This window comes from Apium graveolens, chromosome 11 (genome assembly GCF_009905375.1).
Source record: "Apium graveolens cultivar Ventura chromosome 11, ASM990537v1, whole genome shotgun sequence".
NCBI lineage: Eukaryota > Viridiplantae > Streptophyta > Magnoliopsida > Apiales > Apiaceae > Apium > Apium graveolens.
In genome coordinates, this window is record NC_133657.1 from 178,869,803 (window position 1) to 179,013,981 (window position 144,179).

Genomic DNA, 144,179 nt, shown 5'->3' on the forward strand with positions numbered 1-144,179 from the left:
CACTCTTCTTCAGCCTCTTCTACTATCTTCTCCTTCTTTTGTTCAACCTCTTCATTGAAGCATAGCAATATAGCTTGATAGTCCTGGTTCCCCATGTCTGAAGTGAGTAATTGTTGAGAAAGATTGGCCAAGCCTGAGATTTGATCTACCAACATATCATCAACTATAGAAGGCTGAGCTTCCATATCTTGTAGCCATTGAGCCATGACATGTGGTTGGCTGGATTGAGATGTGGATGGCTGCTGAGAAATATCCAAAGAACCACCTGTGACTGAAGTCATAGTTTGACTCACAGATAAATCTGTGGTTTTGACAGTTTGTTGTTCACCACATGTAGTGGGAACCTCCATTGGAATTGGAGAGGATTTGATTGGAATACTATCATGTACACCAGCCTCAAACCTTTGTGCACCTTGCAGGGCACTGTCACATAAATGTGATGAACTTGCCTCTCCCATAACAGGGTCATTGGCAATTGTACTCCTAGCTTCAACTGTCAAGGCAATTTCAGCTAGGGTTTTGAGGGGAGTTGTTCCTTCTAGAGGAACCTCCAATTGAATTGGAGAGGATTTAGATAGCTCTCCCTCAAGTGTACTACCCTCAAACCTATTCATCTGTGAAGATGATTGTGCACATGAAGGTGCAAGAGTGACCATGGGGTCTTCAGTAAAAACTGACGAAACCCCCATGTTTGTAATGATGTCATCAAGGTCTACCCCAGCTAGTAGCCTCTCACCATCTAGATGTTGGTTCTGGGTGGTGAGCACAGTTTCATGAACCATGTCACTTGAGTGTTGGTGCACTTGAGAATCAGATTCAAGTGCTCTATATGATGAAGAAATTTGAGAGATTAGAGAAGTTTGCTCAGTTGTGAGTGTTGACAGCTCCCCTTGAATGGATGAGGGAGCTTCAAGTGATGTTCCCTCACTGTGTGTGCCATCCTTATTTCTTCTACCATACACTCTATGTGTAGATTGTGCTGAGTCAGTACATGATGTATTGGGGTGAATGCTCTTTTCAATAGATACACTTGGTTGAGAGGATGCATCTAGTGACTGTTTACTCCCCATTTGTTCAACTGTGCCCTTTTGGGAGGACACAGAGGTGTTTTGAGTGGTCAACTCAGGTAACTTACTCTTCTTTGGTTTCTTGACCAAGGGTGACTCTGGTTCAGTTTGAATTATTTCACTCTCATTTACAACAGTAAGGGTTGATTCCTTTCTCTTCTTTTTACTCACTTCAGTCTTTTGAGAAACTAAAGTGGTTGGTTTGCTAACATCTAGTGATTTAGAAGAGGAAGCTACAGCTTTGGAAGGTCCCTGTGGGTGTGTCTGTGTTTGTGCTTCCACATGCTCAGGAACCATAGCTGAACTAGCAAAATTAGGAGTCCTCATGTCTGGTAAGGATAAGTCCTGAATCTTTCCAACATAAATGGAGTGATTCTAAGACTTACACTCACCTTATTCTTTGAAGTAAGTGAGCCAAATATTATTTTGGACACTTGCTTACAATTGCCAATTCTACTACTATCAATACCAGCTAACAAATGTATGTCATTTACCTTATGAGCTAAAGTAGACAAAATAAACCTTGGCAAAAAGATTTCTTTACCTCTATTCTTCAAAGGCATAGTAAGTCTGGTAGCCAGCTCCTCCATAATTAGAGCCCCAACATTCAGATGCCTGTTGTGAGCTATTGAGAACACCAGCTTCTGCACCACACTTGAGATGTTGTCAAAGCCAGTTTTTCTGCAAGTGAAAGCCCTCACTACAGAATCAAACACAAAGGACCATTCCTTCCTAAGGTTTGTCCTGTTCAGGCTTGCCAAGTTGATTGAGCCACTGTAGTTGATGAAGTCCATGAATTCACTCAGCTCATCTGCAGTTGGCATCTCTCCATAATTCTCAGTTGGCAATCCCATGGCTGTATTCACATCAACAGCTGAAAACTCAATTTCCTGGCCTCCAATTGTGCATGTGACCACCATAGAAGTGACATTCTCTAGAACAACTGTCCTAGTTATAGCTGATGTCCAAAATTCATGAAGAACGTCCAAATACAGCACAGGACTTGCAGTTAAAGCACCTGCAATATAGGATTCAGAAAGAAACTTCAAAAACCCCTTAAAACTATCAGGGGCTTGGTTAACATCAAGAAAAGAAATAAAGTTTGTTCCCTTCTCTGGAATGATAGCTCTAACAGTGTTTTGTGCCATTTTAGTGTTTAGAAGTAGTGGGTAAGAAAAAGTTTTGAGAAAGGAGCAAAAACCAGGGAGAAATCGCCTTTTGTCTGAAAGCTAGGTCACTTGAGATCTCGAGAAAGTGTAAGTACAGTGTATGTATCGAGAAGTCTGGGTATTTATAGAAAAAGTAAAATACTTATCGAGAAGTCAAATAAACGTTTGATATTAAACTTATCGAGAAGTAATTTTGAATATAAAAAAGGTACATTCGAGAAGTCAAATGACTTATCGAGAACTCTGATAAATGCCCAGTTTGTCCAAAAAGGACTGAAATAATTCTAATTTATTTGAATTGAATCAAATTAAAATCAAAATAAGTTTTCCAAAAGCATTTGACTAAAATAATTCATTGAATTAAATTATTTTAGTGCTGAGTTATTGATAAGTCTCAAAATATCCTTGTCGAGAACTCTGTGAATTAACACTATTAGAGAACTCTACATGATATTATCGATAAGTCATAATAGAGCTTATCGAGAAGTCATTCGATAAAGTCTGTAAATAGACTTGTCGAGGACTCACTCGAGAACTCTAAAATGACTTATCGATAAGTCATTTTGACTTATCGAGAACTCAGTTCTCTATACCTTTGAGTGCTGTAATTCTGCCTTGTGTTAATTTTACACATTTAAGATGTGAATTAACAACTGAGCAGTTTACTTAGAATTTTAAAATATTTTAAGTTAATTTTTGAATTTTAAGAAAAATAAATATACAGAGATTCTGAAATATTTATAATTCATATTTCAGTTAATTTCCAATTAAATCAAACTAGGTTGAAGAATCTGCTGCAACACATTAGCTGAGTTCTTTGCCTTAGGATGAAGAATTGAGCATTCCAATTTCACTCACAAGTCTAGTGAAGGTTGCTTCATCCAAAGGTTTAGTAAAAATGTTAGCTAATTGTTTTTTCTGTTGGAACAAAAATGAGCTCAATGGTACCATTTGTAGCATGTTCCCTGATAAAATGTACCTAACATCAATATGCTTTGTTCTAGAATGATTAACTGGATTAGCTACTATAGATATGGTACTAGTATTGTCACACATAATGGGAATTTTGTGTAACACTAGACCATAGTCCATTAGCTGATTTCTAATCCAAAGCACCTGAGCACAACAACTTCCAGCAGCTATATATTCAGCTTCAGCTGTGGAAGTTGACACAGATTGTTGTTTCTTACTATACCAGGATACAAGTCTTTGACCAATAAATTGACAGCTTCCACTAGTACTTTTCCTATCAACCCTGCATCCAGCAAAGTCTGCATCTGTGTATCCAACAGCTTCAAAACCAGTTCCCTTAGGATACCATAATCCCAAGTTTGAAGTTCCCTTTAAGTATCTGAAAATCCTTTTTACAACCATCAAATGTGATTCCTTTGGATTGGCTTGAAATCTGGCACATAGACAAGTAGCAAATATGATGTATGGTCTACTAGCAGTCAAATAAAGCAATGATCCAATCATCCCTCTGTAGCTTGAAATATCCACACTCTTGCCTTTCTTGTCTTCATCGAACTTGGTTACAGTAGACATAGGTGTAGATGCAGGTGAGCTATCCACCATACCATTTTTTTTAATAAGTCATTCACATATTTGGTTTGGCTGATGAAAATACCATCACTTCTTTGACTAACTTGAAGGCCAAGGAAGTAACTCAATTCTCCCATCATACTCATTTCATACTCACTCTACATTAGCCTAGAGAATCTTTGACACAGCTTTTCATTTGTAGATCTAAAGATGATATCATCCACATAGATTTGAACTAGGATCATATCTTCACCATGCTTCTTGTAGAAGAGAGTCTTATCAATAGTACTTTTGGTAAAACCATGTTTGAGTAGAAATTCTGACAGTGTGTCATACCAGGCTCTAGGTGCCTGTTTCAATCTATGTAGAGCCTTGAGTAATTTGTAAACAAAGTTAGGGAATTCTGGATCTTCAAAGTCAGGTGGCTGTTGCACATTAACTTCTTCTTCAAGTTCACCATTAAGAAAAGCACTCTTGACATCCATTTGATACACCTTGAAATTTGAGTGTGCAGCAAATGCCAGAAAAATTCTTATTGCTTCTAGTCTTATAATAGGAGCAAAAGTCTCATCATAGTCAATTCCCTCTTCTTGTGAGTAGCCTTTAGTAACCAGCCTTGCTTTGTTTCTAGTAACAATTCCATTTTTATCCATTTTGTTCCTGTACACCCACTTAGTTCCAATTATGCTTCTATTCTTTGGTGCAGGAACTAATTTCCAGACTTTATTTTTCTCGAACTGATTCAGCTCCTCCTGCATAGCACATATCCAATCAGGATCCAATAGGGCTTCTTCAGTTTTCTTGGGCTCTACTTGAGATAGAAAACATGCATGTAGGCATTCATTAGCAGTTGCACTCCTAGTTCTCACACCAGCTGAGGGATCAGCAATAATAGCTTCTACTGTATGACTCTTATCCCACTTTCTAGTATGTGTCTGTTGACTAGTGCCTTCATCATTTTCTTCAGTATTACCATGACTGTCATTTCCATTCTCTTCTTCTCCCCTTGAGTTTGTGCCATCAAATTCAGGTGTCTGAAGAGAGCTTTCATTCCCATGATTTTGTTCAGAGGTCTCTTCATTTGTCACTTGTTGTGCCACAACTTGATCTTCCTCATCAGAATCACTATCAATGGTTAGATTTTCAAATGCAAGGGTTTCAGCATCATTTACATCATGGCATTCCAAGCCTGGACACTTGTCATCATCAAAAGTCACATCTGTGCTTTCCATAATTTTCTTTTGATCAATCACATAAACTTTTTAGGCTGTTCTTTCCAATGAATATCCCAGAAAAATTGCTTCAAAAACTTTAGAGTCAAATTTTCTTACATATTCAGAGTTATCTTTTAGAATATAACACTTGCTTCCAAACATATGTAGATGCTTCACTGTAGGCTTCCTGTTAGACATGATTGAGTAGGGTGATTTTCCATGAGCTTTGTTGATGAGATATCTGTTTTGAGTGTAGCATGCAGTATTAACAGCCTCTTCCCAAAAACTAGTTGGCAATTGAGCATCTTGTAGCAAAGTTCTAGCAGCTTCAACCAATGTTCTATTTTTCCTCTCAACTACTCCATTTTGTTGAGGTGTTCTAGCTGCTAAAAATTCTTGAACAATGCCTTTGCTTTTGCAGAATTCACTTAATGTTGAGATCTGAATTATGTTCCATTATCACTTCTCAATATTTTCACACTAACTTTTCCTTCAGCTTGCTTCTCAATTTTCTTGATGTGCTCAATTATAATGTTTGGAGTTTCATCTTTAGAGTACATAAACTCAACCCAAGTGTATCTTGAAAAATCATCAACCATGACAAGGGCATATTTGTTCCTTGAAATGGACAAGACATTTACTGGCCCAAACAAGTCCATGTGAATAAGTTGCAGAGGTGCACTTATGGAATTTACAATTTTTGACTTGTGACTAGATCTTTTCATCTTTCCTTTCTGACAAGCTTCACAAACTTCCAGTTGAGCAAATTCCAGACTAGGCATGTCTCTCACAAGCTCCTTCTTGACTAAGGTGTTGATTGCTTTGAAATTCAAGTGAGATAGCTTCTTATGCCATAATTTGCTTTGCTCTTCTGATGCCTTGGTGTAGAAACAACACACTTCATCCTTATTTGTTGAGTCTAAGTCTGCAACAAACAAGCTTCCCTTTCTTACTCCTTTAAGAGCAATTTCACCAGTCTTTTTGCTAATAAAAGCACAATCTTCTTTGTTAAAAACAACTTCAAAACCTCTGTCTGCAAATTGACTAACACTTAGGAGATTTACTTCTAATCCATCAACTAGTGCTACATCTTCAATGACAACATTTTCAGAAATAATCTTGCCATATCCCATTGTGAATCCTTTGCTGTTGTCTCCAAAGGTCACCAAAAGGCCAGCCATCTCCTCAAATTGTGATAGCAGGGCCTTATCACCTGTCATATGCCCGGAACATCCACTATCAATGATCCCCATGACCTTCTTTCCTTTTCCCTGCACACAATGAGGATTAATTGTGTTTAGTTACCCAAGCTGTGTTGGGCACTTTCTTCTTGTTAACTGATTTTACAGAGGTAGAATGAGAATTTTCAGATAAAATGGAATTCATAGACTGTTGAGCATTTTCCCTTTTAGATATAGAACCAACTTTTGATTCTATGACATCAATTCTCAATTTGTGGCAACTCTTCATCACTTTCATGTTGCAGGGAATGCAATCAAACTTGTCACAGAATGAATAGGGATCATTAGCCTTAGCTTCATTGTACTTACAGACTCCTTCAGGTGGATTGCTAACAATCTTTTTACAAAGATGAGTTAGGTGATTCATTGATTCACAATTCTCACACCTCTTTCTAGGAGCATTTGCAACATAAGCAAAATTATTGCTTTTGTTTATCCCAATCTTTCCATTTATATTCTTCTTTTTCTTTTTGACCTGTTCAACTTTAATCTCCTTCACAGACTCCTTAGTTTCTTGATTGGCTTTTGGTGTTTCAACAGAGATGGAAGACTGAGTTGTCTCATCATTTTTCTTTTCCTTGTCCTCATTAGCTATCTCCTGTTTGATGATCAACTCTTCTTCACTGAAGTTCACTTCACATGCCTTGAACAAAGGTGATTCAACTTTCTTCAGAATAATTGGAACATCCTCAGTTTCAGTTGATTTTCCTTTGTCACTGATAGACTTCTTTTTATTGTTCAAACCCTCATAATCAAGACCAATGGCGATATTTGCACATGGCTTGTTCTTTTCATGATATTGGCCAATCAAATCAGAGGAAGTTTTGAAGGATTTTAGCTTTACTTCATTCTTTTCCAGCTTTTCTCTCAATACTGCTTCAATTTCACTTGCACACTTTAATTTGTTCTTTAAGTATGAATTTTCTTGCTTAGCAGTATCAAGCTCAACCAGCAACAATTCAGTCTCTTATTTTTCACTCTTAAGTTTTTCATAAATCTTTTTCAATCTTCTAACTTCCTCATTTACAGCAACCATGCTTGTTTGAATGTGGAACATTTTTGTGCTCATCTTTTCAACAGTTTCCTTATATTGACTCACATTTAAGTCAATTGTGGTAAGAGTTGGTACCTGTGATTTAGATGATAAAGAGTCTCCTTGCTCCAAGGCCATGAGTGCATAGTTTCCAACTTCTTCATCTTCATCATTATCTGAATCATCCCAGCTTTTACCCTCAGTAATATAAGCTTTCCCTTGTTGCTTCTTTAGAAGAGCATCATACTTTGCTTCCAATTCAAGATAGGCTTTGTCTTTCTTTGTCTTCTTGGGTTTCCTACATTCTGTAGCAAAATGGCCCAGCTCATCACAATTAAAGCACCTTATGTTTGATCTATCAACAGATCCAGTTCTGTAGCCATTTTTGCTATCAGGAGTGTACTTCCCTTTTCCTTTCCAGCTGCTGTCTTTGTTAAAGGACTGTCCTTTGCTCTTGAAAAATCTTGGTTTCTTCACTCTAATGTTAGAGAATTTTCTAGCCAAGTAAGCCATTGATTTATCTAGCTCATCAAGCTCATCAAGAGTGTAGAACTCATCTTCTTCATCCAATTCCAGTATGACTTGCTCTTTAGTGTCATTGGCTCTTTTCTCACTTGTAGAAACTTCTGGAGTTTGAGATCTTTGCTCATCATTGGAGGTCTGGCCATCATTCACAATTAGTGCACTTGAGCCGTCCAGTACATATCCTTGACCATCCCTTAATGATTTCTTTTGAATCATTTCAAGTTCATAAGTTTTCAGAACCCCATAAAGCACTTCCAGTGTGATTCTACTCAAATCCCTTCCTTCTCTGATTGCAGAGATCTTTTGTTCCAAATGGTCAGGGAGAGTAAGCAAGAACTTCAAATTCACTTCTTCAACATCATAAAATTTATCATGAAGCTGCAAGTCATTTATCAGCTTATTAAACCTTTCAAACACATCAGTAATACCCTCCTTTGGTTTAGCCATAAAACCCTCATACTGAGAAATCAATATCCTTCTTTAATTTGACCTAACCTCCTCAGTTCCTTCACAAAGTATTTCAATCTTTTCCCAGATCTGTTTAGCAGTGTCACAGTTGACAATGTTATTATACATTACATTGTCAAGTGACTCAATTAGTATCAGTTGCAAAGCACTGTCTAGGGAAACTTTCTCTCATTCAGGTTCAGTATACTCAGAGGGATCCTTGGGAGCATAATGAGCTGGAATAACCATATCTCCATCTGTGGTTTCCTCAACTCTAACCACAGGAATGAAGGGCCCATTCTTGAGGACACCAATGTAAAGGTGATTGGCCATTCTTATAAACAGCAAAATTTTCTTTTTCCATAAAGTATAGTTGGCCTTATCAAAGGGAGGAATCTTGATACTGCTGATTTTCTGTGTATTCATTTTTCCAAGATCTAATCTGTTTACTTTCAGATTTTGCTCTAATACCACTTGTTAGGTATGAATACAACACAGAGGGGGGTGAATGTGTTTTGACTTAAATGTTTGATTTCGATCGACTTTGGCTTTAGCAATTGGTTGTTAACAATGATTTAGTAGAGTAGATGTTAAACATAAATAACTGTGCAAATATGTAAAACAAAGATCTTCAAAACTCACTTAATTTTATATTAAAAATCAAGCAGTGTTTTGCTATAAAATCTATAAGTTCTTGTTTTGGAACTTAGCTTCTTTCTTGAGAGAGAACTTTCAATTTTCTATCTTGATTGTTTGTTCTATTCTTAACTAGAGGACCAGTGTTAACTTTATAACTCAGTTAACTTCTGGGTTACACAGTGGATAATAAACATGCTATTAGCTTTTCTAAACTGTCACTTGTCATTTCTATTTATAGAAAATCAAATCTTCCATTTCTGGCTTAGCATATCTTTAGCATCCCGTGATTACTTTAATCTCCTCTGTCAGTTAATCTTTGCCATTGATCTTGCACATCTCTCAAGCTGCTTTTTGTAGACTTGTCAATCCAGCTATGTGAATTGTTTGTTGATTTGCAACCTTGGATATTGAACTGTTCTGCAATTCTGTACTTAGAGAAATTTCTTCACTTCGAGATCTCCAATTAAGCTGTAGAGAACTCGACATCTCGATAGGCATATTGGCTTGTCGATATCTCTGAAACATCATTGTTGACTTGACTTATCGACAACTCTGAGTTCTCTAGTGAATTTTGGTTTATCGATAACTCAGAGTTCTCTAATGGACTTTGGTTTATCGATAACTCAGAGATCTCTAATGAATGTACACTTGTCGATATCTCTGAGTTCTCGAATGGGTATCTGACTTATCAATATCTCCAATAGCATTTCCTGAGTTCTCGATAGACAATTCATGAGTTCTCGATAGGTCTTTCTGAGTTCTCGAATGACTTCTCTATAACACTAATTCTGTGACTTGTAGAGATCTTGACTTAGAATGTTTTACACCAAACAGATTTATTCAACTCCAAGCTTCTTCATAATTCTTCTGAGGCATGATCTTCTTGATCTTCTTCCAGATAGAATTCTTAGGCTTGACACTGTTTAGAGAAAAATGCTCCAGTCTGCTCCATTTACATTTTACAGACATTAAGTGTTACAAGTATGAATTACAGATTAAGGTTACAATACAACTAATCTTAGGGTTGTCAGTATGACTTAGTCTTGTTATGATACAGGCATGTATTGCACAACAATCTCCCCCAATTTGTGAGAAGATTTCTTATCATAAATTTATGCCTGTTAACAAGACTAACCCCAAGTTAAAGAATGAAAATAAAATGATACAAAAGTTGAAACAACACTTGTGCATTGAACATTTGACAGCTTACAATGATTAAGTAAAGACTGAGCTTTTTGATTCTTTCTCAAATATGTTCTTAATCTGCACAAGTATTTCTAATTCTTCTAGGATGGGGGTGTCAGTTAGAGCCTCTATTAGTTTCAGCAAATCTGGCTTAGGATAACTAGCTAACATCCATATCCTGTATCTTTACAAAGAGCCAACTTTTATATTCAGAAATCTTCCATCCTTTGAGATTCTGCTCTTGCCTGCTGCCTTCAACTCTTCTGATCTTTTGATATACTCATCAATATCATGCTCATACTTTCTCCTCCTTTCAGCTAGCAACTCTTTATGCTTATCTCTCATCTCCTCTCTGTTAACCACAAACACTGCCAATAATGTTCTCCATGCCTTAGTGGTTGAATCTTTACCATTCATCAAACTTATCACCCTTTTCAGTTCAACAATTGAGAGATAATCCTTTAGTCTATCTCCAAGCTTTTCAAAGGACCCATCACTGTAGTAGATTCTGACTTCTCTAATGTTAACAACCCAAATTCTGACAATTCTTTCAGCTAGCTGTTGGAAGCAGTCTTCATATGAATCCACAACATTTAGAGGTTGGAAATCATCTTGATCATATCTGTTCCAGATGGACTTTTCACCAAATCCATGATCATTGAGAAATTCAGCTGTCAGTTGTCTTCTTCTTTGTCTTCTTTGTCTTCTTTGTCTTCTGAGTCTTTTCTTGACCTTGGCTTCCTTTGGACCAACTCCATCTGTTTTGAAGTGTGTTTTATGGGGTGGCTTGAATGAAGGTATAGTTTTGAGTCTTTTCAGAGAAGTATGGCTGTGAGTGATTTGAGTTTTGAGGAGAGAGTTTACTGTGAGCTTGTAGAAATATTTAGGCTTAGAGGTTTGAGGTTGAGCAGTTTTTGATGAGATTGAATGTGAAGGTTTAGCAATTGGTATTTAGATATTTAGGGTTTGAAGAGGTTGTGAGGTATCATTATTTTGTCTTTGTCTCCTTCCACCCCTCCTTTGAGTCTCAGATCCACTTTTCTTCTCCTTCTCTTTCTCACAATCACCTTTTCCACCAATTGCCTTGCTAGATTGACTTGAGTTTGAGCCAGAAGGATTTTGACCATCTTTCTTCTGCTCATCATCACCCAAGTCATCTATGTTGATTTGAGTTTTAGGAAAATTGGCTTCAGGGTTATCAATGTATCTCCTCAGAATCTTGATCATAGCTTCATCTTCACCAGTCTTCAATTTCTTACTTTTTAGCTCAGACTCAAGCACCATTATCAGTCTTCTGTTGGCGATGACATAGTTTTTAGGTACTTGGAAATATTTCAGTTGCTTGGTTATAGAGCAAATATAGTGTGTTGGATTTTAATCACAGCGGAGGCATGGTAAAACACTTTTACAAACATAAAATCCAAATAAAAGCATATAAATCGTGGTAAAAAACGTAGGGATCGATTACTAACCTTTAATATGCGATCCAAAAGCAACGATCGGAGATCCTTAGCAGCTGCTCCTCAAACGTGAAGCACTCCACCGGTATCCACCAAGAAAACGACGTTAAGGAGGAGGAGGAGGTGGAGAGAATTTGTTTTTCTAAAACTTTTGGATTTTTGGGTTCGAATGAAAATAGGGTCTATAATAGTATATTTATAGGCAAAATTTTCAGCTGAAATTTTCCCATAAATAATATTATTATTATTATCTCAATTATTATTTTCATTAATAATTAAAACACATTTTAATTATTAATCCTTTTTCAAAACACTTTAGAAATAATTCTCTCTCTTGATTTAATTTCCAAAAATTAAATCCTTTAATTAATAATATTAAGAACTTTTCTTAATTAATTTATAATCAATTAAATCTCATTTAATCAATTATTAAATTTGCCAATTAATTATTTATTTCATAAATAAATAATTATCAGCCATTATTAATTAATTCCTCCACCATTAAATCATTCTCCTTTTATGGTGTGACCCTGTAGGTTCAATATTAAGCCGGTAGTAGAAATAAATAATAATAAAACTATTTTATCATTATTTATATAAATTCTCTAATTTATTAAATATGATTAATTAATTAATCATATTTATTCTACATCGTGAGGGATACTTCTCAGCATATCGCGACTATCCGGATAATATGAATTCACTGCTTAGAATACCAAGAACCTATTCAGTGAATAGTTACTGTACAATAAACTCCTTCTACCCTACAATGTCCCGATTAAATACAAGGCATGGATCTCGTGTCAAGCCTATCTAATTCAATCACTTGCTTACCATTTACTATGCTTAGTTCTATGCAAATTAGAAACTCCTTTCTAATTTCATTCACTCTGGCCAGAGATTCCTGAACTAGCATAAGTGGATCAGCCTTGAACATTCGCTTCCTTCACTGGAAGGGGTAGATCCTTTATTGATCATACACTATCTTCGTGTACAAATTCATATACCCAGTAGAGCCCTAATAATTGTCCCTGGAGACTAAGAACTAAACCAAAGCATAGTTCAGTGTACACAAGATGACTATGATGACCTCAAGTCTAAGGATACTTGTACAACTATCACTATGTGAACAACTGCTGACACGTGAGTGAACTCCATCAGTTGTTCAGCTGTGCGAGTCATGTTCAGTGAACTTATTCTATAATAAGCACCTACATACTAGCTATAGTGTCACCACACAAATGTCTATGAGAACAGACATCCTTCATAATGAAGCAAGCATAGTATGTATCGATCTTTGCGGATTATTAATTACCAGTTAGTAATCCTACGACCAGGAACTATTTAAGTTTATAGTTATCATCTTTTAGGTCTCACTATTATGATCTCATCATAATCCATAAAAAGCTTTACTCTAAACTATGGTATATCTTATTTAAACACTTAAATAGATAAAGCCTGTAATAAAAAGAAAACAAGTCTTTTATTAATATCAATGGAATCAAAACAGATTACATAAAAGGTTATTCCTAAATCCTAATACCTGATTGGACTTAGGACATATTCCTTTCAATCTCCCACTTGTACTAAAGCCAATCACTCTGGTATCTAATACCCATCTTGTCTTTATGACGATCAAAGTGACTTTCATAAAGTAGCTTTGTGAGTGGGTCTGCTATGTTGTTATGTGTATCAACTCTAATTCAACTGTCAAGGCAATTTCGGCTAGGGTTTTGAGGGGAGTTGTTCCTTCTAGAGGAACCTCCAATTGAATTGGAGAGGATTTAGATAGCTCTCCCTCAAGAGTACTACCCTCAAACCTATTCATCTGTGAAGATGATTATGCACATGAAGGTGCAAGAGTAACCATGGGGTCTTCAGTAAAAACTGATGAAACTTCCATGTTTGTGATGGTGTCATCAAGTTCTACCCCAGCTAGTAGCCTCTCACCATCTAGATGTTGGTTCTGGGTGGTGAGCACAGTTTCATGAACCATGTCACTTGAGTGTTGGTGCACTTGAGAATCAGATTCAAGTGCTCTATATGATGAAGAAATTTGAGAGATTAGAGAAGTTTGCTTAGTTGTGAGTGTTGGCAGCTCCCCCTGAATGGATGAGGGAGCTTCAAGTGATGTTCCCTCAGTGTGTGTGCCATCCTTATTTCTTCTACCATACACTCTATGTGCAGGTTGTGCTGACTCAATACAGGATGCATTGGGGTGAATGCTCTTTTCAATAGATACACCCTGTTGAGAGGATGCATCTAGTGACTGTTTACTCCCCATTTGTTCAACTGTGCCCTTTTGGGAGGACACAGAGGTGTTTTGAGTGGTCAACTCAGGTAACTTACTCTTCTTTGGTTTCTTGACCAAGGGTGACTCTGGTTCAGTTTGAATTATTTCACTCTCATTTACAACAGCAAGGGTTGATTCCCTTCTCTTCTTTTTACTCACTTCAGTCTTTTGAGAAACTAAAGTGGTTGGTTTGCTAACATCTAGTGATTTAGAAGAGGAAGCTACAGCTTTGGAAGGTCCTTGTGGGTGTGTCTGTGTTTGTGCTTCCACAGGATCAGGAACCATAGCTGAACTAGCAAAATTAGGAGTCCTCATGTCTGGCATAGGGTAAGGATAAGTCCTGAATTTTTTCAACATAAATGGAGTGATTCTAAGACTTACACTCACCTTATTCTTTGAAGTAAGTGAGCCAAATATTATTTTGGATGCTTGCTTATAATTGCCAATTCTACTACTATCAATACCAACTAACAAATGTATGTCATTTACCTTATGAGCTAAAGTAGACATAATAAACCTTGGAAAAAAGATTTATTTACCTCTATTCTTCAAAGGCATAGTAAGTTTGGTAGCCAGCTCCTCCATAATTAGAGCCCCAACATTCAGATGCCTGTTATGAGCTATTGAGAACACCAGCTTCTGCACCACACTTGAGATGTTGTCAAATCCAGTTTTTCTGCAAGTGAAAGCCCTCACTACAGAATCAAACACAAAGGACCATTCCTTCCTAAGGTTTGTCCTGTTCAGGCTTTCCAAGTTGATTGAGCCACTGTAGTTGATGAAGTCCATGAATTCACTCAGCTCATCTGCAGTTGGCATCTCTCCATAATTCTCAGTTGGCAATCCCAGGGCTGTATTTACATCAGCAGCTGAAAACTCAATTTCCTGGCCTCCAATTGTGCATGTGACCACCATAGAAGTGACATTCTCTAGAACAACTGTCCTAGTTATAGCTGATGTCCAATATTCATGAAGAACATCCAAATACAGCACATGACTTGCAGTTAAAGCACCTGCAATATAGGATTCATAAAGAAATTTCACAAACCCCTTGAAACTATCAGGGGCTTGGTTAGTATCAAGAAAAGCAATAAAGTTTGTTCCCTTCTCTGGAATGATAGCTCTAACAGTGTTTTGTGCCATTTTAGTGTTTAGAAGTAGTGGGTAAGAAAAAGTTTTGAGAAAGGAGCAAAAACCAGAGAGAAATCACCTTTTGTCTGAAAGCTAGGTCACTTGAGATCTCGAGAAAGTGAAAGTACAGTGTATGTATCGAGAAGTTTGGGTATTTATAGAAAAAGTAAAATACTTATCGAGAAGTCAAATAAACGTTTGATATTAAACTTATCGAGAAGTAATTTTGAATATAAAAAAGGTACATTCGAGAAGTCAAATGACTTATCGAGAACTCTGATAAATGCCCATTTTGTCCAAAAAGGACTGAAATAATTCTAATTTATTTGAATTGAATCAAATTAAAATCAGAATAAATTTTCCAAAAGCATTTGACTAAAATAATTCATTGAATTAAATAATTTTAGTTCTGAGTTATTGATAAGTCTCAAAATATCCTTGTCGAGAACTCTGTGAATTAACACTATTAGAGAACTCTACATGGTCTTATCGATAAGTCATAATAGAGCTTATCGAGAAGTCATTCGAGGAGTCTGTAAATAGACTTGTCGAGGACTCACTCGAGAACTCTAAAATGACTTGTCGATAAGTCATTTTGACTTATCGAGAATTCAGTTCTCTATACCTTTGAGTGCTGTAATTCTGCCTTGTGTTAATTTTACACATTTAAGATGTAAATTAACAACTGAGCAGTTTACTTAGAATTTTAAAATATTCTAAGTTAATTTTTGAATTTTTAAGAAAAATAAATATACAGAGATTCTGAAATATTTATAATTCATATTTCAGTTAATTTCCAATTAAATCAAACTAGGTTGATTTATTAGAAATTAATCTGCTGCAACACATTAGCTGAGTTCTTTGCCTTAGGATGAAGAATTGAGCATTCCAATTTCACTCACAAGTCTAGTGAAGGTTGCTTCATCCAAAGGTTTAGTAAAAATGTCAGCTAATTGTTTTTCTGTTGGAACAAAAATGAGCTCAATGGTACCATTTGTAGCATGTTCCCTGATAAAATGGTACCTAACATCAATGTGCTTTGTTCTAGAATGATTAACTGGATTAGCTACTATAGATATGGCACTAGTATTGTCACACATAATGGGAATTTTGTGTAACACTAGACCATAGTCCATTAGCTTATTTCTAATCCAAAGCACCTGAGCACAACAACTTCCAGCAGCTATATATTCAGCTTCAGCTGTGAAAGTTGACACATATTGTTGTTTCTTACTATACCAGGATACAAGTCTTTGACCAAGAAATTGACAGCTTCCACTAGTACTTTTCCTATCAACCCTGCATCCAGCAAAGTCTGCATCTGTGTATCCAACAGCTTCAAAACAAGTTCCCTTAGGATACCATAATCCCAAGTTTGGAGTTCCCTTTAAGTATCTGAAAATCCTTTTTACAGCCATCAAATGTGATTCCTTTTTGGCTTGAAATCTGGCACATAGATAAGTAGCAAACATGATGTCTGGTCTACTAGCAGTCAAATAAAGCAATGATCCAATCATCCCTCTGTAGCTTGAAATATCCACACTCTTGCCTTTCTTGTCTTCATCCAACTTACATAGGTGTAGATGCAGGTGAGCTATCCACCATACCAAATTTTTTTAATAAGTCATTCACATATTTGGTTTGGCTGATGAAAATACCATCACTTCTTTGACTAACTTGAAGGCCAAGGAAGTAACTCAATTCTCCCATCATGCTCATTTCATACTCACTCTGCATTAGCCTAGAGAATCTTTGACACAGCTTTTCATTTGTAGATCCAAAGATGATATCATCCACATAGATTTGAACTAGGATCATATCTTCACCATGCTTCTTGTAGAAGAGAGTCTTATCAATAGTACCTCTGGTAAAACCATGTTTGAGTAGAAATTCTGACAGTGTGTCATACCAGGCTCTAGGTGCCTATTTCAATCCATATAGAGCCTTGTGTAATTTGTAAACAAAGTTAGGGAATTCTGGATCTTCAAAGCCAGGTGGCTGTGGCACATAAACTTCTTCTTTTAGTTCACCATTAAGAAAAGCACTCTTGACATCCATTTGATACACCTTGAAATTTGAGTGTGCAGTAAATGCCAAAAAAATTCTTATTGCTTCTAGTCTTGCAACAGGAGCAAAAGTCTCATCATAGTCAATTCCCTCTTCTTGTGAGTAGCCTTTAGCAACCAGCCTTGCTTTGTTTCTAGTAACAATTCAATTTTCATCCATTTTGTTCCTGTACACCCACTTAGTTCCAATTATGCTTCTATTCTTTGGTGCAGGAACTAATTTCCAGACTTTGTTTTTCTCAAACTGATTCAGCTCCTCCTGCATAGCACATATCCAATCAGGATCCAATAGGGCTTCTTCAATTTTCTTGGGCTCTACTTGAGATAGAAAACATGCATGTAGGCATTCATTAGCAGTTGCACTCCTAGTTCTCACACCAGCTGAGGGATCACCAATAATAGCTTCTACTGTAAGACTCCTATCCCACTTTCTAGTGTGTGTCTGTTGACTAGTGCCTTCATCATTTTCTTCAGTATTACCATAACAATTACATCATTTTCAATGTTATTTCTCATTACGTCAACTTCAGGCATCTCAGTTTTGCTTGAGTATTCATATCCTGATTAACATGAGGATATTAGAATTATATTAATTTTGACATGGATCACAAATAAGTTCTAAACTTGACTAATGTTCACACCTGATGCAGCAAGGAAATTTTCAGCTTTTGTAGATTCAATTGTTAGAAAATCTGATACCCAATCTTCTAATGTCCTATATAATTTTGTTTTGAATAAAAATCTTATAATCAGAAGTACTATCAATCTATATATATTTATAATGTATGATTCTAGCTACATATATTAAATGTGTAATCATATTGTTGCTAAATTACCTCCATCAGCAAAATTCCCAGCAAAAAATTCATCGTTTTCTTTAAGCATTCCTTCAGATTCATTATCATTATCAACCTCTTCTTCTGTGAATAGAACAGAAAAAATAGTGATGTTAACAAATTAAATAGCTTATAATATAACTTAACTTCCTTATATTGCAATTCAAACTATATAGATTATATCAGATTATAATACCACATTGTTTTCAATTCAGACTCTAGACCCAATTATTGCATCTTTCGGCAACACCACCACTAAAATAACGATGCACATAATCAGCCTCTTTTCCATCTTCCTGAAAAATTCTTGCATAAATGGTATTACTATCATTAAGGGTAAAAATTATTGTTTCATTATATATCACTTTGTAAGCTTCAACATTTCATCGATATTGCTAATATAACCACCAGTAACATTATAAGAAACAACCCAGCGTCTTTTTATAACTTCTATTTTATGCACAAGATTTAGCTTTCCACCAGTAACATTATAAGAAACAGGCCATCGTCTTCCTATAACTTCTATTGTATGCACAAGATTTAGCTTTCCACCATAAACATCATTGATCATTTTAGGAACAATCTGTTCTCACCAAAAGAAATACTATTATTTTATACATTTAAATCATAAATGGTTAAGAATAAAACAACACTTAGTAGGCATACTTATCATTAAATAAAAACATGTACCATCATTTTCTGATCCAGTAAAGATTCAGACACAATTTTGTAGAAAGATCTTTCAAACTCACCATTATCTACGGAAAGATAATGTAGAATTAATATATTTAAACAAATTAAGTATTATTATGGCAATAATTAAAACTTTCTTATGATAGTTATTAACCTGGACGTGAATCACTTATGTAATTATTGGCCTTAAAAATGCATATATTTACATAGTTAGGGCCATGTACACCAGCTGGGAACATTACAAGTGTATCCCAGACTACAAGCTCTGTTTTTCTGTAAAATTATACCATCTATTACCAAACATATATCCTTCCCCTTCCCATTTGATATCAATCTTCCAGTTTTTTGAAGGAAACATCAGAATAACACATGTTCAATCAACCCATTTTCTGTATAGACCTTCCAAATCTCTACTCAATCACTGTATTAGAAACATACATGTCAATTTTACAATCTACCAGTTTTTTTGAAGACAACTAAAAAGTATATACCAATTTCTACATAGAACTAAAAACCAGTACATACCAGTTTTTATAGAGAAGAATCTATAAAAGACAACTAAAAAATACATACCAATTTTTTAATTTCAGGATTGACGTCAAAACTTGACAGTTTAATAGAGTAATTCTCACGGATGTTCCTAAATGCGTTAAATCCCCATAATCCAATAGTTTTCTCAAACTCTAATGATGATCCATTAATCAAATATAGATCTGTTTTCCATTTTTATTATCTTCCTTGATGATAATATCTTTTAGATCGGAGTTTGGAATTCATCATATAACTTAAGAATTTGCTATTTGTCATCTATAATTTCAATGTACTTATCAAATAAGTTGTTTATATTGATCTAATAAACTAAAAGAATACTGATATTGTGAAAAAATTGAAGTCATGTAAACAACTCATAAATTAATCAATCGGAATTACCTCCATGAACTTGCTTCGTTGCCGTACTGAGTTGTAGATTGATCCGGTATGAAAGTTCTTTAAAAGTACCAAATTAAGGAAGCCGACGGTTAGGTTTTTAAGCTCGTATGGTATATTTTTATATGAGCTTAAATAATATAATAAAGATTTATTATGATTCACTTATATAACATTATATAAATATAATAGTTTATTTAAATCACGTTTTTAATAATTTAGAATAAAATGCATATTTTTATTTTTCAAATACTTTTATATAATAGAGATTGAGTCTTTTCACTATATATAAAGTACTAACCGACTAAAATACATAATTTTAATTTTCAAAGACTTATATATAATTGAGACTGAGTCTTTTTACTATATATTTAAAATGTTAAATTTCATTTTTTTCATCAAAAGGTAAACACTATTTTTTATCCTCGTCGAAATTTATTAACTATACAAGTTCAATTAACCATATTAGTCATCAGTTTTGAAATACAGATAAATGTATGTTGAACGACCCGACTCTGTTCATTACTTAACTGTAACTGTTTACCTTTATAACATAATTACAACTACGTTACGATTCGTGAAAATTATATAATATAAGTGCAAGGACACGACTCATGTTTTGAACCCGTAAGATGATTATATGTGAAAGCGATCTGACAAAAAAATACAAAATGATACGAAATTATGTTCTATATTTAAATAATTTATTCCGTGTGCGAAGCACGAGCAATATTTCTAGTGATTCAAAAATATTTAATTGTACTTTTTTTACACTTTAAATGAAATATCATAAATTATTGTTGTGTTAAAAAGTTCACTTACGATATTAAATTTATTGTTTTGTTATAACTTATGTACTATCGTCAATTTTTTTTGACCTTATTAGTATATAATTTAAGTTTTAGAGGCTGTATAAAATTACTTTACCCATCGGGCGACTAGGATTTGAAGCTCGACCTCCCATCTTTTTCTTTGTTTTTTTTTCAAATTAGACGTAAGGCTTTTATCCGATTTTCAGCGGAGTGAAGCTCAAATTCCTTTATTTTCTTTCATTTTTTTGTAATTTTCTTTAAATAATTTTTTTTTAAGTATTTGTCTCACTCTCTCTTTTTAAATTGTTTGTTTTGTCTCTCCTTTCGGGTGTTTTTTTATATTTTTGTGAAATTATATTTGTGTTTATTTGGTGTTACATCTGTTTAAAATGGTTTTATTTATATTTTTGGGAATCTGCAAAACCCGCATCAAATCTGGGATGGTGATGATTATTGTAAGAACTCGCCTTTTATAATCAAAAATTGTTCATTCTTTGTGAATTATCCTTTTGGCATGTATATAACTGGTATTCGACATATAAATAGCTAGGTTGCAGCTCCTCTAATGTTAGTTTATGCGATTGAGGTTTCTGAACACTAGGCCCATGATGATTGTTATGTGATAAGGTTGACTGTGATGTTGATGCTTTCTGGGATCTTGGTGCTGTTTGGATCGTTTGGGATGTATTTGATTTCCTTTTTCGTTTTAATTTTTTTAAAAATTATGTGTGTTAAATGATCAGAAAATAAATCAACTAATTATTTTAGTATGTTATTTATTTTCCATTCTGATTGTATCGACAATTGGGAGTTTGTCCCGACTATATTATGTTCTGTTTAGTGAAAACTATTTTTTGTTTGTAAAAAAGGTTTTGGAGACTAAGTCTTTCGTGTCCACTTTTTTTACTAATTAATTACACGTACAAATACCATACGTCGAACTCTTAAACTCTCATAAGAGGGATAAAAATTCAACTAGTACACCCACCCTTTTTCAGCAAGTCAGGTTATATAACAAAAAACAAATGAGACTTGGTTGGATGAAATTACACTCCCGAAGTTAAAAAAAATGATGACAGAGCACAAATTATGACATAAAAAATAAATTTAATATCGTAACTCGTAAGTGTATATTTTTAACAACATATTTCAAGTGACATATCTTATAAAATGTAGGTGCATAAAATTCACTTTACTCATGCGATTGTAATCTGACGGAATCTAATAGTGTAATGAAAATTTAAAATAAAACATATATTTATGGTCATGTGCTCGATTTTGAATTATATTATTGCAAGTTGTATTCATAATTAGGGTAAGTATATACAATTACTTTAATTTATTTTTTAAATCACTTTAATACATGCTTTTAATCTGGCATGGTTAGCCGAACAAGGCTGGAGACTTATTATTAACTAGCTTTATAGCCCGTGCGAGGCATGGACATTTTCTAAACTCACATGTTAATTAACAATGTACATATTATATAAATGAAATATACATTATGTTGTAAGATGCATTTTTTTTCTATTTTATGTCGGAAAATTAATATATAATATTCGTAAAAGTTGTACTTGTTTTATATTTTTAACACTATTGCTGACTTGTCGTCATTGAGTACTTGAAAAAATCAAGTTGACCGATTGCTTTATAACTCGTGTAATGCACGGGCATGCTCTCGATTGCGCGTTTTTAATTGTAGTTGTTAACAGTGTATTCGTGTTGTTTTCAGGTGAATTGATGAAATTAACCTATTTATATGAGTAGTTTTTGACTTTCTGGGGTGTGTTTATATCGATGCAAAATAAGTTTTTCGACATTTAATATTAAGGTAAAACAATAGAGAAATGTAGTGGTGTTCTATGCCCGAAATATGAATAAATAATTTTTTAAATACCTAATCTATTTGAATACTAAAAGTGCGATAAATGAGGTCCGTGATTGTGGATCTTGACTGAAAGTATGTGTTATTAGACTAATGATCCCATCCACTCGAAGTATATGTAATATTAATGATCCTCGAGTTTTTTCAACCATTTTTTTATATGCATGAAAGTTCAATATTTGTTATATATTAATACAGTTAAAAAAATTATGCATTATATCGTCTATACCTTTAAAATTTCAATATAATCATTGTTTATGTATAGTTTTAGCTATTTTATGAAAATTATGCTTTTTTATAATAGTTCCCACATTGTTAGAATAAAAAATAATTTTTACTATTTGTGCTTCGATCTTCGTACACTAATATTATTTTTCTCCTTAATAATGTATTTAATTTATTCATATGGTTATAAATTGTTATTATTAAATAATCAAGTAGTAATAAATATACGTAATAATGAGACATAATACTTAATACATACATATTAAGTTAGAGGTAATTAATGCATGCATATTAAATTAAAATAATTATTAACATACAATTATGAGGGGCAATTCAGTAATTTTAATATGATTAAATTGTCTCATACAACCCCCTATTTGCTCTATTATTTATATAATAGATAATAGATTCATCATAAGACTTCTTATTATTAATTCATCATTTTTTGGGTGGGTGTTTTAAAGAGTATTTAACTTCTAGTTGGGAGTTCTCTAATCGCTGATAAAGTGGCATAAGCATTATGACTTTAGAGCGCTTTGTTGAAAGGAATATGTGTATTACTTAAATGTATTCGCTGACAATTGGGAGCATAAATTTTTGAGGGGAATCATTGAATTTTGAGTTCTTCAAAAAAAATCATGGAGCAAGATGTTCGTTTGTTATATCTTTTTCAATTTCTGATTTTATTTCTACAGAAAAGAAAACATTTAAATGCTTCGAGACTTGTTGTACCGGAGGTTGTGGCTCAATATTTGACATCCTGCTTAATCGTATATATGAATGACAGATTGGTTAGGCATTATACTTCAAATGGATCTTATATAGTTAAATATGGCTATCGTGTTGCTCTGAATTTGGACCAACCTTTTGATTTTAAAAAATCTTCATCTTTTTCGAAGCCTACTAAATCATTTTGAAATCTTATATAGTCTCTAAGAGCGCAGTTTAGAATAAAAGATTTTATGTGGAGGTTTTGTGCCTTTGTACAAAGAAAAATTTATGCGAAAAGAACTGCTATGCGTCATCTAATTATTTAATTTGTCATTATGACTTTGAATATTTAAAATACATGCTTTTTGAGTGTGACTGGACGAGAGTAGTATGAATTTTTACTCTTACCTTTATTCTTCTTCTGCTTAATACGCCCACTATATTATAATGTGTAAACTCTCTTATTGTTGTTATTACCTCTAAACAAGATAATTTGTATTTTTTATCCGGATCTTCCTTATTCGCCTGGTCAATTTGGATAGTAAGAAACAAATTTATTTTTTAACAGAATTTAATTTGCCTACTTTCAGTTATTAGATTAGTCTCTGAAACTCAATCTGAATATTATCATTGTTGAATTTCTCTTGTTGGGAGTCTCCAAGCCCTGTCATCACTTCTCCATTGCAGTGCCCCCCCCCCCCTCGCGCGCATTATCGGCGTGGCTCCGCAACTATTAGTGTTGTGGGAAGAAATTCTGATGAAGGTGATAGGCCTTAAATCAACTGTAGAGAGGGCTGAATATAGTTAAACAATCAAATCGAAATAAAGAACTCAACGGATAAGAACAGTTTTTATATTACTGAATAAAAACTAATTACAATACTCTCTCAAAGGATGAACATATATCCTTGAGAGCTGCTAGGTTATGTGTATGATATATCAATATATGATACATATATGTTAACATAACATGTGCTTATATACTGTATAGTTACACAATCAATCTATGATATGTCACAAGTGAATAAAGAATTTTAATATATATCCAACTATTGATTGCTACAATAATTAAAGTAATATACCGACATATCTCTGCAAATTTATCTTCCTGTGATATCTCCTGATTTTCAGCTTGACAAATACTGATATGAACAAATGCTGATGACAAGTACTGATTAGCAGATACTTATGACAAATGCTGATGACGTCATCTTTGTTAAACTCTGATATCAAGTACTAATGGCAAATTGTGATAGTTATATACTGATATCATCAATTTCATCTAAAAATCTCCCCCAACTTGTGCATTAAGTAATTTATGTACAAGTTCTTAATTGATGATGTCAAAAATATCTAAATGTAGAAAAAAACATATGTACAATCATATTATCAGTGTATCATACTTTATCTTCAATCTTCAACTTTGGCAAAACCATTAGCATCATCAAAAAATTTCTTGAGTAGATTTTCTTCAAAAACATTTAAATACATTTTCATTATATGTTTGATATCCTTCAACTCTTCAGTAGATTCAGCATTTTGATAGATAGCTCCTCCGAGGTCATGAATGTTGGATCTGCCTAAAGCGAAGTCATCTAGCTTCGGAAAACCCAACTTTCTTACCATTTGGATTAAAAGTAAGAACTTTTATCCCAATAGATGTAATTAATCTAGCTCCTCCTATAGGCATATCAACAGTGTGACCATTTTCGTCAAGGTATTTTTGGAATATATTTTAGTTTGATGAGCATTCCTTTCTGCTTCCTGGATACCAAGTCTTTCAAATAAGCAGACCACCTAGCAGTTGTAGAGTTGATTACCTTAAGTAAAGTTGAGATATATTCCAACTCATGCCGTGGTTTGTCTTTCAACTATTCCTGTAAAATCTTCAACCTTTTACCTGACCCAAGAAAATACAACATCTTTTTACTTGGCTTATTTGTGTCATACAAATCAAGCACAATTTGAACTGATATAATCTTTTGTAGATCTTCAAGCTTCACATTTTCGCCTATTTCTGTCAGATTCCCTTGCTCCCTTAGAATTAAAGCATTTCCTTTGTAATTATCAGCATTTGGAAGACCCAAACCACCTCTTCTGCCAGCCATTCTAGATTGTGAATTACCACCGTAGATTTTGTTAATGATCTCAGAAGAATCTCTCTTTGGTGCTGATGTCTTACTTCCCCACAATAGCTTTTTCTTCTCTTCAAAAGTAAGTTCTGTCTTATCAGCTTTTGAGCCTTCTGAATCAGAGTTTGAGTCTCCTTCAAGAATGGTGTGATCAACTTTTAGCCTTTCGTGGTGAGTTCTAATATAAATTATATTAGTTTTCAATGTATATATCAATATACATAAACAATTAATATTAATAAAATTTCAGAATACTTCAACAAATGAAAACTAAATAAATTAATAAACTCTATACTATACTGTAATAATCGGAATGAGTTATAATTTGTTTCAACGGTTATCCCCTAATGTTAGTTATTAAAAAATATATAAATAGTATTATATATCCGCTAAACTAATAAATTGTTAAACTACTAGACATTGTTTACTTATCCTACTAAATTACGACACAGCTTATTCGATTATTTTTATTATAAATCTTTATAATTACTATATATTTATATAAATAGATAAAAATTATAATATGATGGGTTAAATAAATTTTTAAATATTAACGGGAACCCGTGAATCTATACTATACTATAATAACTGGAATTGAGTATAATTGTTTTGGTTGGTTTGATTATCCTCATTTATGATTGTCGAATCTTTTTAATCAAGTTATCAAAACCGTTAGATCTAAATACTAAAATAATATATACTACTCAAGTTTTTAGGTTCGAATCTCGTCAATAACAAATAATTATATTATTATTTTACATTACTCAAACTCCGAGGTTCGAACCCCGCCAACATCAAATATTTTTATTATTATTTATATATTATTCAAGTTCAGATTCGAATCAACAACAAATATTAATGTTATTATTTATGAATATACTAACGAGGTTAATCGTCCGAATCTCATCAATTATATATACTATTTGATATTAACTAGTAACTACAAGAAATTTATTATAATTTTAATAATATAAAACTTTTAATGCATTATAAATAAATTGCCCAATTGGGGGTAGTCACAAGAGTAGATAAAATACATACAGTACATACATAAACCGAGCCCTAGGGTTGCTTGAACATTTAACATTCCACCTGGGGTAAGTCTAAATGGAAACGTAACGCTCCCCTGATATCATCCATCATCGAAATCAAATTCATCATCTTAATTTTAAAATAATTTTACAAAATCTAACATCGAATATAATCGAGATGGATGAGAGCGATGATTTAACGTTCCGTGTTAATTTCGGCGGCGATGGAGTCGCCAAGTTACGAGATCGAGTCAAGGATAAACTCAAGGAGTTCATGGGCGATTACACTGACGATACTCTCGTTGTATGTCGATTTTTCAATTACTGCCTTTTTTAATCACTCTTTTTGTATATAATCAGTTATATATTCATCGCAATTGAAATACGTTGTTTTAATTTATGTGTTTTTGTTTGTAGTGGTTAAGTGCATTGTTCCCGGTGTTATATAGATTCTGTTGATACTTATTGATATATTTATTAGAAACCGGAATAGGCTTGGTTCGGTTCGATAGTTTGAGCTCGATTCTGCTTGATCGCTCGAGTTTTTTGGTTGGAATGGACTTATAATTTATACTAGTTTGTTTCCAGTGTTTGTGGTGAATACATTACTTGAGATATTTATTTGAAATTAGGGCTGTTTAAGGAATGGAATAGACTCGGATTGATAATTTGAGCTCGGATTGATAATTTGAGCTCGGATTGACTGGATTTTGCTTGGACGCTCGGATAAAAAGTTGAGTTGAGCTTTTTAGTTGGAATAGACTTCAAGTTTATACTAATTTTGTTGTGAGTTTGTGTATGGATGCCTGGGAGATATCTATGAACAATGAACAGAATTAGTTGGATAGTTCTATTTGAACTTTACGTTACATTCAATTAATCTCGGTTTTTGTGACTAAAAGTTTTAGTGGAATACGTTTATAGTGCAATTTATATTTTTCTATTTGGTGAATGGAAATACATAGAGCTCTGGGGTTGGGGGAGGTGAGAATTGAACTCTGGACCTCAACTCACACTTGGAGCAATGGAGCACCGTTTATAGTGGTGTAATCAAACAGTGCCGAAGTTTTGTTGCCTATAGGGGTGTAATCAAGCCGAGCTAAAGGCCTATTAACATCTTAGCCTATTGTATTGGTGGTCCCTGACAACTTCTTTAGATGCTTTGATAAGATGCAGGATATAGTAGAGAATTTTTCTAGAACTTGTGATTTGCATGTACATTCTATGTTGTTGTACGGTTTTGTAAATATCACCTGACAACACCTTCCATTTATGTCTCAATACTTTAGAGTAAAGTTTACTACTCGCCTGGGATGTTCGAAGAGTTTGCGTTTTTAGATTGCTTATAATCGTGTGCAGTTAGAGTAATGAGGAAGTAGTTGGGCATTTATTACCAATTTTGTTATGTTGGCTAGAAATATTCTGCTATATTGCTTTTATTAATTGTGGGTTTTTGTTTTGCAGGAATATGTTATTGTGTTGCTTAAAAATGGTAGGCGCAAAGTAGAAGCAAAGAATGAGTTGAATGTATTTTTGGGTGATGATAGTGACTCTTTTGTTTCCTGGTAATCAAACTATTCCTTAATGTGATAATGTAGTTACAAAACTAATAATCATATAATTTAAAAAATAAATAAATTACCATATGTTCACCACTCATGATGCAGGTTGTGGGATCATTTAGAAAAACATATAGATCTTTATGTGCAACCCAAAGAAGCTTTGCTGAATGAGGTTGTTAAAACAAAATCCACAATTAAAGAGCAGGCTCAAAATCTCGACAGTCACCAGATGGTCACTGAACCTGAAACAAGAAACCCAAATGAATTATCAAGAAATAGACATGGCAAGGGGTGGAAAAGCTTGGTAAAGGATGCAGTCGAGACCCCTCCACTTCGTAGTGTGGTTACTGCAAATATTCACGTCGATGAAGATGCTCACATGGAAAATAATCATCTTAAACGATCATCCCCTCCAAGGCCAATAGTACAAAGGAAAAGGCGACACCCTGATGAAATGCTCCATGTAAAGGTTTATTTTAACTTCTTATGTTTTTTTGGCCTTATACAGTTCTATTTTTTTTATTGCTTTGCTTATATGGTTTGTACTTCTGCTTCTTGAAGTCAATTTTTTTTTGTTTAGGAGATGATAAATGAAGAAACTGTTTTACGCAGTAATATTACATATGTAGCCTAATCTAAAAGGTTTTGGATCCATATATTAGAGAACTAGAATGTGGGTTGTCGATGTGAAGTTCTGGTTTATTATTTTTTTAATTAAGGGATCTGGGTTAATGATATCCAGTATAGTTATTTTGCTTGTAACACTAAATGATTGTTTCTTTTAATTGGTTTAAAGGCTTTGCGGACTTTCTTACAGGCTACAAATGTCCGTGAAACCACAAATCATGCAAATATAACGTAAACATCTGAAATTTTTAGGACTTCAATTACAAAATGCTTAGTGCCTTAAGGAAAAAATGATCGATTGATTGCTATCTTTGGAAAAGCCTACAGAAGTGAAATTGCAAACTTGTGAATATATATGTCATTGCTCCATGAAGAACCCTATTATATAAAGAACAATAAAGCTTAACGTAAAATCTTAAATAGAATTGCATTTAGATTTTAAATTTCACAGCAAAAAGTTTTTTTTTTAAATAGAATATATCAAATATTTGGATATTAAATAAAATGATTACATATAATTTTATTGTTAAAAAAATATGTACAGGATTCTCTACTTGATTCTATGTTATATTTAATTTTTAAGATGAGATTATGTTAGATTCGATATGTTAAGCTTAATTGTTGTTAAATTTTGTGATTTTAATTTTAACAGATCAATTTTTATGAAAAATATAGTATTATGATGGTGCTCTTCCATGTCCATGTAAAGGGGTTCTTTATGGAGGTGACACCCTATATATATATACAGTTATACACACACAGACACATAGTTATATACTTAAATACTCGTATACTAGTAAGTGAGATGCTGACTCCTAAAGTTATGGCTCAAGTATGTCATATGATAATCATTGTAACTTTCTGAATTCATGTATCTCATGTGCTTGACATTGGGCTCTGGCACAATGAACCTATGTTTCTGATAGGCAAGTGCATCACTTAATAGCTTTTGAATTTCTCTTGAGAGAACTCATAGTTGATTAGATAATTTTAGATTATTTCTCTTGTATTATTTTAATGGTTTCATAATATCTGAAGCTTTTTAAATCAGAATGCACCTGTGTTCTACTACAATTATAGCAAGGGCTAGGGAAAGTGCCAAGCATATCAAATGACACAGTTAGCATTTGAATCCTCTTAGCAAGGAAGCATGACAGAAAACATTGTAATGTTCATATGCGATTTATTTGCTTGTCATTCTTGTTGGTGGCATTAATTTAATTGATGCGATTTGGGTGGCAATTTTTTCCTGTTTTTTTGCCCGCTCCCAAATTCTTGAACCAAGACACTGGCTCACATTTGATATTTAATTGCATGTCTGGAATATATAACAGTTGCAAAAGACAATTACAAGTTATTCATTGTTACCGTGAACATGATTACATGCAATTATGAACTTGACATCAGGAAACTTTCTCACACAAAAGTTATTATTAAAAAAAATAACATGAAGTCAGCGATTGTTTGTGTTCTACCATGTGGTTGATTCCATGTTACAACATAGTACTGAGGTATACAACAGTCAACTTCTGAATAGAATATGGTATATGAATTTATGATTGTGACCTGTGAGCATAGGTAATTCTTAATGCAGACAAAAGTAATGACTTAAATGGGATGACAGAATTTTCTTAGTGTGTTTTCAGTGCGGTTGATGGATGTAGACATGATTAGATGCACTTATTGATTAGATGCACTGATTGACCTTTGAATTATGGTGGTACATCTATCATAGTAAAACTTCATAAATCGCTGAGAATCATTTCTAGTTGAGTATTAGTATGGAATCTATAATAGTGTCTTTGTATCTCTTTTATGTAAGGAATCTGCTAAACTTACACATTTACTTGGCACAGAAAGATGATGTCTCTAAAACATTGATCAATGCCCCTCGGAGGCTGTTGCAATCTGCAGTGAGAGATGCTCTTGGCTCCCCCAGGTCAGCTAGATTGAGTAAAGAACCCTCATTTAAGCGTCTTCGATCTGTTGTTTCTACTTCTGTTGAGGATTCATCACTTGAAGATCATACTCATAGCATCCAGTCTGTTGCAAGAGTGCCTGATGCCACCATGGCAGTTGCTATCAAAGCTGTAGCTGAAGCTGCTAAAGATGTAGTCAAAGTCAGGTCCTCGGGAAATGTATTTGATCGTCTAGGTCGTGCTATAGATGTTTTAGACACCAGTTCCCATATGACAGAGTCCAGAGAAGTTCTTGTTGAAGCTGTTGAAGAATATGGAGGTTATGACCATTTTTCGGAGGAAAAACATTCAACTCATCTTCCACGCAGCGACTTTGATGAACGTTATTCGAAGAAGAGGGCAGTGTTGGAAAGTTACCCCCGAAATGCTTCTGGTTTTGTGTCTGATGATGAACTATATGAGGGTGGCCGACTTATTAACCACAATGGTACAGATATTTCTCACTCTGGCACATCTTTTGGGTACAAGGATGATGATTCATTGATGGTTCAGTATAGTGTAGCTAGTAAGGCTGATCAAAGCACCTTTAATTTACGGAAGGATCAGTATCAGTCTATTGCTGATAATAATTCTACAGTAAATATATCTGTGAACGTAAATACCTGGAAACCACCTCAGTATAAGGGGACATCATCTGTAAGTAGCAGAAAAATTGTTCAAAGGAGTGATGCAAGAGCAGAAAAATTAAATTCTCAGCCGATAAAGGAGAACAAAAATCCTATTGCAGCCGGAAATGGAAATGTAAGGACTTTTCTATTAATGCTTCTAATTGCTCTGTTTCTAGTTGCTCACTGCAGCTCCTAGCTTTCCCGAAGTTATTTGTCTAGTGTTTAGCTTTAAGGTTGAGACTTGAGAAGCTGAAACTAAGCTCTTAAGGGAGTATTTGTTTCATGGTTAATGAGCCTGTTTAATGGGAATCGGGAACCTTAAACTCGTGCGATAGTGTTTGGATTAACAATTTAGTTGTTAGGTGGGTAAATTAAACCCATCGTACCTCTTTTGATTCCACTTCATTCCTATCGACTTGCATTCCCGTTCCTCATTCCCATTCCATTCCCGTCACGCATCCCAACGCCCCTAACTATGGCAGTGTGTGAAAATAATATTTGTTTGATGCAGATACTGGGACAGATGTAGTCGAGATACTTCATTAATTTTTATTCAAAAAGAGGAAGGTGTGTGCATGACTGAATGCTGTCTTCCATTCTAAGATGGATATTAGTTTTAATCTATGTGCTTTCCTATAAGATAGAAAAGCATGTTTTCCAAGAAGTCCTAGTTTTAGTTGCTTAATGGCATCATTTTTTTCATAACTTTATCAGGCTCCTCATACTTCAATCCTGTTAATTCGAACAAATATAACACTGAGTTTTATGAAAAAGTATAGTTCTGAATGTATTGTCGCGAATAGTTTAAATATAATAGTTTGAATATATATATATATATATATATATAGTTACCATTGCGATTTTGCCCTTAATCCATTAACCCTACTTTATGTACAACGTACACTTGAGCTGGCAGAAACTGTAGCAATTTTAACTAGTAGGGCAATTTTAACTACCACTATTATACTAGTTTTGAAAGAGCACAATCAGAATCAGATGCTAAGAAGCTCAAGTCGAAAACTTTAGTAGCTGTGACAAGTAGGGCTTATCTGTGTCTGTGTACCAAGTTTGCATCCGCACACATTAATTTCACTTTACTCTTTTTGATTGTTCTCTGCAGAAAATACTTACTGCTGATGGTCAGAGGGAATCTCAAAAGGAACTTTCAGCCACTACTGGTGAGTAATCCACTTTTGGATTAGGGCTTCAAGATTCATTGTTTTATCTTATTATATATAACTGCAACAAAAGGAACATTTCAGTTTTGTATATGGAAGTGATTTTAAAAATAAAATATATATTTTTAATGGGCGGGCGCCGGGCACAAATTACAGATTTTGGCAGTCATCTTGCGCTTCATGTACAGAGATGGTATGATATAAAAGTTGGTCTATTAACAGTCAAAGTTTTCTGTGGTTTTTACCCGTTTTTCAAGTTCTAATAAAGTTATAGAGACACCGATAGTCTCAAATTGTAGAGCTTGTGGGTTAGTAGACTGTGTAAAAATTCAATATTGGCTGTATAAGCGAGTGAATGGTCTTTACGATGGCGGTGTTTAAGTTTTTGTTATTATCCTCTTATAATAGGCAGAAAGTAGGTGCATTTGTCTCTTATATGAGGATTATAATGAAACTGAAACACCCCCAGTATTTGCACTAAAAGCTGCCTATTAGGTTAAATATCTAGCATCTAGAACTAGCAGTGCTCAACTAAGATTAGAGAAAGATGGATCAAAATAGTCCCATTAGGTGTGTTGGGGTCCTGTCTAGAAGAGTGATTCTGCAGCAAGTAAAAGGAACACCAGGTTTGCAACAAGTCATTAAGCACATTTGTCATATAATGAATCGATTCAGAGAAAATTAATGAACAGTGATAAATAAATATGGCCTAGAGATTAATTAGTAATTTGTATAAAGGTAAGTTGCCTCTTTAGATATTTGGTGTAATAATAAAGAAATTATTAGGGACATCTAATTCTTCTATATATTCATGGGCTTAAAACAGAATTTTGGCATTAGTAACTACTGATAGCATGTAAGCTTGATTTCAGAATTAGTAAATTCTTTTGACATGCATAAACATGCAAGCTCTGATCCTGTTAAGGTTTCCTTGGTATGAATATGGTTCTAATATATAGCTTCTTGACAGTTTGATCATCTCTATTGTTCCCCTTCTGGTTCAGTTTGTTAGTTGACACATTTAATAATTTCTAAACATTTCATTTTATCTTAAGATTATTCGAATGGTTTTGTGCAGGTTCATATGCTGCTGGTCTTCCCACTGAAGATGCAGATTTACGGACGATATTCATTAGCAATGTAGTGACTTCTTTTTGCGATCTTTAATTGTGCTTTAATATATAATTCACCATTTATTCTGACTCAGTTGCCTATTTATTTAGGTTCATTTTGCTGCTACCAAGGATAGTCTTTCTCGACACTGCAACAAGTTTGGGGATGTTATAAAAGTAATTATTGTAACAGATGCAGCGACCGGCCAACCAAAAGGGTGAGTTTTTATTTCCATTGAATAACTGTGTATTTTTACAAGTTTCTTGCATTCTGGAGTTTGGATGCATATAGAAGTTCATACTAAATTGTTTTGCTCGACCAGGTCAGCTTATGTAGAATTTGCAAGTAGAGAAGCGGCAGAACATGCATTGTCACTTAGTGGCACCTCCTTCATGTCACGTATTGTCAAGGTACGTAAAAATGATGTTTGTATTGCAATTATAAGAGCCAAGCTATCGTTTATAATCATATGATAGAGCTTTCAAGTAAATTATACGGTGGCGATGCATAATGGTTAATGACATTATAAACAGATGGGTAGGCCTCTTTTGGTTCAGCAATGATTTACCAAGAAAAATTGGATAGTTTAGGAACCTAGTGCACATTTGTATATCCTGGGGTTATAACCATAATTGTGTTTGAGTAATCATTGGCTTTAATAAAAGTTTTAAGATAGAAAATCTATATGATATATTCTTGTTTGATCTTTCAAAATCAAATGCAAGTTTATAAGGTTTTGTTAAAATATCTTATAAATATTGGGCAGTCTTTTAAATTTTGAAAGAGTTACTGATACTACTGTACAACTGTGTTATTTGGGGGCAGAATTGAATCGTGAATTCTAGTAAGCTAATGAGAATCTATTTTTTATCTGAGCCGACTGATTTCTATATGGTAACAGTGGTGATTAGTACTCATAGAATCACTCGCAGTACTAGATTGGCATTTATAATTTTCTGTCTGGATTACCAAGTGGGTTTGTCATTTCCAGGTTGTAATGAAAAGCGCTGCTCCACCAGAACCTGCACCTGTTATAACATGGCCTCGAATTTCTCGAGGTTCCATGTTCGCTGCATCAAGGTTTGGTAGAGTTCCCTTTCCAAGAGGAATCCCTAGTTCGTTCCGGCCCCGTCTCCCAATAAAAGCTGGTGCACGGAGTTTCCAATGGAAGCGGGGTGACCAAATGGCATCTGATGCACCCAGTGTTTCTGACATCAGTGTTCCATCATTCAATGCCCCGAGAAGTTTAACTTATATCCGAACAGAAGCCAAGGCAAATGCAAACTCGAGCACTGTCTAAATCATCGCATATTCTCATTGACAGTATGTGGGAAAAGAAATGCCAACTTTCAACCTATGTAGAGATCATTGGGTAACTCGTAAAGGACCTCCTTCATTGGTTAGGACCTCTACTTTAAGAAGATGGGTAATGTGGATGTAGGAATTTTATAGCATTTGCTGCTCTGTCTTCCATTTCCTCCAATGGGTTGAAGCATATAAAGAGAGGCAAGGTGGGTAGTCTAGATGACTTCTTATGTGCTAAATGGAGAACTCAAGGTTAATGACCTAAATATTTTGAGCGGAGCTTGCTTTCACGATTATATTAATTCAATTATGTTTACCTTGGTTTTAAGATGGACAATCTTAGCTGGCTTATGGATTTTATTATATGACGTTGATAAGTTCTTTTTGGATTCTTATGGAGATTTTTATCCTCTACTAAAATAATACACGGCTGCTATTTATTCTGTATATGCGGAGCTCTTTTTGTGTGAAATAGACTACTAGACTAGTTATGGCATGTAGGTTTTTTTTTTCCTTTGAAGCTTCAATAGGAATGTATATGTAGAAGGCGTGTGACACAATTTGGTTATGGACACGGATTTGAGGCTATAAAGTTTATTTTTTTGGCACAACTGTTTAAACTCTTCCAAAAATGGCATATAACGCCATTACTTTTGGGATTCTGCCCAAGACACCCATAAGAAGTGGCGTTCCGGGGCATTTTCCTTTTTTATATTATTTTTTTTCTTTCCTCCCCGTGCCTTTGTCTATTGTTTTCCAAGGTTTCTCTGGAGCTCATGTTTTGAGCTATAGTATTATACTTTAAAAAATTATTTTGGTTTAATTTTTTTTTAGTTACTGATGTAAACCTATTTTTAGTGTATATTTTTTATTTTAATCAAAAAATTATAAATATATGACTTTTGTAATTTTAAAAAGGGTGTCATGCGAGTCGAGTGTGTATTTGTTACGTGAGGGCATGTTTTGGAACATACATATTTAATTCTCAAAATATTATTTTGGTTTAATTCTTTTTTTGTTGAATATTGATGTAAACCTATTTGTAGTATGTATTATTATTTTAATTTTAATTTTTTTTGTATGGTTTTAGTTCCTTGGAAAAAGGTATTATGGGAAATATATTTTTTCTTGACGAGACCTTATAATCATGAATTTTAGCATTGTAGTTCAACATAATATATAAAAATGTTACTTGTTTGATGTAGAGGTACATTTTGTGTGCATTGAGCATTTAAAACAAAATTAGTTTCAAAAACTGCCAATTTATAAAAGGGTGGCCACTGCTAGCAGAATGCAACAAAATAAATGAGTTGTTCAGGTGGAAGGACACATGAAAAATAGTAATGACTAATCAAATCATATAAATGACATACAACGAAAAAGATAAGTCTTTCATAAAAGTTTTTACTGTTTTCAAATAAAATGAAATAAAGTCATTGCAGACAATGAAGATTGCCGCCTTCTTCTTTCTTCTCCCTCTTCTTTCTCTCTTTCTTCCTTATCTGCACTTTCTTTATTTCTTATTTCTTTCCTTCTCTTTTCTTCCTTACATTGGTTTTTATTATCTTAGTTTTTATTATTCATATATAATATTACTTTAAACTAATATTATATATTTCATAAAACTTTAAAATCCCATAAATAAAACTAATTATTTCATAAATTTAATTCATAAATTTGTATTTATATTATTACTATTTTCCTTAGTACTAATATATTATATTACCAAAATAATATATTTTTATTTTAATTTATCAGAACTTAAAATAAATTCCATAAATTCATAAATTTTATAATATATTATATAATTTTACAAATTTAATTCATAAATTGCTTTTGTATTTCATTAAACTTTAAATTCCATAAATTGAAATAATTATTTTTGTAATTTTTATGGATTGGATTTTAATAATGCTGCATTTTTGGTTGAAAATTTCGAGAACCTTATCTTCTGACGAAAAAGTAGATTTCTTTTTGAAGGTAATCTTATCTGAAATCTTAACTAGATAGTATCAGATTTCTCTTTGCAGGAATTATTGACACAATCAGTAATTCACAATAATACCCGTCTTCTATTTATACATGTCCTCATGCACTGCATATGTTCAACACATACTTATGTCCAAATTTTCTAAAAGTTTAGCGAATACTTGTTGAGACCTCCTAGATATATAAGTGTATGTCGTCCTTACAATTATGTGTGTGTTTAAAGGCACACACACATACACACACACACATTCTTCACTTCTGTTGCTTAATTATTAATATTTTATGTAAAGCATATAAATGGAAGGGCACGTGAATGCCTAATGTTTTTGCGGTGGAGTGGTTATTTGAGAAGGTAGTAATATCAACTACTCTATAGATCCAAAAAAAATGATGTTTATTAGGTTGGGTACCACTTTTGATGAGCTTAAACGTCTTGTGTACAATTTAATAAATATTAGTTCGTATCAATGGAATTTGAAATTGAGTTTGAAATATCCTTACCATGGTCAATACGACCTAGTTGAAGGTTTTTATCAAATGGATATATTATGTGATGATGATGTTACACGCATGTTAAATGTCCCTGCCATGTTACTGAACGTTCAAGGAGATGTTTCTTTGTTCATCAAAACAGAGGAAATTGCTGTTGATGACCCATACTCATTCGAACTTAATTCAGGGTCACAACCGACACAAATAACATACGGCAGTAATTCCAACCCAAGGTGGTCAGATCTAGTTTTTCAAGGTGGAAGATATGGAGGGGCAATATTCAACATGATGGAGAGTATGGTGGGGGGACTAGTCAATATGGTTGAGGGTATGGAGGGGGACTAGTCAATATGGTGGAGGGTATGGTGGGGGGACTAGTCAATATGTGGAGGGTATGGTGGGGGGATTAGTCAATATGGTGGAAGGTATGGTGGGGAGACTAGTCAATATGGTGGAGGGTATGAAAGGGGGACTAGTCAATATGGTGGAGGGTATGGAAGGGGGAGTAGTCATTGTGGTGTGGGGTATGAAAGGGGGACTAGTCAACATGTTGGAGGGTATAGAGGGGGGACTAGTCAGCATGGTGGAGGGTTTGGAGGGGAGAGTACTCAATATGGTGGAGGGTATGAAGTGGGAGTAGTTATGAAATTGATGAAGGTAATGGTGGAGGTAATGTAGATATGCCATTTTCATAACCAAAGAATATGGTGGGAAGAGGTTCAGGTAAGTGGTTAGCACTCGTGGCAGATGAAGCTTTATCCAATTTATCTAGTGAGGAGAATTTTCACCTTCATGATGATGATGAAGAAGAATCTTTAGGCAGCGATAGAAGTGAATGGTATTTAGAGAGCAACGAAGAAATTTCCAGCATATTTCCAGTAGTTGGGGAAGAGCATCATGTTCCAAGGGTTCTATGGTTTCGCATAGAGAAATATATTCCCCAAATAATGGATAACCCTAATGATCTGTTTGTTGATGAATACCTCGATCAGGGGGAACTGAGTGAAGAAATGTGATATCGTGACAAACCCACCCTCATGTTGGCAGTGAAGCGTGCTCATATTTTCACTGATCGTACATATAAAACGACAAAGAGTAAAAAAGAACAACTCATTGTACAGTGCCAGACGGAGGGCTGTAACTGGAGGATGAGAGCTGCTTTCATGCATGATTGTGGGTACTGGAGGATAAATGTGAATAGAGAGGAACACAAATGCATGGTTGATCAGCCGTTGCAAGATCACAAGAAGTTATCTGCAAGGATAATTTCGCGGATTGTGAAACCACTTGTAAGCAATTTCACATACATAGCTATTCAACTTCCCTACATATTTGGTGCAGAAATATTTTGACATTTACTGTGATATATGAAACATGTAATAGATACACCAGAAATCCCCATTAAAACCATTATCCCGCTTATCCACAACGAGCACAACCATATAGTGGGGTACAAGAAAGCGTGGAGAGGCAAGCAAATAGCCATTGAGAAAGTCTATGACAATAGGGCCACAACATACCAAGCTCTGCCAATATTTTTTGTAGACATCATGAAGCCAAATCCTGGAACCATTGCTGAGATCGATATCGTGCCTCATGCTGAGGAACGGGGCACGTCCGTATGCAAGCGAATCTTTTGGTGTTTGAAGGCAATGATGGACGGGTGGCAACATGCACGTCTGGTGATTTCAATAGATGGAACTTTCTTGAAGGAAAGATATAGGGGAAGCTTCTTATTACAATGGGTGTAGATTCGAACAACCACCCTTTTCCTCTTTGCTATGGCTTGGTTGATGAGGAGACGTACGAGAACTGGTCTTGGTTTTTATAACGTATTCGGAGACATGTTTATCACCAAAAGGCCGGCGTGTGCATTATCTCCGATCGTGCAACCAGTATTATCTCTACAATACGAGACCCTCAAAATGGATTTGCTGAGCCATTAGGAATCCATAGGTTCTGTCTACTCCATGTCAGAATAACTTTTGTTATCATCACCCTGTAGTGAACTAAAGAAATTGACGTGGAAAGATGGAACAACCATGCAAGTCTCGAAATATGACGCATACATGGCAAGGATTGGTGAAATCTCCCCCCCGCGCCCTGGACTATCTTGCCATAAAACCCGTGACGAGGTGGGCACTTTCCTACGACACTGGTGTTCGCTATGGTCAAACATCCACAAACATGCTTGAGAGTTTCAACGGTAACATAAGAAGGGCTCGTTTCCTTCTGGTTACAGCAATGATGGAGTACCTCTTCTACAAGACGGTCATAATTATTGACATACATCAAAATATAGTGGATGATGGTATGCAACAGGGTCAATAGTTATGTGCGCGTTCAGCCGCCATGTTAGCAAAAATTCAAAAAAAGGCAACAGGACATACAGTTATTACTTTTCACCGTGTACGTGGGATACTGAAAATACTTATACATCAGTACACAAATGCTAAGGGAAGGGTAAAGGGAGGTAAAACCCAGATCGTCAACCTCAATGACCATAAGTGCACGTGTGGAAAATGGGCGACCCATCATATGATGTGCTCTCACGCAATGGCTGGTTGTATAAGACATGGATTGAGTTGAGATCATTTCATTAAAAATTTTCATAAGAACTAGACAATGGAGAACTTGTATCAGCCAATGATTTATCCGTCGCAACCAACTGAATACTGGAACTACGAATTACCCCTACCTTGGCAGGTCTATGGAAAGTTAGTGGCAGATGAGTCATTGAAAAAACATAAGAAAAAATGTGGAGATAAGGGCCAATCGGTGTGGATCCGAACGAAGATTGATGGTCCGAGGTCAGGAAAGAAATGTAGTGTATGCAACCAAGAAGGTCACACCAAGCGTAGCAAGAAATGACCAGGGAGCCCACACTTAACAACATGAACTTTTAGTTGCTCATTTCTTGTCTTACTTTTCACCAATTATCTTTCACTTTACATGTTGTAGTACAATTGTCATTTGTATTATCTAAGTATTCTATCATGCTATTTCGAACATTACATGCAAAATTTTTTTTATTGTGTTGTACATTCGAGCTTACAAATATAGAACTACTATCAATTGTATCTCATTCTAATCAAACATTTCAATTAGGCCTTCACATTCTTACTAAAATTATACAACAAACATCACAAGATTACTTAAAAATCTGCAAGGTTAACAACATATTGATCCTCATCACTTCCTGCACTCTTCACAACTTCACCCTCTTTTTCATTCTCATCTTCTCCAACTTCACGTCAGGCCTCATGATCTTCAACATACCATGAATTTTCACTATTTTCTCTTTCAGTCAGTTTGATTTCCATTTTGTCTTTTTTTTATACACTTCATCGATCTGATGGATGCGTTCATCCTCCGTGCGAGACCGATCATCATAAGCCTTTAGAATATTTTCTTTATCAGCTTTTATCACGCCAAAAATATTTTGATTCACCTTCTTCTTCATCTTTCTGGCGCTCTCAGCTTCTTTCATTTCCTTTCCGCGACCGATACATTCTGCGATGCCGAGCTGACGCCAAATGGACTCAGATGTGCTAGAAGATGCCCTTTTTTACCCTTATCTATTTTATGATTTTCAATTGCAAGTAAGGAGACATTTATAGGGCATGCTAACAATTATGTGATAATAGATTCGTATACTACTTCATAATAAATTTATCTGAGTAGTCAAATCATTCTGAACTTTATTATAATAATTTCAAAATCTCAAAATAATAGAGTACGATATCAAAATATAATATATATTGTATAAAAAACGATAAACGCATTGCATTATTTATCATATTCTGAACCTCACTTCATTATCTATCATATTCTGAACCTCACTTCATATGTTTATTACTCATCATCGGAAAAGTAGCAATTAGAAACATAGTCGGGACTCGTAGCGAAATGATGATACATTCTTGCGCTGTGATGGTCGCCATCTTCAGCAAACTCCCTATATTTTGCTTGTAGATCCATCCAGTTTAAACGTATTCTCATTCGATTCTCTTCCTCTCTTGCACGGAATAAAGCTAGTTCCAGTTGTTGAGGGGTGTCTCGCTGCATGTGTATGTCGCGTTGTTTAGTTATTCACACTCCATGCTCTTGACATTGGGCTACACATCTTTGCAAACACCTTACACGCCATTCCCACTCCCTATGCATCGTGATTACTGAACCTCTTGAGTAACGTAAATTCGGATCCATTGAATACCTAAAATCGTCATCACAAAATCATTTCCGACCAGTAGCTCGAATAATATCACCAGGAGTGTAACTCATTTCTCTTCAATTAATATACAACATCAACTTCCAAATAACATTCTATTTTGGTTAATAAACAAAGATGAAAGACCACTTTTATCTTATCTATTTTTAGTATAAAGTAATTATTGCATTGTCAAATTAAAAACTATTGTACCTCATAAATGAAGTACACATGCCTGTAATATTCACGTGCTACTTAATTTTCATACTGCTTTGAAACACATATAATTGATTTGTCAAATTATACAGTTTATACAACTTTTACTGCATTTGACAAGACTACTCATTTACTTTGTTGCATTCTGCATGTGGCTACCTAGCAGTGGCATGCCCTTAAAAATTTGCATTTGTAAAGTGACATTTATACATGTAACTTTATTTAATTTTTTCTGTAAAAAGTGAAAACTTTTATCAAAGAGTTATCTGCATTTGCAAAGTGACATGTATACATGTCATTATTATTTTTCGTGTCTCCTTCCACTTGAACCTTTTTAGTGTTTCACTAGTCATTTTCGTGTCTCAAAATTATTGAAAATGTTTGCATGTGCCTTATACAGTGTATTCACGAGATACCTTACTCATTTAATGATAAGAGTCTATAAATTAAAACCTACACGACCATAAGTCATATTGCATTTTTTTGCAATTGCATAAGTTACAAACCATTTATACTATATTTCAATGGATTCAGTACATTACATATCACTAAGAAACCTTCGGCCTGTAAGTCAAATTCAGCGGAGAATCAAAGTTCAAGTATCACGAAATGATGACTATAATAATAACAACATAGCGTATCGAGGTTTGCAGATGATACTTGTTGATGAATATGTAAGATGCTTTAACAACTTAATCTTGTCAATCACCAAATTCATTTATATGGTTCTCATAAATCTATTTATGGGTCCGTACAACGCAACTGTATGCATGTATGGATACCGTTTGGGGAGGTAGGTCGTTTTCATGGTCGAATTGTCGAATGTCAAACTTATGATATTTCAAATTTTCTTGTGACACCCTACGAGGGCAATTATAAATGTGTTGAAGGGGACATGCACAATCTCATTTGTTATTTAACTCAAATTACTGAAGTTCCCGATACTTATGAAGATGTATTTGACTTTGTTGATCTTTCAACAATTGATGAGGTTTACTTACAAAATGATCACTGTGTTGGTAATCATTATACTCCATTTTCATTGAACCTTTTCGTATTACATTTCGTTATATATTAACATTTTCCTCTTTTCTGGGTTGTAGATGTGGTTGGATTAATTATTGACCGAGGAAATGTACAACAAGTTACAAATGCAAGAAATGTACATCAAAGGTCTTTAAAAATGGTTATTGGTGATGAAATGTAAGAAAAACAAGTTAAATCCATCTTGGTGCAAAGATTTTTCAAAATATGTATTCCGTTTCCTCAAAATTGCTACTATATTGAAATAACAAAGTTAAAGTTGTCTTTTCGGAAGCAAATGCTTTACCAGTTAATAGGAAGTTGAACTTCGCTGCTCTGCAACGTCTACACCCATATACCATTACCATTTCTAGATGCAAAATAAACCTTAATACTGATACAGGCGGGACCTGGATGACCGATGCACCTTCAACCAGGTTTTACGTTAATCGTTAGAGTGCGGAAGACAGTGAGTTACACTGCAAATTTAGGGTTAAAAATACACCTCTTGTGTGGACACGAAGTATTGGTGACCCATGATCATGGTGATGTTGAACCTCGATCGCAACATGTTGACGAGAATCATTATATTCTGATTTGACGGCATGCAAATTTAAATTTCGTACTCTATATCGGGATTATATTTCCATTTCATTTTTTTTGTATATATGCATTCTACATCTATATTAGTTGTATATTTCTTTATCGTAATGTTATTATCATTAATAGTTGCGTGCTAATTTCAATTTTGTGTCAAATTACTGTTTTGTATTAGTTCTTTCCTAGTTTATCATGAATTTATCCTACCATTTTTGGGTAGTCAAAACTCATAAATTTTTAAATTTATTTATTTTTAAAAATATAAAGTAATCAAAGTACTACTACACGAAAAGAAGTTTTTACAAAATAAAAATAAAAATTGTAACTACATTTGAAAAACCCGTGAAATTGTGTCTTCGTTAGTAAAAATCCGCACTCGACTCGCAAGACACCATTTTTGAAGTTACGAAAGTCATATATATACAATGTTTTGATTAAAATAAAAAATACATACAAAAAATAGCTTTATATCACTATCCAACAAAAAAAAATTAGACCAAAATAGTTTTTCTTTAATTCAATATAATAGTTTAAAATATGCACTTCACCATAATTTTTTACCTCGTAAAAACTGCACATGGCACAAACGGAGGGGGAGGAAAGAAAAATAAGGAAAATGCCCCAAAACGCCACTTCTTGTGGGTATCTGTGGCAGAACCCAAAAAATAGTGGCCTTTCTGTGCCATTTTTGGAAGAGTTTGCACTGCTGTACCAAAAAAATAAACTTTATATTCAAACGTGCCAAAAATGTCTGGGAGCCCGAATTTCAACTTTTCAGTTCTATTTGTGAGACATTCCGAAAGACTGCCTTCTAATATTCGCATAATTATGATGTGCTGGCCCTTCTATGTGTTTTAGGCTTTTGATTGGATTAGCACCTTTTTATAAGTATGAACCACTTCGATTGTCTGGGTTCTAATACACCGTAATAATGCTGCAAGATCCAATTGATAAAAGGGTGTTGAATAATACAGATGTGTTATAAACCTTTGTTATAAACCTTGACTGCAAATATGAGTTATGTTTAATGTAGAGGAAGTATAGGAGAATAGAAGATGGAGAGAAAGTTGTGTTTTATTTCATTAGCTAAATGAGCTATTTATAGTAGTTGGTTTACAAGACTTACTAAGTAAGCTATTCAAATCTTCTTTATTAAGTATTACAAAACTTCCTCAATAAGATTTACAAGTCTTCTTCGATAAGCTTTACAAGTCTTCCTCGATAAGCTTTACAAGTCTTCCTCAGTAAGATTTGAGAGACTTCCTCGATACGCTTTGACAATCACTTTATTTTTATTCAAATATTTTAACACTCCCCCTTAATTGTCAAATGCGAGTTATTACAAAGATTGACTGCCTCGTTAAAACCTTGCAAGGAAAAACCCAGTGGGATAAAAACCTTGACGAAGGAAAAAGAGTACAGCCTCCTCCTGAATAAAATGTCTCACATTTTGATGTAGCAAACTTTTTAACCTCCGCATACCCATATTATTTCTCAGCTTCTCAAATATTGATGTAGGTAGTGAATTTGTAAGTATATCCGCCAGATTATCGCATGAGCGAACTTGTTGAACATCAATATCACCATTTTCTTGAAGTTCATAAGTATAGAAGAATTTTGGCAATATGTGTTTTGTTCGATCCCCTTTAATATATCCTTCCTCAAGTAGTTTAATGCAGGCCGAGTTATCCTCGAATAAAACTGTAGGACTGTCTGAAATATTTGATAATCCACATAATTCTCGAATATGTTGAATGACCGACCTTAGCCAAATACATTCTTTGCTTGCTTCATGAATTGCTAGTAACTCTGCGTGGTTTGATGAAGTTGCAGCCATAGTCTGTTTTGTAGACTTCCAAGAGATAGCAGTATCACAATATGTAAATAGGTAACTTGTTTGTGATCGCCCAAAATGAGGATCTGACATGTATCCAGCATCTGCATATCCAACTAGCCGTGATCTTGAATTGTTTGGGAAGAATAGTCCAAGATCGATTGTCCCTCGAAGATATTTGAATATATGTTTTATTCCATCCCAATGCCTTTTAGTAGGTTCAGAACTAAATCTTGCCAACAGGTTCACTGCAAATGCAATTTCAGGCCGTGTGTTGTTTGCAAGATACATGAGAGTGCCAATTGCACTGAGATATGGAACTTCAGGTCCAAGAGTCTCTTCATCTTGTTTTCTAGGACGGAAAGGATCCTTTTCAACCTCAAGTGATCGAAAAACCATTTATGTGGTTAGTGGATGAGCTTTGTCCATGTAGAACCGATCAATAATTTTTTCAGTGTAGTTTGATTGATGAACAAATATTTCTGAAGATAAGTGCTCCACCTGTATACCTAAACAAAATCTTGTCCTTCCAAGATCTTTCATTTCAAACTCATTTTTCAAATAGTTAGCAACATTAGTAATATCTTCAGTAGTACCGATAATATTCAAATCATCCACATATACAGCAATAATAACAAAACCAATTGATGATCGTTTAATAAAAATGCAAGGACACACTTGATTATTAACATATCCATCATTCAATAAGTATTCACTAAGCCTGTTGTACCACATACGACCAGATTGTTTCAAACCATACAATGATCGTTGTAATTTAACGGAATATAAATGTTGAGGCTTAGTGTCCTCAATATTTAACCCTTCAGGAATTTTCATATAAATATCACTATCAAGTGATCCATATAGGTATGCTGTCACAACGTCCATCAAACGTGTTTCCATTTTTTCCATACAAGCCATACCCATTAGAAAATGAAAAGTAACTCTATCCATCACAGGAGAGTATGTTTCCTGGCAATCAAAACCAGGTCTTTGAGAGAATCTCTGGGCTACTAGCCGGGCCTTATATCTCACAATTTCATTTCTATCATTTCGTTTTCGTACAAACACCCATATATTCCCGACAGGGACTACACCAACTGGTGTTCGGAATGCAGGTCCAGATACATTTCTCTTGCGCAAGGATTACAATTCTTCTTGAATCGCAATTTTCCATTTTGGCCAATCATCTCGGTGTCGACACTCTTCCACACTTTGTGGTTCAGGATCGGAGTTCATAATAATATCAGATGCCACAGAAAAAGCATATACATCATCAACCTCAATACTCCCACGATACAGTAATTTCGCGTTATGGACATAATTCATTGAGATCTCATAATTTTCAGGTACATTTGCTTCTGTGGAAGCATTTGCCACTTCTGGGGCAACATTCTCTTCTGGAGGCAATCCCACGTCTGAGAGTTTTGTTACAGCCACTTCAGGGGCTTGAACCTCTTCAGAAGGAAATACCACTTCTGGGGTATTTTCTGAAAATTTTGCCACTTTTGGGGCAATTCCAATCAATTTCCGTTTTCGTGGTACAATATCTTTTGCACCAATAGGTCTACCATGCTTCTGGCGTGGCTTTGAATCACCAATCAATTCTTCAGGAATTGATTTCTTAGTAGGAATTTCAACTCGTGCCGGAGCATTAACAACAGGTATATGTGACCTTATAATATGTCTAGAGTCACTAAAGGCATCCGACATTTGATTAACAATATTTTGCATATGAATAATTCTTTGAACTTCAGATTTACATTGATTAGTACGTGAATTAATAGAATTTAATCCTGATGCATTCCATGATATTTCGGAATTTAATTTATGCAAATCATTATCTCCACCTAATTTAGGGAACATGGATTCATCAAAATGACAATCAGCATAGCGAGCAGTAAAAACATCACCAGTTAATGGTTCCAGATATCTTATAATAGATGGGGAATCAAAACCAACATACATTCCAATTCTTCTTTGAGGTCCCATTTTATTTCTTTGTGGTGGTGATATAGGAACATACACAGCACAACCAAATACTTTTAAATAGGATATATTAGGTACTTGACCAAGAACTAATTCTTAAGGGGATTGTTTGTGGTAAGCAGAAGGCCTTATTCTAATTTTGCAGCATGAAGTATTGCATGACCCCAAACAGATATAGGTAACTTTGCCCTTAGGAGTAAGGGACGGGCAATAAGTTGAAGTCTTTTAATTAAGAATTCTGCTAGACCATTTTATGTATGTACGTGAGCCGCCGGGTGTTCGAATGAGATTCCTACTGACATGCAATATTCATTAAAAGTTGCAGATGTAAATTCAGCAGCATTATCTAGTCGGATTAATTTAATGGGATGGTCAGGAAATTGAGCTCGGAGTTTAATTATTTGGGCAAGTAATTTGGCAAAGGCTGTATTTCGGGTTGTAAGTAGATATACATGAGACCATCGAGTTGACGCATCAATTAAAACCATAAAGTACCTAAATGGGCCAGAAGATGGATGAATAGGACCACAAATGTCACCTTGAATTCTTTCTAAGAATTTCGAGGACTCGGTTTGAAGCTTAACTGGGGATGGTCGGACAATCAGTTTTCCTAAGGAACATGCTAAACAATGAAGTTCATCTTGGGATATTTTCTTTTGAGTTTTAAGAGGATGTCCCACATAATTTTCAATGATACGACGCATCATAGATACTCCTGGATGACCGAGTCTTTCGTGCCAAAAGGAAAGTAGTTTTGGGTCTATGACTTTGGGGATGTTGACACTATGAGATTCAAGAACTCGTATACTCGTAACATATAATCCTGAAGAAACCGAGTGGAATTTTTCTAGGACCCTTTTATTGTCAACGGTGTTTGAGGTGATGAGAAGGAATTCTTTTTCATTCTCATTAGTAGTTTCAACGTGAAACCCGTTAAGACGGATATCTTTAAAACTCAGTAGGTTTCTAGTTGACTTGCTAGAGTATAGAGCCTCTTGTATGTGTATGTGTGTCTTATTTGGTAGAAGAAAGCTAGCTTTTCCAAAACCTTCTATTATATTTGATGTACCCGATACCGTCCAGACATATGAGTTGGTTTTAGTCAATTGTGAGAAGTATTTCTGACTCTGTTAAATAGTGTGTGTGGTTGCGCAGTCAACAATGCATATATCTTCCATCTCTATACATATATAAATGAAAAATATCTTTATTAAATACACATCGAGTACATAGAACAACAACATGAAATAAGTACATAAAATGAGTACATAAGTAAAACATAAAGAAAATAAGTAAAGCAGGACAATATATATGAAGTCTAGTCGCTTAAACCATAATAAAGATTAGCACCAGTGTCTATTTCATTTGAGGCCTTATTGACTGGTTCATTAACTAGATTATAATTAGCGAAGTTGGTTTCTACTCTCTTTCCATTATTCCTTTTGGATGACTCGTAGAGATCAACAAGATGTTTGGGTGTGCGACAAGTACGTTTCCAGTGCCCCTCAGATCCGCACCTATGACAGATGCCTCGGTTCTCTCCTTCTTGGGGTGCCTTTCTTTTATTTGGCACTTCACGTTGCCATTTCTGGTGGCCAGAGTTGTAACCATCACGTTGCCACTTCAGGTGGCCAGAATGATACTGATTGTGAAACTGACCATGAAAATTTCCACGTCCACGGTTTCGTCCATAACCCCGTCCTCCTCCATGCCCTTACCCACGTTCATTCTTCAAAAATGACGTGTTATGTACTTCAGGTAACTGGGCAGAGCCTGTGTGACGTATCTGATGATTTTTCAGTAGCAACTCATTATTCTTTTCAGCCACAAGAAGGAGAGATATCAGCTCGCCATATTTCTGAAAATTACGCTCCCTATATTGTTGAGCCAGGATCATAGTGTTGGGGTGAAAGGTTGAGAGGGTCTTTTCAATCATTTCTGCATCAATAATATTTTCACCACATAAAATTAATTTTGAGCTTATCTTGAAAAGAGCATAATTATATTCAGCTACATATTTGAAATCTTGTAATCTCAAATTAATCCAGTCATATCGGGCAGATGGCAATTGAACAAGTTTCTGGTGATCAAATCTATCTTTGAGATTATTCCAAAGGGTGAGTGGATTTTTGATAGTGAGGTATTCAGATTTTAGATCTTCGTGGATGTGATGCCTAAGAAAGATAATCGCTTTTGCATTTTGTTCAACAGTAGGGATTTTTTCCGGGTCAATAGTATCTTTTAGGCCATTAGCACTAAGGTGTAATTCCGCATCAAGGACCTATGCCAAATAATTATTCCCCGAAACATCCAAGGCAACAAACTCTAATTTTGCAAGATTCGTCATTCTAAATAGATTTTAAATAAGATATAATATGTCACATAATATTTGAACAAGCAAGTTGAAATAATAACTTTATACAAAAGTTACGACGGCATAGCCGGCCATAAAACTTTTGATTATTACTTGACGGCAGCGCCATCTTTATAGTAGTATTACTTGACGGCAGAGCCATTATTATATTAGGGTTAAATATCAAAGTGGTCATTCAACTGAATACCATATATCAGTTTTATCATTAAACTTAACGGGGTATCATTTGAATCACTAAAATTATAATAAATATCAAATGAATACCTCAAAATAGGTGCTTGGGAATTAAAAATTATTTTATGGAATTTTATACATGTTTCTTGAATCCTATTACAATCAAATGAAAAGTTATGAATTCATATTATTTTAGATGATTTAGTGAGATTTTTAAAAATTTATCTACTAATTATTTTTATTTAAATCAAAAAATATAACTATAAAATTAAAAATAAATAGTAGATCAATTTTTAAAAATCTCACTATATTATCAAAAATACTAGAATTCATATATTTTCATTTGGTTATAATAGAATTCAAGAAAAATGTATAGAACTCTATAAAAATAATTTTTAATTCTCGAGCACCTATATTGAGGTATCCGTTCGATATTTATTATGACTTTAGTGATTCAAATGATACCCCGATAAATTTGATGATCAAACTGATATATGACCTTCAGTTGAGTGACCAATTTGATATTTAACCCTATTATATTATTATTTGACGGCATAACCATCTTTATAAATTTCAATCAGTAACATAAATATGTAATAATATTTAGAAGAAAATGAGGAAAAGAAAATGTACCTCTTTTATGAAATAGTTTTAGTTGATAGGGACTCGTGGGTCAGAATAAGTCGTAGCTCTTTCGAGAATAAAGCTTCAGTTGGCAGAGACTCGTGCTGATAACGTGTTATAAACCTTTGTTATAAACCTTGACTGAAAATATGAATTATGTTTAATGTAGAGGAAGTATATGGGAATAGAAGATGGAGAGAAAGTTGTGTTTTATTTCATTAGCTAAATGAACTATTTATAGTAGTTGGTTTACAAGGCTTACTAAGTAAGCTATTCAAATCTTCTTCATTAAGTATTACAAGTCTTCTTCGATAAGTTTTACAAGTCTTCCTCGATAAACTTTACAAGTCTTCCTCGGTAAGATTTAAGAGACTTTGACAATCACTTTATTTTTATTCAAATATTTTAACAAGATAGAAAATAAAACGAGATCAAACGAGGTTTTTAAAATGTCATATGAAGTCTAATGGAAACCCCATTATAAAAAAGTGGAAAAGAGTTATTAGATAAACTTAGAATCAGTTGGAATCACGAAACACCACCACCTGAACTTAAACCCCAATTACTGTAACTGCAGTTGTTTATGCGCTTGAATAAAAAGAAACAGTTGGTAGCTTATCATATATACGAGGTCATATTTGTGTAACATTTAAAAAATTGTTACTACCAAACCCCAACTAAAAGCAGGCAGGGGGGGGGGGGGATGGAGGGTTGGATGCCGCTGTTTGAGATATTGATGAATTCGGCGTACCCAGAAGCCCAAGCATCTGTATGGCTTAAACAACATTCTTACAACCCACCCTCTTCTTCTTCTTCTTCTTCTTCTTCTTCTTCTGCTTATTCTTCTTCTATCACCACAACCACAACTTCCTTTCTTTCACTCCTTACCAAACCCACTTACACCACCCTTCTCCATTCGGATGGTTCATCTCAGTCTCCTCACACTACAAGGTAATTCAACGAGGTCTCGCGTCGCAGCTTCTTGCCCGTTCGCCTCGAATGTTTTGATATTTATATATATATATATAACCCAGCTGCTTTTTCTATTTTAATTACCTCTTAACTTGTTGTTTAATAATGAATAGGACGAGGAGGAGGTTTATGTGGATTCAGACTTTGCCAAATCTGCTTCAGGCTCGTCTTCTGTCTTTTCTTGCTTTTGATTACACGACCTTTTCTGCACCGGAATTGTATAAACTTGCTAACAATTTGTTAACCTCTGATGATGATCACCAACTTCATTTTTGGGTCAAAACTGCTGCACGCCAACTGCTCGACCTTGTGTCGGGCTCAAATTATGATTGGGTTTCTGGTTTTAGTTTAGATTCTGAGCCCCACAACGTTCCCGAGGACTTCCAGCTTTTGCCTGATTGGCTTAAGCAGCCTGTTGTTGACGGTGATTCGCGTCTCGTTTTGCCCTGGCTTCCTCTCTTATCTCATGAATTTAATACAGGAATGCCAGTTGACGCATTTGGGATTTTATATGATGATGATTCCTTGAACAAAGTTCAACAGATTGAAGATGAGGAGGATTTTGATACAGTTGATTTTCTTCGTATGAATAATGATCGTGTAAATCCCGATATTGAAAAGATGGCAGCTATATTGAAGTCCAAGGTATTAAATTCTGAATGTACATCACAAGTTGTCGAATTGGCTGATGAAATTCAAAATCTTTGTGATGGACGGGATGTCAATTCTTTGGCTGTTTTAAGTTTAGTGGAGCCTTGGCAAGCAGATGCTGAAACAGCTTCGCTTCTACTTTCCCATTTTTTAAATCAAAGTAGCAAAAACCTTAGTTGGCCAAGCCTTGTTCTATGCTCCATAGTTCTTCCCAAGCTGTTAGTACTCGAGGAACCAGCTTCACGTATGCTACTTACTTCAACAATAGAATATTGCAAGATGCATCAGAGATCATCTGTATATGCACTTTTGTATCCGTTGATTCTACGGAAGAATGGTATAAACAACCCCATTAGTGACGTGGTTGCAAGAGTGGTAAAGGAATGCTTGCACCCAGCTCATGTTTCATCCTTCTGTCAGAAGTTGCTTTGTGGAGAAGACAATGCTAGGAAATTCGTCTGCCTTCCTTGCCATCAATATCTTATATCTGATGAACTGGTATGGAATGAACCATTGTTTAGCCTCTTTCAAATTATCTTGAATCGTAATGTTCTCTTAACTGAAGATGTAGTTGCTCGACTAGTTTATCATATCGGCGAATTGGCTATTAGGTTTAGAAATTCATTGATATTCGGGAATTTTTTGTTATGTTTAGTCAATAGATGTAGCCGCCCATTATTAAGGTCTCATAAGCTTTCGTTGATTAGAGCAGTTGAACAAACTAATACAATTGTATCGAAATCGTTAATGTCAAAGTTGAGTATCTTGTGACTATATATGCACCTTTGCAACTTTTGTAATGTTGACATTCTTTCTCTTGAGAACAATGATTTTATTAATTTGTTCCTTAGAAGCCTATATTATTTGACGTAAGCTGGGATTTGCATTCTTCAAATTATATCAGTCACTACTTGAACAAGATTCCCGTAAAGAAAATTGATTTACCTCGCAAGTTCCAATTTTAGATGTTATAATTTTTCTTGTTGGAGCCCATATTAGTGTTTATTTTTTTTAGGATTACATTTTTGTCGAGTGATCATTTGGTTGAGAGTTTAAATTAGTTCCAAAATTAGTATGTTATTTTACTTCATAGTACTCATTAGTGATAGAAATCAGCAGTTTCCGATATGTCAATGTTTAGCAGGCCTAAAATAACGTATCAAAAGAGGACGCACATGTAAATAGAAAACAATTGAACTTGTAGTTGTATGTTATACCAGAGCCCAGAGGGTATTGTGGTAGTTGTTGAAAATGCCATTTTCATTTGCAAATACAGCGAAGGTGTGACTGCCTTGATCTTGTGGTTGTTGGTGAAAATGCCATATCTTTTTGCAAATATAGTGAAGGTGTGACTGCTCTGACCTTTGTTTAGTAAATATCCGTGGTCAAGGATTGTGCTTAGAGCCATAAACGAACCAAGCTGTTCACGAACAAGTTCATACTGTTGCATATGATTATTTTCCTCGATTCCTTCCAGCCCATCTGTTTGCATATTCATGGCCAAAAATTATTTGTTTTGATGTTAGATAGGTTCATGTTGCCCGGAAGATGTCATAAGAACACGTGAGTGCTGCTGCTGCCTACCGAAAATTCTGATGCGCGGCCACAGACGCAAACACACAAAAAGCGCAGATTAAATATGTGGAAAATTATAATATGAGTGTGCATATATAATTGGGGGTTACGAGTTTACCAGGGAGAAGCTGCTGCTCGATTAGGCATGGAGAAGCTGCTGCTCGATCAGGCATCTTAAGAGTTTTAAGATGTTTTAAAACTATTTACTTGGCAAGAAAAATGACATGCTACAAATTAGTTACGTGTGTAACTCAAAAGCTTGAGCTGCAATCAAAACAATTTTTTTCTTTTCAAATTCGAATTGGTCATTTCTTATTGTTTTTACCAAAAAATGCGAGGTTAAATGTTAAGGTTATGATTGCGGATATGAACGTAAACAAGAACAAAATAAATATGTTTGGCACGAGAGATTGGTGACGCGGAAAACCCCAAGAATGGGAAAAAATCGCGGGTGTGATTGTGTACCCAACCTAAAACGTAATTCACTAAATGTATGATAGGAACTATAAGAGTTTCATCTAACAAGAGTGAACAAATACAAGTATCATCACTAGTATTTTTACATCTGGTTGTATGTCTTGGTTTTTCGGGTATATTGTTTATGTTTTATGGTTTTCATCCTTGACGAACTCGAGCTGCGTTTTATGGTTTTCATCCTTGACGAACTCGAGCTGTTATAGGACTTTGAATCTAGTTGCTGTGTTTGTGTGTTGTTCGAGTTGCATTTCTCCTTCCTCCACATTAGCTTTTTCTTTTAGGTTGTTCCTCTTTTTTCTCCTACTCTCCACTTATCTCTCTATTTTGAATTGTGAGTGAAGATCGTGTTGCTTGTTCAACAATAATCCCTAAAAATCCAGTGTTTAACAGAACAAGTCATACTCTTATTAGTTGATCTTCATGTCGACTTCCTGCAAGACGTCGGCTCATCCTTCCTGTCCCGACTTGCTTGCAGTGTTGTCCGCTCCTTGATCATGTCTTGACATCAACGAAAATGTAGGCTTAACAATAGCCCCAGATTTTGTTAATTAAATAAATTAATTAACAAAATCTACAACTAAATCTTTTAATGTGTATTTGTGCTATGCAGTGTATATAGCGTGTGATAATGATGTTAGGTCACACAACACTGTAGAAGGGGGTTGAATACAGTGTTTACACAATCCAATTGATTTAACACAAGTATGTAACAAAAATCAAGTATATTGAATAAACTCTATTACAATAAGAACTGTTGTTCTCTCTCAGTGATGAACAAATATCACTAAGAGCTGCTAGTTTACAATGTATAATCTTCGCGATAATGATAACACATATAGTGTAAACCCTAAGTCTGTGTTTATATAATACACAGTTACAAGATAAATTCTAATTGATATGGAATACAATTCTATCTCCTAAAATATATCAATCAGATATCTTATACAAGTCTTCCAGTCTTCTAACTCTTTCCATGCATATCTTTATTTGTTTTAGTTTCGATCTTCTTTCCTGTAAATCAGTTTCCTTCCTTAACTGTAAGTCTTCCTGCACTCAAGTTTTAATATGACCTTAGGTCCTGACTTCCAGTAAGTCCTGATTTTAGTAAGTCCTGATATGTCCTGTTTGTTAAGATCTGAAAATTAAACATGAATCATACTAGACATGACATCTCAAATATATCTAACAATCTCCCCCAACTTGTAAATTAAGCAAAATATACAAGTTAATAGATTTGATGATGTCAAAAACATTTAAGTATAAATGCAAATAAGAGTTTAACTAGATAACTAACTACAACTTACAGTCCTTGTAGCTTTTACCAATCTCACTGAGTCAATCCGAATCCATAATGATTCTTGACAAAGCTTGATATCAGCTTTTCTTCTTTAATCCTCAGGATTTGAGAGAGTGTAGTCTTGACTTGCTTCATCTCTTCATTCTGACTTCCAATCTGGTAGATTGCAGTCCTTAAAGCAGTAATATGGTTTCTTTCTAAACCATCATTCAGTCTTATTACTCTAGGATGAGAAGAATCTTCATTGTAGCACAAATATTTCTCATTCAGTAACACTTCAAGCTTAGCAGAATCCTTCTTCATTGGAATTTCACTTCCATCATCTTCAACAATATTAGGAATGAATTCTGTAACCCTTGAACCAGAAATTCTTACTTTATCTCTGATGGTCTTCAATATGAAATTTGACCATCTCCTGGTTGTTGGATTTTAATCACAGCGGAAGCATGGTAAAACACTTTTACACATATAAAATCCATATAAAAGCATATAAATCGTGATTAAAACATATGAATCGATTACTAACCTTTAATAGCGATCCAAAAGCAACGATCGGAGATCCTTAGCAGCTGCTCCTCAAATGTGAAGCACTCCACCGGTATCCACCAAGAAAACGATGCTAAGGAGGAGGAGGAGGTGGAGAGAATTAGGTTTTTCTAAAAATTTTGGGTTAGAATAAAAATAGGGTTTATAATATTATATTTATAGGCAAAATTTTCAGCTGAAATTTTCCCATAAAATATTATTATTAACCCATTATTATTCACATTAATAATTAAAACATCTTTTAATTATTAATCCTTTTTCTAAACACTTTAGAAATAATTCTCTCTCTTGATTTAATTTCCAAAAATTAAATTCTTAATTAATAATATTAAGAACTTTTCTTAATTAATTTATAATCAATTAAATCTCATTTAATCAATTATTAAATTTGCCAATTAATTATTTATTTCATAAATAAATAATTATTAGCCATTATTAATTAATTCCTCCACCATTAAATCATTCTCTTTTATGGCGTGACCCTGTAGATTCAATATTAAGCCGGTAGTAGAAATAAATAATAATAAAACTATTTTATCATTATTTATATAAATTCTCTAATTTATTAAATATGATTAATTAATTAATCATATTTATTCTACATCATGAGGGATACTTCTCAGCATATCGCGACTATCCGGATAATACGAATTCACTGCTTAGAATACCAAGAACCTATTCAGTGAATATTTACCGTACAATTAACTCTTTCTACCCTACAATGTCCCGATTAAATACAAGGCATGGAACTTGTGTCAAGCCTATCTAATTTAATCATTTGCTTTCCCATTTACTATGCTCAGTTCTATGTAAATTAGAAACTCCTTTCTAATTTCATTCACCCTGGCCAGAGATTCCTGAACTAGCATAAGTAAATCAGCCTTGAACATTCTCTTCCTTCACTAGAAGGGGTAGATCCTTTATTGATCATTCACTATCTTCGTGTACAAATTCCTATACCCAGTAGAGCCCTAATAATTGTCCCTGGAGACTAAGAACTAAACCAAAACATAGTTCAGTGTACACAAGATGACTATGATGACCTCAAGTCTAAGGATACTTGTACAACTATCACTATGTGAACAACTGCTGACACGTGAGTGAACTCCATCAGTTGTTCAGCTGTGCGAGTCATGTTCAGTGAACTTATTCTATAATAAGCACCTACATACTAGCTATAGTGTCACCACACAAATATCTATGAGAACAGTCATCCTTCATAATCAAGCAAGCATAGTATGTACCGATCTTTGCGGATTATTAATTACCAGTTAGTAATCCTATGACCAGGAACTATTTAAGTTTAGAGTTATCATCTTTTAGGTCTCACTATTATGATCTCATCATAATCCATAAAAAGCTTTACTCTAAACTATGGTATATCTTATTTAAACACTTAAATAGATAGAGCCCGTAATAAAAAACAAAACAAGTCTTTTATTAATATCAATGAAATCAAAACAAATTACATAAAAAGTTATACCTAAATCCTTATACATGATTGGACTTAGGACATATCTCTTTCAATCTCCCACTTATACTAAAGCCAATCACTCTGGTATCTAATACCCATCCTGTCTTTATGACGATCAAAGTGACTGTGAGAAAGTGGCTTTGTGAGTGGGTCTGCTACGTTGTTATGTGTGTCAACTCTCTCGACGTTGACATCTGCTCTTTCAACAACCTCCCTAATCAGATAAAAGCGCCGCAGGACATGTTTGGAATTTTTATGAGACCTAGGTTCCTTGGCTTGTGCTATTGCTGCGTTGTTATCACAATACAACACAATAGGCTCTTCAACGCTAGGAACAACTCCCAACTCAGAAACAAATTTCCTCATCCAAACAACTTCTTTTGCAGCCTCACTTGCAGCTATATATTCTGCTTCCGCTGTGGAGTCAGCCGTTGTCGACTGTTTGGAACTCTTCCAACTTATCGCACCACCATTTAGAGTAAACACGTACCCTGACATGGATTTGCTATCACTCTCTGATTGAAAACTAGAGTCAGTATAACCCTCTATTTTCAACTCAGATTCACCACCAAAAACAAGAAAAATGTCCTGAGTCCTTCGCAAGTACTTAAGGATGTTTTTCACTGCTTTTCAGTGGTCTTCACCTGGATTGGACTGATATCTGCTCGTCACACTAATTGAATAAGCAACATCAGGCCTTGTACACAACATCGCGTACATGATAGATCCTATTGCTGAAGCATAAGGAATCTTACTCATACGCTCTCTTTCCTCAGGTGTCTTAGGAGACATTTTTTCGGAAAGGGACCTCCATGACTCATCGGTATGAGACCTCTTTTGGAGTTTTTCATGCTAAACCTTTTAAGCACTTTCTGGATGTATGTACCCTGGGTAAGACCTATCATTCTTCTAGATCTATCTCTATAGATCTTCATACCGAGAATGTAGGATGCTTCTCCCAAGTCCTTCATGGTGAAGTTCTTTGATAGCCATACTTTGACTGATTGCAGTATCGGTATATCATTTCCTATAAGAAGTATGTCATCCACATACAATACAACAAATGTTACCGCGCTCCCACTAACCTTCTTGTAGACACATGGTTCATCTATGTTTTTGATAAAATCAAACTCTTTGATTGTCTCATCAAAACAGGTGTTCCATCTACGAGAAGCTTGCCTTAAACCATATATGGTTCGCAGCAGCTTACACACTAGGTGTTCATTTCCCTTGGAAAGAAAACCTTCTGGCTGTGTCATATACACTTCCTCCTCAAGTTCCCCATTGAGGAAGGCCGTTTTCACGTCCATTTGCCAGATCTCATAGTCGTAGTAAGCAGCAATCACAAGCAAAATCCGAATTGATTTTAACAGGGCTACAGGCGAATAGGTTTCATCAAAGTCAATCCCTTGTCTTTGATTAAATCCTTTTGCCACTAGCCTAGCCTTATAGGTCTCCACCTGGCCATCTGCTCCAATATTTCTCTTATATACCCACCTGCACCCAATAGGCTTAACACCTTCAGGCGCTTCAATCAGAGTCCATACTTGGTTGGTATACATAGATTCCATTTCGGATTTCATGGCACTTTGCCATTTCTCTGAGTCAACACTACTCATAGCCTCATTATAGGTCTTAGGGTCGTCTTCATCAATGATTGACAACTCATTGTCATTCTCAATGACAAGGCCATAATACTTCTCAGGTTGGCGAGACACTCTCTCTGACTTGCGAACGGGCTGTTCCACAGAAGGTTGTTTAGTCTGAACAGGTGTTTCCACTTGATCCGTAGTAGTTTGTGCTTCTTGAACTTCATCAAGTTCAATTTTGCTCCCACTGTTTCCTTCAAGGATAAACTCCTTTTCCAAGAAGGTAGCATGTCTGGAGATAAACACCCGATGATCGGTGTAAAAGTAATACCCTAAAGTCTCTTTAGGATATCCCACAAAACTACATTTTACGGATCGAGATTCCAGCTTATCTGGGTCAACTTTCTTGACATAAGCTGGACATCCCCAAATCTTAACATGTTTAAGACTCGGTTTCCTTTCTTTCCATATCTCATATGGAGTTTGAGGAACAGATTTGGAAGGCACCTTATTCAGTAAATATGCTGAGGTTTCGAATGCGTAACCCCATAGGAATACTGGAAGATTCGCATAGCTCATCATGGACCGAACCATGTCTAACAAAGTTTGATTTCTCCTTTCAGATACCCCATTCAACTGTGGAGTATATGGAGGAGTCCACTGGGAGACTATACCATTTTCTTTGAGATAATCTAGAAATTCTCCATTCAAGTATTCACCACCTCGATCTGATCGAAGAGTTATAATACTATTTTTGGTTTGTTTCTCCACTTCATGTTTATATTCCTTGAACTTTTCAAAGGCTTCAGACTTGTGTTTCATCAAATACACATATCCGAATCTAGATCTATCATCTATGAAAGTAATGAAGTACGAAAATCCACCCATGGCTTGCGTAGACATTGGTCCACATACATCTGTGTGTACCAATCCTAGTAAATCTGCAGCGCTCTCTCCATGTCCACTAAATGGAGATTTGGTCATTTTACCCAATAGACAAGACTCGCATGTAGGATATGATTCAAAATCAAAAGGGTCTAGTAACCCTTCCTTATGCAATGTCCGCAGTCTATTTTCACTAATATGACCTAGCCTACAGTGCCATAAATAGGTCAGATTTTCATCATCTCGTTTTCTTTTATTAGTTTGTTCAATCTGAAGTAAATCATGCTCTACGTCACATACATACAGACCATTATTTAAAATTCCACGTCCATAAAGAACATTATCTCTAAGGATAGAACATTCATTATTCTTAATAATAAATGAAAAACCATCCAAATCCAACATAGGGATAGAAACAATATTCCTCATAATAGAGGGAACGTAATAACAATTATTCAAAATAATAGTCTTGCCCGTAGGCATATGTAAACTAAATGATCCTACAGATATGGCCGCAACCCTTGCTCCATTGCCCATACGTAGAATCACCTCATCTTTTTCAAGATTCCTACTTCCCTTTAGTCCTCGCAACGAATTGCAAATATGAGAACCACAGGCGGTATCTAATACCCAAGTAGAAATTTGACCTAGTGACATATTAACTTCGATCATGAACATGCCTGAATCAGAAGCGGTAGTCTTACTACCCTTCCTCTTCTTCAATTCTGCAAGGTAAACCTTGCAGTTTCTCTTCCAGTGCCCTAACTTGTTACAGTGAAAGCATATAGCTAAATTAGGATCAGTCAACTTGTGAGCATCTAGTATGCTCCTGAGTGATAGTGCAGAAGACATAATATAGTAAATCTGTAAATGATAAACACATAACAACACTTAGCAAATATTCAATTTCATTTCAAAACACTATATAAATCGGGTCTTTATTCATAAGTGGCTCCCACTAGTTTATCTAATTTATTCAACCCCCTACGTGAAAAATTAAGCATTCATAATGCTAGTGGGAATATGGACCCTACATTCCATTACACAACCCCGGCTGTATCACGAACCGCCATGTAATGTTCAATATGAAGACAACTCTTGTCAATTACATCTTATGTTATTCCCTAATCAAAATTTAGCCTCTTGAATAATTGAGTCACGGCTGTGGCACGACAAACTCAATATTCTAAGTCAAGTCTAACCCAACATTTCGTACAATTGAATGAGTCTCCAATGGCCCACGGCTGTGGCACATACCGACCTTTAGATTCTAATTCAATGTACACATCTCTATGTAATAGACAAGTATTTCTTATTTCGAAATCAAAGCCCTCGGCTATAGCACGAACCGACAATGATTCAAAAATAAGAACTACTTTCTATCATGTTGGAAGGCTATGATCGACACAAGCCCGTTATGTCATTGGCCAATTACTACTTGATATTATTTAATTTTAGAGGGATTATATTACGTTACAATCATAATCATATTATAAAGAGATTCTTCCTTTTAAATTAAATATTTCAAATCAATAATCAATAATCAAATGATTCCCAGATCGGGTGGAGCATTGTCAAGAGGCGTCACTTAATAACCCTTTCTTACAGATAGAAATCTGTTGTTGACAGAATCATCCTTTCTCTCATATTGAAAATTCATATTCAATTAGGTGTTTCATAAATACAAGAATCTCATGATTGTATTCATAATATTATTATTAAGGTTATGAAATAATTTCACTATACTAGATTGTCTAACAAACGCCTTATATTCATTTAAGTTCACCTAAATCTATCATCGCATGATAAACTAAGCATATATCACATATATAAACATGAATAAACGTCAAGGTAGGCATGTTACATCATCTAGCATATTGGTCTAAGCATTATAAATCTCTATGTATCACATGAAGCATTTAAAAGCTATTAAAACAGTCAAAAATAGCTTTAAAACACTTCTGTTAGCTATAAATAGTTCGAAACAATTTCATAAAATATCATATAATATACCATTAGAAGTGTCTCAAAAAGACGAATCCAACGGCACCAAAAACGCCTAATTCTGAGTTCCCACGCGCCCTCACGCGCCCCGGGAAGGTAACCCATGCGCCGTTACGCGCCCAAAACCCTACACTGACGTCAGCATGACGTCATCTGATGACGTCAGCATGACATCAGCACTGCTTGACCTGCGCGTGTCTGACACGCGCCGCGCGTGGCCCACCAGCGCGTGAGCCCCACGCGCGCTTGGCAGACGCGCGGTCCTCCCCTCTTCTGTGAGTCGCCGCCGCCTTTACATGCACGGAAAACCGTGCTGCTGTCTCTGTCTTTGTCTTCTTTTCGTGCCATCAGCATAAACATTCAACAGATGTATATATATACATACTAACAATTTATATATATATATATGATTATTTAATTACGAATTTAATTACAACAACTTCAAAAATTCATAATAAATAATCTATACATCATAAAATTATAAGAAAAATACCCAGACGATCTACAACACTTGTAGAACCCAGATCAACATTCAAAATTATTATGAGAAACGATTTTTCATCAGTCATAATTAATCCATAATATAACTTGTAAAAATCATAATTAATTCATACAAGCACATAAAATTCTGAAATTTTTACCACAGATCTATATGCATACAACCTATGCTCTGATACCATTGTTGGATTTTAATTACAGTGGAAGCATGGTAAAACACTTTTACACATATAAAATCCATATAAAAGCATATAAATCGTGATTAAAACATATGAATCGATTACTAACCTTTAATAGCGATCCAAAAGCAACGATCGGAGATCCTTAGCAGCTGCTTCTCAAATGTGAAGCACTCCACCGGTATCCACCAAGAAAACGATGCTAAGGAGGAGGAGGAGGTGGAGAGAATTAGGTTTTTCTAAAAATTTTGGGTTAGAATAAAAATAGGGTTTATAATAGTATATTTATAGGCAAAATTTTCAGCTGAAATTTTCCCATAAAATATTATTATTAACCCTTTATTATTCATATTAATAATTAAAACATCTTTTAATTATTAATCCTTTTTCTAAACACTTTAGAAATAATTCTCTCTCTTGATTTAATTTTTAAAAATTAAATTCTTAATTTATAATATTAAGAACTTTTCTTAATTAATTTATAATCAATTAAATCTCATTTAATCAATTATTAAATTTGCCAATTAATTATTTATTTCATAAATAAATAATTATTAGCCATTATTAATTAATTCCTCCACCATTAAATCATTCTCTTTTATGGTGTGACCCTGTAGGTTCAATATTAAGCCGGTAGTAGAAATAAATAATAATAAAACTATTTTATCATTATTTATATAAATTCTCTAATTTATTAAATATGATTAATTAATTAATCATATTTATTCTACATCGTGAGGGATACTTCTCAGCATATCGCGACTATCCGGATAATACGAATTCACTGCTTAGAATACCAAGAACCTATTCAGTGAATAGTTACCGTACAATTAACTCCTTCTACCCTGCAATATCCCGATTAAATACAAGACATGGAACTTGTGTCAAGCCTATCTAATTTAATCATTTGCTTTCCCATTTACTATGCTCAGTTCTATGTAAATTAGAAACTCCTTTCTAATTTCATTCACTCTGGCCAGAGATTCCTGCTGACACGTGAGTGAACTCCATCAGTTGTTCAGCTGTGCGAGTCATGTTCAGTGAACTTATTCTATAATAAGCACCTACATACTAGCTATAGTGTCACCACACAAATATCTATGAGAACAGACATCCTTCATAATGAAGCAAGCATAGTATGTACCGATCTTTGCGGATTATTAATTACCAGTTAGTAATCCTATGACCAGGAACTATTTAAGTTTAGAGTTATCATCTTTTAGGTCTCACTATTATGATCTCATCATAATCCATAAAAAGCTTTACTCTAAACTATGGTATATCTTATTTAAACACTTAAATAGATAGAGCCCGTAATAAAAAACAAAACAAGTCTTTTATTAATATCAATGAAATCAAAACAGATTACATAAAAAGTTATTCCTAAATCCTCATACATGATTGGACTTAGGACATATCTCTTTCACTGATAATATTAGACTTTACCTTTAAAAGGTAATGAAAGAATTGAAGTTCTTTTAGTGATTTGTTTAGCACATCTGATTCTGACATCTGATATGTCCTTCCATCTTAAGAAATAGAATCAGATTTTCCTTGACATTGTGCTTGTCATGAGCATCCAGTACCACTTGAACAGAGATAACCTTATCAAGGTGTTTCTATGTAACATCTTCAAGAGGTCTGTCAGTCAATAGAATGGATCTCTAGTAGCAACTTCAACTCCTGTTTTGATCTTAGCTTCATCAGAACCTAGCCCAGCCCTGTCTCTTGGTTCTCTAGCATTTAACCCAATAGTCATGAAAGTAGACAGTAATTGGCTTTTATTTGGATATAATGGTTTGACATTTTTCCGCAGAAGTTTCTTTTTATCAGCTACTTCTATCTTGTCTAAATCAACTTGAGCACTGTCAGAGGTTGATATCTTGATAATTTTATCAGAACTTACTGAATCTGTTGTAGCTTGCAGTTCTTCACTCTGAACAACTTGAGCCTTGTCAGAGGTTGTTTTGGATTCTTCAGTAATCTTCCTTCTTTTCAGAGTTTGAACATCTTTATCTTCAGCAAGAGTATCATCAGTAACTTGAACCATTTTGCACACTGGTTTCATCAGAATTTGAGGAATTTTCATCTCCAGTGGCTTGATTGGTTCATCAACTTTTCTCTTCCCTTTGTCTTTGGGATGAATCTCAATCTGTGATCTAGTCTTGGGCTTTGATGCCTCAGTATTTGGCTTCTCCTTGATCACAATGCCTTTTTCCTTAGGCCTTGGAGGTTTCTTTGCAACAGAAACTTTTGGCTTTAAATTTTTCTTTTCAGCTTTAAATCTAGCTTCCTCCTCCTTGATATTTTCTAATTCCATTCCTGGATTATGCTTCAGAAACAATCTTCTAGCAATTTCCTCATCAAGTGTCTGAATCTTGGGATCCCTGTAGTAGACAGTAGTCTGCTTTCCCTTGAGCTTCAGAGTTTGCATGAACTTTTGAGAATCTTGACTTCCACCTTGTATCAGAACATCAGGCTTTGTCATCAGACTTTACTCATCAGAACTTGATATCAGATTTTGATTATCAGCATTTGCTATCAGATTTTGAGTTTGAGCAGCTTCAGAACTTGTCTTCTTTTGAATAGAAGATCTTCTTGCATCAGTAGTTAGTTTCCTAGAAGAAACCTTGATATTTTGCTCTTTACCTTGAACTTGACCTCCACCCTTGTTAGGATTTCCATGGTCATCAGCTTCATCATCTTTCTTTTTCAGTACTTGATCATTAGAGCATTTGGACTTAACTATCTTCTCCCCCTTTTTGGCATCATCTGATAGTAGGAGTGAGAGAAGAAGTTCCATTGAAGATTGAATATCATTCAATTGAGCCTGTTGAGAAGCTTGATTAGCCAGGACCTCAGAGATTTGGTCCTGTTGCTTCTCTTGAGCTTTCTCAATTGCTTCTAATTTCTCAAGTATAGGTTTGATAATCCTTGTCTTGTCAAGCTTAATCTGCATATCTAGATTATTAGCTGATTCTTGTAGTTTATCAACCTTTTCTTGAGTTTCAGATTGTAGACCTTGAAGGCTTTTGGTAGTTAGAGCTGTGATTTTAAGTTGAGTCTTAAAATCAGAACTAGTCATCAGCTCATCAACCTTAACAATGTGCTCTGTCAGAACTTTAGAGCTTGGAATGAAATCAAAATCATTCCACTTCTTGGTCCACTCTACTCCTCTATGAGTTTCATCCTAAGGTACAGGAGCATCCCGTTCAACAAATTTCTTGACCAATGCTTCCTTTCCAAGTACAGGACCTAAAGTATGTACTAAAACACTGTCTCCAGAGCTTGAAGAAGACTCATTATCCTCTGATAACACAACAGTGTGTGAGGCTATTGGAGTTTCTGATTCAACTTCATCTAAATTCTGATCTTCAGGTTCTTGATCCATAATTGATGTAGATGGTATCTCAACATTAGCATTTAAGATTGGAGAATTATCAGTAGATGGCTGAGCTGCTGTTGGAGCTTCCAAATAAAGAATAGTAGGAATGTGTAGCCTATTGATGTTAATTTCAGGACTTAAGCCTGAATCTTCAACTGTTGTTTCTCTGACTGGAGAGACAGTAAGAGTGACCACTGTATCATTAGCAGTGTCTTTGGCTTTAACTGGAGGTGGCAGAGATTCAATCACAATTGGATTTGAGATCAGAGAATCCTGATCCCCTTCCTCAGCTTCTTCAATAGTATCTTCTGATGGAGGCTTAGCCATGTGCCTTTTAGCTCTCATTTTCTTTAATCTCCTTGCTAGTGAAGGAGTTGCTTTATCATCAGTACTTACTGTTCTTTTCTTCTTCAAAGTATCAGAACTTTGAGCTTCATCATTTACCTGATGGTTTGACCCTTCAGCTTCTATATCTTTCAAAACCTCAGTTTCAGCTTCAATTGTCACAGGTTCTGATGCATGAACCTATGCTTCCTCCTCATTATCAGTTTCATCCCTGAGAATCATCTTCCTTCTCTTTTGTGGAGGTTGAGTGATAGGGATAAATAAATCCTGATTGTATAATTAAATTACATTAATTGTACAAGGTATGGGCTGCTAGGCCCAATAATAAGATGTATGACATTCAGACCAGAAAGGTTAACATATCGATCAGCGATCAGGCCTGATGGACCAGATCAGGCCTGATGAAACAAAGAAGGCCCAAAAACCCTGATTATTTATTAAATTCATAATTAATAAATAAGGGAGAAAAATAGTTATTAAGATAAGTCCTAGTGAGGATATAAATCCTTGTAGATTGGCCTCCAAGGAACCTCATGGGATAAGGAATCAGCTTCCTACTCCCTAGGACTCCTAAGTCTATCCTAATTCAGAGACTTGACCACCAAGTCTCCTATACCAAGTCCAATTCAAGGACTCCCAACATCTATATAAGGGGTCTCACCCCACAGATCAGAACTACATTTTTTGACTTGATCCTTGGCAATCAGCAAGGTACGTAGGCATCTTGTTTAGGCAGATTGAGTCACGAAACACAAGAGCAGTCAAATCGAGCCTCGAAGCTCACGTTCCTTATTATTAGATACAGAAATTATATATATTAGTTTTAATCCATAACATTGAGGAACAGATTTTGCCCTTTTTGGCCTGGAGGATGAAGGTCTGATGGTATGTGCTGATGGTTGTTGTTGTTGTTGTTGGGATTGAGCTGATGGTTGGAAGTAAGTTCTGATGGTAGGTTGAGTTGATTGAGGTTGAGAGGTGGTTGGTTGTGTCGTTGTTGTAGGTGCTGATGGAGGTTGAGTTGGTTGGACATCATGAAATTTAGTAGTGTATGTGGCTGGGTCAGAGTTTACCAGAAATTGTTTGACAGATGTAGGAATTTGGAGGGGTCTCAAAATAGCTTTCTTATTATACAAAACAAGTCACTTACTTAAGAAAGTTCAACAACTAAATCTCAAATAAACAATCTTGAAAAAGAGAATGAGCTACTACAAACCAATGAGCTTAAATAAACAAATTTAGAACTAGAAGTTCAACGGTTAAAAAAAGAAAAATATATCTCAAAAGGATCAAGAAATAATTCTTAACAACAAGATTGATGCCTTAAACAAAGATAAAGAAAATATTGAAATTGTTATTCAAAGATTAATAAAAGGCAATAACATATTAAATAAACTGGTACATTCTAAAAATTCCTTTAACCATGAAGGTTTAGGATATGATAAGAATGTTCAACCAAAGAAAGTTGTTCAACACCATGAACAAACTAAAAATGATTCTCATAAATCACCTTCATTTACATGTTCTTTTTGCAATAAACACGGACATACCGTTTCATATTGTAAATTTAGAAGTGGTGAATTTAAAGGAAAGCATATATGGGTTCAAAAAGGATATACGTCATCCAAAAATGTTGAAAAGAATGTATTCCATTCTAAGGTAGCTAATAACAATCAAAGGCAACCTAGATCTCAATTCTTTCAACCACTTATTAGGTTTGAAGATAATAAAATAAAATATTATGGCATCTTTCCAAGAAATAATGTTTATTATCCAAATGATAGAAGCATGATATATCAACATGGAAACTCTAAAAATTATACTAGTACTAGAAGATCATAATCAAATACCACATATCCACGTGAACACTTTATGATATTAGGAATGATGCATCTAGAAATCTCTATGTGAATAACAATACTTATCCAATGCCTAGATTTTTCCATATAAATTCAAATGTTACTAATGATGTACTAACCCCAGGACCCTCAGGACAAAAGGGTACTTTTAGGGCGTTAACACGCGCTAATAATACACACAAGTATACGCGTTCGAAAGTAATATATAATTAATTCTAGTTCATTCCCATATAGACTCTTTCAAGTTAACTTCAATCTATGCACTTATGCAACAATGGTATGGTTATTATTCAATGCTAAGATGATAACAAGTTGAGATTGTTTATAACTACGAGATTTTACTAACTAATATTAACTAAGAGATTAAAAGGTTGATTTACTTATATAACACAAACATGATATTCTAACTTCATTAAATACTTCATTCAAAGTCATTGTTCTTAACCTTAGCATGTGATGGTGATGACAACTAATCAGATAACACGAAACTAGTAAATGCCAACTTTCTTTGTACGAATACCCTACTACCAGAAATCCACAAAAGAGATAGAAGCTGAATAGACACCAATTATGTTGAGACCCTATATGTCTATAGAATTTGACAATATAAAGGTTTATTACGCAAGTTATCTATCGTGATTACATAGGGCAAGTAAGATGGTTAAAATTATCTACGAATCATGCATAATAAATACATGAACCTATGCTAGCATGGCAAGTTCTATACCTTTATATTCAATTTTGCTTCTATAGAGATTAACACGCTATCTTATATGATAGCTACACACATAAGATGAATAAGCACAACCAATACTAGGATATCAATCAATCACCACACACCAAGATATTGAAAAAATTAACTATAGAAATCCATAGGTAAACCCGTTAGAATCCCACGATAACGATTAGTTCATAACCGAACTCATCATCACCATGGGTTCCAATGAAAATATGATAATGAACAATATAAGAGTACTAGGGTTCAAAGACAAATCAAAAACAAGCATCCAAGTATCAACTATATTAAGGAAAACAAAAGTTGTAACACCCCCAAATCCGGGGTCGGGGATTCGGGTTGTCACGAGTTCCATTTCCCTTAATAACACCCAATCTTAATAAACAATCAACTACTCTGTACTGTGACCCCACAATAAACACACACACCACAAGTTATAGTCTCAGAGATGAATATCCAAAAAAATAACACGAGTCATTTTATTCCAAAATTATATGCCAATACACCTTAAAAGGGTTTCTGAATAAATTTACATTTCTTTGCCATTATTACAATTGATAAAGATACATAAGTCTGGTACATCAAAAGTTGAAAGCCTAGCCTATTGGTATTCCTACCTCAGCTACAGCGACATCAACGCCTATAGGAAACTGCGGAACGTTTCCTATCCGCTCGCGAATTGGGAGCTTGGTCCTGTTCATCTTGTCTATCTGATGTTGTGTGATGAAAGAAGAAAGCAAGGGTGAGCAACAAGCCCACCAAAATAATATGTATAATAATTAACAATCTATGAGCATTCTCATAGTACTCATGAAAGTCTTGGTCAAGAAGAAATGAACCAAGCTGATATCTTAACGCGACCAAGTCGCAAAATATTCAGTATATATACATATACTTTTCATAATCTTTGAAATCCTCTGTAATGTATAATATACACAGAGTTCCAGTTTATAACTGTATAAAAATATATCGTTGTAAGGTGATCTCATATATCTAACCTTGTCTCAACATTTTTCTGAAAATCTTTGACATGCACAAGATAATCATTTACTAGATATAAGTTTAAAAGATGAAGTTACAAGATACTCCAATATACTTATATCTTTTCCGAATACTACTTGTACTACCGCCGTTCAAGTTATAAATAGTTCATCCCAAAGATTAAGCTACAAGACAAAACTTGTATAGAATCAATCTTTAAAATATCATCAAAATAAAATGAAGATATGAGATACTTCATTTGATGTAAACATCATTTTGAAAACTCGACCCTGCCAACACTCAACATTCGCCCAACCGTAGCCTTTCTATCGAAGTGCTCTGGGTAGTGTTACAGAAATATCCAATTGCATGATGAACTCATTACGGGAGTTTTTCCGCGCCAGGAAGACCACTTACGATGATCAGTCGTAGTAGTGCAACCCCACCATTTTCTACATGTAGAGGAGAACCTGTCGGATTTACTTGTCAACCGAACACTGGACTCCTAAGGAATTGACCGTCTTAGCGGAACTTCCAGGCCATTTGGGCCAATATAATTAGGCTGGGCCGGCGCCACTCGACCACTTACGCCACTCCTAGTTCAGATGAAATCCATGACTCTGAAACGTAAAGCTCATCCCCACTTTCCCCAAGTAGAAACTTGTTGATACGGCTCCACCAAGAAGCCGTATCTAGTTGGAAAGGAAAACTCACCGATATTTCCCAGGCGATGCATGTTAATGGATTAACTTGTTCCAAGAATTTTACTTCCCGAGTGTTGGGTAAGTAATCAAACATTCTTTTATCAGAGTAGCAACCTTGTTGCGAATATAAAATACACCACAGAGCCGGATCCCTCAGGTTTTGAGCGAGTATTTAAATCCCCTTTGAAAGGAAGATCTTAAATATAAAAATGAGTTTTGGGATCCGCTCTAACTTTTAAAATCCTTTTAAAGACTCGCAAAACATTTTTAAGAATGTTTGGAGTGATGCTGATTTAATAAAATAAATCAGTCCCAATATATTAGGAAATATCTGAATATTATTATTTAAATAATATTCCCATAAAGAATAATCTATATAAAAATAATTGAAGTAGAAGTTTTAAAACTTATACTTGCAATGAATATTAAATAACCAAAGATATACTTATACGAAAGTACTATCTTTATTTGAATAATCAAAAGTGAGTTTGATCATCGACACATTATTCCTTAATAAAATAAAAAATAATAATTAGTAAATAATCGGAGTCATAAATCCTCGAATGAATATTCAAAATAATATTCATTAATAAAATAAACGGGGTCATAAGCCCTCGAATGAATATTCAAAATAATATTCAATAATAAAATAAACGGGGTCATAAGCCCTCGAATGAATATTCAAAATAATATTCATTAATAAAATAAAGTTATCGAATAAACTTATTTGATTCATAGTTTTTAAAAACTATTCATATATATATATATAAATATATATATATATATAATATATATATATATATATATATATATATATTATACTCGGGAGCATCGACTCCCGGTTTTAGAAAATGTTCACCTTTGGGTCCCCTATACTAAGGGTATATGCAAATTACCGCTTATCTCTAGCATAGGTATTATCAACTGAATCAACAGATATATGTATCAAGAATACGAAACATGCATGCATATATACCATATCACATGCTACAATATATCGTAAGAATTTTCTAATTAACCATTATGCATCTATCACAAGATAATGCATATACAAATGTATACATCACAACAACAGTATAACGGGTAGAAAACTTGCCTGAGTGCTCCCGGATAGACTTAAGCTTAGAGTGGGTCCGATAACCTATGAAAAACAACATAAGTTGGAATTAGACCCCAGTCGCTTAAGAAACTAGACTTTAACCAATTGAACCCTAACGTTTGCTTATGGTCACTCCTACGCTTAACGAATCACCTAAGTCGTTCGAGTACCCTCGGCTCCACCATTTTTAATAAATTAACCATTAAGAGTTTTATGGCGATTCTTTCGCGAGTTCCTTAACAACTGCCTAATCCACTTAACATAATTGTTTCATACCCCAATTAGTCATTTAAGGTCTTTAACCAATGTTTCAAAGTAAGGCGAGGGGTAATGGTTCGTTCGCGAAATGCCGTTACTTAAAATGGTCGTTTCTCCTAAACCGTACATCGGATTCAAACGAACCACATATCAAAACGAAGCTCGTAACATGAACTATCTAAACATGGCAATGCTCAAAACCTAACAGTGAGTTCAAGGGTTGTGATGTTAAGAACAAAAACAGTCTACGGTAAATCAGGCATTACGACGGCTATGTTTACGCGATTACCCAAATTTATACCACTCCAAATCAACCACAAATGAACCAAAAATCAACCATACACCCAAACTCCATCCATACCATACTACAACAACCCTCACATCTTAATATTTCTAATTTATTCAACTTCCCAATCATGAACTAAAAGCTTACTTAAGTTCTTTAACTATAAACAAGATTTCAACATCTAAATCACTACAACTCCAACCCAAACTCTAAACATACAAGCATCAAGCTTCTCTTTTACCATAACAATCAAAACCATCCTAATATTCAAAGTAAGGTTAGGGTTTGGAGATGTTATACCTTCCTTGAAGTGATTAGAGTAGCTAGGGAGCCTTAAGAAGCCTTGAGATAGCTTAGGAATGCTTGGATCATAAAGGAAAAACAAAGAAAACCAAGTTAGAAATCTTGAAAACACTATTCACTATCTTCTTCATTGATTTATTGGAAGAGATTCATGAAGAATTGGAGGCTCAAACTTCTAGGATAGCCATAACTAATCATAAGGGACCTTGGATAATTACCTTGTGATTTAACAATGGTTGGATCTTGATTTTTGAAAATTTCTTCTCTTGAAATAAGAAAAAGCCGAGAGCTTTTCTTTGAAGAAAAGGGAAGAGCTTTTGTGTTTTTGTGATTTGTTTTGATTTGCCTTGGCCGGTTGATTTTTGTTTTGTTTTAATCATTTTTAACCATGAAAAATTGTGTGGTTATAAATCAACCACACTTCCTTCCCTTATGTCATGCTTTGGTCATCATATGATGTCACCCTCCACACTTGTCCTCTTCTTGTTGGTTTGATGACATCATCATCCTTAACCTCCTTGATTAACTCCTAATTGCTTGCCTAATGACCGCTGATCTGTTATACGGTTCGCTTAACTTTCGTTCTCGTTTATCGTTTGAGGGATCATACCCAGGATCTTATTACTTGGGTTCCCTTAACCTTTCTCAATACATTGCATTCCTTTTATCATCCTCTCTTAAAATCCTTGAATTTAAATCCCTTTTATCCTGTTACCTTATACTCAATTCTTTCGGTATCTAGTGGATTTTCGGGAAAAATCAAAGTGTTCGAATTTGGATTCTGACGATCTTTACATACAATTATTTATCATATAGAGTACTAATACAATCTCAGAATAACAATAAAAGAACCCCTACATAGTGTGGTATGAAAAGTTTTCTTATTCAGCAATATCAGTAAAAACACTATTCATAAGGGTTGCAAAAAAGTTTGAAATTTTGGGGTTATTACAAAAGTCTTCTTCTACGTAGCCGTCTCGTGCTCTCAAGGTCTTCTTATTGCTCTCCTCGGTCTTCTTGTTGTAAAAAATGTCTTATTATAGGTATATATAGGCTTCAGGATCAGCCGTGCTTCAAATCTCTCAAAAATCAAGTCAAAACAGGATTCTGCTGATCATGACCCACACGACCGCTCCGCCTTGCGCGCAGACGCGTGCTATTTTTGTCCTCCTGGAACGGCCGCTCCGCATTCCAGCGCAGGCGCGCCGTGCTACTATTCTTCCAGCGCGGCCGCCCCGCTTCCCAGTGCGGGCACACCGTGTTTTTAGATTTTTGCTCCAATTTCTTGTTTTTGATGCAAGTTGAGTTCCATCTGTCAGAATTTGACCATCCAATAGTCCATGCGAAGCTCTCGAGATGCTCTTCAACATGAGAAGGGTCGTGGAATCCGATTCTGACCTCCTTGCAATATATTACCTTGAAAAGCTACGATAGCTGGCCTGACAATGCTAGATTAAATGTTATTGATCGTGGGTTGAGAAAAATCTATCAACGCTTTCGTTGGTGCTGCTGGATCTCCGATTGTAATGAGTACCTGAAATGCAACAAGTAAACCGTGAAAGTAAAAGAGTACGAGTCAGTGAACTTTAACGACCACTGATGACAAACACATAAACTAAAAATTAACACCGAGTCCCCGGCAGCGGCGCCAAAAACTTGTTAGGGCGTTAACACGCGCTAATTATACACGCAAGTATACGCATTCACAAGTAATATAGAATTAATTATAGTTCATTCCTAAAGAGACTCTTTCAAGTTAATTTCAATCTATGGACTTATACAACAATGGTATGGTTATTATTCAATGCTAAGATGATAACAAGTTGAGATTGTTTATAACTACGAGATTATACTAACTAATATTAACTAAGAGATTAAAAGGTTGATTTACTTATATAACACAAACATGCGATTCTAACTTCATTAAATACTTTATTCAAAGTCATTGTTCTTAATCTTAGCATGTGATGGTGACGACAACTAATTAGATAACACGAAACTAGTAAATGCCAACTTTCGTTGTACGAATACCCTACTACCAGACATCAACAAAAGAGATAGAAGCTGAATAGACACCAATTATGTTGAGACCCTATATGTCTAGAGAATTTGACAACATAAAGGTTTATTGTGCAAGTTATCTATCGTGATTACATAGGGCAAGTAAGATGGTTAAAATTATCTACGAATCATGCATAATAAATACATGAACCTATGCTAGCATGGCAAGTTCTATACCTTTATATTCACTTTTGCTTCTATAGAGATTAACACGCTATCTTATATGTTAGCTACACACATAAGACAAATAAGCACAACCAATACTAGGATATCAATCAATCACCACACACCAAGATATTGAAAAAATTAACTATAGAAATCCATAGGTAAATCCGTTAGAACCCCACGATAACGATTAGTTCATAACCGAACTCATCATCACCATGGGTTCCAATGAAAATATGATAATGAACAATATAAGAGTACTAGGGTTCAAAGACAAATTGAAAACAAGCATCCAAGTATCAACTATATTAAGGAAAATAAAAGTCTTCTTCTACGTAGCCATCTCGTGCTCTCTAGGTCTTCTTATTGCTCTCCTTGGTCTTCTTGTTGTAAAAAATGTCTTATTATAGGTATATATAGGCTTCAGGATCAGCAGGGCTTCAAATCTCTCAAAAATCAAGTCAAAACAGGATTCTGCTGATCATGACCCACGCGGCCGCTCTGCCTTGCGCGCGGACGCGCGCTATTTTTGTCCTCCTGGCACGGACGCTCCGCATTCCAGCGCAGGCGCGCCGTGCTACTGTTCTTCCAGTGCGGCCGCCCCGCTTCCCAGTGCGGGCACGCCGCGCTTCTAGATTTTTGCTCCAATTTCTTATTTTTGATGCAAGTTGAGTTCCGTCTGTCAGAATTTGACGATCCAATAGTCCATGCGAAGCTCTCGAGATGCTCTTCAACATGAGAAGGGTCGTGGCATCCGATTCTGACCTCCTTGCAATATATTACCTTGAAAAATGCAATTAATCATCCAACTAATGCCTGTAATGTACAAACACAAAAACACATCAAAAATACCAACAACTTGAGTCGAAAACACCAACTTAAACATGCAATGAAGCGTTCCAAGTAGATACAAAATTCACTTATAACACCCCCAAACTTGAATCGATGTTTGTCCTCAAGCATAAACAGACTCAAAAATTATAAAACAAGCCCAATGCATGAATGCAACTACGTGAATGCAATTAAATGATAATGCAATCGATCCCCTCAGAATAACCATAACCACCCAACAAGGGAATGCCTCTAAGAATGCATAACTCAAAACAAAGTTCGAATAAATCTCACAAATCAACTCAGAACACCGAATGTGCGTGTGTTGAATGCTTAACAAAAATACTCTCGATACTAGATCAATAAGCATAACTTATCTTTCAACAAAATAATCACAAGTTTATAACTAGAATAGATGTTAAATACATAATGACTCAGAACACCTCCTTTCTACTAGAGTTATACAAGGATTCACGCTATTATTGAACACATAATAACATGCTTATTTGACCGTGCAATGAGTGAGGTCCCAAAAGACTTCTGCAATAATACCCATGTAGCTAGTGTTAGGTTAGCGGATCCCAGACTGTCAAAGCCTTAGGTCACTAGGAACAAAGTTCCCTAAAACTTAATAACTCGAGTATTAAAGAGCTCACTCTTGATCAATTATGCATTAACACATACTTTTTTTTCTTTTCTTTTTTTTCAATGATTTCTGAATGAGTGTGTTCGCTCCATCTCATTCAACCCTAGACTACTCATAAAAGTATGAGCCGACTACTAGTCATTTGACGCCTAGCCTTACAACAACTAGCAATGAAATCCAAGTTTTTCTCTAGATTAAAAATTCAGTGTTCGTTTTGTCATTACGAGAATAGCAAAAATTCTAAATATAACCAAGTGATTAAATTCAACAAATAAACAAGTATGATCATGATCTAGCTCAAAAGGAAACCTATAAGACTTGTGAAATTTTTGTCTGGCATGCAAATCAATTCATTAGGACTTAAACATTCCTCTATTCGTCATCACTTCACTCACATCAATATCAACTTATCAATCAGAAATATCTCAACCTAAGGGATCATGTTATATGCATGTAAATGCAACTACATGGACTCACATACAAACATGAACAAAAATGTCCTATATGAAAAATCATGCAAAAATATGAATGAAATACAACTAAACATGCAACATGAATATATTTGAATCAATATTGACACACACAAACTAATCCTTACATTATCACCCCCAAACTTAAAATTTTCAGTGTCCTCATTAAAGGTAAGAATAAGTATTTCAGGCATACCTAGTTGTCAGGAGTATCACCCTCTTCGGGTGGAGGATCAGGTGTCCAATCAACCTCGACATCAGTGTCTCGGAAAATAGTACCACAAGCGTGTGTCAAATCTTCAGCAAAATGTTGGTGGATGTCATGCATGGCCTCAATACACCGAATCAACCTTCTATATTGCGCATCACCAAGACCAAACCTATCAACTGCCTGTGGTACACGAGAGGGACCCTCTGGAAGTGGTTTGAGCCCAAGTGTGGGAGCTTCTTCAATAGAATGCTCGAGACGCTCCTGAGAAATTTTCAGCTCTGCTAACCCAAGAGAATCGAATGGCATATCCAACTTCCTCTTCCACGGAGGTGCATTCAAAACCTGCAGTTGCTCTGCTCCTTCTTCATCTTTAATAACTGATTCCCCTATTAAAGATCTCTCTAAGGTATCTAACTTTGATAATTTCTCAAGCTCCGAATTCACGTCAAAGTCGACCCGCTCTACTTTAAAGCACTGCTCTTTATCCGTTGATAACTTTATTGCCTTGAACATATTAAAAGTGACCTTCTGATCTTGAACCTTCATCATAAGCTCTCCTTTTTGCACATCGATCATAGTTCAGCCTGTAGCCAAGAATGGTCTTCCCATGATAATGGGAATCTTCTTATCCTCCTCAAAGTCTAGAATGACGAAATCAGCAGAGAAGATGAGCTTATCCACCTTAACTAAGATATCCTCCACTACTCCTCGCGTATAAGTGATGGAACGATCATCCAACTGCAAAGATATGTTCACAGGTTTTGGATCAGGTAGTCCAAATTTTTTGAAAACTAACAAGGGCATCATATTGATGCTAGCTCCCAAATCATATAAACACTTGTCGAATGACAAGTTTCCAATGGTGCAAGGAATAGTGAAGCTTCCAGGATCTTTAAGCTTCGGAGGCAACTCCTGTTGCAGCACAACACTGCATTCCTCCGTTAGAGCAACGGTCTCTAAGTCATTGAGCTTCACTTTATGAGAGAGAATACCTTTCATAAACTTCGCATAGCTAGGAATCTGTTCAAGAGCTTCAGTGAAAGGTATTTTTATATGAAGTTTCTTGAACACCTCCCGAAACTTCACAAACCGCTTATCCAACTTTTGCTTTTGTAGCCTCTTAGGAAAATGAGGTGGATGATAGACTTGTTTCTCCCCTGTATTACCATCAGGAGGAGTGTGTTCCACAGTTTTCTTCCTTGATTCCACTTTTGCTCCCTTCTGTACCACTTTTTCAGCTACAATCTCATCTTTTGGATTTTGGAAAAGGTGCAAACACGCCTGTATTCTGAACAGAACTTTGAGAATCTTCGTCTTGCTGAAATTGGGGGTTTGCGACCTTTCCGGACCTCAAGGTGATGGTGTTCACCCGTTCGTTAACTTCCCTCTTGCCTGGATTGACTTTTGTATCACTAGGAAGCATTCCTGGTGGTCGATTCAACAAAGCATTGACAATCTACCCAATTTGATTCTCCAGAGTCTTGACAGAAACCGCTTGGCTCTTGCTCATGAGCCTCAACTCCTCTAATTCAGATTTTTCATTAGATTGACTTGTACTTTCATATGGTAGTTGCTGAAGTTGGAGTTGTTATCTTGGTGCATATTGCGGTTGTTGAAAACCAGGAGGGTTGAATTGCGTTGCTGCATACTACTGGTAAGGCTATTGTACCGCATTCTGATTGTTGCTCCAGCTGAAGTTAAAATAATTCCAGTTGTCAGGATGATAAGTGTCTGGAACTGGTTGTTGCAATCTCTGAAAGTTGCTCACAAACTGAGCTGATTCATAAGATATAGCATAATTCTCTGTCGCATGTGCACCTGCACTCAGCTCACAAACACTGGCTATTTGATTAACTCCATAGTTGGCTAGAGAATCGATCTTCATAGACAACGCCTTTAGTTGAGCAGTGATAGCCATAGCTGTATCCACTTCAAGAAATCATGCTACCTTGCCCTGTGGAAATCTCTGGGTTGGATACTGATATTCATTAGCATCCATCAGTTCAATTAGCTCATAAGCTTCCTTATAGCTCTTTGCCCATAATGCTCCACCCGATGCTGCATCAAGCATGGGTCTTGAATGTGCTCCCAAACCATTGTAAAAATAATTGATGATCATCCAATCAGGCATGCCATGATGAGGACACTTCCTAAGCATCTCCTTGTAGCGCTCCCAAGATTCACATAGAGTTTCTCCCGATTGCTACGCGAATTGAGTAAGAGCATTCCTGAGTGCAGCCATCTTCGCCATAGGGAAGAATTTAGTAAGAAACTTCTGAGCAAGATCCTCCCAAGTAGTGATAGAAACTGCTGGTAGAGAGTGTAACCAATTCTTAGCCTTGTCCCTCAGAGAGAATGGGAACAGTCTCAGTTTTATCGCATCCTTAGACACACCATTGAACCTGAAGGTGTAGCAGATCTCTATGAAATCTATGATGTGCATATTTGGATCTTCCGTTGGAGCACCCCCAAACTGGACTGAATTCCGTACCATCGGAATTATGCCAGGCTTGATCTCAAAAGTATTAGCTACGATAGCTGGCCTGACAATGCTAGATTAAATGTTATTGATCGTGGGTTGAGAAAAATCTAGCAACGCTTTCGTTGGTGCTGCTGGATCTCCGATTGTAATGAGTACCTGAAATGCAACAAGTAAACCGTGAAAGTAAAAGAGTACGAGTCAGTGAACTTTAACGACCACTGATGACAAACACATAAACTAAAAATTAACACCGAGTCCCCGGCAGCGGCGCCAAAAACTTGTTAGGGCGTTAACACGCGCTAATTATACACGCAAGTTTACGCATTCGCAAGTAATATAGAATTAATTATAGTTCGTTCCCAAAGAGACTCTTTCAAGTTAATTTCAATCTATGGACTTATACAACAATGGTATGGTTATTATTCAATGCTAAGATGATAACAAGTTGAGATTGTTTATAACTACGAGATTATACTAACTAATATTAACTAAGAGATTAAAAGGTTGATTTACTTATATAACTCAAACATGCGATTCTAACTTCATTAAATACTTTATTCAAAGTCATTGTTCTTAATCTTAGCATGTGATGGTGACGACAACTAATTAGATAACACGAAACTAGCAAATGCCAACTTTCGTTGTATGAATACCCTACTACCAGACATCCACAAAAGAGATAGAAGCTGAATAGACACCAATTATGTTGAGACCCTATATGTCTATAGAATTTGACAACATAAAGGTTTATTGCGCAAGTTATATATCGTGATTACATAGGGCAAGTAAGATGGTTAAAATTACCTATGAATCATGCATAATAAATACATGAACCTATGCTAGCATGGCAAGTTCTAAATCTCTATATTCACTTTTGCTTCAATAGAGATTTACACGCTATCTTATATGTCAGCTACGCACATAAGACGAATAAGCACAACCAATACTAGGATATCAATCAATCACCACACACCAAGATATTGAACAAATTAACTATAGAAATCCATAGGTAAATCCGTTAGAATCCCACGATAACGACTAGTTCATAACCGAACTCATCGTCACCATGGGTTCCAATAAAAACATGATAATAAACAATTTAAGAGTACTAGGGTTCAAAGACAAATCGAAAACAAGCATCCAAGTATCAACTATATTATATAAACATTACATAAAATAAAAGTCTTCTTCTTCGTAGCCGTCTCATACTCTCTAGGTCTTCTTATTGCTCTCCCTGGTCTTCTTGTTGTCAAAAACGTCTTATTATAGGTATATATAGGCTTCAGGATCAGCAGGGCTTCAAATCTCTCAAAAATCAAGTCAAAACAAGATTCTGCTGATCATGACCCACGCGACCACTCCGCCTTGCGCGCGGGTGCGCGCTGTTTCTGTCCTCCTGGCGCGGCCACCCCACATTCCAGTGCGGGCGCGTCGTGCTACTGTTCTTCCAGCACGGCCGCCCCGCTTCCCAGCGCAGGCATGCCGTGCTTCTTGATTTTTGCTCAAATTTCTTATTTTTGATGCAAGTTGAGTTACGTTTGTCAGAATTTGACGATCCAATAGTCCACGTGAAGCTCTCGAGATGCTCTTCAACATGAGAAGGGTCGTGGCATCTGATTATGACCTCCTTGCAACATATTACCTTGAAAAGCTCAATTAATCTTCCAACTAATGCCTGTAATGCACAAACACAAAAACACATAAAAATACCAACAACTTGAGTCCAAAACACCAACTTAAGCCTGTAATGAAGCGTTCCAAGTAGATACAAAATCCACTGATCAGGTACCTATGTATTTAATTGATCTATTTTGTAGGTATTCTTTATTGCTAAACAAGACTTGTGGTAACTTGATAGTGGATGTTCAAGACATATGACCAGTAATAAGTCATTCTTGAACAATATTAAAAAGGTCACTGCTGGAAGTGTCACATTCGGAGATAGAAGTAAAGGTACGAGCACTTCAAGATATCCGACGTACAACTAGTCACAAGACTAAAGTACAACCTTCTCTCGATAAGTCAACTTTGTGATAATGGAAATAAGGTAAATTTCTACCCCACTCATTGTTCTATTCCTAACAAAGATGGAAAATTAGTCCTTACTTGTCCTCGAGACAAAAATGTCTACATATATGACATGAGTAAGTATGTTAATATATGCCTAATCACTACTATAGATGACTCTTGGTTGTGGCATCGAAGATTAGGACACGCAAAGATGAAGTTGATTAAAATATATCAACTAAAGAATGTACGAAGAATACTAAAATTAAATTATAAAAAAGATCACATATGCGAAGCTTGTGAAATTGGCAAAAAAATATGAGCCTCTCAAAAGCAAAATTTATGGTATCTACCTCACGACCTCTTGAGCTTTTATACATGGATCTTATCGGTCCAGTCCTAGTACAAAGTCTCGGAGAATGTTCATATACTTTGGTAGTTGTTGATGACTATTCACGATTTACTTGGACAAAATTCTTCAAAGCCAAAAGTGATGCTTTTGAATCTTTTTCTTATCTATGCAAAAGAATTCAAAACCAACAAAATAATACTATAGTCTACATAAGAACTGATCATGATAAAGAATTTGAAAATTCAAAATTTTCAAGTTTTTGTGAAACTAATGGTATCACTCATAACTTTTTTGCTCCTTATACTCCTCAATCTAACGGAGTAGTTGAAAGAAAGAACAGAACATTACAAGAAATGGCATATACAATGATAAATGAATATCACCGTCCTAAATACTTTTGGGCCGAAGCAATGTCAACTACATGCCATATACTAAATAGAGTAATATTAAGACCTATAATACAAAAGACTCCATATGAGATTTACTTTGGTAAAACTCTTAAAGTTAATTACTTCATAGTAGTTGGAAGTAAATGCTATATCTTAAACTCCAAAGATTACTTTACAAAATTTGATCCAAAATCAAATGAAGTTATATTCCTTGGATATTCAACAAATAGCAAATCTTATAGAGTATTTAATTTAAATTCTCTAGTGGTGGAAGAATCAATGAACATAGCTTTTGATGAATCAAAACCATCACCTAAATACAAAGATATTGTAGACAAAGAAGATGTCATACAAGACAGTATTGAGAATATTATTCGATAATTCAAAAATGTGGAAATTGGCTTATCATCTCCAACAAATCCATTAGAATGGTTAGAAACAGATATTGAACTACCTAAAGATGTTCCAAACATTAGAAGTCATCCTTTGGACAATATTCTAGGAGACTTAAGTAAAGAAGTTCAAACACGATCACAAGTTCAAAATGTTGTGAATCACCATAATTTTCTATCACAAATAGAACCTAAGACCGCTAAAGAAGCTTTGTTAAACGAAGATTGGATCTCTGCAATGTAAGAAGAATTAACCCTATTATCTCGTAGCAAAGTTTGGGAAATTGTTCCAAAACCCAGAGATACTTCCATAATTGGAACTAAATGGGTATTTAGAAATAAGTTAGATGAGAATGGAACTGTTGCTTAAAATAAAGCTAGACTGGTTGCACAAGGCTAGACTCAAATAGAATGTATAGACTTTGATGAAACATATGCACCTGTAGCACGAACTGAATCAATTCGAATGCTATTAGCTTTTGCATGTCATATAAGGATTTTAAAGTATATCAAATGGATATAAAATTTGCATTCTTAAACAGGATACTAGAAGAAGAAGTATATGTTAAACAACCTCCCGGCTTTGAAGATGCATCACATCCAGAGTATGTATATAAATTACACAAAGCTCTATACAGATTAAAACAAGCCCCAAGAGCCTGGTATGAAAGGTTGAGCAAATTCCTATTAGAAAATTACTTTAAAATAGGAACTGCCGATAAAACCTTATTCACAAGATAAGAAACAAATGATATCTTGCTTGTACAAATATACGTAGATGACATCATATTTGGTTCAACATATGATGTACTATGTAAAGAATTCTCTGACTATATGAGCAAAGAATTTGAGATGAATATGATGGGTGAATTAAATTTCTTTTTGGGATTGCAAATAAGACAATCTGACGAGGGCATTCATATTTCACAATCAAAATATTATAATAAAATTCTAAAGAAATTTGAAATGGAAAATTGCAAACCAATTTCCATACCTATGTCAACATCCGACAAACTAACGGAGGATCCTAAAGGATTTTCCGTTGACACTAATAAATATCGAGTCATGATTGGTAGCTTATTATATATTACCGCAAGTCGACCCGATATTCAATACAGTATTTGTAAATGTGCTAGATTTCAAGTAGCACCAAAAGAATCTCATTTATCCACAGTAAAAAGGATATTGAGATATTGTAAAGGTACCACAAATATTGGTCTTTGGTATCCTAAAGGAGTACCATTTGACTTAACTTGTTATTCTGATTCAGACTATGATGGACATTTAGTCGACAGTTAAAGTACAAGTGGTACGTGCCAGTTCCAAGGTGGATGTTTAGTTTCATGGTTTTCAAAGAAACAAATTTCCGTATCTATATCCACCACTGAAGCTGAATATATAACCGCCGCCAAATGTTGTGCACAAATACCGTGGATGAAACAAACACTGACAGACTATAACACAAAATTTGATGTAATCTCCATATTATGTGATAATACGAGTGATGATTTAAGTAAAAATCCCGTGCTGTACTCTAGATCTAAACACATAGATGTGAGACATCATTTTTTACGTGATCATGTCAACAAAGGCGATATTAAAATGACTCACATTGAAACTCAGTATAACATCACAGACATCTTCACAAAACCATTAAATTCCGAAAGATTCACTAAACTCCGTTTGGATTTAGGAATGTTGGATTATTCGAAATAAATAATATGTTCTCTAAATATATTATTTATATTTTATGTAAATATTTATAGATTTATTTTAAATACAAATCTTTTCTACTATCTGTTAATTCTCTCAATAATTCAGATTTATCAATATTAGTTATTGATTGGATTTTGAGAAATTAAATGGACTAACTGATTTGAAAAGAAATTTATTTTAAATAGATTAAATATTATTACACATAAAAATGTCAAAATTATTCTCTCTATATATGTATGTGTGTATATATATATATTCAAAAATACATTCTAATTATTTTCTTTAAAAATAAAAATTGTTTTTTTTATATATTGCCAAAAGGCCCAACCAAATCTAGTCTTAAATAGGCCCAATACATAAAAATTAATTAATTGCTTAATTCATTTAAATATCAAATATTAGCCTATTTTATTTAAAATATAAAGGCCCAAAAGCAATTTAAACTATCAATTGATTAATTGGGCTATATATATATATATATAAGCAAAATATTGCAAAAAAAATATTGCAAAACATATTATTTTGCGAATCATGCTCTACAAAGATCCTTATTTTTTTTAAAATCTTGAATATCATATATGTACCGCATGTAAAACATTACAAAAATATTTTATTCTGCAAAACATGTTAAGTTTGCAGAACATACAAATTTTACTTATTAAACTTAAATGATCTTCAACAATTTTAATGAATTAGTGATACTTGTAAAACATACTTTATAAAATAATATATTTTAAAGTGTTTGGTTTGGAGAACATATGTGGTCTCCAAGGTCTCCGATGAAAAAGTGGTCTCCATAGAACTTTCCTCACATATATATATATATATACTCAACCCAAAAATATGTTAAGTTCAAAGTTTATTTACATTATTTAATCTGAGCCATTGATTATAGGCTAGATCTAATCCTGGTTGTCCATACACATTAATATAGATTCACGATTAGGGCACTGTTCATTCAGTACCCCTCTCGCCTCTTTGCCTCTCGTCTTTGTCTCTCTGAAACTCGTCGTCGTTCTTAGTTTTCCGACGAGTTCATCAATTTTCTTCAAAACAAACAGATGCTATATATGTATTTCTAAACGATATAATCACTAATTGATTAAATCACAGATTAGGATTGGTTAAATCAAAATGATTTTGATTAATTGACTCAAGTTCAAATCAATTGAACTCGGGTTTAAATCGAAAGCAACATGCACACACTTGTAAATATACACATGTTTAATTCTACTAAAATCATTGTATTTCAAACCCTAATTCGAAGTTTTAAGTGTTTTGTGCAGGAATAACAAAGAACAAGTAGGGGAAATTAATAAATCGAGAAGAGGAACACGACTTGAAGCTTAAAATGGCGCGACTCAGTCGATGTAACTCGGATAACTCACTGAGTTGACTCGGACGAGCCACCGAGTTGACTCTGCTGAGGTTCTTGACTTGGGATCAAACGAGTCAAGACAGGTAGGTTCTCATGAATGCTTCCATGTCATGGGCTAAGGTAAGTTTTTTCGTCTTGGTTAATTGTCTCAATTGAGATATATAAATTATTTCTTATTTGATGTTTGAAATTTGAGTGCATGCGTGTATCGATTATTTGATTCACTAAGTAAGATAAATTAATTCGATTTCTTTGTTACTAATATGTGGACTGTTGAAAAATTGGAATTTAGCTTGACACACATTCATCAGTTAAACATTTAAATATGTAATCTCAGTCTGGTTCATTTATGGGTTCGAATAAAGACAAGATATGAATCAGATTATTATTTTTTATAAAATCAATTATGGTTGGTTGGTATTTGATTAGTGGATTCTTAACACTGTGTAATAATAATGTATTAATTAACTTGTGGTGTGAACTTGAAGTCAAATTATTGGCTGTCTATTTTGGATATTATTAACAAATCATTTGTGGTTGGTTGATCAGTTGCTTAGTAACCCTGTGAAATAATAATATTATAAGTAAAACACATTATGTGGTGTATTAATCAAATTGTGGTTAAATCATATTATTGGCTGGTTGGATAAAGTTTATTAATCAAGTGTGAATTTGTGATTATATGGTAGTTGATCAGTTACACAGTGGAATGGTAATTGACTTAAAGTGAAAACAGTTATGTGCAGTACTGATTGGAAATGTGGTATACACTTGGGGTTCTTATTGTATGTTATTAGTATAATCAAAATCTTTGTTTACTTGATATTCATTGATTAATGCATCTAATATATAGTTTAAAATCACAATCACACACAATGCCCTAACACTAAGACCTGGCTGGGAATCCTTAAAGAATCCCAGTATTTGGATCACTGGTGAAACGACCACAGTAGCTATTAAGATCATCCTTGCAATTTAAATTTGTGAACAATCTTTGTATGTGTGTAGATGGCTTAACAATTGACTTGGTTGCTGGTGTTTGTGATCGTAAGAAAAAGTGAGTGGAAATTAAATGAGCTAAAGGGTCCAAAACTAGTCAAATCAATCATGAACATTTGAGTCTTGGGTATTAATTCACAATTTTACAAGATAATCGCACCTTCTTAAATGAACCTTTGCCTTATTTTATAATATCCTTCCACATTAACACTCTTTTTTCTTATAAAAGGAATATAATATGCACTGGTGTTTCTCTCTTGCTTGCTTCATTAATGAATCTGCACAAGTCTGTGAGTTTTATTTTTGAACTCTCTGCACAGTCTCTACATATACATAAGGCCTGAACACACACTTGCATTAGTTCTACGACCCAAGTAACTAAAAGGACTCTAAAGTTCAGTTAGAATTGAATACACCTGGATAGAGTCAAAATAACTTGAACTAAAACTGGAATTATGTGGTTAAATGGTAAAAGTCAGTCTATGTGTTGTGTGAACTATATTTACTTAATACTTGAGTAATATTTGACATTATAATATGAGCACAACCATCTCTACATTGCATTTAAGGATATCACTATGCCCTTGACAGCCCTGCATCATATGTATTTACTATATTCTTACTTATAAGTAATACATTATTTATTCCTTGTTACTATACCACAACAGGAGTTCCTTGAACTCTTTAAAAGGCCACTACCATGCATGCATTATTACACACACATACACAAACACAAAATGCACTTTCACTAACTCTTTTTCATCTGTCTCTTGCATGGATCCTAGACACTCTCACTTTTATACAAGGAGAGCTCCGATGCTTCTCCCTTCCACTGACACCATTGATGGGAGATCACTGTCTAAATCTCCACATCAGTCACATAAAGTACTTTTTCCGAACTACCACCATCACTATCCTCACCATAAAAAGCAAAAATACAACAACATCACACATCAAGCACCTCTATATCACAGTACACATGAAAACTCACCAAGAGTTAGAAACCCTAACTCAAATCAAGTCATTAATGCCACTCCTTTAAACCTTGCATCACCATCACTGCCATACACACACTTAACACCACCCACACCTATATTGGTCAAACTGACCAATTCTGGTAAGCTCAATAGAATGTCGAAGAACATTCAAACTGGAATGATGATTCAAGTTGAGCAAATGGGTGAAATTTTTAAGATAATCATGGTTGCTAAATGGGATAACTTTGTTTTCTATATAGGTAGGAACTATCATATGCATCTCATAAGTGAATTCTATGTGAACATGAAAGTATGTCAAAGTGAAGATGGTGTCTATTATGTTGAGTCTTATGTGCAAGGAATTAATTTGAAAGTTGATAGTAACTCTATTCATAAGGCTATGAGGTTAGGAAGCAGTACTTTGCAAAAACATTGTATCAATATCTTTGAAAAGTTTACTTTTGATCAAAAGGACTTTGAGTTGTATGTTGGCCTCTTCTGTTATGATGTACCTTTGGGTCTCTGTGAGTCTAACTGGGGTATTCACTTCAAACACTTCAGACACACTTATCAAAAACTAGTTGTCATTCTTAGGGCAAACATTCTCTCTAAACCAAAATAAGATAGGGTTTTTGATTTTGTTGATCTTAAGGTAATGTTTCAACTAGTAACTAATAAGTTTGAGTTTAACTTGAGTTATGTCAGAATTGTAAACACGATAAATGGGTTTTATGCAGAATTTATGCCATATGCCTTGTTTATAACCTCCTTGTTTGATATTAACCAAGTTAAACTAACTAAAACCTTTTTTCAACAAATTGAATACTTTAATGTTGAAACTCTTTACCAAGATAAGGTCCTCTTGAGTGTGTGTAAGCCCCAACCTGTGAATCATATTAAAATGCCTAAAATTGTTAATCTTGAGAAAACCAACAATGAGATTAAAGTGCTAAAAGTTGAAATATACAGTCCTAAAGAAATTAATCTTAAGTTGGTCAATAGGATTAATTACTTAGAAGAAAAGATTCTTAGGAAAAAGGCTTTACTTGAGGATTTTGAAGCAACCTCAAGAAGGCATGTAAGTGAGGAGGCAGTTAAGCCTGTGAGTGTTGGTAAAAAGAATGATGAGTTTGTTGGTGTTGGTGAGAAGGGAGATGAGTTTGCTGGTTCGACTGATATTACTGTGTTTACTGATTTATGTGCTACTGATGGAAATCTTGGTTTTATTGATGTTAACAAATCTCCTGTTAAGGCGTAATCTGTTAAGTGCTTACATGGATGCAGCAGTTCTGATTGTGTGTCTATGTTACTTGCTTTTGCTGTTTGCTGGGCAAGTAGTGTCTGTACTTTACTTTTTCTGCTTCTGGTTTATGCTTGCTGGGAAAATGTTAGTGTTCAAGAATGTTTCTTTATGATAGGAGAAATTCTCTTTTGAAAGCTCCAGTGTACTAGTGTAATCTTGATATTCAAAGCTGTTATTTCTTCTACATTCTTTAGTCAAGGATGATTGCCATTAAATTCATGATATTTCGGTTCTGATTTCTAAAAACTAATGAATTAATGAATGATCAACATAGCCTTGGTACTAAAAAATTGCTCAAATTGCTTATCCAATTATACAGAATCAATTTAGGTCATTTCAGTTGAACAAGAATTAAAAAGTTTCAAAAAAAATTCTTCTAAACTCAATCTGCTAAAAATGGCATATTAGTTAATGTGACTCATATTCTTTGATTAAAAATGGCATATTCTTTCTGATAACAGATTGGTATCTAGTTGGTTGCTAGTATAAGCATGTAGTTCAAATTTAATATCGTAATTCTGAACTTTAGGCTTTCTTGCAACTTAGTTAAAATATCTCTCACATTTTAATCACTATAGTTTTAATATTCATTTTTCTGTATTAGTTTTTGAACTTACATAGAAATGTCATTCCTTTTGCAAGTATCTGTATATGCATAAATTGACAGGTTTGCTGCTTCAAACAATGCATAAATGGCTGTTGATTACTATTACATTTTGGTGACTCAAATGTCTTTAGTCTTAAGTTCCAAATTTTGATAAATTTTTTATATCTGTTAGATAAATTATGGTATTAAGTTATCGCAGTTAGCATTTGTTAGATATCAAAATATATATCATACAATTATAGTTTACCTACAGCTCTTAGAACTTGTAAAAAGAAGGTACAATGATTTGATAAATATAGTGTTGTAAAAAGAAGGTACAATTAATATATTATATTAATGATTCTCGATTATTCAGGATTAATGTGATAAAATTGAAAAGAAAATTGGATCACATATGCATTAAAAGAAGCTTTAAAACCAAAATGCAGATAAATATACACAAACTCAAAAATGTTTATCAAGAGTTTTTTGACTCAAAAATATCACGGTTTGTTTCTCTTCTGTATTAAAAACCGAGATCTTCATTTGAATAACATGTGGGCAGATTGTTTATAAACATGGATCAATCAAGTAAATCAAATAAGCTATGATATTGTTATAACAATTTACAATTAATCAAAACTGAGAAATCAACTATACTTCTACATTACTATCAACAGTTTTGGTCATAGCAAGTCTTTTTGATTGAAATTATTAAAACTAGCATATACGATTTCTTTCAGATTCATACAAATGATCGAACAAGATCAAATTAAATTCAGTTTACAAATGAGCATACTCTCATTAATATTTGAAAATAATCTGAGATAATATAAACCAAAGTACATGCTTTAAATCAAACAAACATGAGTAAATAAGTGCAACAAAAATTCTATTAAAGGGAAGAGTTTTTTTCAAAGGGGAAGAAGAAGTTAGAAAAATAGTGACATCTTAAAATCAAATTTATCACTTCTTCCCATCTTCACTAAAAGGAAAAGTTTCTTGTTAAAAAGGGTTATAATACATTAATGGGAAGCCCTTTATAAACACTCTTGAATATACTTTTTGATATTATACCAAATAAAAGGGGAAGAAGAAATTAGACCCCCCAGTTTTAAAATTTAAAATATTCTTGCTAAATGACATGAATTGTACATCAAAATATACTTATCTAATAAAACTGTTCAGTTTTGCAAGAATTAAATTCAAAGGATATACAACGGGTTCTCTCCTTTAATATTTTTGTGTGAAAAATATTTTTCAAAATACATGCATACATTTAGAGGAAGCACACACTTAGGAAATTTTAAATTTTATGTTTTATTTGGCAAATACCAAAAATGGGGAGATTGAAAGGACATCTTCGATTAATTATTTATTTTAGTATTTGCATAATTTAACATAAAATTTAAAACACGTATATTCTCTCCAAATAGGCATGAATTTAATTGACATAATCAAAAGTGAAAAGACATTTCTAGCAAATATTTAAAAAATGTTTTTCAACATGTATTTATATTTTAATATAAATACAAGAGATATTCCAATTTGCTGAAAATAAAAATATATATTTTTAAAGGAATATACTCCAGAGCAATGAGATCGTAAAAGAATTATCGGAATATGATCTTTCTTAGGCTCTCTTGCAATATTAATAAGGCAACAAGTTTGAAAAAGGAATATCAGAACTTGGATATTCTTTAGAAGACTCGTGCTAAATTTATTTCAAAAACAGATGTTTTAAAGGAATAAAATATATATCTTTCACTCCATAAATATTTATAAATTCAAAGATATATTTTTACACTCTTAGAAATTAATATTCGATAAATGAATATTAATATCTCATTTTATCCCCCTCCTCATATTTTTCAAAGTAATTTTCTCTCGTATCTCAAATATATTATTTATCGGAGAAAAAACTTTTAAATACTTAAAAATATTTCCCACACTCTCAAAATATTTTATATTTATTAAAATATATTCTAAGTATTTATTATACCAACAAAGTCTATCTGCTTTCATAAAAGATCGTTAATATTTTAAATAAAACCAAACCCTTATTTAATCGATTTAAATCCAAATAAAATAATTCCACTTGCTAGAAAATCTTGAAACTTAGGATTTGTCACTTCAATGGTATTTTATATGCATGGTTAAAGTTTCGTAATTTTCGAGAAACTTGGTTCGGGTGTGATTTTCTAGGAGTTGACCAAGACTTTGACCGAGCGTTTGACCAAGCTACCTTTGACCAAAATTGACCAAAACTTGCAGATCATCATTATATGATAATTGGTAATTATAATATTTTTGGTTGTATTTATTAAAGGGTTTTCAAAGTCGTTATAAGTAATGGTGCTAATTACTCAATTAAATAAGTAATTAATGTTTAATTGAAAAAGCTAAAATCCATTATTATATAATTAATAGTTTCTGAGATTTTTCTTATTTGTCCTATATGCAAGTTGCGAACAAACACACCTTATCCTCCACCTCATCAATCAACACCACTCTCTTCATCCACCATTCATTTTAACTCAATCTCAACCACTCCCTTCACCTAACTCCTTCTATAAATAAACACCCACCCCGCACCATTTTGAACACAAGCTAAGAGCTAATTAATTGCTGGAAATTTTCAAGAAGTATTTTTCTACACACTCTCTAAAATCCAAACCCAAATACTTCATCTCAAAAACCTTCTCTCTTACAAATATATATCATATATTCAAGATTTTTGATCTTCAAGCTTAGTTCCACCAACCAAGCTCTATCGTCCCAAGCAAAGCTCATTCATACTACGTTCTTGCCTCCCGAAGGGCTGCCCAAGTTCTACCAACAGACCAAAATCCGGCCGAACCTCCGGCAAATGTTTTCGGCGAACTTTTCTGTTCATCTCTTAAAAGTGGTAAACCTCTTAGCTTTTGTCCGAGTCTTAACCTACCCCACTTAATATTCATATAAGAAGCTTAGTAACACCTTCTCTTCATCTCTACAAGCTCTTATATAGAATAACTTAAAGAAAAACAAATTCGTACAATGATTGTTTTTTTACAAATTATACATTTCTAGTACGAAGTGATAATTTCATACAACGCTTGGTTTACATTCCTAACTAGAACCTTTAGTGTTTCATGGGAATTAAATTACAAAGCTAGCATTTTATTCTTTAAACTTAAACACACTTATTTTGGCCATATATTGATATATTTGTTATAATTGTTTAACATGACTTAAGCAACTTCCCTTACTAGCACCTTTAGTATTTCGTGGGAAAAACTTAAGGCTTATATTATATATATTTATATATACATATTTATTATATTTATTTAAAAGATTTAAGCGAATTCCCTTACCAACACCTATAACATCCCTGTTAGGTCACACAATATTATAGAAGGGGGTTGAATATAGTGTTTATACAATCAAATCGATTTTAAACACAAGTATGTAACAATAATCAAATATATTCAATATAATAAACTTTGTTACAATAGAACAGTTGTTCTCTCTCAGTGATGAAAATTATCACTAAGAGCTGCTAGGTTAGAATGTATAATCTTCCTCGTGAATGATAACACATATAGTATAAACCCTAAGCCGTGTTTATATAGTACACGGTTACAAGATATCTTCTAATTGATATGGAATATAATTCTGTCTCCTAAAATATATCAATCAGATATTATCTTCTACAAGTCTTCTAGTCTTCTAACTTTTCATGCATATCTTCTATTGTTTTAGTCACGATCCTTTCCTGTAAATCAGCTGCTTTCCTTATCTGAAGTACCCGCACTTAAGTCCTGATATAAAGCCTGACGGCCTTAAGTTCTGATATAATTTCTGACTTCAGTAAGTTATGATTTCCAGTAAGTCCTGATATTAAGTTCTGAAACTAAACACAACAGATTAGACATGACATCTCAAATATATCTAACAATCTCCCCCAACTTGTAAATTATGAAAAATATACAAGTTAATAGATTTGATGATATCAAAAACATTTAAGTACAAATGCAATGAGAGTTTAAATAGACAACTAACTACAACTTACAATCTTTATAGCTTTTACCAATTTACTGAGTCAATCTGAATCCAAAGTGATTCTTGACAAAGTTGATATCAGCTTCTCTTCTGCATTCCTCAGGACTTGAGCTAATGTAGCTTTGACTTACTTCATCTCTTCATCTTGACTCCTAATCTGATAGATTGCAGTCCTTAGTGCTGAGATATGATTTCTTTCTAAACTATCACCAAGTCTGATTACTCTTGGATGAGATGAATCTTCATTATAGCACATACATTTCTGTTTCAAAATAACTTCAAGTTTAGCAGAATTCTTCTTCATTGGAATTTCACTTCCATTATCTTCAACTATATTTGGAATGAATTCTGTAACCCTTGGACCAGAAATTCTTGCTTTATCCTTTATGGTATTCATGATGAAATTTGACCATCTCCTAGTAATCTCAAACTTTATCTCCAATAGATAATGAAAGAATTGAAGTTCTTTCAGAGATTTGTTCAGCACATCTGATTCTGACATTATGTATGTTCTTCCATCTTCAAGAAATAAAATCAGTTTTTCTTTGACATTACTTTTATCATGAGCATCCAATACCACTTGAACAGATATAACCTTATCAAGGTGTTTCTGTGTAACTTCTTCAAGAGGTTTGTCAGACAATGAGAATGGATCTCTTGTAAGTACTTCAACTCCTATCTTGATCTTGGCTTCTTCATAACCTAATCCGGCTCTATCTCTTACTTCTCTGGCTTTCAATCCAACAATCATGAAATCAGATATTAATTGGCTTTTCTTAGGATTTGATGGATTAACATTCTTCCATTTAAGTTTTCTCTTATCAGTAACTGTTAATTTGTTCAAATCAACTTGAGCACTGTTAGAGGTTGATGTCTTGATGACTTGATCATAACTTACTATTTCTTCTGTAGCTTGCTGTTCTTCACTCTGAACAACTTGAGCCATGTCAGAGGTTGTCTTAGATTCTTCAGTTATGTTAGGTCGCACACACTGTAGAAGGGGGTTGAATACAGTGTTTACTATAATCAAATTGAATATAAGAACTCAAGTAAAAGAACACAGATTTTATTCAACACAATAAACTCTGTTGCAAAGAACTGTTCTCTCTCAGTGATGAACAAATTATCACGAGAGCTGATAGGGTTACAATGAATAATAATCTCGATTTAGATAACACATATAGTGTAAACCCTATGTCTGTGTTTATATACTACACAGTTACAAGATAAGTTCTAATTGATATCGAATATGATTCTGCTTCCTAATATATATCAATCAGTTCTCTTTTCTTCAAGTATTCTATTCTTCATAGAATTCTTCTCCATGCATATCTCTTTTTATGCTTGTTTTGATCTTCTTTCCTTTCAATCAGCCGCCTTCATTATCTAAAAGTCTCCTTAAGTCCTGATATTATCTCCTGATAAATATCTCCTGATAACTTATGTGGCGCCCTCCAAACCCGGGTCTGAAATTTGGGGTCCACAACACATACACAATATATAAACCTGTATAAGAGATATTATTTATAATGACCCTGCTTCACAAAACCACGGATCGCAACAGGTTAAAGTATGAAAACAAGCCACAACCTTAACTTTTATTACAACGTACCAAATTCCCCTTTAATTTAACTTACAACTGATAATAAAAGTTTTTTTTTTACAATTTGACTATCTCTCTACCGCATGAAGCTTTTGCTAGCTCGATCCAACTCAACTGGAACCCTAGCCCGCACTTTGGACTGAGGAACTTCACTATCATCCATATCCTTTTCAACTGTAACATATATAAAAAGTTTCGCAAGAGTGAGCTAACTAGCTCAGCAAGTCATGATAACGATAACTGAGGTTAAATAATGATCAAATGAGATGATTCAAAGGAATCAAGTTTCTTTTTAACTAATCATTAGAATTGGATATTCCTTTTAAGTTTTAAAAACCAAGGTTAGGCTGCTGATCAGTCATTCACTAACCCCGAGCAAGCACACATCACTGCTCTAATTACTGGATCTAAGGCACACATTGGCCTAACTTGACCATTGGTATGGTCTGACCACGAATCTGGTCCACATATATAAAAAATATCCAATCCTAAAGCAGTTCAATATGATAAACAATATAATGCAATAAAACCAGATCATAATCAATGATGGTTAAACACTTGAATAAAAACGTAAGGAAACTCATAGATATCTCAAGGGTATATCAGGGTATGTATAAGAAACGGTTTTCAGTTTGTACAAGGGTCATGTATTAGACCAGTAATGATTTTTCAAGATATGCTTCTTTGATGTTATAAAGAATGATTGGAGTATAAAAGTTTCTATGTTTTCAAACCATTCTCTTCCAGTGTTTGGTGTTTGTTAGTTATACCTTTGAAGAGTAGTATTATATTTATATGGTTTGGTGTTTGAGGATCAACAAAGGACGGATTATAAAGAATAAAGCTTATGGCTTAAGATCAAGAAAATCAGGGTTCAAGGTTAAATGGTTTAAAGCTCTTGCAATACAAAACAAGAGTTATTTTGAATAATAGCGATATGTTATAAAATAGTTCAAAAACATTGGTAGTATATATCTTGAAGAAAAGTTCAGAAATACTTGCCTTACAAGGCTTTACAACTATTACTGATCAACTCTGAGCCGATTCTGCTGCTCAGGTTCTAACGTCCAACCACTAAATCCCATTGGATTCGACTTCGACACTCAGGTCTTTCTGTTGAAACTCTACTGAGCTCGTCGACTGGCCACTAGGTTATCTTTAGTCCATTGTCCACTTTCAGGTTCCCGGCTATAACCTACAGGGTCGAAATATTCTACGTTAGACGTCTAGGTATGCTTGACATATCCTTGATACTAATTCTTACCCAACGATATTCAAACCCGACTCGTAATTATTCATATTAGAATTGCACAGTCAACAATTAGGGTTCACATTCTCGAAATCGATCCAGTGTTCGTTTTTAGAAAATACGTATACTCGTTATTTTTCAAAATTAGGGTTACTATGTTTTGGAAAAAAATATATAACACAATATACAATCAGGTTTCTGTATAAAACATACATATATGTATTTATTTATACTCGCTCGACGTTCCGATAATCTTCGGATACGCTCCCATATTTACGTAATTCAGTTTCCGAAAATCGGGCAGCGTTTCCTTTGTTTATCGGACTACCCATCGAAACATCAATCGACGTCAAACCACAAAGTTCACAACATTAATAACTACAATAATTCACCACTCCATTCTAAAATTCCCAATCACCGATACAATTCAATAATCACTACTAATTCAACCATCCCGATTCAACATTTACTAATTAACTAATTAAATCCAGAATAAAAAACACAACACGAATTTTATTTGTTAAAAATATTAGGACTCAGAATTATATCATCATCGTCCACCGTCAGCTCGCCGGGCTCATTGCCGACGGTGGTAAAATTTGCGGGTACCCGATTCATTCGGGCTTCCAACGTTAAATTTTACCGATTACAATTCCGAATAATTACGACTTCATAATTCAAATAATCATCACAATATTCATTCAAATTTTCCAAAATAACTCGAATAACTAATATGATAATAATCGAATTAATTTTAACCAAAATACCACAATCAGAAAGAATGAGGAACCACAGGACCATTACCACTCACGCACACGCGCATATAACAGTACAACACACAATCGGAAACAGGAAGGACACGGCCGGAAAGTAACAAAAATCCAGGCGGCACAACTAGATAACAGGGAATACAGGAGACAACCGCACACACATCAACACTCTCTCAAACACGCACTGCACAATCGCACATAATCTCATAACCCCGTCACCGTCACCTCACCGGAGAGCCGGTGGCAATAGTAGGCCGGAGAAGAAGGCGGCAACCCGTCTACCAGAGCACAACGAACTGTTGAACAAGTGTGGAAAGAAAGCAGAAGAAAATACGGGAGAGAGAGAGATTTATGAGAGATTGAGGAAATAAGGGAAAAATGGAGACTTGTATATAATCTGCTGGCTGCCTAATTTCACACCACGTGTCCAATTAAATGGACACGTGTCTCTTTTTCTGACTCGTGTTCGCAATATAACGAACCATCACACAAATAAAATAATCCTGAAAATTCCAAATTTATTTTTAAAATATCACAAATAATTCAAAGTTACTAAAAACAAATTTTTCATAATTTCTAAAGTATTTTTTGAAACGCAACTCGGACCCATATTTCACAATTAATGAACCGAGTTGCACTTAAAACAATTTCAGAAAATTACGAAAATGGTCTTAAAATATTACAAATATCCCGAAGTTTACAAAATTATTAATTTCCTAATTTTAAAATAATTTCTGAAACGCGGTTTATACCCGCTTTTAGCGCTTAAACGAATCGACGCGCGGGTGAAATTAACTTCGAAAATTTCCAAAATAATTTTAAAATTCTCAAAATAATATAAACTTAATAAAATATAAGTTTCATGATTTTTGAAGATTTCCATAATTAAATATGGATTTTACCATTAAATACACTCAGAAAATCATTTATAAACAAATAATTAATGAAATATTGATTTCGCAATTTTATAAAATCCTAAAAATAATTATTGTAATTATAAAATCATAAAAACAATTTTAAAGACACTTCAAATATTTATACAAATAAATTTACATTAAATCCACTTTAAAAGTAAAACAATTCAATACAATTCCTTAGTAAATCACGCGAACTACCTGATACATCATAAATCACACCTAGATAAAAAAAATCAAATAACACATACCGGTCAAAACTAATACACATATTTTATTTAATAATTTCCAAAATAATCACATAATTAAATAATTCAAAAATACATGGGTCGTTATATCTTTCCCCCCTTAAAAGGATTCTGTCATCAGAATCTGGTCTAACTAAACGAGTAAGGATATTTGTCAAGCATATCTGACTCTAGTTCCCAAGTAGACTCTTCTACTCGAGGGTTTCAAACGTACTTACTCTGGATATACTCTCATTTCCAAGAATTCGCCTTTAACGATCAAGAATGTGGATCGATCACTATATGCAGGATAAACTTAGACAAGAGCCCATTGGCTCCTAACCGATCATTTAATTCAAATCCGATACTTATCATTTTTAACTTTAACAAGTCAAACACACTATGTGTACACACTGTTGTGACGGTAATATCAACTCATGAACAACTTTGTCTGTAATTATCAATATCTCGAATGGTTCACTACTTTTAGGACTTAGCTTGTCCCTTCTATTCAACTTATCCAATCTCTTTCAAGATGACACTTTTACTAACACTACTGGTCCTATTTCTATACTCATACTTTCTCTCAATATAATTTCACCTTCTTTCTTTATCTACTCCGAGCTGCTTCAATCAATATTACTATGCTCTTGGTGTGCCGATTTAACTTAAAATTTGACAACTTTCTTTCTCCCACTTTATTTTAATAGAAATGGGAACTTACACTTGCGTTCACATGAAGTTTGGTAAAGTGGCATTCCAAAGCTGACATCGTTGATAAATGATCATTCCGGTGTTTCCTTAAAATTCAACTTCTTAACATACTTTATAGTTCCTAAATCGCTTTTATCATTCTGACCCTTTGTTTAAGGATAATAGGCGGTGCTCGTTTTTAACTTAGTTTCTAAACGTTTAAGCATCTCTTATTCTTTTTCATCAGTTAAGGCTGAAAAGTAGTTTCATATATTCACGTATTATCACCTTTAAGTATTTAAACTCCAGATTCCACTCTTTCCAATTCGTCTATTAGCTCCTCGGTGGTCTTAATTAAATCCAATCTTCTCTGTCGGCATAATGCATCTGTTACCATATAGTTTTATTTAGGTAGTTGTTAATGGATTAATTCAGAATCTTTTGTTAATCCTAGTCAAAATTTCATTCTTGAAGATTTAACGTATAGTTGCTTTCCTTCTGATCCTTAGAGAAAAATCCTTGGGCATTTCATGCAGACTCTCTTATTCCTTGAGTAGCTGAGGATGTTATCAATAAATACAGTTTGCTTATCCAAGTACTTTTTATACCCCATGTTCCTTAATTCCTTGTAGTCACCTAATACACTTATCATTTCACATAATATCATCAGAGCTTGCAACGCTCTGAACTCACTTTGATCGTAATCTCTGATATTTTCTCAGGTCGGATCTTAAGTTAATTCTCTATACATAACACACTTCTTGAATTAGGTCTCATAAGTAATCAATTCCTTATAGGGTCTCACTTCTTCTTATTCATTATTTTGTTAAACTCCCAATAATCAATACATACTCTTATAATTCCAAGAACATCACTGGTACCCTTCACAATTCACTTCTTGTAACACCACTCCCTGGGTCTGCCTTATCCACCAGGCTTCCAATACTTCACCTTAATTCTTTGACCTATCCAACACTTCCTAATCCATTTTGAAATTTCCTCCTTATACCTGGTTATCACTATTATTTTTTTTTTAAATTTCCGTACATCTTGGCATCTCTTCAATAGATTAAATACTTTATATTGTAAATTCCCTGTGGGATCTCATTTCTTAATTCTTCTACTTGTAGCATCCAAATGCTGGAAGAAAACCTGGGGATATCGTGATCATTCTCCTGGGCGCATAAAATTCATGTTACTAGCTACTAACATTGTAATCCATTATCTTCTCTTGACATCTTATCTTTCCCTTTATAACTTCAAATGAAAGGTTATACTATCCATCTTTGTTCCTTTTGGATTATGAACTTTAGCTTCCAATTCCAACTTCCATAGTTCTATAATTAATTCCTCTGATGCAGTCTCTTTATTCTTCTCTCCTTTTTTTTTTCTTATCGCTTGCCACTATATTGGCTTTCCCTCATGAATACATACTTCAAACTCTTATGGTCCATATAGATCTTACATCTTTCTCCATACTTATCATGTTTTTTCCCAATCTTTTAAAATAAATATTGGTGCTGTTAGTCCCAGTTATGATTAGGATACTTCTGCTCATAAGGTTTCGGTTGTCTGGATGCATATGCAATAACTTTATTATTTTGCGTCAACACACACCCTATTCCCTTACGAGAAGTATCACTATAAACTACCAAATATCCCTGATACTTTCAAAGTGATAAAATAGGTGTTGTAACCATTCTTTCATTTAACTCCGCAAAACTTTCTTCACCCTTCTCCATTTCATATAACCTTCTTGCTTTTCCTGGTTAGCTTCATCCAAAATATTGCAACTTTCAAGAAATCTTGCACAAATTTCCGATGGTAACTGGCCCATGATAAAACTTCTTACTTTTGTTGGTGCTTCTGGTCTTTTTTCATTCATACTATCTTTAAATTTTTTTCTGCTGAATCCCCTTTTTGTCTCCTCCTTACTGACTGTCTATACTAAGAATTATACTTCCTGCCATTAAAGTTTTCACTTGGTAAACTTTTTATACCGCTTCTTTCTTCTTTGATTCCTCAGCTATCATTATATAGGTTGCATGGTTCTTCTTAAGTAACACAAGTACATCTTATCCAGATTCCTCCTTCAAGATTCTACTCATCAAATTTAAATATCACTGGTATATCAGTTCATCCAACTAACATTTCTAGAATTTTATAACAATAGTACTGAGTTCTGAAAATTATCTTTGATATGTTCATAAGTTCAATCTTCATTTGGTAATATACTCAGTCTTAAATCAATCTTATAAAAATACCTTGCTTCGTTCATTTAATTAAACAAATCATTGGTTCGAGGTAACATATATCTGCTCTTGAGAGTAAACTTGTTGAGCTTTCGCTAACACATAATCTCACACTTCCATCTTTCTTATTAACACATCATGTCGGTGCACTTTAGGGGGTACGCTATGTCCCGTAGTTTTTTCTTCTAATTATCTCCTACGTTTGCTCTGGTAACTCCTTTATTTTATCTGGTGCCATTCTGTGCAGGGCTTTGGACACTGGCTTCATTTCAGGTGCTAAATCAATCATAAACGCATTTTCTTTATCTAAAGAAAATATTGATAACTCGTCTGGAAACATATCTTGAGACTGTAAAATCTCCAAGTTCAGTTTACTCCTGACTTTTATTTATAATCGCCATAGCACTTATATTTTGGTCACTGTAATCTTAAATCATTCTTAACAAGTTCTTTACTTTCCTTTGTCCTTTAAACTTCTTCATGTTCTCGTTTGGCGTCTTCAGAACTATCTTCCATCACGACGGTCTACCTGGGCATCACACTTGAATAGTTAATCCACTCCTTAGAATAATATCAAGTCCTCTTATCTTAAATGATATCAATTCTTCACAACTTATTGCCAGAAATATTGATTCCGCCATTGGTACTTACTGATTCAATAACTGGACGTTCTTGACTTGCTAGTCCTTTAGTCATAAACTTATTGATTCGACAGGATAATTCATCTTATCAACAAAACCTTGAGAGATATATGGTTAAGTTGCTCCCACATCTTTCAATACTTTTATGCATAAGGTATCCACAATAATCTTCCATGTCATCATATCCATATTCTAAGTAACATATTTCTCAGGAAAATTGCAATTTCTCGTTCTCGGAGACGTATTCCTTATTGAAGTAGATTCCCTTGACTCTTAATACATCCCTGGCTAGGGCCAATAATTTGCAATTCTCACCATATGCCCTTGTTTCCTTTCCATGCGTGAGAAGTAGATGGAACTTTGCTCGCTTGGTCCATAATTCGTTGATTTCTGTTTGAAAAACTTTTACAAGGGACGACAGTGCAACGAAGCAACTAGAAGGATTCACAATTCAACAAAATTTAGAGTTGGAAAGAAAGAAGAAACAAGGATTTGAATATGAATGAGACAACCACATTGGTACTTAAGATGGCCAGTCTTTCATACCATTTGGCATACAGCACATGATTGGGTGGCGTCCCACCCGACTCTTCGTCATTCCGACAAAGTGTCTCACCATAACACTGTTTGTCCCAATCAGAAAGCAAAACTTGAGGAAAACAATTAAATTTGAAAGGAATGCAATATCCTCCTTTTCGATATCAACGCAAAGAGTTTATTTAAGAAAAGAAGTTCATACATTTTTAGGAATTAAATAGGAATATATGTTGTAATATTGAAGGCAAGAACGATATCATTGGTCACCATTCATATTTCATTTGTATTTATCTTTCGAACTCGTTCGATCATATCCCAATTGCGTCATATAACAACTTTAGAAAGTCCGCTGAAATGTCTTCACAAACCAAGCATTATAGTGAATTCTTACTTGCTAAGTTTTGCATCTTCAACATCGCACTTACACGTATAATACCTTAACAATTCGATCATAATGGCATTCTTATCTGATAACTTCGGGCTTCCTCTTTCAATTTAGAATAACCACGAACCATTCAATATAACGATCCTTTTGTTAATAATATTCTTCTTTTAGAGAGGTCTAGAAATCTTTCCAATCTTCTTCGATCACGCTCCGGCTTCTGTCAAATCAATAAATTCTTCGAACTCTGATAGTCCTAGTAATTGAATGTATAGTTATTTCGTATGCTGTTTCTGTTGTAAATTTTATCAAATAATATATGCATCTTATTGTTAGGAATCATCAACTCCTTCATAATCGCGGGTTACTTTATCCTCTGAACTAACAACACTAAGTCTGGAACAGCATCCTTCTAGGTAATCCGGGTCTTTTAACAAACAAGAAACTCAAGTAATAACTTGACAACCAAGGTTTAAAACTTATTTTATTCAAAAAGGCTTTTAGAAATTTTGGGAGGAAAAATCTTTTTCGAAAACTTGTTAAGAATTTTGAAAATTTTGAAAATCACACCTCCGGTTGTCCTTACTGTATGAGTTGGTTGTTGTCCTTCTTATGACCAGATACCAAGTTAAAGAAATGATCACTCAAAGGTCCATTCACTTCCATTTATCTCTCTCCTTCATTGGGTCTATTACTTTCCTTAATTACTGAAAACTTCCGCCGTCATTGCACGTCATCTTATTCGTAGCTTCACATTAAGGCTCCCATACTAGTAGTACTCCCGTTAACCACTTTGCAATCATTAAGTGGAACAGACTATCCAATAGTCAACAAGTCACCTAATGTCACATCATCTTGTTAAAATATATATCACATCATTACAACACCATTTTCTAATTTCAAGAAATCTTCAGATCCCTAATCTCCTCTAATTCTCTCTTCAACACTTATCTACTCCATTCCATAAGCTAGTCATGAGTGGCCTAATTACTAATAGCTTCTTGTAACCTGATAACAGCCATCCTCCAGAACACTTGAATCTTCTTTCTAAACTCCTTCTCACCTTAATTTGTATCTCAATACTCACCATTTACTACCGCTCCCGAATCCATCCTCATAAATACCATTGTTTCCTAGAACAGATTTTAAACTGGGATATAGAACAGAGTGTAGGGTAAATTGAAAGGACACACTCACAGCCGATGTCTAGTAAAACAAGAATAAACAGATGGATGTTTCTTAAATAGGTCGTCTCATTTCAAGAGATAATAGAATAGCGTTAAATAACTTGGAGAGGCACAACTGTCATAATAAAAGGTGATACTATTAATACTGATGGAGGAACAAGGCGCAAATCGAATCTGAGAGAAGATGACGATCCTTAAACGGAAAGCTCTAAACGATCAATTGATGCAGGGAAATCAAGATCTGCCATTGCCGTTGCCTGGATATCAAGTCGCTAGTTAAGAACCCCAAATCGCAACACGAACCGTGCCGGAGACCTACTATACAGTCGCACTCAACCTCACGATGACCTATCTTTCTATTTCCTATTCCTATTCCTAACCCTCTACCCAATCCCGACAATCTAGGCTTATTTCAGTGACTTATAACCTATAGCTCTGATACCAACCTGTGGCGCCGTCCAAACCCGGGTCTGAAATTTGGGGTCCACAACACATACACAATATATAAACCTGTATAAGAGATATTATTTATAATGACCCTGCTTCACAAAACCATGGATCGCAACAGGTTAAAGTATGAAAACAAGCCACAACCTTAACTTTTATTATAACGTACCAAATTCCCCTTTAATTTAACTTACAACTGATAATAAAAGTTTTTTTTTTTACAATTTGACTATCTCTCTACCGCATGAAGCTTCTGCTAGCTCGATCCAACTCAACTGGAACCCTAGCCCGCACTTTGGACTGAGGAACTTCACTATCATCCATATCCTTTTCAACTGTAACATATATAAAAAGATTCGCAAGAGTGAGCTAGCTAGCTGAGCAAGTCATGATAATGATAAATGACGTTAAACAATGATCAAATGAGATGATTCAAAGGAATCAAGTTTCTTTTTAACTAATCATTAGAATTGGATATTCCTTTTAAGTTTTAAAAACCAAGGTTAGGCTGCTGATCAGTCACGCACTAACCCCGAGCAAGCACACAGCACTGCTCTAATTACTGGATCCAAGGCACACATTGGCCTAACTTGACCATTGGTATGGTCTGATCACGAACCTGGTCCACATATATAAAAACTATCCAATCCTAAAGCAGTTCAATATGATAAACAATATAATTCAATAAAACCAGATCATAATTAATGATGGTTAAACACTTGAATAAAAATGTAAGGAAACTCATGGATATCTCAAGGGTATATCATGGTATGTATAAGAAACGGTTTTCAGTTTGTACAAGGGTCAGGTATTAGACCAGTAATGATTTTTCAAGATATGCTTCTTTGATGTTATAAAGAATAATTGGAGTATAAAAGTTTCTGTGTTTTCAAACCATTCTCTTCCAGTGTTTGGTGTTTGTTAGTTATACCTTTAAAGAGTAGTATTATATTTGTATGGTTTGGTGTTTGAGGATCAACAAAGGACGGATTATAAAGAATAAAGCTTATGGATTAAGATCAAGAAAATTAGGGTTCAAGGTTAAATGGTTTAAAGCTCTTGCAATACAAAACAAGAGTTATTTTGAATAATAGCGACATGTTATAAAATAGTTCAAAAACATTGGTAATATATATCTTGAAGAAAAGTTCAGAAATACTTGCCTTACAAGGCTTTACAACTATTACTGATCAACTCTGAGCTGATTCTGCTGCTCAGGCTCTAACGTCCAATCACTAGATCCCATTGGATTCGACTTCGACACTCAGGTCTTTCTGTTGAAACTCTACTGAGCTCGTCGACTGACCACTAGGTTATCTTTAGTCCATCGTCCACTTTCAGGTTCCCGGCTATAACCTACAAGGTCGAAATACTCTACGTTAGACGTCTAGGTATGCTTGACATATCCTCGATACTAATTCTTACCCAACGATATTCAAACCCGACTCGTAATTATTCATATTAGAATAGCACAGTCAACAATTAGGATTCACATTCTCGAAATCAATCCAGTGTTCGTTTGTAGAAAATACGTATACTCGTCATTTTTCAAAATTAGGGTTACTGTGTTTTGGAAAAAAATATACAACACAATATACAATCAGGTTTCTGTATAAAACATACATATATGTATTTACTTATACTCGCTCGACGTTCCGATAATCTTCGGATACGCTCCCGTATTTACGTAATTCAGTTTCCGAAAATCGGGCAGCGTCTCCTTTGTTTATCGGACTACCCGTTGAAACATCAATCGACGTCAAACCACAAAGTTCACAACATTAACAACTACAATAATTCACCACTCCATTCTAAAATTCCCAATCACCGATACAATTCAATAATCACTACAAACTCAACCATCCCGATTCATCATTTACTAATTAACTAATTCAATCCAGAATAAAAAACACAACACGAATTTTATTTGTTAAAAATATTAGGACTCAGAATTATATCATCACCGTCCACCGTCAGCTCGCCGGGCTCATTGCCGACGACGGTAAAATTTGTGGGTACCCGATTCATTCGGGCTTCCAACGTTAAATTCTACCGATTAAAATTCCGAATAATTATGACTTCATAATTCAATAATCATCACAATATTCATTCGAATTTTCTAAAATAACTCGAATAACTAATATGATAATAATAGAATTAATTTTAACCAAAATACCACAATCAGAAAGAATGAGGAACCACAGGACCATTACCACACGCGCACACGCGCATATAACAGTACAACACATAATCGGAAACAGGAAGGACACGGCCGGAAAGTAACATAAATCCAGGCGGAACAGCTAGATAACAGGGAATACAGGAGACAACCGCACACCCATCAACACTCTCTCAAACACGCACTGCACAATCGCACATAATCTCATAACCCCGTCACCGTCACCTCACCGGAGAGCCGGTGGCAACAGTAGGCCGGAGAAGAAGGCGGCAACCTGCCTACTAGAGCACAACGAACTGCTGAACAAGTGTGGAAAGAAAGCAGAAGAAAATACGGGAGAGAGAGAGATTTATGAGAGATTGAGGAAAGAAGGGAAAAATGGAGACTTGTATATAATCTGCTGGCTGCCTAATTTCACACCACGTGTCCAATTAAATGGACACGTGTCCCTTTTTCTGACCCGTGTTCGCAATATAACGAACCATCACACAAATAAAATAATCCTGCAAATTCCAAATTGATTTTTAAAATATCACAAATAATTCAAAGTTACTAAAAACAAATTTTTCATAATTTCTAAAGTATTTTTTGAAACGCAACTCGTACCCATATTTCACAATTAATGAACCGAGCTGCACTTAAAACAATTTCAGAAAATTACGAAAATGGTCTTAAAATATTACAAATATCCCGAAGTTTACAAAAATATAAATTTCGTAATTTTAAAATAATTTCTGAAATACGGGTTATACCCGCTTTTAGCGCTTAAACGAATCGACGCGCGGGTGAAACTAACCTCGAAAATTCCCAAAATAATTTTAAAATTCTCAAAATAATATGAACCTAATAAAATATAAGTTTCATGATTTTTGAAGATTTCCATAATTAAATATGGATTTTACCATTAAACACACTCAGAAAATCATTTATAAACAAATAATTAATAAAATATTGATTTCTCAATTTTATAAAATCCTAAAAATAATTATTGTAATTATAAAATCATAAAAACAATTTTAGAGACACTTCAAATATTTATACAAATAAATTTACATTAAATCCATTTTAAAAGTAAAAACAATTCAATACAATTCCTTAGTAAATCACGCGAACTACCCGATACATCTTAAATCACACCTAGATAAAAAAAATCAAATAACACATACCGATCAAAACCAATACACATATTTTATTTAATAATTTCCATAATAATCACATATTTAAATAATTGAAAAATACATGGGTCGTTATAACTTAAGTTCTAACAACTTAAGTTTTGATATCTTAAGTCCTGACTTCAGTATAAGTACTGATTTCCAGTTAAGTCCTGATTTGTCCTGTTAAGTAAGATCTGAAAACTAAACACAAATCATATTAGACATGACATCACAAATATATCTAACAATCTCCACCAACTTGTAAATTAGCATAATATACAAGTTTAACAGATATTTGATGATGTCAAAAAACATTAAGTACAAATGCATGGACATTTGACTAGATAACTACAACTTACAGTCCTTGTAGCTTTACCATCCTTAAAGTTTTATATCAGCTTCAGTCTGTATATCCTTCAGAATTTAAGCAGTTGTAGATCTTTGACTTGGCTTCAATTTCTGATCTCTTTGATGTTAGGAGTTGTTCTGAGATAGTTCTTCAACAGACATCTCTCAGCATATTCAAGTTCATTGACCATCCTCCTTTTAGCATTTTTCAGTTCAACTGTATCTTTACCAGTTTGAAAGATAGCAGCCCTGAGATCATTTATTTTAGCTTTTCTTATATCCTGATCCAGTCTGATGATATAGGCTTTATCAGACTCTAGATTGAATTCAAGTCCCTTAATACCAGAAAATGTAGTAATGATTTTAGCAGTATTAGGCTTCATTTCAACAATATCTCCACTGTGAGATCTGTACTTAGGACAATATGGGCTGTTAGAGGTTGTTTGAATATCCTTTTCTTCAAAATCAAACTAGCATCTTCATCAGATTTTGTCTCCAGATCCATGATTGGCATATATACCTTTACAGGTTCATCAATTTTTGCTTTGCCCTTGGATCTAGGATCTACTTCCACTTGTGATTTGGCTTTGGTTGCCTCAGAAATTGACTTTTCTTTTATCACAATGCCCTTAGGCTTAGGTGGCTTCTTTTCCATGACTTGAGCTTTAGACTTTGACTTGACATTTTCTGCTTTAAGTCTGACTTCTTCTTCCTTCAGACTTTCAATATTCATGCCTGGATTGTCTTTTAGGAATAGCCTTTTGGAAATCTCTTCATCAAGTTCCAGATGTTCACTAAAACTTATCCTTTTACCAATATCAGAACTTATTCTTCTCCCAGTATCAGAACTTATTCTTTGACTTGTAGTTCCAGCTTTGCTTGATGAAAAACCTTTGCCTTGACCATGACCTCTACCCGTTCTAGAGTTTCCCTGGTCATCATTTCCATCATCCTTACCCTTCAGTACTTGACTAGATTTGCATTTGGACTTAATCACTTTCTCCCCCTTTTTGGCATCAGCAGGTAGAAGAAGAGAGACAAGCAATTCCACTGATGATTGGATCTCATTGAGTTGAGTTTACTGAGAAGCTTGATTCTTTAGAATTTCAGAAATCTGATCTTGTTGCTTCTCCTGAATCTTTTCAATATACCCAATTCGGTCAAAGGCTGGATTAAAAAATCTGTTCTTTTCCAATTTGATATTCATATCTTGCTGGATCAATGATTCTTGAATTTTGTTCACCTTGTCATGAGTTATTGAGTGTTGACCTTGAAGGTGCCTAGTACTCATTGCAATAACTCTCAGCTGTGCCTTGAAATCATCATTTATCAGCATTTCATCAGCCTTCGCCAGGTGCTCAGCAAGAATATTTTCAGTAGGAACAAAACTAACTGTGTTCCATTCCTTAGTCCACTCCTTTCCTCTAGGAGTTTCACTCCAAAGTACTGGTGCATCCTCTCTAACAAACTTCTTGATCAAATCAGCTTTATTAACTGTTTGTTGAGGTGCATGTCCTGAAGGACCAGCTGCATCAGCATCTAGATTAGTAGCAGCTTCACCAGTAGATTCAGTATTATCAGCATCAGAACTTACAGAGCCTGCAGTATCAACATCCTCTGATAAAATTACAGTATGTGAGGCTATATAGGCTTCAACATCATTCTCTAAATTCTGATCTGCAACTAAGTTCTGATCAACATCCAAATTTTGAAGCCCACATAAAATCTGATTTTCATCATCCAGATTCAGAATTGGTGTTGTTGGAATATCTTCATTAAAATCAACATCTAGAATTGGTGTTGTTGGTGGAGTGAGTTGAGTTGGTGGAGCTTCCAAGTACAAAACCTCAGGCACAACCAAGTTATGGATGTCTATTTCAGCACTTGTACCAGGGTCTTCAGCATGTACTGGATCAATTATAGGAGACACATGAGGTGTAGGCACTTGCTCTGAAATATCCTCTTGCTCTTGAATATGAGACTTTTGAGCTTGAGTAAAGTCCGATTCAGCTGTGGGAAGTAATTCAATTATTATAGGTTCTGTTCGGATCAGAGATTCTTGACCCCCTTCCTTAGCTGCTTCTTCCAGAACTTCTTCAGAGTGGGATGATTCACTTACAGCCCTCCTGGCTCTTTGTTTTTTAAGTCTCTTTGCTGAAGTTGAGACTTTGGGAGCTTCATCATCAGAATTTAGCTTTCTAAGCCTTTTGAGGGGCCTAGAACTCCCAGTTTCAGTATCTTTTTGAGAAGAGATCTTCTCAGCTTCTATAACAACAGGTTCTGATATTGGAACCTATTCCTCATTATCTGACTCATCTCTCAGAACAATTCTCCTTCTCTTCTGTTGAGACTGAGGTACTATCTTAGTCCTCTTGGGTTTTGAAGATGAAGGCTTCACTGGATGTGCTGAAGGTTGAGGCTAAGATGACTATGTTGGTTTGTAATATGTCCTGATGGAGGGTTGAGTTGATTGAGGTTGAGAAGTTTGAGGTGTTTGTGTAGTTTTGATAGGTACGGATGAAGATTGGGTTGGTTTTGATGAGTTGGTGGGTTGGACATCAGGATAAACAGATGTATATGCTTGTGGATCAGCATTTACCAAGATCTGTTTTACTGACTGAGGAATCTGTAAGGGTCTCAGCACTTGTTTCTTATTGTCAGCATTTAACAAATCATTAAAAGCCCTTTTTGCAAGCTTAAAGGGTGGAATTAAATTACTGTCTAGTTGGGGTTCATCAGCACAACAAAAAGTATATATAAGCTGACAGAATCTAGCAAAGTATACTACATTCCTATCCTCTGTCATCCTATCCCTTATGAAACCTAGCACAACACTTGCAAAATCAAAATGAGTTTGATGAATAAGGGCATACCCGATTTGCTGACTCATGATCAGAATAGCATCAAAGTTGGAGCATTTATTGGCGAATGCCTTTGTGATACAATCAAAGAAAAAACTCCATTCCTTTCTGATATTTGATCTTTTCAGATGACCCAGCTTTCCCAAACTTTTCTCATAGCCCAGACTGGCCATAAGATGCTGTAAAATAGGATCCTTCACTGTTGAGAATGTACAACCTTCAGGTAAGTGCAGAGCTTTACGAACTGCTCCAGGAGTAACAACATGCTCAACATCTCCTGATGTGAAAATAATGCTTGGAGTAGCACCACCATCATCAAAAAGCCCAGTTCGCCAAAATATCAGCACTGCTTGAAATAGTTTGAGGTTGGGTCAAAGCATACCCAATCTCACTATTTGCTAATAAATCTTGCACAAAGTGCAGATCTGATGAAGCCTTAGCCTTGTTCAGGATTGCAGCATAGTTATTTGGTACAAACTTGGCTCCATCAATAACTAAATCCTTGGGCGCCATCAGAAATAAGTGAGAAATAATATTGCCTGAAAGGTGTTTGATGAAATTTCTGTATAGAAACCGTCAGAAAATGTGAGAGAGAATAAGAAAAGAGAGAGTGAGTAGAATAGAAATGAAAATAAAAGATTTGAAAATCTTTTATCTCTTTTACTTAGACACCCCACGTGACAGCAGTTAATGAGAAGTGGAACAGACCTTTACACCTGTCAGCCATACAGCAGTTAAGGCAAAAGTTAATGGGCATGGTAAATAAGTAATGATTACATTGCATGTTCAGTTTTTTTTAAAAAAAATGTTCCCACTAAACAAATGATTATTACTGCTTTATCTCACATAAACCGATATTCTGTAAAAATATGACCGTTCAAGTAATGACCAAAAATAAATCAAGTAAATAAATACTGCCACATCAGCATCAGAACTTGATTATTATCAGAATTTAAAAGTCATCAGAATATGGCTCCTTAACTCGAAAAGTGAATGTTTATTCCTGTAATTCTTCACACAAATACTGATTTGGTTTCATCAGAACTTAATCATCAGAACTTCCATCAGTACTTGTCCTCAGAATTTATGCAACTGACACTTAAACTGTTCATCTAAAATAACATTTATCACCACAGTAATTTTCATCATTCATATGGAATGTATGTGTGTGCATTAAGCTAAATATCATACAAAGAGTAAAGTCCGATTCACTTCAGTACAACTTAGAAATAAGGCATAACTAAGAACTTTGCCCAAAATCTGTTATTATTCTAAAGTCTACTATAGAATGAGTTCATGCATGAGTCCACCTCAACTTTTTTGTGCTCATTTTATGCATCTTTTGAAATTCCATTTTACAGTGGCTTCTCAGTGTAAGTGAGTCACGACTGCTTATCAGAATTTATGTTGTTATCAGAGTATTTCTCCAGTAATCAGAGAATGTGAAAAGTCACCAAGAAATTTTATTTTGCTTTTCTAATGCATATTACTTAATACCATCAATGCACTTGGGTCTTTCCTTCCACATGTATTTTTCTCTAGATCTCAAAGGAGTACCTGATATTTATTTATTTTCTTTTCATTTTCTTTTGATAAGTGAGGCTTATCAGCACTTAGTACATCCATCAGATTTACTAACATCAGAACTTAACAGATAAGAAGCACTATTCTAGTTTTTGACTTAGTAATAAGATACACAAAGTAAACCTAACCAAGCTCAGTATCAGAATTTGCTTGTGTTTAAAAGATTTCCACATAAACAATTACTTCAAACATGGGATCATTAGTATATTAAAGACTACTAGGTCAACATCTAGCACTATTATCCTCATTAGATTGAATAGTCATAGAAACATTCATATCACTATCAGAGTTTAGAAATTCACATCAGATAACAATCAGCACTTGAGAAAATTTCAATTTAAGCACAAAATACACAAAGATAGTAATATCTGTAAATACTGATCATAAAGTCTGATGTATCAGAACATAAACTAAGCACATTTAAAGAAAGAACCTGAAACCATTCTAAGTTCATTTACCAATCTTGTAAAAGTAGCTTCACACAGTGGTTTTATGAAGATATCTGCTAGTTGTTGATCTGTTGGAATAAAATGCAATTCCACTGTACCTTCCATCACATGCTCCCTTATGAAGTGGTACCTAATGCTGATGTGCTTTGTCATTGAGTGTTGAACTGGATTACCTGTCATAACAGTAGCACTTTGATTATCACAGTAAATAGGGATTTTAGAATATGTTAACCCATAATCCAGTAATTGATTCTTCATCCAAAGAATTTGTGTACAACAGCTTCCTACATCAATGTATTATGCTTCTACAATTGATGTGGAAATTGACTTCTGTTTCTTGCTAAACCAAGTAACCAATCTGCCACCAAGAAATTGGCAGCTTCCACTTGTGCTTTTCCTGTCAATTTTGCATCCTGCAAAATCTGCATCTGAGTAACCTATTAGCTTAAAGTCTGATTCCCTAGGATACCACAATCCTAGATTAGCTGTACCCTTAAGGTACTTGCAAATTCTTTTTACAACTGTTAAGTGAGGTTCTCTTGGATCTACTTAAAATCTTGTACAAAGACAGGTAGCATACATGATATCAGGTCTACTTGCAGTTAGATAGAGTAGTGAGCCAATCATACCTCTGTAATCAGTAATATCTACTGATGTACCAGTATCCTTATCCAATTTTGTTGTAGTGGCCATAAGAGTGGATGCACTTGAACAGTCTTGCATTCCAAATTTCTTCAACAAATTTCTGGTGTACTTAGATTGATAAATAAAAGTTCCTTCTTCATTCTGCTTGACTTGAAGGCCCAGAAAATATCTAAGTTCTGCCATCATACTCATTTGATATCTTAACTGCATTAGCTTGGCAAACCTTTTACAAAGTCTGTCATTTCTAGAACCAAAAACGATATCATCAACATATATCTGCACCAAAAGTAAATCCTTTCCATGGTTGAGATAAAATAATGTTTTGTCAATAGTCCCTCTATTAAATCCACTTTCTAGAAGAAATTGAGCTAATGTCTCATACCATGCTCTTGGAGCTTGCTTAAGGCCATAAAGTGCTTTATCAAGTCTGTAGACATGATGAGGAAATTTTGAATCTACAAAACCTGGAGGTTATTTAACATATACTTTTTCTTCTAATTCTCCATTAAGAAAAGCACTTTTTACATCTATTTAAAATACTGTAAACTTTTTGTGAGCAGCATAAGCCAAAAATATCCTTATGGCTTCCAATCTAGCAACTGGTGCAAAATATTTCATCATAATCAATTCCCTCCTGTTGAAAATATCCTTTTGCAACCAGCCTTGCTTTATTCCTTGTAATTATGCCATCACTATCAGTTTTGTTTCTGAACACCCACTTTGTACCAAAAACAGATCTGTTCTTTGGTCTTGGCACTAGGGTCCAGACTTTATTTCTTTCAAATTCATTTACCTCTTCCTGCATTGCTTGCACCCAATCAGCATCTTAAAGAGCTTCTTCCACTTTCTTTGGTTCAGTCTGAGAAAGAAAAGAATGATAGAGACATTCATTTGATGTTGCTGTTCTAGTTCTAATACCTGCTTCAGGATCTCCAATAATCAAGTCAGGTGTATGTGCTTTAGTTCACTTCCTTGTAGATGGAAGGTTATCTCTAGAACTGGATGCTCCCCCATGATCCATGCTGTCTCCATCAACATTTTCTGATGCTCCCCCTGAAATTATGCTCTCTGAGTTGGATCCTTCAGATTGAGTTTCCAAAATTATCAGAACTTGACCCATCAGAACTTGATGAATCAGAATTTGAGTTTCCAAAATTATCAGAACTTGGCCCATCATAACTTGATGAATCGGAACTTGAAGAGCTTGTTCTAGGTTCTAATGCTTCTTGAGATGTGGTTGTATCTTCAATATGCCCCCCTGCACAAGTGCATCTTGCTTTGGCGTAGTCACCACAGTTTCAATGACATCAGAGTTTAATCCATCAGAATTTGCAGTATCAGGATTTAGACTGTCAGGATTTAAACTGTCAGGATTTAAACTGTCAGGATTTAGAGAATCAGAATTTAAAACTTCATTCTCAAATCTCAGCTGATCATGATCATTGAAATCTTCAAGTCCAGTAATCTTCTTATCATCAAAAGAGATATTGATAGATTTCATGACAACCCTTGTTCTTAAATTGTAGACACTGAAGGCTTTTGTGGAAAGTGGATATTCAACAAAAATTCCTTCATCATCTTTTAGATCAAATTTGGATAGCTGTTCAGGATGAGTCTTAAAAACAAAACACTTGCATCCAAATACATGAAAGTACTTCAGATTTGACTTCTTTTTCTTCACCATCTCATATGGTGTCTTTCCATGCTTGTTGATAAGTGTTGCATTCTAAGTAAAACAAGCAGTCTGCACAGCTTCAGCCCAAAAGTAGGTTGGTAACTTTGCTTCATCAAGCATAGTTCGTGCAGCTTCAATAAGAGTTCTATTCTTTCTTTCAACAACTCCATTTTGTTGTGGAGTTCCAGGAGCAGAGAATTCCTGCTTGATTCCTTGGTCTTCGCAGAACTCTTCCGTAATCAAATTCTTGAACTCAGTGCCATTATCACTTCTTATGATTTTCACAGAGTCTTTAACCAATTTATCCAGTTGTTTGACATGATAAATCAAGATAGATGCAGTTTCACTTTTTGTGTGCAAGAAATACACCCATGTGTATCTGGTGAACTCATCCACTATGACCATAGCATATTTCTTCTGTAATATCCGGGAAAAATTATGTGAATATTATATGTTAAATAAATAAATATTATGTGTTTTATAAATTTAGAATAATTATTGCCATGATATTAGATGGTATAGCTGTTATGTGTGTTTCTGAGCGGGCCAGAAAATTTTTCGATTTATTAAAATATGTTTAAACTGCAATTATATGAATCGATTCGCAATTTGGACCTGCATTTATTCGCGTCTCTATCGAGATATTCGTTTTATTTTATTTTATGCGCGTTTGAATGCATTTTATGTATATTCAGGTTTTTCTATTAATTTCAGTATCGTTTTATTTTTCAAAAATCAGCGGACCGAGGACCCCACCGGGACGTCAAACCCCACAAAATCTGTGTTTTTATTTTTATAAAACTATTCGTATTTCAAATACCCTTATTTTTGTATTTTCGAATTATTCGCAATTTTCGGGAAATTTTGACATTAATTTTGTATTTTATCATTTTTAAAATTATTCCCGTAATTATTATTTTGGGGTCTATTTATTTTAATTTAGGGATAAAAATACTCTTAATTTATTTTGGGGTATTAATTATGTATATGTAAATAGCAGATTTATTTTATTTTATTTTTCTTTTATTCTCAGAAATTATTAAAAATAGCCTAAAAATCAGAAATTATAAAATTGGGGGATTTGGGGTTCTAGGGTTTGTTCTTGAACAAAGTCGATCGATTGATATAGCTAGAGACATCCTTTTGCTGTGATTTTAATTGCAAATCGAAGCTTGATTCAGGGCCGTTCTTTTGGCACAAACATCTCGAACTGAGGTTCGGTATTTTAGAAAAACGATGTTCTTCGTTTTTAATCGAATTGGGTGTTTAATTTCTGTTAATTGTCAGTTGTTTTTGATGTTTGAATTAGATTCCTGAGATGATTTTGAACGTATTCGTATATAAAAACGCATCAAATGATTGCTAGAATTGGTAGTACGAATTCGATTTAATAAGTCGAAGTTTTGATTGAATTTTCTGTTCTTATTGATGATGTTTTGATGATTGTCAATATACGACTGAGTTCCTGGGATTACTAGCTTCATTTACGTATATAAAATGTTAGATTTCGTTTAGGATTTTGTGGTTTCGACTTTTCCGTTGAAGTCGCCGGATAAAGCTCGATTCTCGCCGGAATCAGAGCTCTGTTCGTTGTTTGTGATTGTTGATGTCAGGAATAGTTTGGGGTGATGATTTAGAACGGAAACGGGCCAAAACCCCGCTGTAATAGTGCTATTTTGGGGTTGAAGCAGGAGTGGCCGGAGGTTTGAACGCCAGCCGGAGTTCGACCGGATTCTGGGAAATTCCCAGAAAACGGCGGGTTTCCGGCGGCTGTTCTTAACGACCCGCCACCCGACCTGTTGGATTATTTTTAAAACCCGGATTTGATTCCCTGTAACCCTAACCCCTTTCCCCTAAACTGTTTTCCAGATTTTTCTTTTATTTTTAATTCAAAAATTCAATTTCATTTTTAAAAATCATTTCTTTTAATTACAAAAATCATTTAGGTATTATTTTAAATTCTAAAAATAATTTTCTGAATTATTTTAAATTCTTAAAATTATTTTCTTTTATTATTTTCAAAAATCTAATTTGACTTAATTATTTATAATTTATTTTAGTTAATTATTTATGAATTCAGTTAATTGATTAAAAATCGTTCAATCAGTTAATTTTATTTATAAATAGTTAAATAAATGTAAATTATTTATAATTAATTAAAATAATTTCTAAAAATAATTTTTAAGGTTTTAAAAATTATATTTTCGTATTTAAAAATCAATTAATATTATTATTAATTGATTTATTCCCATTTATTTCTTATTTTATTCATAATAATTAAACCGTTCGTCCGTTTAATACGAAACGAACGCATACAGACTCAGAAAAATATTACGCTTTCAATAAAAATACTTTTAAGTCCTGATTTCTTTTGTATTGCAATGGAATTTGATTTGTGTATCAGTTTGACTCGATATCTGATCGATAAATATTATTATTGACCTGATTTTAATTCTGAACGCCCTAGGACGTATCTTTTAACGATCTGACTTATGTATTACATAAATTATGTGATTACGTGTTATACGAATACCATGATTACGTGCTATGTGATATGCATGCTATTTGTTTACAGTTTAAAATGCCATGCTTAGTTATAAACGATCGGGTAGATGTCAAGACGTATAGTTACGTCGATCGAGTTTGATTCTGTCAGTTAAGATAGTTCTTTTGTTTATAGAATCGGGTCGCAAGGAGTGTGGTCAAGTGCTAGACGGAGTTGATAGCCAGCAGTTGTAAGCCAGGGTTTTAGTGAGAAGTTATTGAGCATACCAGGCAAGTAATCTCCCATATTCTAAATTCAGAATAGCTTATTGTTTTACATATTCAAATATAAGAACTATTTATAAATACTCTGATAGCACATTGAATATCAATACTCCTATATTTATTGACATTCTCTTATTCTAGCAATCATTCTGCTAGAACCAATCTTTTGATTCGATAGATAGTGAATAACTATGCTATCCAGATATACTCTATACAGTGAAACTTTGAATTGAGATTAGTGAATAACTAATTGTTCTGGTTATTTCGCCATCAGTTGTTGAGATAACTCCGGACCATGTGACATGGGGAGTTGAATATATAAGGATGTCATTGATCCGACTCCTTTAATCAAAATTGATTTTATGAATTGGTTATTGGTTAGTGTAAGAGGCCGAGACACCGGTCCAGCGTGAGCTATTATACGAAAATGTAATATCTTGCTAGGTGAGTATATGCCTTTTTATGGATATCCAATAGGTACGGTATGGCTGCGGGATATCGAAACCTATATTTACGGTATGGCTGCAAGATACCGGTGTTGTTTCATGACTGATCATCAGGAACATCATAGTGCATAATTGTGCTTGATTACATTGTCGCTTAAACTTTAAAGTTTATATCAGCTTCTGATTTCACTTAGATATTATTATTGTTGTTCACTTACAAACTTCATATTACTTGCTGAGAATCTCTTCGCTCATACTTGTTTATTAATCTAATCTTTCAGCTAAACCGGAGTAGGCTTGAGTTCCTGGTTTGATTAGAGGTCAAGTGCTTGTAAATAATTTGGTGTGTTTTCCAGGTAGATAGTTTGGGACGCTTGAATAGTATAAAGGTTTGTAATAAAATTTGAATAAGTTGTAAAATTAATTAGACTTATGGTTTGTAATAACAGTTGGTTTGTATTAGTGCATGTTCCATACTATAACCTGTGATCAATCCAGTTGCATGCAAGGGGTCATAATTATTATATTATTCCGCTGTGATTATTTTATTATGGTTTATTGGCTAGTGACCCCCAAATCTAGAACCCGGATTTGGAGGGCGTCACATCTTCTTTGCAATAGACATGACATTCAGTGGACCAAATAGATCAACATGTAGTAGGTGATAAGGCTCAAGAATTGAAGATTCAGTCTTGCTCTTGAATGAAGACTTTCTTTAATTTGCCTTTTGACATGAATCACAAAGGCCATCAGGAGCAAACACTGATTTTGGTAGTCCTCTCACAAGATCTTTCTTGACAAGTTCATTTATATTGCTGAAATTTAAATGAGAGAGTTTCTTATGCCAATCCCAGCTTTCTTCAATTGATTCTCTACTTAACAGACAGATTGTAGAACCATCAGAACTTGTTGAAAGCTTGGCTTCATAAATGTTACAATGCCTGTATCCTTTCAGAACAACTTTGCCTTTAGATTTGCTTACAACTTCACAGTGTTCTTCAAAAAAATCCACATGATAACCTCTGTCACAGATTTGACTAACACTCAGCAAATTGTGTTTAAGTCCTGAGACTAGATCTACTTTTTCAATAATGACATTTCCAAGATTGATATTGCCATATCCCAGAGTTTTTCCCATGTTGCCATCTCCATAAGAAACACCTGGGCCAGCTTTCTCCATAAAGTCTGATAGCAGGGCTTTATTTCTAGTCATATGTCCTGAACATCCACTGTCCAGAACTAGGATATTTTTCTTGTTGCCCTACAATCACAAAGACCACTAATGATTAATTTTAAGGACCCAGACTTGCTTGGATCCTTTGGCCTTATTAAGTTTGTTAACATTTGCAGCGGATTTAACATCAGAGTTTATGTTAATATTTTTCTTATCAGAATTTACAGTATCAGACTTTGCATGAGAACTTACACTAGAATGAATAATGCTAACTTTCTTTAAAGAATGTTTTATTTGATAATAATCATAGTACAAACTATGATATTCCTTACAAGTATAAATGGAATGCCATAAACTACCACAATGAAAACAAGGATTTTGTGGCCTATATCTAACAGACTGACTCTTAACTCCTGATTTTGAAGGTAAGGAGTTTATGTTTTTATTCTTCCTGCAAAAAGAAGCCAGATGGTTAGAATTTTCACATTTATAACATTTCTTTCTAGGAGCATTAGGAACAGGCTTATAATCATTGCTTTTATTCACACCTTCCTTTCCATTCCTATTTTTCCTAGGTGGCTTTACCTTGTTTACATTCTTAACTTCTTTCAGCTTATGCTTAAACTGCTTCTTTGTCATTAAGCATATGTTAACTTTAGTTGGCTCATCCTGTTTTGGTTTGTCAGAAGTTAATTTCTCTTTAACTTCTGATTTATCAATATCAGACTTTACAGCTACAAACTTAGCAGGATTTACCTTTGGCTTTTGTTTAACAGCTATAGGCTCAATTTCTACAGTTCCTTTATTATTCTTATCATCTCCATAACCTAAGCCTTCTTTCCAATTTCCACTACTTAACAAATTCTGAGTTGTTCTGCCAGAGTTAGTCCAAGTCCTGATAATCTCTCTTTCCTTTTCTAACTCAGTTTTTAGAGATTCATTCATTTTAAGCACTTCATCTCTAACATTGAAATCATCATCTCTATCATTCCTCTTTTTATAAGCAAGATTTTCAGAAGTTAATCTTTCACATGTTAAAGTTTGATCTCTATAACTAATGAAAATGGTTTTAAGATATCTTCTCAACTCAGTAATATCATCAGTATGAAAAGCATAAGTTGTTTGAGATACCTTTAACTCAGCAGCTTTAGAACTGCTATCAGCATTTGCCATCAAGGCATAGTTCACTTCACTTTCAGAATCTGAAGTGTCTGTCCATCTTTTCTTCTTTGTGACATGAGCCTTGCCTTTGTCACTTTTTCCTTTCTTGCAATCAGGAGATATGTGGCCTTTCTCACCACAGTTGTAGCATTTGACATTTGAGTAATCTCCTCTATCAGACTTCCCTCCTTTGCCTTCAGATTTTCTGAAGCCTTTCTTATCAGAACTTGCACCTTTCCTGGAAAACTTCTTTCCCCTTCTGAATTTCATGTATGTAATCTTTATGATTCCTTTCACCATAAGAGCACATAGCTTCATCATCTCTTCATCAGGGTCCATCTCAGATAGACTTTCAGTTTCTGAATCCGTATCACTATCAGAACTTGATGACTCAGTATCAGACTTTGTGATGAGAGCCTTTCATTTGCCTTTCTTTGAGACAGCCACTTTAGGGGATTCCTCCTCAGCCTTAAGAGCAACTGTCCTTGACTTTCTCCCATGCTTCTTGCTTCTTTGATCCATCTCAAGTTCATGAGTCTTGAGCATACCATAAATTTCATCAAGAATAGTTTCATCAAGAGCATAATTGTCTCTTATAGTTGTGGCCTTCAAATCCCAACTTTCAGGAAGAGCTAAAAGGAATTTGAGATTAGTATCTTCAAGATCATATTCCTTATCCACCAGTGACAGATCATTCAAGAGTTTGACAAATCTATCATATAAACCAGTTAATGACTCATCAGGTTTTGAGTCAAAGTGCTCATACTCTTGAGTGAGTATAATCCTCCTGTTCTTTTAATTAAACCAGTTCCCTGGCATCTTGTCTCCAAGGCATCCCATATCTCCTTTGCAGTCTTGCAGTTAATTACCCTGTTTGACATGACATTATCAATGGCACTGTGCAACAAATGTCTTACCTTTGCAATAGATGAGATATCTTCAGCTGTATATTCACTTTTCTCCTTTGGTACAGTCTGTGCTGGCTGATCTACAACTATAACAGAGAGCTTGGTTGGCTTATGTGGTCCTTCATTAATTCTGTCAAGGTATTCTGGATCTGTAGCTTCCAGAAACATAGACATCCTCACCTTCCATATGGAATACTCAGAAGGTTTCAGTATGGGAACCCTAATAGTCTCATATCGATTATGGATTTGAGTCTTTGGAGTTTCTTCAGTTTTGGTGGGCTTGGTTGGAGTTTGTGCTTCTTCAGACATGATTGTTTTTGGATCTTTACTGTATGTTTGTTAACAGATTGCTCTGATACCACTTGTTAGGTCGCACACACTGTAGAAGGGGGTTGAATACAGTGTTTACTACAATCAAATCGAATATAAGAACTCAAGTAACAGAACAAAGATTTTATTCAACACAATAAACTCTGTTACAAAGAACTGTTCTCTCTCAATGATAAACAAATTATCACGAGAGCTGCTAGGGTTACAATGAATAATAATCTCGATTTAGATAACACATATATTGTAAACCCTATATCTGTGTTTATATACTACACAATTACAAAATAAGTTCTAATTGATATCGAATATGATTCTGCTTCCTAATATATATCAATCAGTTATCTTTTCTTCCAAGTATTCTATTCTTCATAGAATTCTTCTCCATGCATATCTCTTCTTATGTTTATTTTGATCTTCTTTCCTTTCAATCAGCCGCCTTCCTTATCTGAAAGTCTCCTTAAGTCCTGATATTATCTCCTGATAAATATCTCCTGATAACTTAAGTTCTGACAACTTAAGTTCTGATATCTTAAGTCCTGACTTCAGTATAAGTACTGATTTCTAGTTAAGTCATGATTTGTCCTGTTAAGTAAGATCTAAAAACTAAACACAAATCATATTAGACATGATATCACAAATATATCTAACAAGTTATCTTCCTTCTTTTCAGAGTTTGAACAATTTCATCTACTGCAGCAGCATCATCAAATACTTGAACCAGTTTGCATACAGGTTTCATCAGAATTTAAGGAATCTTCATCTCCTGTGGCTTTGTTGGTTCATCAATCTTTCCTTTCCCTTTAACCTTGGGATCAACTTGTGATCTTGTCTTGGGCTTTGAAGCCTCAAAATTTGACCTTTTCTTGATCATAATGCCTTTTACCTTAGGCCTTGGAGGTTTCTTTGCATCAGAAGCTTTATACTTAAGATTTGTCTTCTCAGCTGCCAATCTTGTGGCGCCCTCCAAACCCGGGTCAGAAGTTTGGGGTCCACACACACACCTTATTTATAACCTGCTTATAACAATGATAAAGATAATAATAATATGCAGCGACCCTACTTACCAACTACCACATACCGCAACAGGTTAAAGTATGCACACAAGCCAAACACACACTTATATTACAAACCGTTCAAATCCCGACTATCCAATCTCAGAACTGAGTATTAAACATTATTACAAACTTTTACAAACTCAAATTATCCCAAAAAAAACCTACTAGCTTAACTCGATCAACCTGAATCCTTAGCTCTCGCGCTAGACTGGGGATCTGTGCTACCAACTGGTTCCTTCTTAACTGGAAAAGAACATAAACAACATCGCACAAATGAGCTAACTAGCTCAGCAAGTCACAATGACAAAACCGAGAATAATGATCATCAAGTGAAAAGGGTTATGATATCAAGTGAACAATAAATCATGATCTATAATTGGATATTATATTTTCATTTTAAAAATCAAGGTTAGGCTGCTGTTCAGTCACGCACTAACCCCGAGCAAAGCACACAGCACTGCTCTAACTACTGGATCCAAGGCACACATTGGCCTAACTTGACCATTATATAGTCTGACCACGAATCTGGTCCACAATTTTATAAAAACAATCCAATTCTAACATAACAATAGAATAAACAGTAATAAGCAATAAACAGAATCATTAACAATATTGAACGTTCAAAATAGAATGGTTTCAATCTGCATAAGGATCAATATGGCATTTTCAAAGCTTGGATGTTAGGTAATGAAAGAATTGGATAACAAAGGAATCAATGTTTTAGGGTTACCAGAAATTGGTCTTTCAAATCATAAGGTACAATGGTTTGAGTATATAAGTAATTCAGTTCAGTGTTTGGTATTTAGTTTGTATGTATTTGTGGAGTAGTATCGTATATATGTGGTTCATATTTGGGTATACAACAATCAATGGTTTAGAACGAATAAAGTTTACGGCTCAAGATCAATAATTGGAATCAGGGTTTTGGGTTCAGTGCTTCAAAGCACTTGCAATATAGAACAGGACTATCAATCCACTACAATATATCTTGAGAAAGTTCAGAATACTTGCTGTAATAACCCCAATTTTTGGAAATTTTTGAAACCCTTATGAATAGTGTTTTTGCTGAATGAGAAAACTTTTCATGCCCCACTATGTAGGGATTCTGTTATGGATATTCTGAGATTTTATTAGTACTCTATATGGTATATAAGTGTATGTAAAGATCGTCAGAATCCAATTCCGAATACTTTGACTTTTCCCGGAAATCCACTAGATGCGAAAAGAATTGAGTATAAGGTAACAAGATAAAAAGGATTTAAATTAAAGGATTATAAGAGAGGATCATAAAAGGAATACAATATATTGAGAAAGGTTAAGGGAACCTAAGTAATAAGATCCCGGGTATGATCCCTCAAACGATAAACGAAAACGAAAGTTAAGCGAACCGTATAACAGATCAGCGGTCATTAGGCAAACAATTAGGAAGTTAATCAAAGAGATTAGAGGGGATGATGTCATCCAACCAATGGGAAGAGGACAAAGAGGGAAGGATGACACCACATGATGACATAAGCATGACATAGAAGGGAAGGAAGTGTGGTTGAATTATAACCTCACAAAATCAAGGTTAATTAAGTAATTAACCTAAAACAACTCAAAATTCAACCAACCAAGCAAACATTTCATTTTTCACCAAAAAAAACACAAAAACTCCTCCATTTCTTCATGAAGCTCTCGGCTTCTTTTCTTAAAAAATGAAGATCCAAGCTCCACCACTTACTATTTAGCAAGGTATTTATCTAAGCTTCCCCATGGATAGTTACATACTTCCTATAAGTTTAAGCTTCTAATTCCAAGCCAATCTTTTTCTATAAATCATGGAAGAAGATGGTGAATAGTGTTTTTCAAGAACTAAAATTTGTGTTCTTGAAGTTTTGTTTAGATTAAGCTTGGATAAGGACTTTAAGGGTGATTCCAAGCCATTCTCTTGATTCTCCACTCTCCAAGGAAGGTATAAACTCCAAACCCTAGCTTTAGTTTTGAGTAATTAGGAATGAATATGTTTGATATAGTATATGTGAAGCATGATGCTTGTTCTTTTAAAGTTTGGTTGAGTTTGTAGAGATTAGTTGGTTTGGTGGTATTTTTGGAGTTGTAAATCTTGATAATTAGTTAAAGAACCTAAGTAAAGCTTTTAGTTCATGTGGGGAATAAGTATAAATTGTTAATGTTGAGTGTTGGGGCTGTTATGATGTAGTTTGGATGGAGTTTTGATTGGGTTGTGAATTGGGGTTGAATTGTGGTGGATTTGGAATGGTATAAATTTGGAAATCGCGTAAACATAGCCGTCGTAATGTCCGATTTACTTTAGACTGCTTTTGTTCATAACATTAGGACCCGAGAACTCCCTGCTAGGTTTTGACCATTGCCATGTTTAGATAGTTCATGTTACGAGCTTCGTTTTGATATGTGGTTCGTTTGATTCCGATGTACGGTTTAGGAGAAACGGCCGTTTTAAGTAACGACGTTTCGCGAACGAAACATTACCCCTCGCCTTACTTTGAAACATAGGTTAAAGACCTTAAATGACTAATTGGAGTATGAAACATTTACGTAAAGTGTAATAGGCAGTTGGTAAGACACTCGCGAAGGAATCTCCTTAAAACTCGTAATGATTAATTTATTAAAAATGGTGGAGCCGAGGGTACTCGAGCGACTTAAGAGAATCAGTAAGCGCAAAGCGAGCGTTAGAGTCTAATTTGGTTAAAGTATAGATTTACAAGTGACTTCGGTGTAATTCCAACTTATATGTTGTTTATAGGTTACCAGACTCGTCCCCAACCATTTGTAACCCCCAGTCGCTTAGGCAAGTTTTCTACCCGTTATACTGTTGTTGTGATGTATATGTGTATATGCATGATCTTGTGATAAATGCATATTTGTTATTAGCAAATTCTTGCGATATATTGTAGCATGTGATATGGTATATATGCATGCCTGTTTCGTATTCTTGATTTATATATCTGTTGGTTCAAATGCTTATTCGTTGCATAATACCTATGCTAGAGATAAGCGGTATTTGCGTATATCCTTAGTATAGGGGATCAAATGGTGAACTTTTTCGAAAACCGGGAGGCGAGGCTCCCGAGTATAATATATATTTATATATATATTGAAATAGTTTTTAAAACTATTAATTGAATAAGGTTTATTCGATAACTTTATTTTATTTAATGAATATTATTACGAATATTCATTCGAGGGCTTATGACTCCTTTATTTTATTTAATGAATATTATTACGAATATTCATTCGAGGGCTTATGACTTCTTTATTTTATTAAATGAATATTATTTTGAATATTCATTCGAGGGCTTATGACTTCTTTATTTTATTAAATGAATATTATTTTGAATATTCATTCGAGGACTTATGACTCCTTTTATTTTATTATTTGAATATTCATTCGAGGGCTTATGACTCTTTTATATTATTTATTGAATATTATTTGAATATTCATTCAAGGGCTTATGACTCAGTTTATATTATTTAATGAATATTATTTGAATATTCATTTGAGGATCTATGACTCCGATTATTTGCTGAGATATGTTCTTTATTTTATTAAAGAATAAGATGTCGATAATCAAACTTATCTTTGATTATTCAAATAAAGATAGTACTTTCGTATAAGTATATCTTTGGTTATTTAATACTCATTTCAAGTATAAGTTTTAAAACTTCTACTTCAATTATTTTTATAAAGATTATTCTTTATGGGAATATTTTTTAAATAATAATATTCAGATATTTTCTAATATATTGGGACTGATTTATTTCATTAAATCAGCATTACTCCAAACACTCTTTAAAGTGTTTTCGAGTCTTCAAAATGATTTTTAAAAGTTAGAGCGGATCCCAATACTCATTTTTATGTTTAAGATCTTCCTTTTAAAGGGGATTTAAATACTCATTCAAAATTTGAGGGATCCGGCTCAGTGCTGTATTTTACATTCGCAACGAGGTTGCTGTTTTGAGAAAATATCTTGATTACTTGCCCATCGTTCGGGAAGTAAGTTCATCTATTTGAGTCGGCATAAGCAACATGGGCTCAGTGGGCGTCCATGAAAGTGTAAGTGGCTCAGTGGGAGTCCATCAAATGCGTAAGTGGCCGAGTGGCAGTCCAGCATAAGGTCCTATTGCGGCCAGGGTGATGACCAGTGGGGAATTCATCCATCTACTAGTAGAAAATGTTACTTATTGGTATCTTTGCCTGATCAGCCAGATATCAGGTTTATGCCAAGGTTTTCTCCTTTCTAAATTCATTGGATATTGCAACTCTGTTTATAATTTTCATAACAGAGGTTTTCAAGGAGTGTATGAAATGTATATATATAGGTGTATATATATATCGGGATTTAATGAAGTATCTCGTAACTTTATTATTTATAATGATATTCAAAGATTGAATCTATTCAAATCTTGTCTTGTAGTCTCATCTATGTGATGAACTTTTGAACTGATTATAACTTTAACGGTGGTAGTTCAAGTAATATTTGGAAAATATATAAGTATATTGGGGTATCTTGTAACTTCATACTTTTAACTTATATCTAGTTAATGATTATCTTATGCATATCAAAGATTTTCAGAAAAATGTTGAGACAAGGGTAGATATATGAGATCACCTTGCAACGATATTTTTATACAGTTATAAACTGGAACTCTGTGTATATTATGCATGGAAGAGGACTTCCAAGATTTTGAAAAGTATATATGTATATATACTGAATATTTTGCGACTTCATCGCATTAAGATATCAAACTTGGTTCATTTCTTTTGACCAAGACTTTCATGAGTACTATGAGAAGGCTCATATATTGTTAATCATTATACATATTATTTTGGTGGGCTTGCTGCTCACCCTTGCTTTCTTCTTTCATCACACAACATCAGATAGATAAGATGAACATGACCAAGCTCCCAATTCGCAAGCGGATAGGAAACGTTCTGCAGCTTTCTGGAAGCGTTGAGGCCGTTGTAGCTGAGGTAGAAATTACCACTAGGCTAAGTTTTCAACTAATGATGTACCAGACTTATGTATATTATGAGTTGTAATAATGGCAGAGAAATGTAAATTTATTCAGAAACTTGTTTAAGGTGTATTGGCATGTAATTGTGGAATAAAACGACTTGTGATTATTTTTGGATGATCATCTCTGAGACTATAACTTGTGGTGTGTGTGTTTATTGTGGGGTCACAGTACAGAGTAGTTGATTAATTATTAAGATTGGGTGTTATTAAGGGAAATGGAACTCGTGACAACCCGGATCCCCGACCCCGGATTTGGGGGTGTTACAGAAGTGGTATCAGAGCTAAGCGTTATAAACCTCAGAGATGATGTGACGTTAAGATAATAAGTTTACTAAGATAATAAGAACTCTTGCCAAGTTCATAGTCGGACTACCTAACGTAGTACTGATAGTTAAAACCCTTATGGGAACCCTTATAAATATCATGATAGAAGTGTAGTTCGTTATCGTATATGGTAGCGGGACTCCGAACCCTGAGGTTGAGGAGCAACAACGCGATGATGTTTTATTACTTATTGGAGATCAGATTATGGATCCGATAGAGCGTCCTAACGCGGGATCGGATGATGTTCATGTTGAGGATGTTGTCCTAGAAGGGATAGTTGCTGAGGAGGATCCCATGGAGGATCCTGACAAGAATGAATAAAGGACCACTGATGAATTGATGACCATGGTTAGGTCGACTACCAGAGGTAGAATTGGTCGGTCACTATCGGAGGTTCGTTCAAGTTTGTAAAGATAGTAGCCCCCTTTAACGTGGCTTACTCGTAAGACTGAGAAGTTTGAATGGACAGAGAAATACGAGAAAAGCTTTTAACAACTGAAGCAAAGGTTGGTGACGGCCCCTATGTTGGCATTGTCGGATGGAAAAAGGAGATTTTGTGATTTGTATTGACGCTTCGCATAAGGAATTAGGGTGCTTCTTATACAGCACAACAAGGTAATCGCGTACGCGTCAAGACAATTAAGGGAATATAAAATTCGATATCCCCATCCATGAGCTTGGGCTCGTGGCAATAGTTTTGCCCTAAATATTGGAGGCACTACTTGTATGGAGAGAAGTGCGAGATTTACACAAGCCATAAGTACTCTAGTGCATTTTCACGCAGAAAGAGCTCAACATACGCCAGAGGAGGCGGTTAGAGCTAATCAAGAATTATGATTGGGAGATTCTTTATCATTCGGGGAAAGCCAATGTGGTGGCTGATGCCCTTAGTAAAAAGGAGAGACTCAAGATAATAATGTCTTTGGGAGAGTTTATAAGAAATTTTGAGAAAATGGAAATAGAAGTTAAGGTAACCGGAGCCGGTGCCGAAAAGCTGTTTGAGATTGCAATACAGACCGAATTATTGGAAAAGAACATTTTGTACCAGAAAAAGTGATGAATGAAGGCAGAGCTAACAAATAGATATGAGATTAATACCGAGAAAGATGATAAGGGAATAATGAGGTATTCCTATAGAATTTGGGTTCCAAATGTTCAAGAGCTTAAAGATGAGATCTTAGATGAAAGTCATAGTTCAAGGAATAAGATTTAGGGCAAACCCTGAATGTGATAGTCAGGGAGGACGCCATCAAGATAGAAGGAACCCATAACATAATGAAGTGGAAAATGAGGATTTTAACGTATAAGATAACCCCAAGTATGAGAGAAGGATGAAACATTTCATACTAAGGAAACAGAAAGTCGAGTAAGGAAAGGAGACCCGAGACAATACTCCTATACGGTAATTCATGGACCTGTCTAAAAAGAACTTAGACTATTATCCCCAACCACCACCTTGAGGGAAACAATGTAGTGGGAAATTCTTTCAAGACCTTTAAATCGCTAAGCTCTCAGTGTTCCAAGAAATAAGTTGACCCAGTCGAGGCAAGAGCCTGGCTAAAGGAAATATAGGAATCATTTGAGATTCTAAATGATTGACGAACCACAAAAGACTGTTTTTGTCACTTACCCTCCTAAGAGAGAGACCACCCTCTAGTGAAAGGCCAAGGAAGGCACGGAGCAAGAGATTATAATAAACTGATTAAAGTTCAGTCAATTGTTTTCAGGAAAGTACTTCCCAAAATTATGAAGATAGTGTAAAAGCTTTAGAGCCAGAACAAAGGCAGACGAGTATGATGAATTGTGAATCTAAGTTGTAAAAGTTATCAAGATTCGTTCTGAGGACACGAATCCAGAAGGACGGGATGTTTGAAATCAATGCTTAAGTTATGTTGGTTCATGAAATAATGATAAGAGAAAGGAAAATAAAAAGAAATTGAAGTGAAAAGGAATATAACGGCAATAGAGTTTGAGGAATGATAAGGGAGTTGGGTATGAGGAAACCCTAAAGACTCGTAGCAATAGAAATAGAAAAGTATGTAATCGTCAGGATGAGGGTGATTCACCATGAGTTAAAATTGATGGTTGAGGGGATAAGAGATACATATATTTTATCCCCTGTAAGTTGGGAAGATTCGAGGAAACCTTGAGATAATTCGAAGGATAAATAATGAGACGCGGATAGACTGAGGAGACAAGAAAGTAAGAAATTAATAAAATTGGATGAAGGAAGTGACCTTCAAGAAGGTGAAGTATAAGACCGGTGGCATGATACCCAGAAAGGGAGACGCCCGATATAAAAGATATCCCAACATTGAGGTGACTGTTGAGATAAAACAACAAAAGTAAATAAGGAATTATTAAGAAGAAGTTCACGTTGAACACGACCAATATCTTCCAGAACATCCTTGTTATCGTTACCAAATTAGGCAAGAAAAGCGGATAACCGTTGTTATCTTATGAAGGCCATATGGGTTGACCTCAGTTTGAATACATATGTTATTGTGAAATTAGACATGTACTATCGAGGTGGGAATGATTGAATAAGACACCCTTATCAGGGATATATGACTTGATCTATCAATGGAAGGATGCATGTACCTTTTTAAAGGTAGGAATTAAGGATAGAACATCGGTAACTTAAAATGAATCCTAGGGGAATGCATAAAGGTTGGCATTTCACCCTTAATAGGGACAGTATGAGTTTTGACAATATGATTTGGAAAGGGTTAAGGTAACAACAACCTTTAAGGATCAGTGGAGAAATTTTTCAGAAGTATATAGACAATGATTCTGGTATTAATAAATGGTATCTTGATATGCCCTGTATCTAGGGAATACAGGAGGAACGATTCGAGGATAACCTTAGAGGTTTTACAAGGAGAAAGGTAATATTCAAAATTCTCAAGAATAAAAATGTTGATAAAGGAAATATGACGTAATTATAATGATGCCAAGTGGGGCACGTGTTAAACCACGAGAAAGTATGGATCGAACCAGTAAAGGTCGAAATTGTTCAGGGCAATTAGGGCCTAGGATAAAAGATGTTCTAAGTATGATTGAGAGTCAGTCGTGACAGTGATTAACCTCTAAAGACTGAGGCAATAACTTATGGAAAAATGGTGATATTTTTTTTACTCATCAGATTTTAAGGAAAACATCTTCACACAAGTAGTGATTGGAAATGAGGTAGAAAATTTAGTGAAGGTGGTTGAAATGACATTGATTATAAGGAAATATTACTATCAAGAAAGGCCAAAGAGGTGGCCGACACTTTAAGTGTAAGAGGACAATTATAGGCGCTCGTGCCAGAGGAATATAGTGATAATGGTTAAGGCTGTGAAGGTTGTATTATGGTGTGGAAGATTGACATTCCTTCTGATGATTGTGCGATACTCAACCGTGATAGTAGTTGGGTAAAGATTAATTTTTGTAATCACCGTGAGCGGGCTATCTATCTTAGAGGGTCATATCTTAAGATAAGCCAGGACCATGTTACGAAAGGACTAAATGAACCTTTGAGCTTCATGTCTCCTAATAAAGACATATGGTTACTAATGGTATTAACCTGCTATCGTTGCTTTCATTGAAACTCTTCTGCAATTTTATCTGCTTCATGTCATATGTACGCCAAGTTCAGGAGTGTTCTTCATGAATCATGAACGGTGATCATGTTACCTCCTTAGAAGAATTCGATACGAGATGTATGGACTCCGTATGGTTAGCTATTAAGACTTCATGGAAAATGAATGACTACAGTAGGTCAACGATGGACCCTAGTAGTGTAGGAATGATTCTGCGGGTAATGAGCCAATTAATTACAACCGTAAGAGTTGTATTGAAATGGATGTTGAGATTAAGTACCACTAATCGGGTTGTGGTGATGTATAAGTTATCATTGATAGACTAATTAAGTCAATTATCTACCTATTGAATACTTATTCCTTCTTATCAATAGAGAGTCGTATTACTATACGAGGAAGGTTGCAGTGCAAGCATAGAATTTTAGTAACGGTGATGTCTAGAATGAAAACCCAGATTCGATTTTCGATGTCGAGGGAGTTTCAAAGGTGATTGTGTATAAGCTCGAGCAAGAGCATGGGTCCATAGAATGATGGATGGAATAGTAAATATTTAAGCATGTAAAATGCGATGCTATAATACTTGATGTTGATATAAATACACATATGTTTTGTTCTCCTATATCAAACCTCTATAGTTCAGAGGTAGGTTCCAAGCTAGATATTTGGTGGCAGTATATTTTTTTTTCACATATACAATTCTCTTCAATTCGTTCTTTTCTCTTCTTTTCATTTCATATAAGCTGAGAAGAACAACCCTTCCAGAAGGGGAGGTATTTCCGAATGACTATCTATCTGTGTGATAGAAGCCGAGTAGGATACCATATATTGTTTAATTGCTTGTCAAGTACTAAAGGCTGGCCACCTTCTGTACTAACTATGCAATGTAACAAGTGTTCATGATCATAGTGATCTCTCAATAAATTCTTTTACTTCTATATGAAGGACTAAGCTTTCGAAGATAGAAGCAGCTGAAAAAGGAGTAGTAAAGTTGTGGTGGTATGCGGAATGGAAACACATTCGTGATACTAAGGTTGACGAGGTTATTAAAAGGTTATAGAACGCTAACGAGCAAAAGTATAACCAGTATAATATTAGGAACGGAAGGTAGTAGCGATTACGAACTGGAAAAGAATGGGTATTGAGAAGCAAAAGCTCTAATGCTAAAAGCTATAATGAGATTCTGTGCAATAGACTTGAAAGAAATTGGAATGATCACTTAACACGGATTGAGTTTTCTTACGACAATAGATCTTATGTCATTATCGAGTTGTCGCCTTATGAGATCCTTGAGGGAAGACAATGTCGATCTCCCTTATGTTAGGATGAAGTTGTAGAGCGCAAGATGCTCGGACCCGCAGTAGTCCAAAGGACCAATGATATAATAGATCTAATCAGAGGACGACTAGTAATAACCCAAGATGGACATAAGAAGTATGTTGATTTGACACGAAAGGACAAAGAATAGGAAGTAGGGGACCTAGTGTTGTTAAAGGTATCCCCTTGGAAACCCTTGGAAAGGATTGATGAGATTCGGAAAGAAAGGAAAGCTAAGTCCACAATTTGTCGGACCCTTGGATATATTAAGAAGTATTGGGAAGTTAGCATATGAGCTAGCCTTACCCCAGAACATGTAGCAAGTCATAACGTGTTTCACGTATTAATGTTAAGGAAGTGTAATTCGGATGCCAGATAAATAGGGGCATATGAGCGCATAGACATGCAACCAGACGTAACCTATATGGAGCAACTAGGAAGGGTTATAGATTAAAAAAGGAACAAGTGCTTAGGAGAAGGGTTATCAAACTAGGCAGAGTTTGGTGATAGGACCACAATATGGGAAAATTTACTCAAGAATTAGAAAGTGCAATGCTAGGAGAGTATCCCTATTCATTTTCTATCTGATTCCGGGACGGAATCCTTTTAAGGAGGGGAGAGTGTAATAACCCCAATTTTTGGAAATTTTTGAAACCCTTATGAATAGTGTTTTTGCTGAATGAGAAAACTTTTCATGCCCCACTATGTAGGGATTCTGTTATGGATATTCTGAGATTTTATTAGTACTCTATATGGTATATAAGTGTATGTAAAGATCGTCAGAATCCAATTCCGAATACTTTGACTTTTCCCAGAAATCCACTAGATACGAAAAGAATTGAGTATAAGGTAACAAGATAAAAAGGATTTATATTAAAGGATTATAAGAGAGGATCATAAAAGGAATACAATATATTGAGAAAGGTTAAGGGAACCTAAGTAATAAGATCCCGGGTATGATCCCTCAAACGATAAACGAAAACAAAAGTTAAGCGAACCGTATAACAGATCAGCGGTCATTAGGCAAATAATTAGGAAGTTAATCAAAGAGATTAGAGGGGATGATGTCATCCAACCAATGGGAAGAGGACAAAGAGGGAAGGATGACACCACATGATGACATAAGCATGACATAGAAGGGAAGGAAGTGTGGTTGAATTATAACCACACAAAATCAAGGTTAATTAAGTAATTAACCTAAAACAACTCAAAATTCAACCAACCAAGCAAACATTTCATTTTTCACCAAACAAAACACAAAAACTCCTCCATTTCTTCATGAAGCTCTCGGCTTCTTTTCTTAAAAAATGAAGATCCAAGCTCCACCACTTACTATTTAGCAAGGTATTTATCTAAGCTTCCCCATGGATAGTTACATACTTCCTATAAGTTTAAGCTTCTAATTCTAAGCCAATCTTTTTCTATAAATCATGGAAGAAGATGGTGAATAGTGTTTTTCAAGAACTAAAATTTGTGTTCTTGAAGTTTTGTTTAGATTAAGCTTGGATAAGGACTTTAAGGGTGATTCCAAGCCATTCTCTTGATTCTCCACTCTCCAAGGAAGGTATAAACTCCAAACCCTAGCTTTAGTTTTGAGTAATTAGGAATGAATATGTTTGATATAGTATATGTGAAGCATGATGCTTGTTCGTTTAAAGTTTGGTTGAGTTTGTAGAGATTAGTTGGTTTGGTGGTATTTTTGGAGTTATAAATCTTGATAATTAGTTAAAGAACCTAAGTAAAGCTTTTAGTTCATGTGGGGAATAAGTATAAATTGTTAATATTGAGTGTTGGGGTTGTTATGATGTAGTTTGGATGGAGTTTTGATTGGGTTGTGAATTGGGGTTGAATTGTGGTGGATTTGGAATGGTATAAATTTGGAAATCGCGTAAACATAGCCGTCGTAATGTCTGATTTACTTTAGACTGCTTTTGTTCATAACATTAGGACCCGATAACTCCCTGCTAGATTTTGACCATTGCCATGTTTAGATAGCTCATGTTACGAGCTTTGTTTTGATATGTGGTTCGTTTGTTTCCGATGTACGGTTTAGGAGAAACGGCCGTTTTAAGTAACGACGTTTCGCGAACGAAACATTACCCCTCGCCTTACTTTGAAACATAGGTTAAAGACCTTATATGACTAATTGGAGTATGAAACATTTATGTAAAGTGTAATAGGCAGTTGGTAAGACACTCGCGAAGGAATCGCCTTAAAACTCGTAATGATTAATTTATTAAAAATGGTGGAGCCGAGGGTACTCGAGCGACTTAAGAGAATCAGTAAGCGCAAAGCGAGCGTTAGAGTCTAATTTGGTTAAAGTATAGATTTACAAGTGACTTCGGTTTAATTCCAACTTATATGTTGTTTATAGGTTACCAGACTCGTCCCCAGCCATTTGTAACCCCCAGTCGCTCAGGCAAGTTTTCTACCCGTTATACTGTTGTTGTGATGTATATGTGTATATGCATGATCTTGTGATAAATGCATATTTGTTATTAGCAAATTCTTGCGATATATTGTAGCATGTGATATGGTATATATGCATGCCTGTTTCGTATTCTTGATTTATATATCTGTTGGTTCAAATGCTTATTCGTTGCATAATACCCTTAGTATAGGGGATCAAAAGGTGAACTTTTTCTAAAACCGGGAGGCGAGGCTCCCGAGTATAATATATATTTATATATATATATTGATATAGTTTTTAAAACTATTAATCGAATAAGGTTTATTCGATAACTTTATTTTATTTAATGAATATTATTACGAATATTCATTCGAGGGCTTATGACTCCTTTATTTTATTTAATGAATATTATTACGAATATTCATTCGAGGGCTTATGACTTCTTTATTTTATTAAATGAATATTATTTTGAATATTCATTCGAGAGCTTATGACTTCTTTATTTTATTAAATGAATATTATTTTGAATATTCATTCGAGGACTTATGACTCCTTTTATTTTATTATTTGAATATTCATTCGAGGGCTTATGACTCTTTTATATTATTTATTGAATATTATTTGAATATTTATTCGAGGGCTTATGACTCAGTTTATATTATTTAATGAATATTATTTGAATATTCATTTGAGAATCTATGACTCCGATTATTTGCTGAGATATGTTCTTTATTTTATTAAAGAATAAGGTGTCGATAATCAAACTTATCTTTGATTATTCAAATAAAGATAGTACTTTCGTATAAGTATATCTTTGGTTATTTAATACTCATTTCAAGTATAAGTTTTAAAACTTCTACTTCAATTATTTTTATAAAGATTATTCTTTATGTGAATATTTTTTAAATAATAATATTCAGATATTTTCTAATATATTGGGACTGATTTATTTCATTAAATCAGCATTACTCCAAACACTCTTTAAGGTGTTTTCGAGTCTTCAAAATGATTCTTAAAAGTTAGAGCGGATCCCAAAACTCATTTTTATATTTAAGATCTTCCTTTTAAAGGGGATTTAAATACTCGTTCAAAACTTGAGGGATCCGGCTCAGTGCTGTATTTTACATTCGCAACGAGGTTGCTGTTTTGAGAAAACATCTTGATTACTTGCCCATCGTTCGGGAAGTAAGTTCATCTATTTGAGTCGGCATAAGCAACATGGGCTCAGTGGGCGTCCATGAAAGTGTAAGTGGCTCAGTGGGAGTCCATCAAATGCGTAAGTGGTCGAGTAGCAGTCCAGCATAAGGTCCTATTGCGGCCAGGGTGATGACCAGTGGGGAATTCGTCCATCTACTAGTAGAAAATGTTACTTATTGGTATCTTTGCCTGATCAGCAAGATATCAGGTTTATGCCAAGGTTTTCTCCTTTCCAAATTCATTGGATATTGCAACTCTGTTTATAATTTTCATAACAGAGGTTTTCAAGGAGTGTATGAAATGTATATATATAGGTGTATATATATATCGGGATTTAATGAAGTATCTCGTAACTTCATTATTTATAATGATATTTAAAGATTGAATCTATTCAAATCTTGTCTTGTAGTCTCATCTATGTGATGAACTTTTGAACTGATTATAACTTGAACGGTGGTAGTTCAAGTAATATTTGGAAAATATATAAGTATATTGGGGTATCTTGTAACTTCATATTTTCAACTTATATCTAGTTAATGATTATCTTATGCATATCAAAGATTTTCAGAAAAACGTTGAGACAAGGGTAGATATATGAGATCACCTTGCAACGATATTTTTATACAATTATAAACTGGAACTCTGTGTATATTATGCATGGAAGAGGACTTCCAAGATTTTGAAAAGTATATATGTATATATACTGAATATTTTGCGACTTCATCACATTAAGATATCAAACTTGGTTCATTTCTTTTGACCAAGACTTTCATGAGTACTATGAGAAGGCTCATATATTGTTAATCATTATACATATTATTTTGGTGGGCTTGCTGCTCACCCTTGCTTTCTTCTTTCATCACACAACATCAGATAGATAAGATGAACATGACCAAGCTCCCAATTCGCAAGCGGATAGGAAACGTTCCGTAGCTTTCTGGAAGCGTTGAGGCCGTTGTAGCTGAGGTAGAAATTACCAATAGGCTAAGTTTTCAACTAATGATGTACCAGACTTATGTATATTATGAGTTGTAATAATGGCAGAGAAATGTAAATTTATTCAGAAACCTGTTTAAGGTGTATTGGCATGTAATTGTGGAATAAAACGACTTGTGATTATTTTTGGATGATCATCTCTGAGACTATAACTTGTGGTGTGTGTGTTTATTATGGGGTCACAGTACAGAGTAGTTGATTAATTATTAAGATTGGGTGTTATTAAGGGAAATGGAACTCGTGACAACCCGGATCCCCGACCCCGGATTTGGGGGTGTTACACTTGCCCGGTATTAGCTTGCTATACTTCTCTAACTTTCAATCATAAGCATCTATCAATATTCAACTCATACGATTCTATTCGACATATACTTCTATCTACCCTTCATTTCACCCAATTCTGATTAACGGATGGAAAGTTATACTATAAACAAGTAAACATCGAATATATAGACCGACAGTTAACCAACAAGTCACATATAGCACATAACACGTCAAATAATCAATGATATATCATTTATAAAGAAGTCTCGGGTCATAAACAGGCATTCGGGTATTTAAAATAATTTTTAAAACATTTTTGGGAATTAAAACGGGTTGTTGGATCAATTTCGGAGTAATAAACAGGGTTCAGTTGGCCAAATCTGGCTTCAAAACAATTTTATAATAATTATTGAGCCTTAAAAACAATTTAAAATAGTATTTTAAAGCTCGAAACTATTTTTCAGAATTTTTAAATCATTTTTAAATAATTAAATCTAATTAAATAATTAATTAAAATTAATTAATAATTAATTAAATCAATTAATCAATTAATTTTCAAACTAATTGACCAATTAATCAATTAGATGTTAATTGAAATTAATTATCTAATTAATTCATATTTATTTTTGATTTAAAAATAATTTTTGGAATTAAAATAATAATTTTTGGAATTTTCAGAAATTAAAAACGAATTTTTATAATTAAAATAAATAGGAAATATGATTTTTAAATAATTTATAAACAGGAATCCAAAATATGCAAACTCTGGAAACCTGGGGGACTAAACTATTTATTCCCCAAAAGTCCAGGGGCCTGTTTGCAATTTTGCAAACCCCCGCCGTCGACTCGCCGGAGTGTGGCCGGAGAACACGATTTCGGCCACCCCAGGCCACCAAACTATCCAGAATTAAACTACAGGCTACCAGCAACTTGTACATGCAATCAAAACACATCAATCATCCCTGTCCTGGCCGGAAAATGGCCAAGAACATCGCCGGTTTCCGGCGAAACATCGAAAACTTCAAAACACAACTCCCTTCGATTCAGACATCCTCTGTTAACAAGCTATATACCAATCGATTGAAAATTTCATAAGGAACACAACCCACTATAAATCAACAGTTAATAATCCCTAAATCAAAAAGGCCCAAATTTCTATTAAAAACATTCATACGGGTTATAAACCCTAATTTCAAAATTCGAAGATTAAACTCAATTTTGAACATGTTATTGAACTCCAAGTCAGATGTATGACATATGAAAATCATCAGGAAAACAAGCTCTACAACATGCAATCATCAAGTCATTCAAATAATCATCCGAACAAAAATTCATATTTTTAATAAAAATAATTCAAAAATAAATAAATTTTCAGAAAATAAACCTTGATTTCTGCAGTGATATGGAACAAAGAATCTGATAGTACTCCTCGAGACCTTCGATTTGGTTACTCCAACTTTCCCAACTGATTTTAATAACACCTTGAAATTGTAGTTTGATTCTCAGAAGGTTTTATGAATTTAGGGTTTTTCACTGGAAAATTATATATTTAACCGACTGCAAATGATTTTGATACGGAATAAAATACGGTAAAAGGCTATTTATAGTTACGGAAAATTAGTATCCCGTTGGATCATTCTGGGTATAAAATGGTACGTTTATTTATAAAAACTGATCCAAACGATACCGGTTTTCGGGATAATTATCCAAATCAGTACAATTTGTACTGCGGTCTTGGTCTCAGCGCCTGGTTACACGTATTACGAGGTGATAATTGTGATATTTTAATAAAAAGTTCCCGTTTATCGAAAATACGAGTTTTATCAATTTACCGAAACAAATAATGTATCGAAAATGTTGCGCCGGGACCCGCGCAGGACAAACCTTACGCCGGATCGAAAAAGTCGAAACATGGGAAATGCTCGGAACATTGCAATTTGGTTAGGAAGGAGTTCTCGGAAGAGTTTCGGGTTATAAAAATGTAACAACGGTTGACGTCGATTGGTTCCCGTTTGTATAAAATAGTTTTTTTTAAATACTCGAAAAAAGATTTTATAAAATTCATATAATTCCTATAAAATCATAAATCATCATAAAAATAATTAGAAAGATATGACAATTATCTATATTTTATTTTGGACATATAAAAATTAAAATACTCAATTAACATTATTTTTAAACATCCAAACACATTTAACACTTAACAAATAATTCACAGAATAGATACTGAACACATATAATAATTGTTTATTAGAAAAAAATAATTACACGATATATCCCGGATATTACATCCTTCCCCCCTTAAAAGGATTCTGTCTTTAGAATCTCCTAAGAAAATAAATGAGGGTACTTTTCTTTCATATCACTTTCTAACTCCCAGGTTGACTCTTCAACCTTTGGGTTTCTCCACAATACTCTTACTAACTTTACCACTTTATTTCTTAATACTTTCTCTCTTTCCTCTATAATCTCTATTGGACTCTCTACATATGATAAATCTTCCTGAAGCTCTATTGGCTCATATTCTATTACATGCCTGGAGTCTGGATTATACTTGTAACGTCTGGAAAATTTATGTAATTATTTTTATCAATAAATAATTATTATATGACTTTTATGTGAATTTTGGTGAATTATTTGATGATGGATAATAATATTTGGATGTTTATTTCTGATAAAATTTAGATATTTTAATTTCCAATTATCCAAAATTAAATTTAGATAATTTTGGTATTTTTCTGGTAATTGTTGGATTATTATATGATTTTATGAGAATTTATAGGATTAATAATGATTATTCTTACATAATTATAAAATTTATTTTTGGAATTAGAAATCATCCCACTTCAATCGTTTTTGCATTTTTACAACCCGAAACTTTTCCGAAAACTCCTTCCTAACCTAATCTGATAATTCTGAACACTTTCCGTGTTTTGACTTTCTCGATCCGGGGTACGGTTTGATCTGTACGAGTCCCGATATGAAATTTTCGATACGCAAACCATTTTATATATCGATAAGAACCTATATTCTCAAAAGGCGAGACATTATCACCTTAATTTCGTATAAAGTATTTTATAGGAAGCTCTGTTTTGATAATTATCCAATTCTGGTATTAAAATCGTATCGTCTTTTTAGTTACTTAGCGGCTAAGTAACCTATTTTCGGATCTGATTTATAAATGTAATTATTGAATTATCAAACAAATAAAATAGGTGATGGTTCGGTCAACTGTGTGTCATTGTGGTATAAATTGTTTATGATTTGTTGGATGTGAGGATTAATTTTATAATCAATTATAGAGCTATATCCATTTAATTCATTTTAAAGTGATTTTATTGAATATTTATTCATAAAAATGCTAAAATTGTTTCTAAAATTATTTTTGTTGTGCTATAATTTCATTTATTATTTTTAGGAGTTTATAAAATTTAGAAATCAATATTTTATTTATTATTCAATTTTAAATAATTTTATGATTCCATTTAATTGTAAAATCAATATTTAATACCAAGATATTTCAAAAATCATGAAAACTTTATTTTGATATCTTTTGAATATTCCTGGAAGTGTGATATATAATTTATAATTTTCTCGATAAAATTTGACGTGCAACTATTTCGTTAAATTGCGAAGAAATGAGTCAGACATTATAAGAAAATAAATAAGTGGTGATAAGAACAAAATAATCAGAAGAGATAATTATATCTCCTCTTTTCCTGATAAACGTCAATTGTCTCCGTCTCTCTCTTCGTTCTCTCCCTCAATTCTTTCCTCTCCTCTCTCTCTACTACACTCTCAATCTCTCTTTCTCTCGTCTCTATATCTCTCTCTCCGTGTTTTTTTTTTCTGATTCTCTTCCCTGCAAGACTTCCCTTGTTTCATTTCATCCGGTTTCCGTCGTCTTTCCCGTCGCCGGATTCCCGTTCTTCTTCGCCGCGGTATTTTCCAGTTGGTTCCTGTAGTTGCTTCGTTTTAAATCCTGTTGATATATACATACACATGTGGGTATATATCTGTGTGTTCCTGGTTCGTATGCCGCCCCACGCCGCTCCGGTTGCCGCCGGTTTAAATTTTCCGGCAAGGTGACCGGAGGGGTGGAGGAGTGTGTGATGTGTTGCGTGTTTTGCCTGTATCATTTCAGTCGCATATGTTGTTTCTGTTGATTGCATTGCTGTCTGTTGGGTTCGAGTTAATTGGGACTTTTGGATTTTTGCAGGAAAAAAATATAAATAAAATAATTGACTGATATTTTATGAAATAAAATATTTTTGCGGGATTATATTAATTAATCGGTAAAATTTACGTAGGATGTCCGATATACGGGAACCAGTGAATTTTACCGCCGTCGGCGATGAGCCTCGGCTAGCCGACGGTGGACTGTGATGACGCGGTTCTGAGTCCTACGAATAAAATAAAAATACGAATAAAAAAAATATGAATAAAATAATTAATAACTGAATTGTATCGGTGAATGGGATTGGTGTATGGATTATGAATTGGACGATTGTGTTGGATTGTGTTGTGGTTGTGATTTGACGTCGAAATGATTCGACGGGCAGGCCGATAAATAGAGGAAACGCTGCCCGATTTTCGGGAAATTAATTCCGAAAATACGGGAACGTAACCTGTAATTATCGGAAACGTCGAACGAGGATATGATTGAACTTTATGAAACCTATTTACATAACGTGATAAGATATTTCAAGAATAATCGATTACCTTATTTTTCAAAACGATAAATATACGTATTTTCCGAAATTAAATACCGAACCGATTTTCGAAGATGTGGACCATAATAGCTATGTGTATTTCGATAATGCATATAAATATGAATTCGGATATGAAATCGTATGGGTCGAATAGGATAACAATTTGATGTTAAGCTTAAGCGGTCATCTGAATTAGGGTATTTTAACCCTGTAGGTTTTAGACGGAAGACCCGAGACGTGACATCGGACTAGGATCGATCTAGTGATTAGACGTCGAGATCAACAAAGTTCCAACCAAAGGGTCTGAATGTTGGGATCGTCGAATAGGATAGTAGGTGGATGATAAAGCCGAACGATCTAAGTCGAACCAAAGTCAACCAGTAATAACGGTTAAAGCTTATTGAGGCAAGTATTCTGGATTTTTCTTTTAAAATACTGCAAGTACTCTTAAATTTCTTTTAAATACTGCAAATATTTATTCGCTCCTATTCTAAGTTCAGAATAGTTAACTGTTTTATATTTCGCTGCAATTACTCTTATTATGCCAGTTCTTTTCATTATTGTTCCTATATTATCGATTGCTCTCTTGAGAAAATACCCATTCGTTCGGGTTATTTGCGAACCCTGATTTGGGATGTTTTGAAATCAAAATGATTTGACATCAAAATACTCTACGGGCTGGACGATTATTATGAGGACCAGTGATGAGCTGGATCCTATGGGCCGGAGATGGACCGGACCCTTTAGGCCATAGTTACCTGTGTGCCCCATATGTTGGTTGGGTCTATGCAGTTGGGTATAGATCCGCACTATCTCCTGACTGATCAGCAGGTTATAGTGCATATGTTGGTTTTTAGTGTTCAGTCCAATTTGTTGTTGATCGCCATTAACGGCATTCCCTCTTGAAATAAAATGTGATTATGGTTTAAAGTTATTCTTTCTTAGCACTCAGTTTCGGGAAATTACAATGTTTCTAAATATATTCGAGGTTCAGATTGTTGCTGCAGCATTAGTTGCTCAGTGATAGTTAGGATCTTGAATGAATTGAGATCTTCTTAATTATTCAACCCGTCCTTATCAGGCTGGTTTAGCAGGCTAAGTCCATGGCCACTTAGTCGATAATGATGGATACTGAATAGTGAGGAATTTCTTGAACGTCGTTTTATGAATAGTTATTGCATTCGTTGCTCAAATATGAAGTGCTACCAGAAAATATTTCGAAAACACGTGATCTCTGAAACTCTTACAAAATGTCAGTATATCCTATGTGATTTATAGCAATGCAAATCAAATTGATTTTAAGATAATGAAGTATATTCTTTGAACGATTTCGTGTTTCGCTCTTCAAAATATTTCAGAGATTTCGTCCAGAAGTTTTATTTGATATTAATGTTTGAAACTCAAAATATATACTTGCTGGGCA

At 34.5% G+C, this 144,179-nt stretch overlaps 2 protein-coding genes and 1 non-coding gene across 6 annotated transcripts; all 3 read left to right on the top strand.

The window, feature by feature from the left end:
- The first annotated feature begins 26,276 nt into the window (after positions 1–26,276).
- Positions 26,277–35,083, top strand: LOC141697023 (uncharacterized). Of its 2 annotated transcripts, none has more exons than XM_074501205.1 (9): positions 26,277–26,568; positions 27,729–27,829; positions 27,932–28,289; positions 30,310–31,173; positions 32,161–32,218; positions 33,297–33,358; positions 33,442–33,548; positions 33,654–33,741; positions 34,323–35,083. In XM_074501205.1, the coding sequence occupies exons 1-9, from the start codon at positions 26,443–26,445 to the stop codon at positions 34,629–34,631; spliced, it is 2,073 nt and encodes a 690-aa protein (XP_074357306.1). In that variant the 5' UTR covers positions 26,277–26,442; the 3' UTR covers positions 34,632–35,083. The 2 variants fall into 2 exon arrangements, with proteins under 2 accessions (XP_074357306.1, XP_074357305.1); XM_074501204.1 differs by having other exon boundaries at positions 26,278–26,568; positions 27,932–28,295.
- Positions 35,084–50,649: 15,566 nt separating this feature from the next.
- On the top strand, positions 50,650–53,577 carry LOC141695024 (uncharacterized). 3 transcript variants are annotated; one of them, XM_074499248.1, is made up of 3 exons: positions 50,650–51,112; positions 51,247–52,282; positions 53,311–53,577. In XM_074499248.1, exons 1-3 carry the CDS (start codon positions 50,865–50,867, stop codon positions 53,419–53,421), a joined length of 1,395 nt encoding a protein of 464 aa, XP_074355349.1. In that variant the 5' UTR covers positions 50,650–50,864; the 3' UTR covers positions 53,422–53,577. The 3 variants fall into 3 exon arrangements, with proteins under 3 accessions (XP_074355349.1, XP_074355350.1, XP_074355348.1); XM_074499249.1 differs by having other exon boundaries at positions 53,315–53,484; XM_074499247.1 differs by lacking the exon at positions 53,311–53,577 and having other exon boundaries at positions 51,247–52,666.
- Positions 53,578–78,777: 25,200 nt separating this feature from the next.
- LOC141699283 (small nucleolar RNA R71) lies at positions 78,778–78,884 on the top strand. The gene has a single exon (XR_012565757.1). It is a non-coding gene; the product is annotated as a small nucleolar RNA R71 (small nucleolar RNA).
- Positions 78,885–144,179: the final 65,295 nt, after the last annotated feature.

Bases quoted from the DNA above. Each gene is read 5' to 3' on its own strand.
- LOC141697023 (XM_074501204.1), top strand. From the start codon at position 26,443: ATGGATGAGAGCGATGATTTAACGTTCCGTGTTAATTTCGGCGGCGAT. The intron at 26,569-27,728 runs GTATGTCGATTT...TTTGTTTTGCAG, and splicing joins ACACTGACGATACTCTCGTT to GAATATGTTATTGTGTTGCT. The intron at 31,174-32,160 runs GTAAGGACTTTT...TGTTCTCTGCAG, and splicing joins TTGCAGCCGGAAATGGAAAT to AAAATACTTACTGCTGATGG.
- LOC141695024 (XM_074499247.1), top strand. From the start codon at position 50,865: ATGGAGGGTTGGATGCCGCTGTTTGAGATATTGATGAATTCGGCGTAC. The intron at 51,113-51,246 runs GTAATTCAACGA...AATAATGAATAG, and splicing joins CAGTCTCCTCACACTACAAG to GACGAGGAGGAGGTTTATGT.